The 144179-nt window shown below is 39.9% G+C and overlaps 5 protein-coding genes and 1 long non-coding RNA gene across 9 annotated transcripts in view; 2 read left to right on the forward strand and 4 right to left on the reverse strand.

The window, feature by feature from the left end:
- Window positions 1-9629, reverse strand: part of pax1b (paired box 1b) — an 11131-nt gene extending 1502 nt beyond the window's left edge. The window contains exons 1-4 of one of the 2 annotated variants that reach the window (XM_026143299.2): window positions 9472-9629; window positions 7228-7812; window positions 3417-3565; window positions 2001-2268 (exon numbers count right to left, since the gene is read on the reverse strand). In XM_026143299.2, coding sequence (XP_025999084.2) covers window positions 2001-2268; window positions 3417-3565; window positions 7228-7812; window positions 9472-9475 — 1006 coding nt within the window. In that variant the 5' untranslated portion in view covers window positions 9476-9629. The remainder of the gene's footprint in view (window positions 1-2000; window positions 2269-3416; window positions 3566-7227; window positions 7813-9471) is intronic. The other variant, XM_080289599.1, reaches the window with a different exon arrangement.
- A 9706-nt stretch (window positions 9630-19335) lies between these two features.
- nkx2.2b (NK2 homeobox 2b) lies at window positions 19336-21235 on the forward strand. Of its 2 annotated transcripts, none has more exons than XM_080289995.1 (2): window positions 19336-19781; window positions 20241-21235. In XM_080289995.1, exons 1-2 carry the CDS (start codon window positions 19583-19585, stop codon window positions 20786-20788), a joined length of 747 nt encoding a protein of 248 aa, XP_080146121.1. In that variant the 5' UTR covers window positions 19336-19582; the 3' UTR covers window positions 20789-21235. The 2 variants fall into 2 exon arrangements, with proteins under 2 accessions (XP_080146121.1, XP_025999088.1); XM_026143303.2 differs by having other exon boundaries at window positions 19341-19799.
- An 8985-nt stretch (window positions 21236-30220) lies between these two features.
- LOC145420495 (uncharacterized) lies at window positions 30221-42516 on the reverse strand. Its single transcript, XR_013901816.1, has 2 exons — window positions 42415-42516; window positions 30221-30903 (listed from the first exon to the last, which is right to left on the reverse strand). It is a non-coding gene; the product is annotated as an uncharacterized LOC145420495 (long non-coding RNA).
- A 1404-nt stretch (window positions 42517-43920) lies between these two features.
- On the forward strand, window positions 43921-46275 carry nkx2.4b (NK2 homeobox 4b). Of its 2 annotated transcripts, XM_080290156.1 has the most exons (3): window positions 43979-44259; window positions 44389-44601; window positions 45099-46275. In XM_080290156.1, exons 1-3 carry the CDS (start codon window positions 44103-44105, stop codon window positions 45758-45760), a joined length of 1032 nt encoding a protein of 343 aa, XP_080146282.1. In that variant the 5' UTR covers window positions 43979-44102; the 3' UTR covers window positions 45761-46275. The 2 variants fall into 2 exon arrangements, with proteins under 2 accessions (XP_025999076.1, XP_080146282.1); XM_026143291.2 differs by having other exon boundaries at window positions 43921-44601.
- A 256-nt stretch (window positions 46276-46531) lies between these two features.
- xrn2 (5'-3' exoribonuclease 2) lies at window positions 46532-90650 on the reverse strand. Its single transcript, XM_026143308.2, has 31 exons — window positions 90430-90650; window positions 89675-89802; window positions 89314-89425; window positions 89058-89169; window positions 88370-88428; window positions 88173-88262; window positions 87939-88011; window positions 87169-87219; window positions 86848-87005; window positions 86176-86250; window positions 85521-85654; window positions 84308-84365; window positions 83987-84094; window positions 83814-83858; window positions 83109-83240; window positions 82440-82484; window positions 80601-80695; window positions 77635-77770; window positions 71984-72091; window positions 71203-71292; window positions 71017-71089; window positions 70556-70639; window positions 69925-70022; window positions 67814-67893; window positions 67628-67684; window positions 66220-66288; window positions 64981-65109; window positions 62088-62206; window positions 51291-51351; window positions 48485-48689; window positions 46532-46910 (listed from the first exon to the last, which is right to left on the reverse strand). The coding sequence occupies exons 1-31, from the start codon at window positions 90502-90504 to the stop codon at window positions 46848-46850; spliced, it is 2922 nt and encodes a 973-aa protein (XP_025999093.2). The 5' UTR covers window positions 90505-90650; the 3' UTR covers window positions 46532-46847.
- An 18487-nt stretch (window positions 90651-109137) lies between these two features.
- Window positions 109138-114283, reverse strand: LOC113006349 (bifunctional protein GlmU-like). The gene is made up of 3 exons (XM_026142267.2): window positions 114139-114283; window positions 110051-110242; window positions 109138-109962 (listed from the first exon to the last, which is right to left on the reverse strand). Exons 1-3 carry the CDS (start codon window positions 114139-114141, stop codon window positions 109702-109704), a joined length of 456 nt encoding a protein of 151 aa, XP_025998052.1. The 5' UTR covers window positions 114142-114283; the 3' UTR covers window positions 109138-109701.
- Between the last annotated feature and the right edge of the window lie 29896 nt (window positions 114284-144179).

The following is a 144179-nucleotide window of genomic DNA, read 5'->3' on the forward strand; positions in this document are numbered from 1 at the left end:
ACTGAAACCTGCCGCCCAGCCTGATCCTCCTTTTAAAAAAACTAACTTCAAAGGGATTTTTTGGTTAAACGAAGGATAAATAGGAATGACCTGTTTGTTGATGGTTATCAGAAACTGGTTCTGTGGGCTTCGTGTTTTTCAGCAGTTTTAATAAGGTTTGACGCTGCTGGTGGGAAATCAGATTTGGCTTCATTATTTCAGACGTCTGCCCTTAAAATTTCAGAGTTTCATTTTCATTTGGTTTTGCAGTACATTAATGTTTTGTGTGTTTTTTATTGGGGTTTTTATTCCCTACTAGATTTGTTGAGGCCAAGTCCTGAGGATGAAAAAAGGCAAACTGTTATGAAATTCATTCATTTTTATCAAACTTAATCTGTTTTTGTTAGAAATGTACTGCTAACAACAGTTTACACAGAAAATGTGTGGATTATGTCAGTTTTTGCACAGGACAGCCAACTAACTATAAATGAAATGTTATTTATTCTGTGAAAACCAGGAGCTATTTCTTCTGTGCAATTTGGGGCTTTTTTAATCTTAACAAAACTGTTGTGTTTCTTAAAAACGCATACACATTAGTGGTTGTTGAGGAGGAAAATGCAGCTTTTAGCAGAAAATAAATTCTCTCAGATGTTTTTATAGCTTAAAACACTGGATAGAAGCACTGCGGCTTTTTAGAGAGACAGTTTTATACATCTGTAGTTTTCAGCCAGGCCACAAAAGTCAACTTTCTCTTTAGCTTCCATCCTACAAAAAACTGAAATACTACTGAATATCAACAGTGGGCTGGCAGAGTAATTGGGAATCTGCGGGGCAAAAAAATACAGCACACTTCGGGAAACTATTCATATTATTGCCCTAAAATAAGTTAGGAAAGAAGGAATAACTAAAGGCCAATTTCCAAATTAGCCGGTTTGTCTAAGAGTATAGCGTCTCTTATACGTAAAACGCATGCTCTGTGGCATGTGTTTCATAAATCCAGATGAAGTCGTGTATGCACTGCATTGTTTTGCTGTTACTTGGGTTCTGGATAAAGGCTTGAATAAGAAAAACACCAGGCTGCCAGATTTTTGGGCCACACAGATGATCGTGGTTTGCGTGTCAAGCTTTTAAAATGGCGCCGGTTACTGTTCAGGAATTACTTGTCTGACCAGCAACAGTTAACGATAACGGAAAGCGTCCCACAAGGTTTGGTTCTAGGTCCACTTATTTTTACAATTTACTAATAGAGCTAATGATTAGCTAATGATCTATAACTTGTACTAAATGAACATAAACTGTTCTTCAGAGCAAAACACAATGATGGCTAACTGCCACATATCCCCAATGCCTGGTGATCTGACACTGAGACCATTCAACTGAACAATTTTGTTAAGATTTCTGTTTTTGTTGTTTTGGAATTAGTACAAGTTTGCATGGTTTTTCCATGGTTGCATCGATTATCTCTGGGTACCTCGGCTTTCTCCCACAGTCCAAATACATGTGCAGATCACATTAACTGGTGATTTTAAAAATTGCCTGTATGTGTGAATGTGAGAGTAAAAGGTTGGCAGCCCTGCGGCAGACTGGTGACCTCTCTAGAGCATACCCTGCCTTTTACCTGGTGGTCAATTAAATTAGGGATTATAAACTGTTTGACTCTGTACCCATTTAAACTGTATTGGTATATTGTTTGGTTTTAATGTGTTCTCTTTTATCTTATCTACATGATTTTTTTATGCTTTTCTTTTCTTTTCTACTCTCAGCTCTGTATGATATCAGAGCTTGTTTCGTATGAACTGAGGGGTTTGAACAAGGCTCGGTGTAACATAAACAGTGAAATAAGCACAATGGTTTCACTTTAAATTAAAGCCAATAGGTCATTAATATTTAGTCTCAGAAATTCCCTTGTTTTTCATCACAGCAGTGGGGGTCTGCTAGTTTATCAGTAACAGTAAAAACATCTGGACCAGATGTGGTGCTACACAGAACTGGCTCGAAGGCGACGTCTGAGTCACTCTCACCTTCTCTCTGTGAAAGTTTGAAAGACGTGGAGTGGAAATCTGTAGCTTCCTGTAGTGCAGCTGAGCTGGCATGACTCAGACTCTGAGTCATTCCAGGGCTCAGACTGGGGGTCATTCTGGAATTCAAACTGGGAGTCAGACTGGAGGACTGGGGCTGCCAGTGGTGTCCAGAGTTCATGTAGTTGGTTGCAGGGCCTCCATACACACAGTACTGGTTCGGCGGAGAATATGCACAAGCTGAGAGGTAACCCGGCAGGCCGGATGAAGACTGAGGAAAACAAGGAAAAAAGGGAAGGTTTTAATCCCACTTGTTTTGAAGTAACATTCCGATCAATCCATTATCTTTCAGGATGATTCACATGCCAACGCTTTGCATCAACTAACTATTGTTGTCGACTGATGCTTGGATCTGGTCTTACTTTAAAAATATTGTCACTGACATTTTTTCTCAAATTACCTCGATGATGGCTTAAACATTCATTTTGCCCTTTAATAAATATTAAAAGGTTTTCTCATAAGTGAGTCTGGTCTACTCGTTTTTTGAAAAGCCATTAGGCTGAAATGTACGTTTATTTTAAAAAAAATAGTCCTGCATATCTCCCTGATCACAAACACCTTTAAAGCTTTACTTTTTTAACCAATGAGATTTCTGGAGGACCTTTGAAGATCTTCCAGTTCTGATTTTTTTAAATTGCACAGTCAGAAAATCTCCCTAATTTACAAAAAAAGAGTAAAAAAAAAAAAATACATGAATAAGAATTTCAATTTTTTTTAGAGAAATAACTCTTTCTCTAAATGTCCTTGTTTTCCCTTTCGTTCCAAAGTAAATAGTAAAATACTCCCTTTTGATTCGTCCACATTACAACAGCTGTTCTATAAGCTCTGTGCACATCAGCAGCTGTTAGAGGTTAACACAAAGATGAAATTAATGAGCTAAAGACACTTGAGACAACCTTTTAAGAAAATCCAAGAATTTAGGCTCCTTCTTCAAAACTTCCACTGGAGTATTTCTAAGTCTCAGTTTAACAGCTGTTTCTACTTTCCCCGAAATACTGGAAAACATGAGAGGGGCTGGTGGATTGTAGCCAATCAGGGCTCTCCTCACAATCAGGACTGACAACTATCATCAAAGCAGAACAAGCAAATGGCAAAATAGCAGCAAGTAAAGCAAAATTCAGACACAGAAGGATTCTGCCTTTAATAAATTCATTCGTGTGCTGTAAATCACACTTTTATTTTCCAGTTCATGTAAAGCCTGTGACATGTTGACCAGTTTAATTTCATAGTCAGAATTTATTCCTGTTTTACTGCCAAAATAAACATAAAAGTCATATTTTATTTGTACCTTCCTGCAATTAAAAGTGTTCCTTGTGCAAAAAAAACACTTTGTTTGCAGGTAATGTTCAGGCTACTTACCTGCTGTGGATATTTGATGTCCAGTTCGTTGTTGGGTTTCTCGACTCCATTGATTCCAGACGGAAACGATCTACTGCTCATACTGGTCATGCTGGGAACGCTGGTCCATTCCTCCATTTTGGCTGGATGTCCATCAGATCCAGGCACACCTTTAAAAAAACATGTAAAATGATATAGCTCATAAAAAAATTATACAGTCTTAATGTTTTTCATTGCAAACTGATTCAGCAGAGATCAGTGGGACAACTTGAGAACCGATGTTCTAACAGTTATCTGTTGGTTCATCAGACTAGAGTAAAGTCGTTTGTGCAAAACCTATTAAATCAAATTTCATAAACTTGTTAGAGGAACAACACATTAAATATTGATGTAGGTCAATGTTTTTGAAAGTACGTGATAGGTAACCGCCCGGCAAAGGATATTTGAGAAAGCACAAGCAAAGTGGCTCATATCAAAAAATAAGATTAAATTAGTCCACTCAGAGTAAATTTAAGAAGTAAATAAAAACATAATAGAATTAAAAAGTTTAAGATGGAATAAGAAGACAAGAAGTGGAGCCACTTCTGGCCTGCTTCAGGTTAAGATTAGCAATAATAACACATATTAGGGTTTGTTGAAGGACAGCAGTCGAAGGCTTTTTTGTAATTGTTAACCAAAACTCTTATGCACGACAAAATGCTTCAGTTAATATTTTTCTAATTTCCACATTATTTAATTTTGGAGCAACACCAGGAACGCACAGGATAAATATTACTGAAACAGAAACAAAATAAAAAGAAACTGTGGGGAAAAAATATAAAATTTAAAAGAAAAAGGTGCGGGAAAAGGTGCTGTACAGACAAACGCTTTGGTTAACAGCGTCTCTGATGGATTTGAGGCAGTTCATTCCTCTGTGGCTGCAGAACTTCAGCAGCTAAAAACATTTTTCTGTGGTACCTTTCACCCAAAAACAATAACTTCAAACTCTGCAGGAGAGCAACAAGCCCAAACATCCAGGCAGAGTCATAAAGAAGTACCGTCATCCTCCAGAAGAACAACAAGAGCTGCAGCAGATGGTCTGACCCTGCAGAGCCCTGCGCAGCAACATGGAAACTGTCTGGATCACACGCACACTAAACCAACAGACGAGCGCTCTCAGAAACCTCCGTGCACTCCAGACTCCACTCTCTGGTAATATCTCCTGGATCTGGTTTGCATGCAGACATTGCTGACGTAGAGTGGCTGGCTTTTTGTCAGTTTGTGTTTCTCTAATCACATGATGGAGGGAGAAAATAAAATAAGGAATAATTTAGTTTTTACTGCATTCTGTTTGTCCAGTGTTAGGTGTGGTAAGGCAAACATTTAAATGTATAATAGTTTGTTGCTTTAAAGATAAATGTGCGCTGCGCAGAATTCGACAGGATGGATTTACTTAGGACGACAGTTTGATTGTTGAGGAGCATCACATTGTTTAGACGCACCCTGAGTGAACGTACTGCGAATGTTTGTTTGTTTGTTTTAAATGGCACCGATTTAAAATCATTCAGAGAAATAATGTGAAAGCATGAAGCCTCACGATCCAAAGGTTAAGACAGAAGGACCACAGACGTAACTGAATACACATCAAAACTGTATTTTTGAGGGTTACATGTGAGAATATTGTTGCTAGTTTGTTTGGCAGGGAACCGTGGCTTCAGTCTGAGCCTGTTCAGTCATTATTTATAAAATAGGCATGGATCTTATATGAATTGTTTGGGGGAGGGGGGGGGGGGGTTCAGTCTGTATAATATGTGAGTACTGAATGAATGAATAAATATCAAAATGATCTCCGGGGCCTCGCATGTGTTGAATCAGTACGTGCTGCACATCTTAATAATAATGGATTGGATTTATAAAGTGCTTTTCAAGGCACTATTCATTCACTCTCACTGGTTGAAGCAAGCTACAGCTGCCCTGGGGCAGACTGACAGAGGCGAGGCTGCCATATCACGCCATCTGGCCAACACCAGTAGGTAGGGTAAAGTGTCTTGCCCAAGGACACAACGACCAGGACAGAGAGCCTGGGGATCAAACCGGCAACCTTCCAGTTACAGATGCGCTTCCCATCCCCCTGAGCCACGGTGGCCCCATCTAAAGCCACATCTTTAGATAGTAATACTGAGGAGTTAACCTGACAGATAAAAGTGACGTTAACCTGAAACTCATCCACAACATGTTGCACTCAAATCTTCATATATGCCTTCATATAACTAATATTTACTTGGCTTAATGTCCGTGTGTCTGCTGATAATTACGTCTTGAACTGTGAACAAACAGGAAGTGTTTTCATTTTCACTGAACACCGGCTCATATTTAATGAGGTTGGTGGAGTGTGCAAAGACCAGTGTCAGTGATGGATGAAGTCGGATATGCTACACATAGTTTAGCACCCGTCCATGAGCGCTGTCAGAAAGTTAATCAAAAGTTTTTACTGGGAGCTGTTTCCTTAACTACACATGTGTAGAAAACAGCTCTCAGTAAATAATATTCTGTAATTTTTGATTCGTTTCCAGATAAATCAGAGCGGGTGCTGTTACAGAGGAGCTTTGTGGATCGAGACGTTTCTGTGAGGAAAAATAAAGCAGAGCTGAAGAAGATTAATGATCTAGATCAGATGTGGAGGACGATGAGCTGCTCACAGACTTATTATAGTTTATTTTTTATTTAATAAATCTTTATATTTAGTAATTTCTTAAGTGCTCATCCACTTCAGGCTGATTATGCCTCAGACAGGTAGGCAAACAACTATCACGCTCACGTTCACACCTGCAGCCAACGTAGAATCACCAGTTAACCCTAAAGCTCGAGTGCCCAGAGAAAACAAACACACGGCCTACAAACATCACAGTTTGCCACAGAAAGGCCAGTCTACTGAATTCAAACACCAGACCTGGGCTTGCTGTGAGGGGACAGCGTCAACCACTGAACCATCGTTCGCTTGAACTCAAACTTCGACAGTAACTGTTGACAAAATACAAAAATATCACCTCATCTATATTCAGCTGATTCCAAACCAGATACTTTTAACCAGAAATACGAGTGTTTAATATTTAACATGTGAATCAGGAACAACACGACAGCACGATTAGATTGCAGTGAATGATGGTCTTTAGACTTTGTTAGTTTATCAAAAGGTCACTGAGGTCACAGTGTATGAATAACTTATAATCTGTGCCTCTCATCTGTTGAGATGTACTCTCAGAGACAAGATGATTTTGGAAATGAATATTTCACAGTTTCACGTTGACAATTTAAATGAACAAGAATTATCCAGTGAGGAAATAAATAAACCCATTTTTCTTATTTGTAATAACAATAATAATCTGCTGATTCACTCACCCACCCATTAAAGACATTTTATTTGTTAATTCATTTCATTTTCCCCATGGTATTTTTGATTTAAACTAATTTTACAGAAAAACTCATTTTAATCTACAGTGGACTAAAGTTATGTTTTCATTTAAAGTCGGGAGAACTTTAAGGTTTAGATTCAAACTTTTAAGGTTTAAATTAACAGAAGGTTAATTATTATACTAATCAAACGTATTATTATTATTATAAGATTATTTAAAAAGGTAAATTTTAATAATTTTCATCATGTAAAATCAAACCTTATCAATTTTTAAATAATTAATTTTACTGTATTAAAGATATAAGTAGAATAATTGGTTTGATTTATTTGAATAAACCAGCACATCTTTTAAACAAAATTTAAATGTTTTAATGCATAAACCCGATTTTTAACATTTTTATACTGAGTGTTAAGTGTGAAATATAAAGACTCTCCACCAACCTCCCGGCTCCATGAAGGCCCTGATGCCCAGGAAGTTGTGCCAGCTCCGGGGCAGGCCGATGTGTCCCGCGGTGCCGCTGCCGGTTCTGGTCCCGGAGGGGGCCCCGGGCCCGCTGTAGGATGGGTACGGGTAAACAGGGCCGTACTGCAGCGGGGCCTTGATGCCGTCGCACGGTCGCGGCTGAGAAAGAGTCCCGATTTTATTCCTGAGGATGCGGCTGATGGAGCTGACGGAGGGCACGTTGTACTTATCGCACACCCCGTCGGACAGCAGCCGGTCCCGGATCTCCCAGGCGAAGATGCCCGGGTCCCCCTGCTTGTAGTCCCGGATGCTCTTCACCACGGCGGGGGTGGTGACCCGAGGCTTGCTGCCGCCGATGGCCCCCGGCAGGATGGAGCCGGTCTCGCTGTAGCGAGCCAGGATCTTGGAAACGCAGCCGTGAGAGACCCGCAGCTGGCGGCTGATGTCGCAGGGCCGCATACCGAGCTGCGCCAACTCCACGATCCGCAGGCGCACCGGGTTCGGCAGCGGGCGGCCGTTCACGAACACCCCGCCGAGCTGATTCACCTCCCCGTAGCTCTGCTCTGCAACACGGGGGGAGAGGTGTGACCGAGCCGCTCGGGTGTAAAGCGGGAGCAGGTTTAAAGGCTTCGCAGGAAACATTTTATTATTATTTTAAGAAAGTTATAAACCCTGTTCTCAAAATAAACGTCTCCGTTAAACGACGTTAAATGTGTGACCGTGTTAGTTTTTCCTGATTAAACATAAATCAGATTTTAACTGTTATTTAAATGATAAACATTAAACAAATGACTGAAGATTATTTAACCAGAATAATGATTACATTTATTACGTCATCCATGGCATTAATACATGTTGTTAACGTTAATTTAAAACTTTTAGTATATTTTAGTTTAATTCGCTTATAAAATATGGAAATAAAACAAACATTTTTAAGCTTCTTTATGTGATATCTACTTGGAAAATAAATCCATAACAATACACGTTTTATTAAAGTTTATCTCCGAAAAAACGACAAATTTGTAATTTGTTTCTGATCTTCTGTCTCAATCTCCAGCTTTTTTATACTAAACACGTAGATTAGATTAATTTAAATGACTGAATGTTTAACGCATTAAATGATGCTGAGATCTTACTGGCTGATGAGGCTGATGTGTGTTTGTGTGCACAGATTAAATCCACTCTTCAATTATAGATCAGATCTTCTTGCTAACTCTACATGCAGCTCAGCTGAGGATTCATCTGTGGTGTTAGTGCAGCGCTGCACTTCCTGTTTGTTTCTGCTCATCTGCTGTACTAAAAGAATCTTCTTATAGCTTAAAATTCAGCCTTAAAACTTTCTGGCTCCATTTGAGGAGATTTCTGGGTGTTAATAGGACAAAAAAGCTTTTCGCAAGTTGGCAGCAAAAATGATTTATTTGAGAATTTAAATCACTGCTGAATGAACCAGTTTGTCCTCTTAATACTTCGTTTATGTTCCTCTGACAGTCCTGTAACAGTCATTTAAATGCATTCACTGGGGTCTAGACTCTCACTTTGTCCTCACTGTTTGTGCACATCTATTATCAGTCAGAGGCATTTTTTTAAACCTTATATTTATTGTTCTTGTTGCCCATCATTAGCACGCGCTCTTCATTTCACCTGCAGCTTTCCTGGTTAGATAAATGAGGAAGGAAGGAGTTTAATTTGACTGACTGCAGCAGACTAAAGCTCAGACACGTTTCTGCAAACACTGAGTGATAAATTCATAAACTTTAAAAAAAGCTCATCTTTGGGAATTTCTCATCAACAGTGAAGAAGTGAAGAACATGCTCCTTATGTTTCATGTTGTTTTTTTTATCAAATATAATTCTTGCCTTTACCCTGCATAATCTCCGGTCTACTCTGGATTCTTTTATAGGTGTATGCATACTAACAGTTGTTTTTTAATATTTTAATATTTATTGAAAGTGTTATTAATGCACAACAACAGTTTAAAGAGGCTGTAGCACACAGATCAGCTCATTTTAGTTTAAAAGCACCTCGGCGTCTTATTTTGTGTTCACTTTACTTGCTGCTGGTATAGCTACACCGTGTCACATTTTAAAAGATAGTCAAGCACCAACAATGCAGCTTTTCTTCAATAAAACACTCCAGAAAAGATGAAATCTCCTCCAAATCTCACATAAATCCCTTTTCTCTTCTTCAGAGTCACCTTCAGGTTAAATCTGTATCAAACTCACCCATCAGCTGCCGTCCACAACGTCTCACTGCTCCACCATCCAACCCTCCGACTGCAGCCTGCAGCGATCTGAAGAGATTTGAACCACCACCACCTCCTCCTTGTCCTCTTCCTTCTCCTCATTTCCTGCTTGCAGGCTGTCATCAGAAATACGAGAGTTCCTGAAGGGCTCTGAAAGCTGGATTTCTTTTCTCCCATGTCCACATGTTGACATTGAACTCATCTTGAGCTGTTTATTTCCCCACAGACTCAGAGGACAGCAGCTGCCAAAGGATCTGCTTAAAGGACGACACAACACAACGAACTGACGTCACTGGAAAGAGTTTGTTCAAAGCCACTCTGTGTGTGCATGTTAAACAGAACTGACAGATAAATAATAACATAATAAGGCACCACAAATAATTTTTTTTAAAAGTCCAGAAATAAACAACAACAACAAAACTAGGCTCATTACAACTTGTAATTTTTTTTTACTTTTATTTATGATCATTGATTCAACTGCAAAATTAAACCCACCTGTAATGTACGCAGTCCAAACAGGTGACTGAACACAGCAGGTCAAATTCCCATCGAGTCACAAAGTGCACAGCAGTGCTAGACTGCTGTTCCACAAAATCAGTCCATTAATGTAATTAAACACAAAACAAAGAACAGGTTGTTTGGTACCAACTGTCATCCTCCTGCAAAACTAAACCAGCATCTAGTTAACAAAACCTGCAGTTCCCCTGATGCCCACTTGAGGTTGCCTCTAAAAACGAGTAATTCCTCACAGACTCCCTCATTAAAACACCAATTTACAGCTGAAGTAAACGTGTTTACAGAACTGACCTCTGTAGATTGTTCCCCTTTCACAAAAAGTGTATAAAGTTTTCTTTATTTATTTGATCAGAACCTGGTGGGTACTGCAGTGGTTGCTTTGACTGGCAGGTGAGCTGACACAGGCACGTGTAGCTGCAGTCGCCTGGTTGTCCTTCACTCAGTAAATGAGCATGTAAAAGCAGGCACCGTAGTGGAGTCTCTCTATGTCTGCGCATTTTTATTGCAGCTGTCTGATTAATATTATGACCTGCGGAGTTTTATTAAACTGTTATTTCGCACTAATTAGCGACTATCTGTGTCTGTGTGCAGCACCTGTACAGCTTTGTGAAGCACATTAGCACCTTCTTATTGATACAAGCCAACTTCTGGTTGTATTGAATGCAGCACAGCAGTGGCTAAAACACCCATCTTTAGGCTTCAAAATGCAGGGCCAAAAACCAGCCGGTGACACCACGTCCATCTATTATATACAGTCTATGGTGCCAGCATAGGCAGCTGTAGTCCTATAATTTGAGTCGCTGTGCTGCACCTTTGAATTCCAACCCCATGTGCTTAGCCCCTTCAGTGATTTGGTCATTTTTTCTCTTGATCTTATTCGGCCCATGACACCAGCACCTGTCACTCTAGAGGCACCCAGAGATTTTATTTTTTACAGAATATATAAACTAATAAACAAATGTGTTAGATTATAGCTAAAACTGTCGAGCAGTATACAAGTGATTAAAATCATTTCCAACCTTAGCATTAAAGTGATATACAGTAATATTGATGCAATAATATTCTGTCTGATCAGTACTTTTACTTTGGGTTCTTTAAGTATGATTGATGTGAAAACTTTAGCTTTTGGACTTAAGCAGGATTATAACTTTTACAAAGTACTTTGCAAAACAGTCATAACATATGAAATGTAAAATATGAAAAAACCTTTTTCAGGCACTGCTTTAGTACACAGGCTGCACAGGAGCCTTGAAATCATTGTTTCTCAGATTTTAAATATTCTATTTCCTCTTGTACGCAGATATATTTAATTACCACTTTCTTCCTCATCTACACCGCACATTTCACTCACACCAGACTTTTGTATCTTTGGTTTAGGAGCCAGGGTGCTCCTGAACCAAGTTCATTCCCTTCATTTGAAAGCATCCACTGATCTGTTTTTCCCTTTTATTTATGATTCATGTTTTAAATTATACGTCTTGCTTTTGAGCTGTTACAATCTCAACATCTGAATGTTCACTTGGGATTTTAAATTCCACAGTTTTAAAAGCATATCTGTGACTATTAACCGCCACACTCAGTAAGAAACGCTAAATACTGCCTGACTGACTCTGGTTTCTAATGTAGCAGCGCCTCCTTTTGGAAGATTGCCTGCATTACAGCTCCGCTCCCACCTCACTGGAGACGAGATCCACTGTTACTGTCTGAACATTTAAACACCCAGCAGGGCTTCACTGGCCAGTTTTGTTTTGCCACATAATTAACAAAAAATTAAAAAAAATTAAAAAAATCAGAAACTACAAGACGCCCCCTGCTCACAATGATTCGTCCATTCATTTTGCATTCAAGTTTTTCTCATTACAAACCTTTACAAACCAAGTGTGTCTGCTATTTGGGATTTGTACACATTTCTTAAACTGATGGTTTGCTGTAATAATAATAATCCTACCAAACAGATCTCTTACACAAATCCAGATTTAATCAAGTGTCAAATAAAGTTAGGGGAGTTAAAGAGTTCCTTTTGTGTTAGTAAGTTCACTGTAAGCAAAACACACAACAAATCAACACAATATAAACTTCCTATGTTACACAGGAACTAAACTCTGTAAGGAGGTCCACGCCGTGAATTTGTCATATTGAAAATATTCTGTGGTTCAGATCGATCCCTGATCTTCAATTAATCGTATTATGAAGGAAATGAATCTCTGAGTCTCTGGGAGGGTGTTGTTTGTCCTGGATTTTTAATATCCAGCCTCAGTGGCACTAGCTGCAGGTCCTTCCCGAGACAGCAGGGGGCAGTCTGAATTCATAATTGTGCGGCATTGGACTGGATATCCATTTAAAGCTTCCAGCAGGGACTTTGGGACTCTCTCCTTCTCTAAAATGTTACATTTTACAGGTTTTTAAATGAATGCAGCTCAATTTATAATTTACCTTTTTGTTCTTTTTGTATTAGGGAGCATCTGATGTTTTCTCCAGGTGTGTAACTTTTGTTAATAGTCAATGGTGCAATAGACCTCAATACTTGAAATGTGCAATTCACTTGTATTTTTATTTTTATTCCTATTTATTCTATTTATCCCTTCGTATATTTTATTTATATATGTCTCTGTATTTATATATGTGTGTGTGTGTATATATATATATAATATTCTGTAACTGTAACTTCTGTCGGTGCTGTGCTTTTGGAAACCGAATTTCCCAGAGGAACCCACCCGAGGGATTAATAAAGTTTTATCTTATCTTATCTTAAAGTCTCTGATATCCATGAGAAATTTTGCCTTTATCAGGAAAAAAAAGACATAAAATATGATAGGATGAAGAACGGTGGATCCAGGGTGAACTTTAGTCAAAAAAGTCACACTCATTCAGCAGTGCTGCACTCCATATGTTAATCCCTTTTATTAGTGCACTGTGTCCCATCAGGGGCCGACCCACAATTTGAAAGAAAGAAACTAAAGGAAGAAAAAAAATGTATCAAAAAAAGCTAAATGTGACCGTCTCCCTTATGGACTTTTTTTTTTAAATTCTGAATCAGATGCTAATTAACAGATAAATCTAAAAATATAAATAAATAAATATTATGTATAAATATAAGAAATAAATAACAGTTTAAAAACTATATCACAATGTGTGTTTTACTGGTTTCTCCTCAGTGAACCAGTTCATCCAGTACCTCTGTGCAGCGTGTGAAAAGTTTTACACTGCAGCTGCATCTATAGCATATCAGAAAGAACTTTTCAGCCCCCTGCTTCCATGTATTCTTTCAGTTTGGTGTCTCAGCTGCTCTTTTATGTCACATTTCTCGGCGTTAAAGAGGAAAAAAATATAATATTCAATGTGTTTGTTTGGAGACTGTAAATGTGGTAATTATGTTTTATTATTTTACAAACAAAATGAAAAACCTGAACCATTGTGTTACCAGCTGACATATGAGAAAAATAAAAAATATATTTTTATTTAGTTATATATCGACTTCTTAATTCACTGTTCGAGAAACTGCACTCTCAATTTCTATTTTTTTTATGATTTAACACTTCATGTTTTATTACCATTTCTTTTCTTTTTAAAACTGAATTTTACTGTGAGTGTTATTTTATTCAAATTCATTGTATTTTATGTATTTATTTATTTATGTTAATTCATATGTGTGTGTTTTGTATTTTATTGTGATTTTGTTTATGTTTCATTTTGATTTCTTTTATTTTAACAGATTGTTACCAGTTTTTTGCCTTTTTTCAATCCATTTATTATTATTTTAATTCCTTTTATTATCACATTAAGATGAGTTTGGTTACAAGTTTTACTGCAAATTATTTTTAATCTTTTTTTTTTATTTAAATATTTTATTTTTTAGTTTAAATAAACAGAGGCTAATTGTAGATATTGACCACGGGAATGGGTTAAACTGCCGGGTGTGTGTGTGGTCATGAATAAAGAGGAGAGTCTATTGAAGGGAGCACGATGAATACCATGACAACTCCCAGCAGTCTCACATGTATTCCCAGCAGAAAAAGAGTGTGTGTGTGTGTGTGTGTGTGTGTGTGTGTGTGTGTGTGTGTGTGTGTGTGTGTCCGTCCATTATAAAGTGTTCGGGGGGAATAAATGGGATAAATGTGGAGGCTGTGCGGTCTTTGTGGCCATGGGCTCGGCGTGTGTTTGTTTGCAGAATTCGACCACCCAGCAGGAATTTACACACACACACACACACACACACACACACACACACACACACACACACAGAGCTCATATCTTTGTCACACATCTCACACTCAAAAAAACTGAAGACCAGCGCTCAATCAAACTAACAACTTTCAGAAATGATTGGGACGGTACCCTCCATCATTTTAAATCGTCAATCTGATCCTTCATTTATCTGCTACAACTTGTTTTTAGCCATATTAAAATACAAGGATTTATGAGGAATTTGAAGGATTTGGATTAATTCCCACTAACACCTGTAGGTTTTCCGGGCCTATTAAAAAGGGGGGAAAAAAATATTTTCATCCTGAAACACAAAAACAAATCAGTTCAAAAATGAAAAGCAAACAGCGCTTTGTGAGATTACTGTGGTTACAAATCCTGACTATGACTTTGCTTTTCAATATTCTCTTCATCTGAATTTTTTGAATCAATTACTTCTAACATTTTATTGACTAAATGCTCGTCTTCACCTCGTGGCACCCACATTTTGAAAAGGAACAGAGAGTAAAATGAACAAAAAACTACATTTAAGACTGAATAGACAAATAAAAATAGACTGACTCGGTGGTGAAGAGATCACACCGCCCTGCTCCCACTCATTAAATGAAATGAATCCACAGATATGTTAATAAACCAGAAATCAAACAGACTCTGAAGCACTAACTCTTTAATGATAAAGGACCTGAAATTATCAACTAAATCTCCAAGCACCCTTCAGCTAATTAACAGGAAGTGTTTTTTTATTTGAAGCTTTTAATGATCCAAATCGCCACTAAAACCAAACCTAGCAATTAGCTGCATTATAACCACGAACAGACAGGTCAAAGATTCAGCTGATGCTTCGAGAAGCTACGCAGGCTTCCCTCGGTTCACTCATCCAAACAGATATTCTTAAAGGAAAGCCGCCAGAGAAACACAGAATTAAACATCTTCAGCCACTATAAGAACAATGGACCCCTCTAAAGATGGCACGGTGCCCGCAGAGATCCCATCTCACCATTACTGAGACAGTCTGAGGTTACACACTTAATGCACCAGTGTGTAACCTCAGTGACAGTTCAAGTGACAGTGCCCTCTATTAGCCATGGTCCACAAAGTCTACAGAGGCAGGAGGTTGGGGTGGATGAATGGGTCAGGTGCTCACTGGGAGATGATGAGCTGCACATTGGGACACTGCAGGGCTGCGGTCACATAAGACATGCTCATGAGCCAGAACACCATCAGGAACGTTTTCTTTTACACCACTTGAACTTTAATTTTATTTTTTTCACTGGCCTTTTATTTTTGGTCTTACTTTTGGTTTGGGTTTCAGAAAAAAATGAGAAATGATCTTTCACAGAGCTACAAAGTCTGTTTTGAGAAGCTGTGCAGGTGGTGGTGGTGATGCACATCACATGAATATCAGCAAGGAGAAAATGATCAACTTTTACTGTTTTCTTTGTGTTTGTTTGCTGTTATGTTTAGGCACTAAAAACTGTTTTTCATGGAGAGGAATTTGGATTTTTGTCCCTCAAAACCTAGACTCAAGGCTTCAAATTGATTTCTTAACCATAATGAAAATGATATTTTAAATAGTGACCATCAGGTGGGGTTAAACAAAAAAGAATTCAAACACTCAGGAAAGTCTTTAGTGAGGTCACAGATCCAAGCAGCCGAGAGCCATTTTTAATTTAGCTTCTACTACCAGACATCTTTTGGTTGTTTAATAAAACTCAAGTTTAGACAGTTTAATTATTTTAATGTATTTAATTACTTGTATTTCAATATAAGTTAATAATAACAGGATTTGGTAATCTGGGAATAACTTGGTGAAAACTGCTCCTGCTCCTGCTCATGTTCTCCTGCGCTTGTGCAGGTTTGACCTAGGAACTCCGGTTACGCCTGAACGCTAAATTAATGCAGCCCACAAAAAGATTCTTAATCACAGGAGTTTAACCTCCTGTTTAAGATAAAGGTTAATAACACTGGAGATCATGTCACACTCACCTATTTCTTATGCTTGAACCTATGGCTGTCACAATATCTGATTAGTCTGGTCAAAAAAATATTCTCAATAAGACAAGAAATACTTTTTTTTGCCACATTCAAGAAATTCTACTCAAGAGAATATTTTTTAAAGGTCCCTTAAATCCATTTATAACTTAATTTATTGGCTTTTTTCACAAATAAAAAATTAAAGGTCCATGAAGGTGATGACAGTATGCAGCTATAACTGTGCAGAAACATACAAAATGGACTATTCTAAAAATATTTATCATCTATGCAGTAATGTCATTATCATAATTTATCATCCCTGACAGTTACCATGACGCCCCCGTCCACACCAAACTGACTCGTTTGGATTGAATTAGAAAAATAATAAACTGTTTGGTTCTATTTCTCTAGATCTCTCAGATCTCCTTGAAGAACCCCTGAAAATATTTTAAATTATTCATAATAATTTCTCAAACTGCTCATCCAAAAAAAGTTCATTCTGTATTTTTGAATGGAATAAAAAAATTAAGCACGTGTCAGTATGAAAAAACCCTCATATGATAGTTTATGCATTTCTGCTTGTGCAGATGGAGGTGGCTCGGAGCTTCTCTCCATCTCTGCACTGGACTTGACTCTCAGCCGATCTCTGTAACATTTCTTTACTTCACTGACGGCACACAGATGATTTCATACAAACAAAATCCAACATGAACACGTACACTGGCACATTTCTATCCCTAAAGACATGATCCACAAGAATGCACCTCCAACGGTCTAATTGCTGCACCTCATCATAATTATAAGCAGCTTTCTTAGTGCAGATGATGTGGTATCAGGAGACTAATAGAAATAAAGATAACTTATGTTAAAAATTAATTTTAGTCTTAGATTTTCAGCAGTCCGTGGGTGCAGATGTTCGAACTGTCGCCTCACCGGCTTTGACCTCAACTGTGAGCCATTCAGAGCTTTGAGTCTTCGGTAACACTCCATTTCTGGTCATTAATGAATCATAATAAACTCAAAATCATTTAATTGGTCCCAGTTTTGCATTTTTTTTATGACTGATCACAGAAACATCACAACAAAGAAGAAACTAAATACCCCCTGTTGATGCTATTTTTATGCCTTTATTGATACAAATAATCTGACTGAGACTCAGCGTCTCATTTACAAGAGACAATTTGGCAGTTGTCCTACTTAAGGCGCAGGTGTAGAGTTGAAGAGAGACGTGCATTTCTGTATTTAGGCAACATGAAAAACTATTTAGAAAGCTGCTAAACTCAGTGTGTAACAATGCTGCTGATACAGGAGGGTCTTTTCTATACTAATAATAATATTATTTGATATAAAATACAAGTTTGGATCTCATTGTATCAAATTTCCCAGAGGAACCCACCCGAGGGATTAATAAAGTTCTATCTAATCTAATCTAATCTAATCATTCGAGTGTTTTAGGAACTTAATTTTTACAGACACACACACACACACATATACAGTGCTGTGACCTCCGTCATGCACACAATGTGATAACCACAGAGGAGCCAGAAGAAAGGAGGAGGATGTTTCATATTAACACATTTTTCCTTCAGAAAGTTTGAAAATAAGTAGGTTGTAAGCCACTTTGTCCCCGTTTAGAAGAGTTGGTCTAAGCTTGAGAACTAACCCTGAGCAAATATGGTCTCATCTTCTAGATTTCAGTGAGATAGTCATTCTTTTTCCATCTCAGAATACCGATATGTGTGACTCGTTTTGTTTTGAACATGTTTAAAAGTCAACGATATTTGAAATTAAAATATTAGGACTTCTCATTAAAAGTGAACGGATGTAGATTAAAACAGCTTCCGACAAAAGACACAAAAACACGCTAAAGTCTGGACCCGGGCAACACAGAAGAATAAGTCATAAACAGAAAAATATATCAGACAATCAAAAAGTCATAACTGCAGACCAAAAAGGAGAAATCGTAGAAACTTCAAACCGATTGCATCGATCAGGCTTCAGGCAGAAAACACAGAGAGGATTAAAGCGGATTACAAGAATTAAACAATAAGACAGTAACAAGCTGAAGCAATGAGCCCAAGTGCGTTTGAATCACTGAGCCAATCAGTGAGTGAGTCAACACTGTGACTCTTCATCCCAACAACAAACATGCTCCGACCTTTATCAGTGCAGACTGGTGCTCTGAGGGAATCATCATAAAATTATTCTTAGTGCAATTACTTTGTTATTTGGATTTTTAATACCAAGTTTGAAGACAAGTGGTTGTGGATTTTTACTTTATTTTTATTCATTTATTGAAAGAAATTGAGGTGGTGGACTGATGACAGCTCAACTTTTAAACACCAGAAAATTTAGAAACCACATTCTGAGGTTTTTGAGTCAATCTGCTCAGATTTGGACACTTTTAGGTCAAATAAATAAAATGTTTCAAATTTTATTCACAGAATATCATTTCTGCCATAACTTTGCATTAAATTACAGATTCTTCTTCTTTTTTTTTTTAAATGATGATTTACAAATTAACAATGTAAAAAAATGGCAGGTTTTTAAAAAAATAAACAATATTATTAAAATTAAAGTCATTGTTTACAAAAAAACCCCAATACGATATTAAAAAGAATAATTTTGTGGCCAAGGGTTAAATCTATGAATATCAATAAATTAGAGAAGTTATTAATGTAGTCATTCTGACTATATTTTTTTCTAAATGTAATTTAATCAATATAAAAACATTTTTAATCTCTTTATTTGAATAAATTATTTGATGCTTTGTATATTTTATTAGGTATAATGGATTGTTTATAGCTCTAATGTAGAAGGTTTAGGGATTTTTTCAGTTTACCGAGTTGATACTTATGGTCCTGCATAAATAAATAAATTATCCTCAAACATTTTTGTTGTGTCTTTCTTCTTGCCGTTTGCTGTTCAGGCACCATGAGCGCATTTTGATGGAAATACTGGAGATTTTATTTCTGCGGTAAACAGGAAGCGGATCAGTGGCGCTAACATGTGTAAATGCGTCGCTTCTTTCCTTCTAATCCTCCATCATTAATCATTCATCTCCTCCCTGACGCTCCGACGTCTCTGTTAATGCACTGCTCCGTTTTTTTTCTGCACACCCTCATCCACTTGACTCTCGGGACCCGCCTCCGTCCTTTTTACCGTCACACACACACGTTAAAAGGACGGTGCCACACTGTCTGAACGTCTTCCCTCATGTATTTCTCATGCTGTTAAACCCTCTCCGGTCGGCCCGTGCAGCTCCGGGCTCCCCTCTGACGGCATTCATGGACCCGAACCCTCCGCTGCCTGCTCCTGTTTAACGGCAGCTCTTCACCCTCCTGGATACGAGCCCAGAACTCTCCCCTTCTTCTCGTCTCTCCCGTCCTCCCCGCGCCATGCCGTTTGGCGCCAACGCAAAGACGGGGTTCTCCGTGCGGGACATCCTGGACCTTCCCGACTCGACGGGGAGATGCGGGTCCGGGACCGAAGAGACCGAGGAGGACGACACCGAGGAGGCCTCCACGGAGGTGTCAGGCGGCCGGGGCTTGTGTGAGCGCGCCGGTGAGCGTTTGGGCACGTGGAGCAGCACACCCGGTAACCTGCCCTTTTCACGTGAGAGACTTCTTTGATTTTAATGACTATAAAAGTTCACGCGTTCACACTGACCGCCCTCGCCCTTGCTGCTCCAAATCTCGAAAATATGTGAAAATATGCTTAAATATGGATATTTCCGTCAAATAATCGTGAAACAGCCTCCTAAAAACTGCGTTAAATGATTATTTATTTACGTTTCTACTTGTAACTGGATCGGGGTTTTTTTTTTTATCTGATCCGCTAAACTTCGAGTTCAGCTTCTGTGTTGCTGTGTCGGTAATTCAGCTTCTGACATTTTTGATCGCTTCACTTTTTTTCTCCCAGTGAACTTAAGAAGCTTAAAGTCGCTTTGCTGGTTCTGTTTGTAAAAACACACCTGAGCTCAAACCAGTCACGCCATCAATCTGCCACTGAGTCTCAGAGAGTAATCAGATTACTTTACTGTCTCTCTCCCTGCAGTGCACGGGCTGTCCTTGGAGCCTCGCGCCGATCCCAAATCCCCGGAGCTGTCTACGGATGAGTCCCCAGACGCAGAGCGGGACGCGCGGTGCGCTCGGGCGCAGAAGGCGCGCGGCAGGAAGCGGCGCGTGCTCTTCTCCAAGGCGCAGACCTTCGAGCTCGAGCGCCGCTTCCGACAGCAGCGCTACCTGTCTGCCCCGGAGAGGGAACATCTGGCCGGGCTGATCCGCCTCACGCCGAACCAGGTGAAGATCTGGTTCCAGAACCACCGCTACAAGATGAAGCGCGCACGCGCCGGGCACAGCGTGGACGCGCTGCAGCTGCTGTCGGCCCGCCGGGTCGCCATCCCGGTGCTGGTGCGGGACGGAAAGCCGTGCGGCCGGGCTGCAGCCAGCGAGATGGAGGCGACGTTGAGGTCCGGCCTGAGCCTGCCGCTCTGCGCCTACTCCCCCCTGCTGCACCCCGCATACGGCCCGGAGCAGCATCCGGGGGTGCAGCAGCTCCCAGGGGTGCAGCAGCTGGCGCACGTGTACCATTGGGCCTGGTGAAGCCCGGCGTAAGACTTGTGCGTGCCCTCTTCGTGAGATCGTAACCGGCCTTCTGCCCTGTCAGAATATCATAAAAACCGCTTCGGCCTCGAAGTGAAATCTGTGTTTTTTGAAAGGAGTTTGGCACAAATTTTAAAGCGTTTAATTCTTGTAACCAAGGAAACGAGTTCACACATGTTCATCTTCTTTGGTGTCTTTGGTGACCTCGCTCAGACGCGCGAGCCGTCTAAAACTACCCCGCCCCCTGTAAGATAGAACTGATCACAGCAAATGTTTTAGCAGTTTTTGTGCGATTTATTCTGATGTCGTTTACGTTGTGTTCGCTGCAACAACAAAGTCACTTTTTTCTGAGAGATGTTTTTCGTATGTGTTTCATAAATCTATTTATAATGTTGCCCTGTGTAATAAACTGGTTATTTATGGCGGTAAATAAAAATCTGAACAGAGGTGAGTCGTGTGATTTCAGCCTGTACTGGCCCCGTAGGGCGGATCCTTCAGATCTCAAAGGATGAACAGGATTTTTTGTTTGTTTGTTTGTTTGTTTTTTACATGGGCTGCTGAATTCGAGATGAGTAATTGCGGACCCCCTGCAAACAAATTAGTCAGTGATTTATCTGCAGGACAAGGGTTCTTTTTATAAAAATGCTCATTTCGGCCCTTCTGGAACATTTTAGAAAATACAAATTACACTGAAGTATCCGAATCCTCAATTATCTTTAAAAAAAATAAAAAAAAGAAAGAAAATCCTATTTCTGAATGGGCTGAAACCTGGGTGACTCATTTCTGGGCCCCAGCAAACAAATGAATCATTTTGGACCATTTGGTCCTAAAATCCCCCATATTTAAAAAAAAAAAAAAAAAAAAAAATATATATATATATATATATATATATATATATATATATATATTTTATTATTTTAAACTTTTTTTAAATGATCATTTCAGTGATTTATCTGCAGGACAAATCATGTTGTTGGGTTCTGTTTTGTTTTTTAAAAAAATTCTAATTTCAGCCCTTCTGGAACATTTTCTAAAATATAAATTACCCTGAAGTATCCAAATTAATCCTGAATTATTTTAAAACTAAAAAAAAATCCTTGGTACATATCGGAAAATGTATAATTCAGGTTAATATACTTTGCTCTTTTCCATGTTTTAATGATGATGGTGATTTTATAATGACCCAATTTTTTGGACTTGTGAATCATAAACATCAGAGCAGCCCGAGGATCATAAGGAGTATTTTAAGGCAGTGATTTCCAGACTGGGGGATTAGGACCCCCCAAGGGGTCCCAAGATAAATGTGATGGGTCACGACACAATCAAAAGGGAAGCAAGAAAAAGACTTATCCTTTTTTTCTTCTTAAGCTTTGCATGATCTTATTTTTTAAAAAGATAAACATTTTCATCCCCGCGGTGAAACAATCTGCAAAGGCTGCAATCATTACAGCATTCAGCTCTAAACCATGAGACCCACAGAGGCTTCGTTTAGTCCTTTGAAATTAAAGCTGCATGACCATCTCTGCACGGCGGGCCATTTAAGACCTGCAGAGGTTGGCCTCGGGTAATATGAGTAATAATCACTTTCTTTGGGTATATGAGCAACTTAAAAGCTGCTCTAAAGCAGGTCAGGATCTATAGGTCACAATTCAGCCTTAATAACATCACAATTTTAGCTGATATGCAGCTGAATTCTTTTATTAATAAAATCCCCAGCAGCTCATTTTCCAACGTGATCTGGTTCAATTTAAAGGAATGCTTTGGCACTGAGATTTACAGATAATTCAATAAGCAAGTGTTCAGTATGCGGGCATGCATACTCTCTGTCATTCCCCTGAACAATAGGCGTCACCACTCTGATAAAAGCTCCACGTGAGCCCTGGTAAAAGAGGAGAAGAAGTCTAAACTGGAAGAAGAAAAAAACTCTTTTTTTCAAATTTCTTCCCAGAAAATCTCATCATTTCAAACTGTTGTGACATCACTCCCTGTCTAACCTATGAAACTCTGAGCTTCTGCACTGATACTTCATTCAAATGGCACTATAAAACCCCAACACGATCTGACACTCGTGCCTGCAACCCAGAACCTGCTCGAGGTTATAAAACTGAGGCGCACGCCCGGCTCAAATGACACCAAAGAGCGACATATGCCAGCAGATGTGATTTGCTTATGGTCACCTCGTCCTGACCAGGAAAAACACCGGTGCTCTACAACGCCGCAGTAGGAGGTTAAAATGGAATGGATGCTGTCTGGAAGAAATGCACTGCAAAGTAGCATGTTAGTGTAATCACATTACATTTTTCAGTAACGCAGTAACGTAACACATTACTGTGCTAAAGTCAGTAGTCACATCACTCAGGCTCCTCGGTTATCAGATATGAACATCACTTTTATTTTCACTGCATGAAAGAACAGCAGCTTCATGCTGACGTGAAAACTGCGTCCAGGACAGAAACAACTGCACTACTGCTAACATGGAGCTAGCCAAGAACACAGAGTGATGCTACAGCATTACCTGGAAACAAATGGTGTGCAGATCTTTCCCCTGCTTTTGCAACACACCATCCTGACCAGCTGTAAGAACATGTACTCTTTTATCTTCCCCCTTATTTTAAGCCTCACTACATATTTCTTACAGATTACAGGAGTTCAAATGAAGACGCCGTCTTGTGGTTGAGTAGGAAAGTGCACTTTAAGTGGACATTGCTAATCTTGCAAATAATGAAAGACTCAAATACGTTTGCTTTTTTCAAGATATCCATCCATGAATATCAAGCACCTCAGCTAGTTCCTACTCCTGGAGTAGTGGCTCTACCCTGAGTACCCACTGAATAACTGAACTCCTTGTATTATCACAAAGGGAGAGCCCAGCCAGCATTTGGATGAAGGTCATTTCTTGTCACTACCCATAGTTTGTGAATCTTTGGGTAGTCCCCCTCTACCCTGTCCCCTGACTCGTGAAGAGTCACTGCCAATTGACCCATTTTATTGGTATGAGGGCGTGCCTCGCAAAGCCTTGCAAACTTTGAGCACCTGCATCGTGACACAGGCAGCTGCAGCTCATCAAGGTCTAGACCCACTTCCACTAATCAAAGTCACTGAAATAAGCTGATTTATGCAGTTGGTGAATTTTGGAACATTTTAAATAGATACTGGAGAAATAATTGTGTGTGTGTGTGCTTCAGTTTACTCTATTTTACTAGTCTGTTAAATTGTTAGAGGATTGGTTCTTGCATAGAGCTTTTCTACTGCCCAAGTACACAGGGCACTTTATACAACATGCCTCATTCACACATTCATACGTGCACTTGTTTCTGTCTGATAAACACAGAGACACATCAGCCTACAGGCTGGATGAGCTGAGGGAGAAACCGCTGACCTTCCAGTCAGCAGACAGCCCACTTTACCTGCTGAGGCACATTTGTTTCGACAGGTTATCTTTAATTCATACACAACAAATCATAAAAAGTTTGGAACATGTCTACCACAAAACCTATAAGAGAGGGAACTACCGATTCTGACCAAAGTTTGGATCAAATGATAAATAGAATCTGGAGTAAAGTGGTGAAGAAATGTATTTCATATCTCCAAAAAGCCAGATGTTTAAATAAACATTTGCTTGAGTTTGTCATGTTTCCCAGTGACGGAATAACATCTATTGCACCTGGTTTCTCGCCTTAATGTGGATGGCTGTAAGGTGGTGAGTTTATTCTCTAATAACTTTAATCCAATCATACACTCCTCTTTATTCATTCACAGTTTTTTTTATAGATGTTATAACTTATTCTACACACCACAGACCATCAAAACACTGGTTTAATGGGCTGTAGTGGTTTTGGATTCCAGTTTTTGCTTTACAATCAGAGCTAAACACAACATATTTGAATATTAGAAGAAACAGATTTTTCCCCCTGGTTTTAGAGTCTTAAGGCAGAACATTTTTGTTTTGACAGGATTACTGCAACAGACGACTTCATTCAGAGCAAGAAAACCAGCTATTTACTGTGTTGTGACAAAGAAGAGAAAGACCCAACCCCCCTGTGAGTGTGTGTGTGTGCGTGTGTCTGTCAGAGGTCAGCTCATCTCACAGGGATGATGTCATGGGGTGGGGGTTTGGCTGGTTAAGCTTTGAGAAAGTTATAATGTGTCACCTGCTGCTATAAAAGGGCAGAAGAAGAGGAAGAAGAGGGGGAGGAACCCACGCTCGGACTTTAAAGGACTAGTCTGGAGGGTTTTTTTAGCCCATTAAACAGCGACCGTGTGCTTGTTAGTTTGTGCAGCGTTCGTGTGACTTACAAGAAGTCCAGCAAAAAGACCAAAATCAGCACCGTCTGATGCACTGAGCTCTAACGTCACCCAGAACTTTTAAAAACAGCAGCGAGGCACAGCTGATCAGACAAACTCATCCTGAACATGATTTTAATTAGTGTCCAAACTACACTTTGTTTTTTTCTAAAACCTCTTAACTATTTATAACACAAAGATAAACTACGTTTGTATTTTGCATTCACAAAAGGAGAAATATCAAAAAATTTATTAAAACATCACAAAAACAAGACAAAGAATTAGAGGTTTTTGCATGTAAAATGTTCAGAAAAGCTACAATAATAAAAATGCAATAAAACTGTGATTAATGAAGAAAGGTTAACATGTGGAAAAGTAAGAAAGAAATGTGGACACCCATCAACCACAATATTTATTAATCAATCAATAAAAAAAATAATAATTTAAAAGCCATCAAGACCCCCCCCCCCCCCCCCCTATTATATACAGGAAAATAATAATAACCCAGCCAAGAATTTTTAAATGGTTTCCTTTCACCTACACTTTTATAACTTCAAACTCCGCTTTAAAAATATTTCCATTTTTATAAGTCACTTTCAAAATTGGCGTAAAGATCTGTTATAATGAGACTGCAGAGCAATAAACGCTGCACTGCATTACTCAAAAATAAGGAAGGAATCACCAAACTACCTCAAACGCCTGAGTAAACAGAATCAGTGATCATATGCATTGTGTGATAAACATTAACCCGATAAAAAACTTTTTTCCCACTCAATTATATACATGTATATTTGGCTGATTTCAGTAATATTTTTCTGTTCTCTCCTCTCACTAAATTTCCTCTGTAACCAGTCTGGTTACATGATAAGTTAAACAAAAACTACTTTAAACTATTATGTGAAATGATCTGCAATTATTGTGTTCTGTTTTATCTTGTGTATCCTTCACACCTCTGGTTAATGTTTCTTTTCTCTTCTTTCTTTGCATTATAGTTTAATTTATGGTGAAGTCAATTTATCCGGTTTTTATTGACAGCTGATTTTTTCGAGACACCAGGGTTGCTGCTCGTCCCGCAGCCAGCAGGTGGCAGCAGAAGCCTGTTCAAAATATGTCTTTCCATAAGGGCAAGTTGTCCCCCCTCTCTGTACAAGTTTTCTTCTAAGGTATTAATAAGACTTTAGGTTAACCAGGTTTAAAAACACAAGTGATCACAGCAATTTGCACCTTATACAATAAAAAAGAAAGAAAAGAAAACCCTTCGGTTCTAAATCTGCTTGAGTAATTTGTAACAGGTTTTTTTTTTTTTCTTACAAGTTCTCTTCTCCATTAATTCTTGGATGGATGAATTTCTCCTCTGCTTTCATAAAGGATCCTCCTACTGTGGCTCCTATCCTAAAGGAGGTAATAAAAGAAGCTCCTTTCCTAAACATCTGGAGAACATATCTTTGCAGATATCTCCAGGTGCGACTAATTTCAGTGCATTTTTGGATTAATATCCTTCACAGGGGAGATTTGACTCTATTATCTGAGAACAAACATGTAACTTTAGAGGGAAAACACTGACCTGAGTGACTCTGGAGGACTTTCAGTGCTCTGGACTTCACCACATTAAACACACCAAGCTAGCACAGCAGGTTAACGATAATTTTCAATGCCATAATAACTGTTTATCGTCCCCCTCTGGCCTGGAGGTGCACATTCACAGAACCCAACAAATCTTTTCTCCGCACAGCAACCACCAGGCGAGGCAGGCGACTGCTGGGGGTCACAGACCAGTAGGGGGCGCCAGAAAGCTGACAAACGATAAACTGCAGCAGTAGCTGCGTGCAAGGTTTGCAAGGACAGTTGAGACCAGGGGAGCTTCACCTGACTCCACTCACTCTCACTGAAAGTGACGTTTTTGATCCTCTTTAAACAAACCTGATGACAAACAGTGAGGAGTTATGCTTCTGTCATTGAAAACAGAAGAAAAGAAAAAGCAAGACAGCGGTGAATCGAGCAGATAATAATGAAGTCTAATGCTGCCAGCCTGAATTATAACTCCCAGCAGCATCACATTATTCCTTTTGTTTACTTTGATATTTAATTTGAGTTAATGTGCCTACCAGAGCAGCCTGCTGTGTCCATGTGTCTATGTGAAGTCAGGTCCACACGGATGGGAGTCAAAGTCAGGATACCAGTAATAAGTGGTGCTGGTTGTTTATTCACCAAAATAATGACATTGTCATACTAATTAATATCTTTATACTCTAACAACACATAAAACATGTTAAAGTCCAAACATAAAAAAATAAATAATTCGATTGTGCATATAAAAGGAGATGCAAGGAGACATAAATTCAAAGTGTTGAGATGAATGACATCTGACTGCACATTCTTTCGTCTCACTGGCTGTATTACACACTGACACACTGAAGTTATTTCTGGTCTGCAGTACTTGCTCAAAGCTTGACTTTCAACAAAGCCAGGAGTGAAGGGTAGTCTGTGACAGTCTGTGCACGCTGAGGCATCTTCCTGGTGATGCAATCTGAAGTTTTCTATTAAATACATTTTTAAGATATTCTATCTGCCTGGATTTCCAAACAGAATTGTGAATTTTAAGTACATCAGAGACTGTTTAAAGTCATCTGTTCAGTAGACAGATTTATTTGCATTAAAAGACCTCCTGATGGCGCTCTGGAGTCTCAGCAGAGCCCTCTTCTCTCTCCCACACTCTCACACACTTTTTGTACTTCTATCTTTGTGAGGACGCTCACTGACATAATCCATTCCTGAGCCACTTTCCCGTGAACATACTACCAGCAGGACGGTGCAGTACCTCAGACACATCCTTGGGTCCTGCCCTGAGTTACAGACATTTAAAAAAAAGCTAAAATACAGTACAAAGCACAAACTTAAAATGCAAATAAAAGCAGAATTGAGTGATGTGAAAACTCTCTAAACCTTCAAAACGTTGAAGCTGGACATTTGTATCTGTTTTTGAAACATAATTTTGAATGATTTACTTCCTCTGCAGTTTTTTATATGTAGCATTTGAGGAATTAATCAAAACAAAGTTTTATTTTTTCACAAATCCAGCAAAAAAGAAACAAACATCTGCCACTGAAAATGCTGATCTTGGAAATTTCAAAACTTTTTAAAACAAACTGAAAACTGGAAATAGAAATTCTCATATTAAATCCTTTAGACCAAATATTTAATTTAAAAAAAATAGCACAAAATGGTGCACTTGCAGTGCCAGGCTGCTCCCTGACCTCAGTGGCACTCAGACGTCCTCTTCAGAAGGCCTTAATGTTTGGCATGATTGTAGCTAAAAGACTTGTTCTTGGAGCCATCTCCTCCATTGTTTAGGGTTTGGCTACATGAGATGATTGCATGTTTGTATATTGAAGAGGTTCATTATGGCCTGGCTGACACTCATTTTAAGTTTGGCGACATCTGGGGCCCTTTTCTCAATCATATTAACAGGGATTCAACATAAACTTTAACCCATTTGACTGCACTTTGTGTTTGTGTGAAACTGCACTTCTGCCGGGCCCTGATTCCTTCCTGGACTTGTTCCCCACATCTTCTGGACTTGGTGAACTCTCTGTTGCCCTGTCTAACCTCACACAAAAGATCATCTTCTTTGGACACTGGTATTTCTTTGGAACTTTTGATTTGTACTGGCTAACCGCTGTATTTTCCGTCTTTTGTTTCCTGTTTTCCTGTTTGGGTTTTTTTTGTTGTTTATTTGTTTTTGGTTTTCTTTTTTTCTGTGCTTGAATGTTATTGTTTTTGAATCTTATGTCCTTTGTCTGGTGTGATTTTATGTAACTCGAACTTAAAATCTTATAAATAAACATTAAAAAAAAAAAGCACAAGGACAATCAAAGCAGGAACATGTGCATGCATACTACTGTCTTATATCACCTTCTTTATCAACAGACTCTCCTCTCTAAATCAGCCTTTTGTTGTACTTTTGGAAGCTGATTCTTTATTCTTGTTTGATAGAGCTGTCCTCTTTATCTTGTCATAAAGCTCCAAATGTTGGCAGGTCTGGACTGGAGGCAGGCCAGTTTAACATGTGAACTCCTTTCCTGTAGATTCCTCTTGCTAAAATAAGACAGATAATTCTACTGTATTTAACTATAAAAGCTTAAACCCTAATTCCAAGCCATATTTAACCAAAAATGTATACAGCCTTTACTCTACACACACTTAACCTAACATACCTGGTGGTTGGGGGAAGCTGGCGGCCTGCAGGAAAACTATGAAGGCACGTGGAGAAAGTGCAAACTGCACACAGAAACGCTCCAGTTTAAATAAAAGCAAATGAATATAGCCTACGACACTGGAAACATGTGTGGGTAACATCAAACCAGACAGGATTGGGAGATCTGCACCATAAAGCGCAATAAGGAGCAAACACAAAGTAAGGATCCAGAGTTTGGTTATCAGTCGATGTGACCACGATAACTAAAAATAAGTGCAAAGTGAAAGAAAAGTACCGTTGGCTTCTTGGGAAATAGGGAGCAATAAGGGGAGTAATAAGTGCTAATAAGTATTAATGATATGTGTGATATGAATATATAAATATTAAAAAAGGAGAAAAAACAAAACCTGATTAGACCTGAAGCCTCAATCAGCCCTTCTGTACCGCAGTGACAACCAAATGCAAAAATTCACTCAGGTCCTTACAAAGATGACGCATACGCATACGCACACACACACACACACACACACACACACACACACACACACACACACACACACACACACGTGAGTTTTCCATGTTTCTCATGTTTCTTAATGCGTCTTTAACTGCCAAGTGGTGCAGAGATGGCGCCTTGACCTGCATCACCCTGCACACAGGCACACTGCATGATTTCTGAAGACCACTTCTGAACACGTGACCTCTGACCTTTCTCTGTGCACTGTAACCACAGGTCAAGATGAAGCGTTTTTTTTCCTCTCATGGTAACAGCCTGAAATGTGTGAGTGTGATAAAAGAAAAAACATCTCGGCAGGCGTGACGTAAAAACACGTTTAATATCTGTTCGCCAGTCGTTTCTATCCATGAGTTCGGAAGGTTTACATCTCTGTTTTTATGTGTTTTCTCAGTGCTTATTATATGTAAGGTTTTCATGACACAATAAAGCAACAAAATATGGATCAAAAAGTATTTTAATTTAAATAATATCCCGCACAAAATAAAGGAGTGAACACTGAAGGCATCCTGTTGAAACTGAAAACATTGCCATCGAATAGTCTCGGTACATTTCTAATAGAACCAAAAGACTGGATTTAAAGAAAGACTAACACATTTTTTTGTCTAATATTTTCATCGACCGCAGAGCAACATCAGCTTTGAGACTTAATTCCAGAAAAGAAAGAAAGAGCGTGAGTCCAGACATTGTGCCGTCAAGTCCTCCTTCTCCTCTCAGTGTGGAGTTATCGGCCGGTGGATTTTTCTGTCTCAGGAGCCAGGTGGTCTGAAACAGCCCCTCCACCCCACCTCCACCTCCCTCCTCGCCCTCCTGGTTAGAGTGGGCTGCCTTTTCAAGAGGCGTTCAGGGGGCCCCAGCTGCTTGCCCTAATGCTCCTCCGGAGAGCCGAGGATTAAACTGAGGGGAGAGGGACAGAGAGGAAGGCAGAGAACCTGGAGTCTGCAGAGGGGAAATAAAAGGACACGATGAGGCAGGAAATGTAAAGAGGGAAGGGGGAAAAGGATTCATACAAATAGAGGTTGTAGTTAAGTGTCTCCTCCTCCACCTCCTCCTCCCCCCCACCTCTAGCCTCGGTCAGAGACATGAGGTGGTTTGGCTCAGAGCCGCTCTGGGGGACCAGGTCTGGAGAAAAACAGAGAAATAAAAGAGAAATGATATTTGCTTAACAAGGAGGAAAGAAATGTGAATCAGTGGGTTGTATGAATAAAATTCTAGTATTTTGTTTCTTTGTAGCTTTCTTCTTCTGTGACTGCACCTACACAGTTTATCATGCAGCTTATAACTTAGCACTCCATCATCTCATTCAAATATAGACCAAAAAACCAACATGGCAGGAGCCAAAAGACGTCTGTGCATCCCTCAAATAAAATTTGAGACATTCTCAAATTATATTTGAGAATTCTCCGAACAAAACTAAAAACCCCTTTTAAGATCTGTACCACCCACAGCAAGACATATCATCAATGTAATAATACAGCTCACTGTGAACAGAATGAATAGTATCTAACTTTTATAGTAATTTCATGTAGAAAGAAAGAATATAGCAAAAACATATTAGATCAATTATGATTTGCATTTCACGGAAGAAAAGAAGTATTTGACACCCAACAACCTGTCCAGAATTCTGGCTTCCACAGTAGTGTACAAATCAGGCACACAGATTACCATCAATCAAACAATTATATGAAGCACACGTGTTTCATAGGCTCACTTTCTTCTATTCCAACCTCTCCACCACCATGAACAAGACCAAAGATGTGTCAGGGACAAGATTGTAGACCTGCACAAGGCTGTGATTGGGCTTCAAGACCATCAGCAAAAAGCTTTGAGAGAAGATGACAACTGTTGGTGCGATTATTTGGAAATGGAAGAAATATAAAAGACCAATGAGGTAGTGGATCAGCCCAAAATGAAATGATTTGAATGCAGTTGGAACCACACTTACCAAGAACACCATTGCTAACGCTATGCTTTAATGCCAAAGGTCCTCTGCTCAAGCAGGTGCTGTACATGCCTGTCTTCAGTTTCCCAGTGAACATCTAAATGATTCAGAGAAGGCTCGGGTGAAAGTTCTGTGGTCAGATAGAACCAAAATTGGGCTATTTGGCATCGATTCAACCCGCTGTGTTTGCGGGAAGATAAATGCTGAGTATGACTCGAAGAACACCATCCCCATAGTCAAGGATGAAGGTGGAAACATTATGCTTTGGGGATGTTTTGCTGATAAGGGTACAGGACAACTTCACCACATTGTGCATTGTGGGGCCATATAGAGCAGGGGCCCCAACCCCCAGGCCTCGGACCGGTACCGGTCCGTGAGTCGTTTGGTACCGGGCCGCGAGAGTTGAGGCTCAGGTGTGAAATGTATGGTTTTCAGGGTTTTTATTGGTTTTCAGCGTTATTTTGTTATCGTTTTAAATTGCAAAAAAGGACCTCCTTCCCTCAGCCAGAACAGTGAAGATGGGTCTTGGATGGGTCTTCCAGTGTGACAATGACCCAAAACATACCACCAAGGCAACAAAGTAGTGCCTAAAGAAGAATCACATTAAGGTCATGAAGTGGTCTGGCCAGCCTCCAGACCTATGGTAAGTGGACCAGTTCTTTTATAGCGCTTTTCTACTCTGAGCACTCAAAGCACTTTACACAACTTGTGCTTTCACTCATTTTTTTTCTTAGTGCCTTCTAACTACCATTCACACTCCGATGGATGCATCGGAGAGCAATTTGGGGTTAGGGTATTTGGCATGCAGACTAGGGGAAGCCAGGAATCGAACCACCAACCTTCCGATCAGTAGATGATCTGCTCTACAACCTGAGCTACAGCCACCGCACCTGACCTCAGTCCTACAGAAAATCCTCGGGGGGAGCTGAAGCTTTGATTTACGAGCAGAAGGATTTCGAGAGTTTCTGTAAGGAGTGGGCCAAAGTCCCTCCTCAGATGTGAGCAAACCTGGTGACCAACTACCAGAAATGTCCTATCACTGTGCTTGCCAACAAGAGTTTCACTACCAAGTACTAAGTCATATTTTTTCTTGAGGATCAAACATTTATTTCCATGACATGCAGATCCATTTATAACTTTTATGTAACGTGTTTCTGGATTTTTAGTTGATGTTCTGTTTCTCTCCATAAAAATTAGACTACGATAAAAATTAGAGACTGATCATTTTTGTTTAAGTGAGCCAACTTACAAATCAAAGGAGATTAGATAATTATTTCATATACTATCATGAAAAATACACCAAAAGGCACTGGCATGAAGCCTAACAGCACCTAGAACTTGCTGTACATCATTAGCAGTTTGGCTGCCTCCATGTTGCTTCTTCAGAGCCAGTGGCTCTGGTGTAGTGGGTAACACAGTCACCCAACACAACAAAGATCCCTCAAGCAGACACAAATCCCACAGTGGGTTGGATATTGGGTACAAAAGGGCACCTGGTGTAAAATGTGCCAAATCAAACCCATAGCTCCGTTGGCTGGGATGATCCATGTGAATAAGAGATTGACCGAAACAAGCTTCATTTGTGATGCACAGACACAAATACCAGCTAAATACTAGAGTAATAACACACTAGATACAAAACCTGAGACACAAACTTCTGGGATAGTATGCACCACACAGCAAGTGCTCAAAATGAAAGGTGGATGAGGCCTAGCAGACTCCAACCTGTGCTGGGACACATTTTAATCAGTGTGTCCACAACCCTAACTCAAGTATCCAAGTGGATCAGTTCCAAAAAATAAAATAAAAGTAATAACCCTGTTCAGAGGGGTCATGAAGGGGGAAAACGTTCTATAGAAGCCAAAATGTTTTTGCATCAGGCTGTAAACGTGTAAAGTTGGGCATTTTAACATGAGAGTTTATGGGTCTGACTCATTTTTAGAACTGCTCCCAAGTGGCCATTAGAGGTACTACAGTTTTTATCCTTTTCACTGTCAGGGTTGCCTTTAACAAAGCCAGACTTATCAGTTTAAGAGACAGAAGGATGAGGAGCAAATCAGTTAAAAGAAACCACATTGTTGCTCTTTCCAGCTGTTTTGCTGTTTAGCATGCTACTACTGCCTACTCGCTCAGGAGCCGCGGTCTACAATAATGGTCATGTGATGTGATTTCAGTTTTGTTCTATTTTTAACAGGTGCAAATACGAATACATACGTACAAATATTTGAATATTCTAATACAAATACGAACAACCCGGTTTTTGGCACAACATCGCTGAAATGTTTGGAGAAAGTTGTTTCTGCAGATGTTTGCTGATAAGTGTGATCCTCCTCAGCTTGTGCCCACATTGGCCCATGAAGAACAGAAAGAAGTCAGGGTTAAAGTAGTGATGGAAGAGCAAATTCAACCTAATGAGGAGGTCGGGGTGGATGGATTGGTCATTTCGAAGTCATAGTGGACATCTTTATCATTTAACGGTCTTAACTACGTGTCTATAACTGCTGGTGTGACGATAAAGGCTCATATTTTAACACAAACTCTGATCTCCACCTAAAAACCTCACCGGGGCGTCTTTTGTGCCTGAATTTAAAACAGTGTCATATTTTTAAAACGCTTGTCATATTGTGGTTATGAAAAGTTGCTTAATTTGATGAAATAATCAAGTAAAATCATGAAATTTCTTTTGCAGTTAAGTTTTAGGCTTGCAGTTCACATCTAACACTGATTAAATTGATGGTTGTTTATTAGCTTGTTGAATTAGATGAAAATAAAGTCATTTTTTTATTTATTGCTTCTTATTCAGAGATCTGACTGAGGTCAGGGGCACTTCTTCACAGAGAAACAGATTCAGACTGATGTAAATCAGAAGATGGAGTCTTTGAAAGGAAAGAAAGAAGTAAATGTGTTTCTGCCAGCAGATCTGACTTCTTTGTGTGCAGTCTGTTTATCGTTTTTCTGCCTTTTTATTTCATACATCAGATCAGACTGCAGGCAGAACTGGTTCCACATGGACCTGTAGTTGTTTATTCTATTCACTGTGCCATCAAGGCTAATGAGAAGCACAGATTAAACACAGCAGGAATAAAATCTAAACTGCAAACCAAAATCTGTCTGTGAAACCCAGCATAACCTCCAACCTCAGAAAAACTTCCCCATGACACAAAAAGGTCTTCACAAGTTTGTGTTTGGTTTATTTAAATGTTCCAGATTGTGGTTTTAAAATCAAATAAATGTATTCTGTTTAGCCCCATTTTCCTCTCTCAAACAAACACGCACATATACAGTCTCCCAGCTTTACAAACCAGTATAATTTTTCTTTAATTCTATATTGAAGGTGGATAACTAAGAGTCCTTGAGCAAAAAGATTTGAATTTCCCGACCCCCTCACCGTCTCTTCTACCAAGGTGAGGGTTACTGCTGTGGTAAATGAAAGAAGTCTGTCAGCAAGTCCCTTTGGACTATTATAGAATAGAAGAATCAAGTACTTTATTGTCATTATTTATCATCATTTATTAAAATAAATGTGTAAAATTGCAGAAAGATTCTGGTACTTAATTGCTCAGACTTCCTGTAATTATACCGTGAGTTATAAGTCTTGATTAATCCATATAAAATGTCCTTTTTAAATGTATTTATTTATCTAACTTTTTTTCTGCTATTTAATTGTTTATCTGTTGCTTCATTACTGTTGTACAAGTGGCTGTAGAGGAGGTCGGTGTCTGTAGGACAAGTTCAAATTTATCAAACAGTTAAAAGTTTTTAAAAAAGTAACCATTCACATTTTTCAACAACATCAGACTGTATATTAAAGATGGCCAAACGTGGCCACACAGATAATTCATTTGTGGGGTCTGTAAACATTTTTTCAGTTGTGTGTTTGTTTGTTTTGCTTTCTGGAATCTGGAAGGTGCATATTTGGACGAGAGGGGTGGAGTGATAAGTAGTCAGCTAGTACTAGCAGGCTAAGGTTGGCAAGCTGCATGCACAGACAGATACCTGCTAATAAGTGCTAAATAACAGACTAATACATTTAGGATTCATTAACAAAAGCATACTGGAGGTCTGTACTTCACACATAAGCATATTCTTTGTCACCCAGTTCCAGTAAAATTCTCCAGCAGCACAGAGTTGCAGTTGAGTTCAGAGGCTCTGAGTACTGGATATTAGGACTGTGAAAGTGGCAGCAACTACAGTTCAATTCAAATTTATTCAGTTTTATTTATATAGAACCAAATCACAACAACAGTTGTCTCAGGGTGTTTTAAATTGTAAGGTAAAGACCCTACAATAAAAAATTTGCACACAAATAGACTAAAGCAGCTACAACTTTTTAGCCTTAACAAAATCCAAATGGATGTGGTGGGGTTTTGTTTTGTTTTGTTTTTAATGTCATGAAAAATTTAATTAGGATTAAATTATACCATTTTAAAATAGGAATCTATGTGGATTGACTCACTTCTGGAGTCGGCCTCAAGTGGAGATTAGAGAAGCTGCAGTTTTTGCGACTGATAGGGTGCTATGCTTGAATATCAACCTTTTCCTGGTAAAGAAGCCCAACACATCTTTGCATTCTGGTTCTTTTGTGCAACAAATTTGAGGAAATATGAATATACACACCTCTTAAAAGTATTGCAACCAGAGGTCAGGTTCTCACTTTTACTGCTTACTTTTTGCAACCAGAGTGACATAAGATTGGTTATCATTTGTGATGTTTTGAAAACATTTAGAAGCTGTAATAAATTAAAAATATTTAAGTGATTAGTGATCTGTTACCCTCAAACACAGACAATCCTGCAGCCATGCTCACCAGACGGTGTCTCGGGCTGCTTTGTACATTAATCTGAATTCAGCCAATCAGCGCGATGGCTGATAAAGTGCATAGTTACTTTCATTTAACAGCAAACCACCCGTAGCAGGGGGCAAAATTATAAGCGTTACAATGTGGGACCGGTAATTATGCTTTATTTCAGGTCATGATGATTTTATTTGGGCTTAAAAGCACTTTCCACCGTGGTATGAATACAGTTCACTTAAAAACATCAAAGAAAAAAACAATAAAAGGGTCATCAGTTATTTTACATTTTTATAAAAATAAAAGTAGTTGCTCGTAGTTTATTAAAAGTTTGTTAACATATCTTTGTATGTTTAAACCCACTGTGTTTCCTAGATATTTATATGTAATTAAACTGGATTAGCAAACACATTTGAAAAGAAAGTCAATTGTTACTAAATTATATTTTTTCAAAATTGCAAAAGAGAAATATGAATTTATTTCGTTAACTGTAATTGTGTTATCGAGTTCATCCATTTCACAAAGTTGGAAAATAAACATTCACACCAGTCTTTGCATTTTCCATAGCAGGTGGTGTATGTTTGAGGAAAGTACAGATTAGTAAATGAAACAAGTATGCACTACTACACGCAGCTCCTCAGTATGCAGACAAAAAGCATGGCTAAGGTACGTAAACCTTATTTACTCGTTTAAAATTAAGTAAGTAAAGACATTTTACAGTTACCTGAGAAACAAAAAGAAAGTTAAATGCAATGTCTGAGGACAATCTCTGTGCTAAGCAGTTAAAAAATGATTTAACTCCTGGTACACAGCAAAAGATTAACGTTTTACAAAAACAGGAATATTAAAAATAATGTACGTTTGTATTCATTTTAATTTCAAATATTAGAACTAAAGTAAAAACAGGAGATAAGAGAATATATGCTTTAAATATTCACATAGTTCTGAAATTCCTTATGATTCCTTATGATAATTCCTTGTGATGATTATGATAATTAAAAGAGCAGATCAATCAAAACAGGAGAAGTAGCTGACAGTTACTTTTTTTAAATGGAGATAAATGAATCCGTGCTGTGAGTAAGATCACTGAGGGGCCCCAGCTGCCCCCACCCCCCCCCACTGCACCTGCCAGCTTCATAATCTAATTACGCATCCATAAAACAAGCAGGATGCTAAAGCATTAATGATTACTGGATTAATCACTTAGTAGACTGACACTAAAAAAGCAATCGCTTTTGTGGAATTCATTCACTAAACCAAAATCTTTGTATTTGACTTTCAGCGTGCTAAAAATGGAATTTCATTACTTTTCAACATTTTCTGACCTTGAACAAACTCTTATTTAAAAAAGCTCGTTAACGTCCTTTAGAGAACCACAAACCTCCCTGTACTCTAAAAACGACAGAAAATAAAGGATTAAACCACATTCGTGACATAACTGTGGAGTGATTATAAATCAGGAGCTTAGACAGAGATGGTTCTCTGTGATGACATCGCAGGAGTTTAAAGAAAGAAAAGGGAAACTTCTTCTAAAAGAACACAAACCTCATGGAAATCCTCTCTAAAAACAAAACAAAAGAAAACATGAAATACATACAACACAGTGTGGAAGAATTTGTTGTATTTTACATTTTTACTTTTTTTGTCAAAGATATTTTTAATTTACATTAAAAAATGTTCATTAATATTAAGCAGGATCTCACATTTCAAACATTACTTTATGGTAATAGGTGACATTTTTTACACAGTAAAACCCAACACATTGTTCTGAAAAAGGCATCTGACTGGGGCCTGTCGTCGCCGATGAGAGATTTCCCCCTGAAAACCTCGACTGTGGTTTTATTTAAATGACTGTAATTATCCCACATTTCACAACAAAATGAAGCAAAATTTGTGAAGCACTTTTTTTTTTACAGCATTAATCATCTGACGACCGCTCAGATTCATCTGTGTCCTTTCAAAACGCTGTGCATAATAAATCAAACTCACTTCTTACGTTTTATATTTTACCTTCACAGACTTACATTTATTTAATGCAGGATTTCATCTGTTTTCAAAGTCTGGTATTTTTTTATTCCAAGCATGAATGTGAGAAAACAATGAACATTTAGTTTTAACTACACAGATAATAAATCATGTGGATTATTACAGATAAATTGCTGTTTTAAAAGCCAAAAGAAATATTATAGGATCGTTGTTTAAAACATTATTTAGCAGAATAAAGAAGTGAATACCCAATTAATTAGTTACGTGTAACAAACACCTTACAGTTTAATTAACTCACCATAAAAATCACTTAACAGCAGCAAAGATACAATAGATCTCTGCACAGCACTGCAGGGATTTCAATGTTAGAGTGCCACACGGGGACCCTTTTATTGGTAATAAACTGATCTGCATCACTGGTAATATATACATCATTTAAGTCCCTGTAGGAATTTCATTTAAAGGAATAAACCTACATTAGCTGGAATCTAAATAATAGAGCAGAGAACATGAGTACTGTGACACTAGATGACCTCTCAGTGCATTTAAATGCTTTATATTGATGCATTCAAAGTCCCCGTGGGAATATTATCATATAACATTTTCAAAAGGCCTTTTTGGGTGAAGATTACATCAATAAACAATAAAATAGATCCACTGTACATACAAAGAGCACCGGAGGCCTGTTGTATAATAATTATATCACACTTCCCATCTTATGCTAAAGAGTTAAAGAAACGCTGCTTTTAAAATTTGCTATGTCACTGAGATAGCATAGAATCACTAAACAAGTAAATAATGGTCCCTATTATTTGGAAATGACCCCATCAGTATAATTACTTGTAACACTCACTATAAAAGGAATTCAGTTTAAAGACTGAAAAAACTTTTGAGCCATAATGAATTAAAAATAAACTCATTGTAAATCTTACATTAGAGAACATGAGTATGGCGATGTTAGAGGCTGACCTTTCTGGGAATTTGCATGAAATGTTTTCACCTTAAACATATCACAAATATCCTTGGACACATTAAAAGTCCCTCTGGGAATATACTTATACAAAGCCTCTTAGGAAATATTAAAGCCAAGAAACACCAAATTGGACACATTATGAGAAACCTCAGTACCAGAGGCTCGTAATTTTACTACAACATCACGGGGTATGTAGACTCATAGGGCGTAAACTATTACTATTAATTTAATTTTGTATTTAAAAGAAAAGGTTTTCATATAAAGTAATTAAAGTAGACTCACCAAGAGTCTGCACATACTGCAATGATTATATATCTAACAACAAGTAATTGGAGGATTTTAAAATATCTAACAGACATACACGTATCACATGCTTAAACACATCATAAGCAGCCACAGACACAATTAAAGTCCATGCAGGAGTAATGAAAGTGTCTCTGAAGAGACCATAAAGTCAATGCCCACAAAATCAGGCGGGATACACTATGAGTAGAATAAGTAGAGCTCAGAGGCCCGAATGCTTTGGTGAAATCCCAGGAAATACATGTTAGGTCATGTAAAATTAAGTAAATAGCGAGACAAAAAAGTCAGACACCTGCAATGATATAAACATTTTAAAATATTAGCATGTAATATTTTAAAGCCTTTTATTTTTTCTCTTTTTTCACTTGAAGATCATTAAAGTGGCTCAGAGTCACTAAAACTACAACACTGCAGTGATTATATCGGACAGGAAAGGAGCCTGGACCATAAGAATCTGATTGTACCAAGTTGACCTTAAACGCATCATAAAAGGTCTCAGACATATTCAGAGCTTCAGCGATGAAAAAAACAACCAAAGATTAAAAACCAAAAAACCAAAACTGTTTTAGGAAATAATAAAGTGAGTAAAACCTAAAACAGATTAATTATATGTGACCAGCCAAAGCACTCAAGGTCTGTATGTGACAAGTTTTAACTATTATTAAGATGGTGTGATAGTTTTTCCCCCCCTAAAGTCATTAAAGGGGCATTAGATCACTAAGTGCCTGCAATTGTATCAATGCATAAATACATTAACACATAACTTTACTGTAGTGATGTCATATTAGAGCACTATAACAGAGGTGGGACCAAGTCATTGTTTTGCAAGTCTCAAGTAAGTCTCAAGTCTTTATCCTCAAGTCTCAAGTCAAGTCTCAAGTAATGTCAGGCAAGTCAGAGTCGAGTCTCAAGTCACTGGTGTAAAAGTCCGAGTCAAGTCACAAGTCTGAAACTTTGAATTTCAAGTCCTTTCGAGTCTTTAAAAAAAACAAACGAAAAAATAATGTTGCAGTTATGCTAAATGTAAATATTAGACCATGTAATTTTTAAATCTGTGTTTTTCTCAACACATGACAAAATAGTGAACTTAGAAAATATACACAAATTGTGAAATTGCACCTCTTTAAAATGCAGCTCAATTAAACTTAGCTCCAAGAATAATTTTCACCGACAGTTCTGAGATAAGCTGCATGTTATTCTTGGATGCGGTTGTAGGACCAGCTTTAAAATCGCATGACAAAAATATCATACACATTAAAAAAAACTGTATCACCAACGTAGCCTGGACAACATTTGCTAGTTAGATGAAGTCAGCTATCTCATCGTAGCATATTTATATGCATATTTATAATCATACGGTTCTTGGAGTGAGTGCATACACTCATGAAGTTTAGTAACTTCAGGTCACTGCAACAAGCCCATATAGTTTACCGCCGGATGGGTGCAGGACCTTGAAATGCACCGTGTAGAACGAAAGACCATCGTACGTATCATAAGTTTACCAGTCTCACAAATCGTCGTCATAAATACACATTCCTTAACCGTTTATTAATAGGACCTTTGAGCTCAACGGTAATTAATTAGTAGTGGAAATAATTTCTGGTACCCATCACAGAAATGTAGCAGTGACAATAATACTGTATGCTGTAATCGTACTGGGCAATCAGTGATACAAAAAAACTGTTTTATCCTGTGAATAAAAGTATATGTTTTTGTCAATGTACCATAATAACAGAAGCGAAACGCAATATTGTGTCAGGACAATTCACTATTTATGCACAATAAACAAAGGAGCATAGCGCGACAATTTCTGTTCTTGCTTGTAACCTATATCACCAATTATGTTATGAAAATGACGTATTAACTACAACAGCAGACTGACCTTTGTGTAAATGCTTGGAGCAGACTAACCTGTGAGCTGGAGTGTTCTGGGACGTTATATTTGATCTTTGAATGGCTGCAATCCAGGCCATCCGTCGCGTCTTTGTTACTTCGGAAACATGAACAATTTCTCTTCAGCGATGTAATCCGATAACAACCGATCTCTTTACCCGTCGGCTTCCCGTGGCTGTCATGCGACCGGCTATTGCAGTTAATAATACAACAGCTTCTTGACATTTTTGTGTTTCTTTTTATCGCTGTATAACTGATTTTAATTGAAAGCCTGCGTGCGCTATTACCGCTTGCCACGAGTTCCCAGAATCCTTTGCGGTTCTACCCGTGAATGACGTCACATTTTCAATCTCTATATAATATGCATGTTAAATTTTATATTTGGGTTAAAATATCAAGTCTTTTCAAGTAAACCGGTTCAAGTCCAATTCAAGTCCCAAGTCATTGGTGTAAAAGTCCAAGTCAAGTCACAAGTCTTAGAACATTTTTTCAAGTCAAGTCTAAAGTCATAAAATTAATGACTCGAGTCTGACTCGAGTCCAAGTCATGTGACTCGAGTCCACACCTCTGCACTATAACTCATCAATAATAGTTATAGCGATAACGTCTCTCGTTATAAAACGTTACAGGGGCTGGAAACATCTGTAGAAACCATCAGGCCACTGCAGAGCTCCAACTCCTCAAAGTAGAACCTTGTTTCAGGTGGTTCCGGTGCTTCTGCACCCGCCGGGTTACCTCACTTACCGCCAGCAGTAGTTCTGAGCCCGGAGGAAGCTCCGGATCCCGGCCTCGGTCCTGGCCCGGCTGTTTCCCGATCCCTCCTGCAACGGGGAAGCCTCGATCTGTGAAAACTCCAAAGAGGACGTGGCGTGACGTAGTGCTGCAGGTCAGCAGGTGATTGGCTCCTCGGACTGTTTACAGGATGGCCGAAGGTGCACGTTTAAAGGTGGATTGTTTTCGGTCAGTGAGAACATTAAAGAGGTTTAAGATCAGGAGAAAAGTCTGGATATCCTCGCAGCTCTGACGAGAAAAAGTAGAATTAAAATGAAGGTCAGAGCTTCAGCTTCAGTCTCACTTCTACTGGAAAAAGAATTGAAAATCATCCAAAGCATTAATCTGGATGGATATATATATATATATATATATATATATATATATATATATATATATATATATATATATATATATATTTTTTTTTTTTTTTTTTTTGGGTCATTTCTTCTTCTTCGGCTCACACGCATGTAGCTCCATTTCATGTTCGTGTTTTTCCTAATTACAAAAAGCGGCAAAAGCTTCTCTGTAGTCTCATTTCTCTCATTGATATTTCTAATCTTAAATATTTAATCTTAAACTCTTTGAAACTTTCATTGGGATGTATTATGCCATAAAAAAGGGTAAACAAGTAAACCTGCAAATTGAGCAAATAAAACAATAATTGGATAAATTATTTACATGCAAAGACTATTTGATTAAAGACAGTGAAACAAAGATTTTTACATCATAAACACTTGACAATAAATACAGTCTGAATAATTATGATTTTGGTTGATTTAATAGCTTCTTAATATTCGTTTATAGGAGAAGTTACACATAAAAAAAAATAATCCAGAAACAAAAGTTTAGCTCGGTTTATTTTTGTGAACTTTTGTAACGCGCAGAGTGAGCAAAGGGAGCAGATTAGCTCGTGCGCAAAATTCATGTAGAGAGCGGGAAATACACGGGATTAAAATACCCGCAGATTAAACTCGCAGTCAGATTAAAGCTGTGGTTTGAACACGAAGCGGTAACCGCGCGTGGAAGTGTCACAGACTCTCAGATCCACTCGCGCGTAACTGGAAGATGAAACTGAGATAATAGACCTGCGCACTGTTGCTCGCGCGCAATAACAGAAGAAAACCGCGAAAGAACTGCAGGTGTCACACGTTGAGGGGTGGGGTGTGGGGGATGGGGCACATTTATGGTCACTTTAAATGAAAAAACATCAAATTCAGTTCCAATAAAGAGCGATCTGAAGGAAAGCCGCTGTGAGAACTCTGACAGGTGGCCGCTCTTTTTCTTCTTCTTCTCCGGGTAAATATGTGCCGTGGTAAATCAGGTGATGATTTTGATGTTTGGAGGAATTTGGGCTTTGACTCTATCCAGCCTCGGAAACAGAATCCGCAGCAGCAGCAGGTCTGAACCATTTTCTCTGCTTACCTCTAATGTCAATTACCATTGTTGGCTGCTGTGTCCGCGTCGCTCCGCCCCTCCATGTGGGTCCAGCGGGATAAGGGCAACTGGTCTCCTCCTGCTGCCGATCAGCTGGACTTTTTCCCAGCGACACAGAAGAAGCAAGAAGCCGGTGGGAGGGAGGGGGACGCAGGCAGAGAGCCGCCAGAGAGAACCGAGCACATCCAGCCGCACACAGCAGGAGGGCACGGGGTGGCCGCACCATGTCCTTGAGCCCAAAGCACTCCACTCCCTTCTCAGTCACAGACATCTTGAGCCCGATGGAGGACAGCTACCGCAGGTTCGGAGTGATGGACCCCGCAGCGGGGAGCCTCGGATCCCCGCTGGGAGCCTACCGGCAGCCGCAGGTCTCGCAGCCCGGTATGCAGCATCAGCAGCAGGCGCACCATCAGCAGCAGCCGCCTCACCTCCACCACCATCACCATCATCACCACCACCACCACCTGTCCTCGTCCTCTTCTTCATCCTCCTCCTCCTCCTCTTCATCAGGCTCGGCCAGCGCAGCAGCAGCAGCCGCTCTGGCTCCCGGCGGGCCCTACCACGTGCCCCACGGGGTACCGCAGTTCTCCGGAGCCGTCGGAGGGTTCTGCAACGGCGGCATCGGGAACGTCGGAGACCTGCCGTCCTACCAGGAGACGGTGAGAGGCGGAGGGGCGGCAGCGGCGGCGTGGTACAGCAACCCGGAGCCCCGATACCCGACAAGTAAGAGCGTCCCCGGCCCGGAGAGACGAGCCTGAGTTAGACTGAAGCGATTGTTAGAGTTAAGTCACTTTATTATGATTATTAGACATGTTACAATAATCCGGCTTCCTCTTCCAAACGATATGAAGGATTTAAAAAGATTTATGTTTTATGAAACGTTTGTTTGTTGCTCCTAAACAAATTGAATCCGGATTAACTGCATTTTAATGTCTTTAAATTAACGTCAACATGTTTGATCTTTTAAAGTTAACTCACTGATTTATCCTATTAGACTCTCGCACCTGTCGGTCTGGTTTAAAAGATTAAAATCTTACAATATGATTCATTATTGAAGAAGAACAACAACAACAAACTTTTCCTATTTTTACAGAAGACTTTGGGGTAATTTAACATTTTAAATTTTTTCTACCGTTTTCACTTTTCCTCTCTAAACTAGTTTAGTTAATTATTATTATTCTTTGTTTTTAAAGCCAAACTCTGATTGTGATTTCTCAAAGTTTCCAGATTCATGGGCCCCTCCGCGGGGATGAATATGCCCGGGATGGTGGGCAGTCTGGCCGGGATGGACTCCACCGCCAAGTCTATGGTGACGCTGCACGCGGCACCGCGCAGGAAGCGACGCGTGCTCTTCTCGCAGGCGCAGGTGTATGAGCTGGAGCGACGCTTTAAGCAGCAGAAGTACCTGTCTGCCCCGGAGAGAGAGCACCTGGCCGGACTCATCCACCTCACCCCGAACCAGGTGAAGATCTGGTTCCAGAACCACCGCTATAAGCTGAAGCGGCAGGCCAAGGACAAGGCCGCGCAACAGCTCCAGCAGGAAGGCGGTGGAGGAGGCGGTGGCGGCGGCTTGTGCGGAGCAACACGCAGGGCTTCGTCTGTGTCCCCGGTCCTCTCCAAGAACTCTAAGGGCTGCCGGACCGACTCGAGTGGGTCGAACCACAGCGGGAACAGGCAGAGCAGCGTGGGGGATGCCATGGCGGAGAGCGCGCAGCAGCCGCAGGTGAACCAGCTGTCCTCCACTGAGGAGCTGGAGGATTTGTCCCCCAGCCCGCCGCTGGGACTGCACGGGCAGATCAACATGACGCAGACGGACGCGGCGCTTATTGAGTACACCAACAGCATGATCGGCTCCAACTTACTGTACGGCAGAACTTGGTAGTGATGCCGAGAGGAGGGCATCATTCCGAGTGGAGTTTTCTGCAGGACACGCGCCAATCTTTTTGTTTTCCTTCCGTGCGTAAAGGTTCGGCTCCTTCTGCACACGCAGTGACTCAAAGGCGGCTTTGAGCAATAAAAAGTGCACAACTCAAACTGTAAATTCGAGCCTCGGGCTCGCGCTGACTCTTGATGATGGCGCGTTTTCTTTTCCCGTTTCTAAACGAAACATTTAAGTCTTTTCTCTCTCTTCTTTTTGTATTTGCCAGACGTGACTGAGGCTGAACACAGAGAAACTTTAATTTAAGGAGCTTCAGGATGAGGCACAGCTTCCGGCGCCTCTCACGTTTTTTTTTTTTTCATTTCCAGAACAAATTAAATTATTGCAGGTTCAACAAAGTGGAGCAATAGAAGCAGCTCATAAAGACAAAAACCGAACTGAGGCAAGTCATCAGAGATCCTTTGTTAAAGCTGATTTTCGTTTGTTTACAGTATTGAATAAATCATATTTTCATTTTGGACCTTTTTATTTTTCTAACGCATTTCCATCAATACAGCTCTAATTACCAACAGGACAGCATTTACTTGGACATGGAACGGATTTCTATCAAATGTCCACCTTTAAATATCCCAAAATATTCACCAAAAATCTACCATAGGTCAGTTATGTTTTTTTTTTTTTTTAAATAAGTGACTTCAATATTCAAACTAAATTTAAATGGGTTTATTTATTATTTTTAACTCGTGAAAAAAGGGATTTCTGCTCAGACAAATATACCAACATCACTGAGAAGAATTTATTTTCACTTTTGAAATACATGAGCCAAGTTGGAGAGGTTCCTCTCAAAAATAATCACAGCGGGACACTTTGTCCTTCACTCACTTGTATTTTACAAGTTTAAGAGGCTTCATCATAAAAATCAGAGATTACATAACACACTTTTTTCCCCCAAAGAATTACAATAAAGGAAAAAAAATCCTTGTACAAGACAATAATATGAAATGTGGACAAAAAAAAAAAAAGCTAGATGTTGACATTGTTCCCCTAAAAACAGTTCCCCATTCCATAAAATCCCAACATCATTAAGAGTTTAGTTCCAGTTGTATCTTCTGGATGGAGGAGGGAGAGGGTAACCTCTGCCGGAGCTGTAGCCCTGAAATAGAGACAGAGGTTTAAAATAAGATTACAGCTTTACAACAATAAATATGCATCAAGTCAAAGGAATAACTTTAACAAGCACAACACTATTAAAACAGTATTAAAAGATTTAAGTAAGTAAAATGTATTCACAGAACACTTTTCACTGGTAAATATCCCAAAGTGCTTCACAATAAAAGTATAGCATATAATAGAACAACATAAAAACTGGTTAATACAAAGATTTTCTCTGTAAAAATTTAATTGTTTTTTGTTTGTATTAAAACAGTCTACATGGTGGATGGTCAGATTTTTTTTAAAGTTATATTGATATAAAGACAAGATGACACTGAGGGTTTTATTCTTAATTAGTCCACCCATTTAGCACGAGCAGTGCAAGTCTTGGCCACAAGCTTAAGAATTTAAACAATCTGTCACATTTTTTCTTGTTTTACTAAACGCTAAAATCAAATGAAATCTCACTGAAATAATTTTTAACTGAGGAAATAATTTAGATTAACACATAAATAAAGTAAATAAAATAAATAAAGTCTTCCTGTTTAAAAAAAATAACAAAAATAAATCCATAACTTTCAGTAAAACGCAGCACACTTGTTGGAATGTGTGTGATCTGATATTTTAACACATCAGACCCACAGATAAACTGAGCCAAAAAAATTCTCTTTACTTTTCCAAATTTTACACACTGAACTTTCTCTGGCTCTAGTTTTAAAAGAACGCCAGAAAACTCTGCAGTCTCCATGCTTTCCTTTCAGAATAAAAGCGTGCTGACATGTATAAAACTATTATACTGTAAAAACAACTCTTTACTGAAACTATTTAAAGTTTCCGGTTAGAATTTCTATCAAACTCTGTTGGCCAATCAGAGAAGAGTTGCTTAAGTGTTCACTTAAAATGCTTCAGAAAGAAACTTTTATTGTCTGATAAGAATCAAAAGTTACCAAAACAGAAATTCTGAAATTTCTGATTTGGTTAAATTCTGATCAGTTAATCCGAATGATTAATATTTCTAGAAAAAAATAATTTCACTCTATAAAATTAAGCATTTTGATAATTTCTTAATTCTTTAAGTTTCAGCTTTTCATAAATTCGTATTGAGTTTTTATGTTTTGTCTGCTGATATTTGAGTGTTTCTGGGTTTTACAGTTCACACAGTACTTTCTTTCAAAACACTGAATCAGGCACAAAAACACCTCCAACAGTAATATGAAGTATTTCAAAATTCAAAAATATATAATTAAAATTAAAATACTTAAAAGTGTTATACAAATTATAATTAAATATTTTACAAAAAAACCCTTAAAAAATAAACAAAAAAAACAAAAAAAACAAAAACAAAAAACAGACCCAAAGAGCAAAAAGATTCCTGATTTCAATCTGAAGCAACTGAGCAACAACCAATCAGACTCTTTCTTCTGCATCTGCTTCACAGATCTGCCCAGAAACAGTTTAAGCCTCACTTTAACATTACCAAATAAAAACAAGCCAAAATCAAGTGAAGATGGAAGTTTTAGCCCTGCCCTCCACTTGTCGTAAACAAATTGGTGTGCGTGGAAACGTCGCATTTACCTGATGGTGCTGCCCCCGGTTATCTCCGCGATCGTGCCAGTCGTCTCTACGGCGATCGTAGTGCTGCTGCTGCTGCTGCTGCTGCTGGTAGCTGCCCGGCCCCGAGCCTCCGCCACGGTTCCAGTTTTGCTGATACGCCGACTGCTGCGTCTGCATGGCCCGATCCCAGCCGTGACCCCCGCCCCTGTACTGCTGCTGCTGCTGCCTGGAGACACGTCAAATCTGCACGTCAAACTTTAAAAACTCCAACACAATGAGTAAGAGACACCTGAGGTTAGAAATGTAGAAATACTTTCCCACAGGTAACAATAAGGACTCCTTTAAAAACACAGATGCACCGATAAACCAAATATCTGCCTCTAGCCAGTGTTGGAAGGCAGAAATATTCACCTGACGGTTTAATTACATTCGGAATTTTAAAAGTTTAAAAAGTTTTGAAAATGACGTGAAAGAGATGGAAAACTTTCAATTGTTCAGTTTTTTGTTATAATGAAGAGTCAAACTAAAATAAACAGAATGTTTGGCATGAGAAGATGACATTTAATCACAATTTAAAAATCACCAATATCATGATCAGTGTATCCCTATTAACACATTTTATATCATTTTTGTTTAATAAGACAGTTTTTTTTTCCTAATTTGGACAAAAAGGAAAGAATATAATAATAACAACAATAATAATGACAATAATAATAATAATGAGTTTTTCTTAAAACTTTTTGAATACAGTGAACAAACACTCCACTTCCTTATTTGTAAGATCTTCATTAATCAAGTTTCATAGCAGAAATTGTTCTTTTTCGGCACCTTCAGCGGAACATTTGTAACATTTTCCTGTATATTAAATAGCCCAAACTTCAATATTATAGTAAAGTCACACAAAAGAATTTGAACTCATTAACTAGACAAGAATAAGCAATCATAACGAATTAAACACTCATTTTCATTGTTTTCTTTCCTTTCTTGGGGCTTTTAAACACATTATGTTTTTTGTTTTTACATAACAAAAAAGCAGTAAACGTAATATTTAAATACCCTTTAATACCACATTAAATTAAATTTACGACCAAAGTTGTGTGATAGACATAAACGAAAATATACTATTTTATTATAGTATTTACACTCAAGATGTGCTGTGTTTAAAGTACTTTTAAGAATTTTTTATTTTTATTTTTTTTACATGAGCTTCAACCACTGGGTTTTATATCATATTAACAAAACAGCCTAAAATCACGAGTTAAATTAAAAAAGAATCCACAGAATTATTACGACTTATTTTCAGTTGTTCGGCTGATAGCCGTCCACTTACGCTCACTAATTACAGCAGTCTAAAATCAGTCACCGCTGTATGTGCACTGGGTTAACACGGACTCTAATTTCCTGCTGGTTTGGCCTCCTGAATCAGAGCGCCGAGCCGTCCTGTTCCATAAATAGCTGAATGATGCAGTGGCTTTACAATTTACAAAAGTGTGGAGGGAGTAAAAGCAGCATCGCTGTGGGCTTCAAATTCTGACAAAACCTTCTGAACAGTTTAAAACCTTTTATTAGTAAACGTGTATTTGTGTGAACCTGCAGACAAAAAGACGAGAAGCAGGACATTTAAGTCCATTTTTCACTTACTGATCGAGAACCTGTTTTATCTGCACATTGTTTGATTAAAGCAATAAATGAAAACCACAAAAGGACAACCTGTTTATTCTTTGCAGCAGTCTGAATCTTTTATTCATTAAAATAAGGAGAAAAAAATAATTTGGCTTTGAACAACTTCATAAACTTAAGAAGTTAAGATTAATTCATGTTTGGAGAATTTCCACCCGACTGATCCAAAAAGTCAGTTTTCAATTCTGCTTTGAAGTGGCCTCCTTAAAATCCCCATCGACTCGAGTTTACCGAGGGATCGAGCTGTCAAAGAGTCAAAACGGCCTCTCCTCAGAGACGACTTAGCATCGATGCACATGAAATGAACCATATTCCCATATGGCCCGAGTCGCCCTCACTCCTGAATTGAGGCGGCCGCGCTGCGTCCGCGGGACCGAGTGCAGAGCCAGTACGCTGCGGCCCTCCAAACGACCACCGGACAATGTGCCGATCCAGCGGCGATATTAAAGTCTCTTCTGACGAACAATGAAGAGAGCAGAAACAGAGCGGCAGCCCCATCCCTCATTACTGAACCATGTCACACTCTGGCCAGCGGCGGACTTAACCGAGCGCTGGAATCCATAATCCCCTCTCTCCAAGTTCCTCCTGCATTTCATTTGGTCCTGTCCTGAGTAGTTAAAGAAACTGTTTTCAGTCGCCGCTAATAACTACTGACCTGAGGTGACACGGAGCCACAATAGGCCTGAAAAGTTGAACGAGAGAACCTGATTAGGACTTTGGAGAGGTCTGGAGCCAGAATCAATAGCCAGTCTGTGCGGGCCAGGCTGAGGCGCAGGGAAACGCCGCGGTCGCCAACAGCATTAGTGATGCCTCATTAAGTTGCACAAACCTCCTCGAGAGAAATTTGTTTTAGAGCGACAAGAAAAAATCTTAATTCGGACGGAGCCCCCCAACGGAGGGAAGGCAGAGCGGAAAGGCTGGAAATGTAGAGACCACACAGGCCTGGACATGTTTAATTCACACATGACTCACACCAATAAAACACACAAATCTGAGGAGCATTAGAGACGAGTGGAGGACAAAGTCCAGGACAAACCACCACAAAAAGCTGCTCGTATCCATCGACACAGGTAAAGTTAGCATGTTAAGTGTGAACTTTACTTCCCACGAAAACCAGTTAATGCAGGTTCACAAAGAGCACACTCACCTTGGAAACTGGGGCTGGTGGAAGGAGGGAGGCGCTCCCATCAGACTGTTCTGCCTGGAATCTGCAGGGAACAAAAGACGTGCTTGTGAGTGGTTCTGCTCAAATCTTTTTAAGAAGCACGGAGCTTCAGTGAGCTGCATCTGAAGGCCTTTAACTCAACGTACAACTAAGCAGCGAGGAGGTGGTGTTTGGTGTGCTTTTGTGATTCAGTTTAAATGATAAAATGTGTCAGATTCACATCAACGGGCGACTTTCACTGAGTTAAACTCTTATGAAACCTGAGAGAATCCTTCAGTTTGACTGTTTAAAAGCCAAACGCAGAAGGCTTTGACATTAAACGTGGATACTAATTAACCCGCCTGATGCCTGCTTAATCCCCAGAGATTAAAAAAACAAAATAAAGAAACAGAATTTAACCAAAAAAAGAAAAAAAAAAAAACACCAACGCCTTCATTTCTGCCCTGCACACAGAACGAATCAGTTGCCATGATAAAATTAGGATTTTACAAACGTCGAATCACACTGGGCTCTGGAAGAGTGGAGCGGGGAGACGCATGCGAGGAGGGAGTGGGAGCACCACATTTGCATTTTTTGTTCAGAAAATGAAATAAGCATTCAGCCGGCAGCATTGTCGACGCCTCAAGTACCCTGGTTCCATCGCTGCAAGCCCTTCACAAAGACACACTTTAAAAAAAAAAATTTAAAAAAAGGGAACGGCTTCTTCCAGATTCACTGTTGCCAAGGCGATGGCCAGCTGCGAGCCGTGGGGCTGTTTGTTTATAGGGGCAGGCCTGCTGAGTGGCTCAGCCCCGGGGTGGGTGAAGGGTGCTGTGAAAAAGGACCCAGAGGCTCACGTTTACAAACCTGGAAGCTTTAAAGTCGGAGTAAAGAAAAAAAATTATGGACTGGGATGAGTTCGCAGGAGTGTCTGGGTGGAAGAGTGTGGGTATTAGATGAGAGTGGGGGCATTAATATTTGTTCATAAACAGGCTCAGTGATGAGACCGAACACCTGCATTAATAATTTGACATGCTCAGTCTCCATCGTAAAGACGGCGAACCTGTGTTAACCTTGTTTGAAAGAAGCCTTCCTGTTTTTCTGAGCATGCAATCAGCACAAAATACCTACTGCATTTGAATAAATGATGCTAAAACTTAAAATCGTATGGGTTTGATACAACGTTGTTGATATGAATTTGGCTAAAACCTCATTGGTGGGTGACAAAAACCTGAGCTACTGGTAATACTTCACACATCCCAGGAGCAAAGTGAGGATCTGTTGGAGGAGGATGTTGGTGGACCCTGACATTTTTGGTGCATGTTTTCTCTGTAGAACCCCTGAAACACTCAGAGCTATGAAAGTGATGCAGTTTATCCCCTAACAGCAGTACATTTCATTTTTGGGCTTTATTGAGGCTAATTTAAAAGGAAATAAAATGTGTGATGGCAACTATGTCTTAAACTGTTTTCCTTTAGTCCTCTTTACACTTCTTGGTACAAGTTACATATAACAAACTAGACAGTAATAGGTTTCTCTGGTTTACGACATAACAGTGATAACAATAGCAATAATAATATTCATAACAACAACAACTTGTAAACACATTTACAAAGGGCTTCACAGTTAGATTCAAACCACACATTAAGTAGACATGTTCCAGCATACAGACGCAGAGTCACACCATCCAACAAACACACTTTTATACACATATAAGATGTAAACAAAGACAACCGAAAAAGATGAAGGAAAAGTGAACCTATTAAAATTAGTTTTCAGCAATACAAACCACATGACAAGTCGACCTCAATTTTCAGATGACCTGAAAGACCAAGTCCAGTCATAAGGTCTCATAAGCAGAAGGCATTCTCTCCAATATCTTCTATAGGTTTAGTTTTAATGCTAATTAGCCAATGTCAGCATTCAATAGTGCCGTCACTGTGACCACACTAACATGCTGACATCAGCATGTAGTTTAAAACACCGCCGAGTCAATCACAGTGTGATGGAGAGATTAACTTAAAATCTTACGTGGACATTAGCATCAGTTTCTGTAGCTCTTTGGCTAAACAGAGTGAGGAATTATGGGAATAAGGCCAATGGAGAGGCTTCAAAAAGCCAAGAGAATGTAGCCTCAAAGTATTGACACGGTCATTGGTTCAAAGGTTGGCTTGAAAAATACAGGAGAAGTGAATCAGCGGAGATCAGCATTCAATACAATCCACCCCTCACAACTCATCAGGAAACTGACAGACCTGGGTATCAGTTCCCTCATCTGCAAATGGTTACTCGACTTCCTGACCAACCGCCCCCAACATGTCCGGCTGGATAACCGCTGCTCATCTACCATCACAATGAACACCGGTGTACCACAAGGCTGTGTGATGAGCCCTTTCCTCTACTCCCTCTTCACCCACGACTGCAGACCTGCTGATGGTTCCAACACCATCATTAAGTTTGCAGATGACACCACGGTGATTGGCCTCATCAGTGACAACGATGAGGCCGCCTACAGGGAGGAGGTGGATCGTCTGGCTGAGTGGTGCGACAGAAACAACCTGCTGCTTAACACCGAGAAGACCAAGGAGCTCATCGTGGACTACAGGAGGAATGCTGACCCACATCCACCCATCCACATTAAGGGGACGGCTGTGGAGCGTGTGAGCAGCTTCAAGTTCCTGGGAGTCCACATCTCCGAGGATCTCACCTGGACGACCAACTGCTCCAAGCTGGTCAAGAAGGCTCACCAGCGCCTCTTCTTCTTGAGGACTCTGAGGAAGAACCACCTGTCCTCAGACATCCTGGTGAACTCCTATCGCTGCACCATCGAGAGCATCCTGACCAACTGTATAACAGTCTGGTACGGGAACTGCTCTGCCTCGGACCGGAAGGCGTTGCAGAGGGTCGTGAAAACTGCCCAGCGCATCGCCGGAGCACCACTTCCTGCCATAAAAGACATCTACAGGAAGCGGTGTCTGAAAAGGGCTGGGAAAATCATCAAAGACCCCAGTCACCCATCACATGGACTCTTCACCCTCCTGCCCTCTGAGAGGCGCCACAGGAGCCTCCGGACTAAGACCACCAGGTACCGGAACAGCTTCTTCCCCACAGCTGTCAGACTCCTGAACTCTGCCTCCTGACATCTGACCCACGTTAAACTCATGGACTGAACATACACACACCCACAATGGACAACTGTACCCTCAAACACAATAATAACATGGACTGAACCACCACTCACAACCACTAGCACTTTATATAGCCTCTGTAGAAACTATCTACACCCTCACTTATCTTAACTGCACTACTGTATAGCTCTGTGTAAATAATCATTCTGTACATTCGATAATCTTTAATCCTACAACTGTTTACAACTTGCATAGTTCCCATTTCTGTATAGCTGTATATCCCAGATTCTGTAAAGTTATTTATTTCATATTCTGTATAGTTTTTCATATTTATATCCTGTTCATATCCTGTACATAGCTTGTACTCACTACAGCCTGTACATACTTATAGTTATAGAATATTCACAACATACTTCATACCGTGTACATTATAACATACCATAATAGACCCATTTCTGTAATATACTCACATATCTATATTATTGCTAATATATATTGTAATATATCTATATCACTAAAGCACTTCTGGATGGATGCAAACTGCATTTCGTTGCCCTGTACCTGTGCATGTGCAATGACAATAAAGTTGAATTCTATTCTATTCTATAAAGACAAAGAGGAAAACACTCAAAAATCAAACATTGCAAAAAAGATTATGACACTGCACTGGGGCAAAGCTACATGCGAGTAGCTGGCGTTACCATCTTCTGCACATATTTTTCCAACATATAGATGTGGGTCTGCAAAGCTCTGAGCAGCACCAAACCAGACTCTTTTTGCTAGTTTTAATTATTGTGTTTAAATTTTAACTTCAAAGCACCTCAAATGTTTAAAATGACACTAATTTGAACTCCAGACATGTTAGTACCCACTTTAGGATCACAACAGGACAATAATCGGCCACTGAAAACTTCCTGTTGGATTAGTAGAATAAATAAAACCTGCCTGACAATACTGGGGGACGTCTGGCAATCAGATAGAAATCCTGAGTTTGGGATGCTGATAAGATCTCCAGCCAACTGATGCAGATAAAAAACAAACAAATTAATCAGAATCACCTGATCAACTAAAGGCAAGTGGGAAATCCTGCAGCCGTTCTCTGCTGACCACAGCAAAAAGCAGTAAAACACACAATTAGCAGCAAGCAGGCAGACTGCTGCTGACACATTCTTATTTTGTTTTTGTCATTCAGTTTTCATGTTTGATTATCTCCTCCACCAACAAACTTTAAGTGGACCACCCAGTTGGGCTCCAATTATAACTCCACAACCCTCTGGCCTCCCCCCCCATCACCAGCGATGATTCAAAAGAGAGAATTACAAGTGGACACCTGTCAATCTCCTTAATTAACAATGATCTGAAAGTGTATAGACTTCCAGTCTGTGCCGGACAAAAGCCAACAAAGGATTACGCTTTAAATCCTTAAAACGCGCTGCGTCCACTGTATTAATGCAGGGATTACAAGCGCGCTAAACAACCAAACGTCTCTCTCCACACCGCTTCAATTAGTTCAGCGACTAGTTGACTCAGATCCCAGAAGGAGGACAGTAACTTTTCTATTAGTTGGACAAAACTTTAGCGACCTGCTCCTGCTGCTGCTCCACAAACCGAGAGGTAATTTCAGAAGAAAAAAAGACAAATGACTGCGACATGGCTGGAATCAGAATAAGAGCATTTTACTGGGACAGACATACATGCAGAATCACGAGGACCTGGTAATTTATACATTCACCAATACGTCAAGGAAAGATGCCACAAAATGTTATATTTAAATATGTAAATCATACATTATCCACCAAAATCTGCACTAATTTGTCAAGCCCAAAATAACTGGTAGAAAAATTTGAGTAAAACTTGTTACTGACAGTTTCAAGCAGATTTGTGACGCTCTGGTTAAAATCCAGCCAGAACTGCAATCATACCATTAGCTTACTACTACATGAGTAGATGAACTTCAAATGATCTGTTTTTTTATTTTGTCTGTTTAGGATATGTGATTTTCACTAGTTTGTTTTAAGTCCTTCTTTTTGTGTCACGATTGTACCACCGGTTGCTCTGGCTATGTCACACAGCCTCTGCAACCTCAGTGGGTTCTTTTTTATTATAGTTCGTGCTTACAAGGAATAACTTACTCAATAAGGAGTAAATGTATTTTTGAGAAAAACAGCCGTTTCCATCACGGGGGGCAGGTTCTGACTCTGGACGGCTGAGCAGTCGTTCTTGTTATATGTCTTTAAAGTCTGCTTGAAGTCAGAAGCCTGGGAGCTTCATGTGGTCACAAAAAACAGGCAAGAACATGAACGTCATGATGAACTCTCATGCTAACCACCAGATGGCAAATTACGTCACTGGGACCCAAGCAGACCATAGTGGATTTGCAGACATCGAAAGTGTAATGGTGATTTAAAAAAGCCTGGGGCTATTTTCCCAATAGACTACCTTGAGTCTTTTCCCAGCCACAGGAGTCGCCCCAGCTGGCCATTAGAAACAATGCAAGTTCAGAGAGTTCTTCATTACCATCAGGTCTCAAACCATCAGTATGAAGTTGCCATCTATCACATGTACCACAGAATTCACCTGACAATAACCTTAATGACAATTTAGCATCTGGGCCATTTCTGAGGTTACAGAGTTTACTTTAAAGTGGACATAAAGCTAATCTTCATTAATAATAATAATAATAATAATAATAATAATAATAATTTTGTTTACATAAAAATGTTCTCCACCACAACTCGAAAACCTTTAGAGAAACATAAAGAACAAAAATACTCGAGGCCACATAAAATCCAATGACTTTATGTTATTAAAGTCGATCCACCAGCCTGTGTGAGCAGCCATTATGTGTAGCTGCTACTCTGAAGTGGACTTTGGGAGGCTTATCGGCCACTGTGGCTGCTGGATCAAACAGTTACTTTGCTGCTCTGGTTAAAATTTGGTGTCACTGCATGTCAAGACAATAATGGCCACCAGCAGAGACTCCCCTGGCTGGTTATTAAACACCAGCTGGTTTGGCTGTGGCACACAAAGCCCAGAAGCATGTTTCAGAGGCTGTGTGTTGACACATCACCACAGGAGGTAGCCACGTCGTCAAAGGGGCAAGTTAACTTTGGTTTCAACCCTCTTCAGAGCGCATCACACACCCAATGGCACTGGAGCCTCCCGGATGCTTTTATCAGAGGGGGCCAGTGTCCAGCGGAGCCACTCGACAGTCTCATTATCGGCCCCCGGTCTCCCACAACACTAATCAGCAACCAAGCAAAGCCACCACACAAAAGCCCAGCAAAGCCTGCAGTGATTACTGGGCGAGCAGAGGATTGGTCCTGAGAAAGCGTTACCAGGACAAAAGCAAGCCTCTGGCCTCCTGCTGCAGAATAAGGCCTACTTGTGTGGATAATCACATTCCACGAGTCGCTGATATTAGAACTGGACCATGTTCAGTTTTTACCATAAAAGTTAAAAAGAATCAGAAGAGATGAACAAATAATTTAATCACCTCTTATGAAAGAAAAAAAAATCCACGCTTTATATACAAATCTTATTTTGAGATGAAACTCAGAGCACATTTTATGCTGGAATCACTTCAGGCGCTCAATAAACGTTGCAGGTCTAGATATAAGCAAGCCAGTCAACACAGAATAGCACAAAAGGTGAGCTAACACTGAAGGCAGCCAATTTCACCTGAGGCAAGGGACTGAAAACATCTAAATGGAACATAACCAGAAGATCGTCTATCCACTCACAGTCAGTCAACCTCTGTTTTCAAAGAATATCAGCTACACATTGGCACACATATGAAATCGTGTCAAAGTCCTTCAAGAATGAACTCTGGCAATTCGGTGTTGCAACTTAGATCTCTGCGGTCAGGGACGGGGTCAATCTGACGCATTACCACAGATATCAAAACGTCTGCAGACAGTGTGGCATTTGTGACATGTGCTCGGTGTGAACCGGCTCTAGGCGCCATCGGTGAATCTGCCCTTTTCTGGTGTTCTTGAGCAAATGCCAATTGAGCTCCACGGTGCTGGGCTCCGGGTGTCGGTCCCACTAAAGGATGTGAGGCCCTGGTGCCTCACTCAAGGAGTCTGACTCTGACAGTTTTGTCAGAAACATGCTGGAAGTCATTTTGTAGAGCTCTGACAGTGTTCCTCTGCTCCTCCTTCCACAAAGGAGCAGATATTGGTCCTCCTGCTGGGTTGATGCTCTCCTACAGCCCTGTCCAGCTCTCATCATGTAATGCCCACTTTCCTAGTATCTCCTCATATTCTTGAGGCTGTGCTGACAGACACAGCAAACCTTCACAAATAGCATTTAAGGATGCACCCCCATCCTGGAGAAGCTGGAGTCCCTGTGCAACCTGCTTGGGCTGCAGATACCGTGTCACACCACCAGCAGTGAGCAGGACACAGAATTTCACTGCAATGGGGCCAAAGAAGGTGAAATAAATTCACAATGGTTTGTGTTTCATAACGTGACATATCGATACCCCCCTGAAGTTTAGCTGACTCTGTGTGATACCATGATTGAGTGTGCCATTAACTTTTTTTCACCCTTTTTTTTTTTTTAAAATGAGCAGTACATTTGCAGATTGGTCTTTAGTGAAACCGAGATTAACACACCCGCATTAAATCAAAACTGAGCACAGAAAAGCTTTAAAACTTCAGGAGGAAAAAGAAAATCGAATAAAATATAAATGCTACCTTTGTCAATGACATATTTCTATTTCAGGTACTTCAAGCTGATACAATAAAAATCATCCTGTGTCACCAGAACCGGACGAGCAGGATTTAAAATGATTCCCTTTTATTAAAATAATTTCTCTGTGAATGATAGGACAAATATAGAGCTGGGGGTGGTGAACATCCCGGGCTGCTAATTGGCAAGTTTAACACTAAGAACGAGCAGCAGAGGCCAAGGGAGGTGCTGCCGCAATCCGGAGGAGCCAAAAGCCCCCCATTTGCATCAAGTGCCACCAGAATAGCCGAGACTCCCCCGCACGCCATCAGTGGGCAGATGAGATTATTCATCTACTTGCAAATTGGCACATCAAAGTCAAACTGGAGGAGAGCTGGCAGAGGACCGTGGGGCCAGGGCCGAGGCCGAGCACAGACCGTGATTAGGAGCTGGGAGACGGATTCTGCCTCCATATGTGACGAGCTGTTCAACTGCATGTGATGAACATAATCATATAACACAATTATTTGTGTCTCCGTTTGGCAGCTGCAGCGCCCAATTTCCTCAGAGTGAAATGGCAACGGTGTCCGTTCCAGATGTGACCTGATTAGTCAGTAACTACATCAGTCCATCGGTGGAAAATTAAGACGTCATTTTTAAGATCAATTACTTTTTTTATTCACAGCTGATTCGCTCAAAAACAACCTAGAAAAGATGCATCTTCCTCCTTTTTGTGCCATTTGGTACAAATAACCAATAAATTGCTTAAATAATCGTGACATGAATGGTTCACTGCAGCAGTCGCCGCCTTCTTCTGCCAGTTGAAAAAAGAAATTCAAAATGGCTTCATACACACATTTAATCCACTTTGAGGGACAACCATTTATAATGATGGCGATCAAAGATAGTCAGAGACGTTACTTGAAGAAGAAAAAGTTACTTAAAGAAGGCTCAAAACCAAAGAAAGAACCAACCACCAGCTGACCTAGAAAATATCACAGCCAATCGTGCCTGGCATAAAATGGATAATAATGGGAAAAAGAAAGTACAACTTCTTCCACTTCTATGGTTTAATGTATCAAAATTCATAACAAAGATCATCAATACATCATCAGATTAACACTGTTTTTCACTTAACAACTAAACCAAAATGCAGAAGCAGTCTGTGAAAGACGAATTCCACCCCATGATTAAGCAGCTTGTAGAAACACTTAGTGCTCGACCTAGTTCTGACCAAGCTTCAGCTGTCAGGCAGATGGCCTCACATTTGACTCTAAAATACTTTGGTATACAGAGGAGTTCAAAGTCGCCTCAATGACTGCAAGGTGCCCGAATCAACACCTCTGTGCTGACAGCTGCTGTGAGGTATTTGCAGGCCAAAGGACAGACCATAAGTCTTGTTTTTTGTTCAGATCACTCTGCTAAGATTCAAACACACTGCTTCTGTCATGTGCTGTTGTTCATCTAAGGTCTACAGATGAGACGTATGATATATTTAACAGACTGGATATGTAAAATCTTACAACTTAAAGAGGTCACACTTCCTTTTTAACATGACTACAGTTCTTTGAGATCCACCTGAAGAGGCATTTTACCTTTTGCTGAATATTTTAGCTTTTCTTCGTCTCTGCTAAAGGGATAAAAATGTTTAGAATAACAGGTGAATGTCAAAGCCTCGTGATGAAAGCTTTACGCTCTGTCATGAAAAGCAAGGCCGTCGGAATGTGCAAAGAAAAAGAGCATTCCAGAGAGGAACGCCAAAAGAAGGTTTACTGAATTTAATGGAGCAGGTACTGTTGGTGGGGGGTGCATTAAAGCAAAACATCTCAATCGATTTTTTGAGCTCAAGGTTACAGCAGCAAACTCAACAATTCACCCAATTTCAAACGCTCATCAGTGACCTTACAGCAGCAGTTTGATGAGGTCCACTTACTTTTGACCAAACTTTGATCTGAGTGTGTTGTCAGATTTACTCTCAGTGTGGTAAACTCAGATGTACATACTTTTAATTTTTAGATTAGAAAACTGTTGTTTATTTGTGTAGAGAAGGGATAAAGAAACGTTTTTAAAAAACTACATTTGAAAAATATTTGCACTTTCTTAATCAGAATGAATCCAAAATCTAAAATTAATCTAAAAAATGAAAATAAAGACTGAAATTTTTTAAATGCTCAAAGGTCACTTTTAAATTACTAAAATCACTTTATTCCTTTGGTAAAGTCACATTTGACCAAACTTTCCAGGATGCTTTGGATTTTTCGAGAATTTTAATAAAGAAAAAAAGTGCCATGAAGATTTTTGTCTTTATTTCTAAGTCTAAAATATTGTAATTATTATTTTTTTAAGAAGATCAAATTAATGGTAACAGGATAGGACAGGACGAAGCAGAAGTGCTGGACTATGAAACAGCATGTCCCCAATCCATGAACACGTTAAGAGTCTTGAGTGTAATGCATCTCACACTGTGTTTTACTTAAAAGAGGACTCTTACTGCAGGACTGGCTCTTTCGTCTGCCTACACAGTTGCTTTTTTGAGGCCTTGGATTGTTAAATTATAAAATGAGAGTCTATTTGGCTCCCCGGTATGGAATAAATTTTAATTAAACGTTCATCTATAATTTTATTTGCTTTTATATTGATGCAAACAGCCTTAAATACATCATTCTGAATCAAACTGAATTTTGTGAACTATTTATGAACCAGAAATGTTCCATCTTCATATTGAGGATATTTTTTTTTTAAGATAGTGGCCATTCGAGGGGGCTTTAAAGATGATTCAGGGGGCTTAAGGTTAGGGCTGCGGTTTTCAAACTTGTGAGGCTTTGACAAAAACTGTGAGACAAAGTTAAATGGATGTTTGCTGGTGGGGTTGCTAATGCGCCAACCCTTGTTTCTGTAAAATTCATTGTGGATTCTTTTTTTATGTTCGGTTAAACACTGAGTAGGGCAAAAATAAGGCCTTGCATTACATCAGTGTGTGTTTGTGTGTGTGTCTTACGTTGAAAAGACTGGTGGCCACCGCTGTGTGAAGGTCGGTAGCCTCCTTGGTTGTAGCTGCTTGGCGGTGGAGTGCTGCTGTATTGTCCTCCACCTTGTTGGCTTCTGTTCAGATTGTGGCTGAAGAGAGAAGAAGAAGCTATGATGTTAAAAACTAATTTAGAAATAAAGAAAGTTCCATTGTAACCTTTACACACACCCGGTATTAACCCTAATGTCTGGGCAGTGTCTGGAGACTGAAGTGGGTAAAAATGGTCTGAATATGCTGAATATAAAACAAAGGAAGAAGATTGCTGGTTTCAGCTTTTTAGTCTTAGCATTACTCATCAATTATGTTTGATAACACGGTTTTTTTATTTAAATGCAGGATAGAAGATAGAAGAGAAGAGCAAATGCCAGAGTAACATTGAATTACTTTTAAACTTTCCACCCTACCTGGGCACACTTTTCATAGTACCAGGTTGGATCCCCTTTTGCTGTCAGAACCATCTTAGTTCTTTGTGGCACAGATTCAACAAGGTGCCGAAAACGTTGCTCAGAGGTTTTGGTCCATATTAAAATGACAGCATCGAACAGTTACTGAACATCTGTCGGCTGCACATCCATGATATCAATCTGCTGTTCCAACGCATCCCAAAGGTGCTCTATCGACCTGAGATCTGGTGACCGATTCATTCATCTGGTCATAAAGGGATGAACATGCTGAGCAACAACACAGATTCAGGCTGGGCATTTAAATGCTTTTGTACTAAGGGGCCCGGCTTTGCTGTACCAATAAATTCCTCATACCATTACACCAGCAGCAGTCTGCCCTGTTGATACCAGGCAGGATGGACCCATGCTTTCATGCTGTTTATGCCAAATTCTGATGTCCCTATCTGAATGTGGCAGGAGAAATCGAGACTCATCAGACCAGGCAACTTTTTCCCCCCCCCAGTTTTCTGTTGTCCAGTTTTGATGAGTCAGTGTGACAGTTGTGGCATTTGGTGAGGTTGTTGTTGTATTTTGCAAACCTACTGTTCCTTTAACTGTTTAAAAAAGAAAATGAGTTGACTGATCAATTAATCAATAAGGCAATGTAGAATCAGGCACATGCCATCACTTCATACTGTAATAAGCTGATACCTTAAAACCCTGAAAATGATTCAGGAATCATCCCCAATGTTGGAGGGGGAACAATTTCAGGATCACAGGAAAAAGGAAAACACAAGGAAGCATGAAAGGCATTAAAAGCAGGATTGACTGATTGATTGACTGGTTGATAGCTGGATGGACAATGTCGTCTCATGGTGGTAAAATTATCTTTACTCCCTGCACATCCACAAAAAGGCAAAAAACAAACCAAACCAAAGCACTTAACACATAAGGGTTAAATGATTCAGTGAACTATTCTGCCCGGCCTTTTTCCACACAAGAGCCTGTGTCCTACCAGAAATGTCATATGACCTCTGACCTCTTCCTAAACTGAACACACACCCATAACTGCACAATTTAAAAATCAAAGCAATAAAAAAAATTCATTTCCTTCAGGTTTTCCTGCTCGCCATCCTGTGAGCACCTGCCCGTGTGGTGCCATCAAGGCACATAACGGCCTGAATCACTGAATTAATGACTTACTTTAGCAGGGGGAAAAAAAGGGGGGGGGGGAAAAAGGAATATATTATGTTTCTTCAAATCTGTGCATAATTAATTCCCACAGTCGGGCCGTGCCAGATGTTCAATTATTCACATTTCCTTAATGATAATATCAATGTGTGGAGAAGAGAGCTTAGATCATAATCAAGGATGGCTGGTTAATGGGGGCCACTGTGGGGGGGAGGCAGTAAACATTTAAATACATCTTTGTTTTTAAAAATACTTAAAACTACTGTACTGAGTCACGGCAGACAGACTTGGATGCTTTAAAATGATCTCATCACACAGAGCGAGGAGCTTCAGAGACAGGTGTATTTACCGAAGTTGATCAAACCACCGATGACCCATGAAAAAAGTTTCAGGATGCAAAGTTCTATTAAAAAGGCATCACTGTTTGCTGTTCAAAATAAAAGCATGGAAAAATACTCTGTAACAGAGATATGGTTATGCACTGCTTGTAAAAAAACAAAACAAAAACCCTGTCATCACAGTATAATACAAAACCTGTAACTCCAGCTAAACCATTGCTCTCTCCTCATCTCTCCTGACCCATTTTTCTCCAATTTGCTTTTTGCTAATGTCCTCATCAGTGCTGGGAGAATTCAGGCTCATTCAGGTCGCACAGACAGTCCAGCTCCAGGTTTGCTGTGTCTCTCAGCACAGTCTCAAAAGTGGGAAGGAAATATCAGGAGAGCAGGACTATATCTTGCTCGTCTCTGTACGGAGGAACAGGAAGAGCCCTGCAACATGGCGGCCAGGAACAGACTCCCTGAGGGTAGCATAACGGACAGGTCCACCACTACTGCCCCATTCTCTTTGTAAATGAGAGCAAGTTCACAATGAACACACGTAACACGTGTGAAAAAGCCGGGAGATGCCATTGTGAACATTATACCAGCCGCAACATCCCCCAGAATGACCAGTTTGGCAGTGGGTCTGTGGTCTGGGGAGATGTATCCTTGGAGTGTAGAGGGCCTCCATTATCCTGACTGAGATTCTCATCATATATGAATAAGGAATGCAGCACTGTACAACTGTTGTCCTCACACCTACCGATTTCTGGACTAACCGGGGCCTGTTAGGAAGTGTGAACAAACGACCCAACAGCAGTCCTGATTTGCCTGACTGAGGTGAATGCGAGAATGGAAAGAGTCTGAACCATTTTCACTCGAAATTCAGGAAAACAGGAATGTTCTACTTTTTTTTTTTTTTTACTGGTTTTAACATTGATTATATTAAAAATGTAAATATGAACATACCCCAGAGCCCTGAAGCCAGACTGGTCCAGGTGAGCCTGCTGCCTGTTTGGGTTGAAACCCAGCTGAGGCCTCCAAGATTGCCCATTGCCTCTCACCCAGTCCTCGGGTTTCAGAACCTTACTGGGAATCCTGAAAGACAGTATTATGATGTGAAAAAGGTTTCCTTTTATTGACATATATGAGAGGGGGAAGGGTGCCATCGTGTTTACCTGAAACCCTCAAATCTATCAGTGACGCCTTTTTAGAAAAAAAATAATAATCCAGGTCTCAACACCACTGAAATACTGCCAGTGAATTGTAGGAGGACTCGTATTTGATGAAGGTCTTGTATTTTTACCCACAAACTTTGTGATTGTGATCTTAGTGCAGTTCTGTATTTTCCAGAAACAAAAAAACCCATTTTTTTTCTCCTTTACTCCACCTGAGTTTACCGCCTCTGTCACAGCTGAAAATACACTTTTTTACTGCTCTTGTTGACAAAAGTGGATGAATCTGTGTCTGTGACACAGTGTTGCTCTCTCATTTTCACAGTTTCAAGTCATGCCGGAGAACTTCAGTAGTGGAGGATTTAGTCTGCAAAGGTTTTTTTTTTTTTTTTTACTTTTTAAAACAGCCTCTGTGTTCTTCCTGACTCTGACTTCCTGCATCACTCTGGTATACGCTGATTGAGCAAGATCAGCTCCGGTGCCCAGTGTCAAAGGTCTCAAAGCACTTGCACAGTCGAGTCCTGCAACATCATTGTGTCTTTTCTCCATCGTTTTCTGCAGTGTTAACATCTGCCCGCTTTCTTCCAGGAGCTTCCTTTAATATGAAGACACTGACTAGGCCAATTCTGTACTGAATAAGCCTTGAAACTGGGGATTCACATCATAAACCCAACTTGGAAGTTTTTTTTTACGGTTATATATTAACGGTGCTCTGAAATCTTTTTTCCATAAACTAACTGCCTTTCTGCAAACAGAGCCACAACATGTTGTAACGATTTATATAATTTCTAGGAACAAACGGACCTAAAGGATGCTGAGAGCCTGAGACAAATCAGACATTCACAACCTATTGAGAAATGAATCAACGCGTACTTGGTCTTTTCATGGAATTGTTACAATAAGAAAAATATATGAATGCTGTATTCTTTAGGAATTACAAGGGCAAATGAAAAAACGATTTCTGCACCTGAAATGAATAAAGCCTTTAATGTTCAACCAGGAATTCATGAGATAAATGCAGAAAAATCCTCACTTTGCTCCAGGCAGGAGGACTGCCTTGAACACAAAGCCATCTGGATACTGGGGATCCTTGAACTTCACTCTGGAAAGAAAATGAAAATCATTTGCAACTGACCACAACAAGAGTTCCATTAGCTCATACTTTAAAGCAAGAATTTCAGAGAAGCAAAATAAATCTGCGCCTCAACACAGAGATCCTGAGACCATGATGGTTCAAATGTTGTCATTTTCTTCTTAACCTCCTTCGCTCAGTCATTTTCAACACGTGCCCAAATGTCTTTTCATCCTTGAAGAATGGCTCATATTACAGTAATGAAAGGGGGGATGGTGCGTACACAGCTCAAAACTATGTGCTGTCAAACAGCTTTGAGCACCAATGGAAACATGACGACGTCAGTGAAGCTTGTAATAAAAGCGATAAGAAAAAAAAAGACTAATCTGGGATGGTCTGTCATAACGTCCATCAGAATCAGCTTTTTTAGCTTATTTTTGGAAGTGGATGCAACAGTTTGTCATGTTTTTTTGTGCGACATCTGTGTTAAAGTTGGGATTCAACTCAAAACAGATTTTAAAAAAATAAAATATTTTCTCATCTAAATTTTTCAGGTCATCCAATTTGGGCTACTTGTAGACAACAGATATCAACTCTTGTTTCCAAAAGATTTCACCACTGCTGATGAGAATCTGGCCTCCAACTTTGACTCCAAATGGCAGTTTTCAGTGGACGAGTCAGTGGTGTTGAAGCCCAAAGGAAATGCATAAGGTCAGAAAGTCAGCAGTGAGACCAGGACCTTCCTTTTTACGTATCAGATTATCAGGGATGCCCAATTCCAATGCATTGTAATAGACAAATATTTGCTCTATTCCTATGCTGCACATGTTTACTCCATTTGTCTCAATATGACTTCCCTTTTTTCAGTAAAACTTAATTAAAGGGTTGTGGCTTTGATACCATAAAGATCGGCATGCACTGCAGATGCAGAATTGGACTTTCAGAGAGGGAAGTGGAGAAAAGAAAGAAAAATAAAAACAGCAGGAATGTCTGATACAGTCCAGAAGGGCACAAGCAGACAAGCCTGAAGCGGACATCAGCCAAATTCAAATCAGGGAAGGTTTTTGCTTTTTATAAGTATAGTAGTGGAATTTTTATACAAAGGGATTAAACAGGAAAAAAAACGACATGACCATGAATAATTAAAGACACCTCATGTGTGAACTTTCACCAAGAAATATGTAAAAAAAAAAATTACACAAATCTGAACATTTTACTGCAATTGTAAAGGCGTTTCCTGTTCTTTGTTCGCCTCCAGCCATACTTGACATCATCGTCATTGTTGGTGGAATTTTAAGTTAAATCCAATGAGTCTTCCCAACATGTACAGTAAATATCAATGCTACAAAAAATGTTTGTGTTGACTTACCCGATTGCAGTGTTCTGTGAAATATCTCGCAGCATTGGAACAGGCGACCTCACCGTACTGCAGGATAACCACAAACAAATACATGAGGCAGATGTCACATTTACCCAGCTCGTCTTCCGTTGGCTTAGAGCGGTGGCAACATGGCACAAGAGGCAGAGAAATGAAAATAAAGTCGGTGTTCCTTACTTATCTGGTAGAATAGGGTCGTCATCGAGATTTAGTCTACCTTGGATTCCATGGCACAGCTCTGCAGGGATCTCAGTGTCCTGATGGAGATAAAGCTGCAGTTTGTATCCACAAACAAATGATGGTTTAATGCAGCAACACTCTATTATTATGCTTCCTCTGATCTTCTTAGGTCATGGACATAAAAGAAGAAAAAAAAAAACTAAACCATCTAAAGCGCAGACAATTACTTCAAGTTGTGTTTGTCCTGCTAGCAAAAATTCTATAGCATCTTTTTAAAGAAGTTGTTTTAAAATACCATCATCTAGAAAATATTTGAGCTCCAAATAAATTCTTGAGGGTAAATATCTGGTACTATGACTCTGTGAATACATTACACATATTCTAAACTAGTGTCACCTGCCTTGTATATGAGCAGCAGCAAATAAAACGTCAGTCCTCTACCTGAAAAACTGCTTTCTACGGGTCTCCAAATCTGCCGTTAGAGATCACACATCCAAATATCCACATTCTATGTTGACTTGAGTCCACACTCAAAGCCATAGTACCAGAAATTTACCCTAAAAATGTGAAGGACCTACTTGAAGTAGTTTTATAGATAATGGAATTTTAAAATGGACCCTCAAAAAAAAAAAAAAAAAGAAAAAAAAAAGAAAAAGAAAAAGAAAAAGAAAAAAAAAAAGGAATTTTTGTGGCCAAAACTGCGATGGTCAGGTGGGAAGATTTTTCCTTATAAACTGCATGTCTGCACAGGAGGTTTTTGTCAAATGTTTTTCAGTAGTTCATCTCATCCTCATCTGACAGTTTTATTTATTTATCAAATCTGTACCTGTCGTCTAGACGGGCTACGTAAAAGTTCAAGTTCATGTAACTGCAGGAGAAGAGGGTCCTCTGAGGTGAAGGCTTTTCTCTCGTGGAACGCAGCGATAAATAAAACCTGCATTATTCTTTCAGTCAGACTGCGAGGCCTCTGAAACTCTGAATCCTCTAGATGAACTAATTTTCCTTCGCATCAAATTCATTTCATCGCTGAAAGCAAAGCACACAGAAGCTTGCTTGACTGTTCAGATGCACTCATTAAGAAGTATTTACCCAGCAAGTCTACGCATCGATTGCTTCGGTTTGCAAATGCATAATCAGTGAGACTAAACTCAAAGCGGGCGACACCTGCACAGCTTCAACGCACATCTGCAGCACAGTGACGCGGCAGCATATCAAAGTTTGAGTCGCAGAAGAAGAAGACTGTTATTACAGACGCAAACCAGCTGACTCTGTGTGTGTTCCTGTCTAGCTATCTTTGTGAGGACCGAAATCTGCAAAAAAAAGTTTCATTTAGTTGACTTTCATAGAAGTTTTTATTGCACGGTCCTAGGGGCCGTGAAATTGCTGTTGAACTTATCTGCTCCTCTTCCTCCATGGTCCTCTTCGCATATACTGTATCTGATCCCTGTGACTGACACACTCACCCGTCCTCACAAGTTTAAAGGCCTCTTTGAGGCTCAAAATGTGGTTTTAGTGTCAGAGTTACAATTGGGTTATGGTTAGGTTTAGGGTTAGGCATTCATTTTCATTTTTAATGGTTAGGGTAAGGGGCTAGGAAAACCATTATGTCAATGAAGGTCCTCACTAAGATAGCTGAACAGGGTTGTGTGTGTGTGTGTCACGATAACACTGAGCTAAGAGTTTCCTTTGAATTGAAGTTAAAGTTAAGGTTTTTTATTAATTTATTTTATTTAACTTTTCATTTATTTACTGACACATTTTCACTGCATTATTTGTTCACGTTTCCTCTTTTATTATAATTATGTCTCTATTCTTTCACATTACCTGCCTTTATGTTTAGCTTTCATTTATTTATTTTTTTTAGCTCCAGTGTTTCTGTATGATGTCTGGGTGTCTATATCCATGTATAGGTCATGCTGCAGGGATGGAGGGGTGATGAGAGGGTGTAGTCAAGGAGATGCATGTGTGTATTTTTGTTTATTTTCCGTTTTTAATGTGTACAGCACTTTGAGTTGAATCTTTATTGTATGAAAAGAGGTAAATAAATAAAGTTTTGATTGATTGATTTGACTGAAGTGAATGCTTACTGACGGCGTCGGGTTTCTTACCTCGTTAGATTCTGTGCGATACAGTTCATGGATGAAGTCAAAGAGTGGGTGAGACTTCCCCAGAAACAACACGTCACTTCCCAGGCTGTTTCTCCTCTCTGAAACAGAGCACAGAAAGCAGGTGTGGTCAGAAAGGAGAGAAAAAACAAGTGTTCACAAACTGCTACCCTGCTCACACAGGTCTGAGTGTAAACGGGAGAGAAGCCCATGATTAGAAAACAGAAAAATAAAGAGATAAATGACCACATTTATGTCAGAACAATGATAAGAAAGGTGAATATGGGTTCTACTGCAAACTGTACGTTGTGGGGATGATGACTGAAAAAAATAATATCTGCATATATATGCAAATACATAAAACGCACCTGTCTGACTATAACACAGTTCTTTAGACCCTTTAACCCTTTATCCAAACATGGAGAGGAGCAGAGATGGCAGCACTGCAACCCTTTAACATTTTGACACTACAGCCAACCCCAGCTATTGGAGTGCTTTGTTACTGCATTATGGTGATAATGTCAGAATTACAAACATAAAGTGAGTTTTACATCAAACACCTTTATCACAGAAGGTAAAGTTCACCGAAAGAGAAATCCAGATGTTACATTTGATACAATGGGCTTTTACTCACTTTCCTCAGGAGTGAGGTCGGGGTAAACATCAGCCAAAGCCGCCCTCAGCCGACGTTCATCCACAAAAGGCAACAAGGCAACACCTATGAAAGTAGCACCATGATATAAAACAAGTGCACTTACAGTAATAAATAGTGTAATCATGTAATAGTACAGTATTACATTCTCTAAATCAGTTTTTAATGTGTACTCAGGTTATATCTTCTCCTTTTTAAAACTTTTATTCTGAAGTCAAAGCCTCTATATTCCCGCACTGAAACATTTTTTAAGTTTCTGCTGTTTGCACAGGGAATTTGAGCCCTTCATACCAAAATGAGCCGCATAGTTAATATCAAATAAAAAAGTGTGTCGAATGAAACGTTGGCTTAAAAATATATTTCCATTTATTAACAATAAAGATTAAACAAAAACAGCTGTAATAAATCTCTCTGTCCACATTATTTAAATGTCACAGACTCACCCTGCCAGGCGTATTTCTTGCCGTTTAGATCAATGGCAAAGTCATCGGGGTAAAAGTCGATGATCGAGGAATCCTGCATCAAAGGAAGCGATTTAGTAAAACTCAAAAAGACACTGGCACAACTACCACAACTAAAAAGATCAGAGAGCAGCAATACTGCTGAGCCGTTTCATGCCTGAAACTTACCGGACTGCTCATGAGGTTCCTCCATGTTGGTGGCAGGAAGTTACCGCTGGCGGCAGGAAACACTCCCATCAGCTGCTCCAGTGGCTTGAACTGCACAAAACACCCACCAAACAGTCATGTCTGTTGATTAAACCCTGAAGATCGGACGCTGTAGTGTGCGATGCTGCCGTATGATTCACAGTTGTGCGCTGGTGTGTCTTGCATTGCTTTGACATGATCAGTTGATCAAGTTGGATTTAAGTTTGTTTGTTTTTGCCTTGTCTGTTCCACACAAAGTTCCCGCCAGAGTGAACGTTATATTACATTCAGCAGATGATGAGATAATTGAATTATTCCAGCACTTTCTTAATACGACTTCCTTTTTTTCCACTCTTTTGTTACATCTCCCAACTTTTTTAAGACCTATCAAATTCAAAAGGAACTGGTATTGGTTGTATAATTATAGATTTTCTCAGTTTAAACCTTTGATGTGTTTTCCTTGTTCTACTGTTGTTCATTGTGTTATGTTTTAACTTTCATTTCATAACGCCAGCTTAATACTTAGGGAAGACCAACAGGTCAACTGAGGTGAACTTTTACGGTGTTTTAGTGAATTTCTTTAATAACTTGAGCTGCTATCAGTGGCTTTACAAGCAACAAGCTATAGCAGCCTTTAGTTTAAAGGAACATGACTGATTCAACACACTTTCAGATTTCACTGCAGGAAAAACAACATTTCTCACTGAAAAGTCACAGAGAGAAAGATTGAGAATGAGGAGGAGAGAAATAAATCCATTCTTACTGGTTTGGTGTCCTTCTCAAAGTCTGAGAACATGTCTTTGATGTCTTTGAAGTCAGAGGCGAACGGTGCGTAGTGGAACGGGAAGTACCACTTCCAAGAAGCACAGCCCTGCAAATCAACGAGTAAACAATTCCAATCAACAACTTAGCTCTGAGCTTAAGATCAGTTAATGGGGCCAATGTTTGACTGAAAAAAGAAGCTTGTTGCATATAAAGTAATTAAATGTATGTAATTACATATAAAGTAATTAAGTGTGATGCTGGTGCACACATGGAAGTTATTCACAAATATGAAGAAGGATCCACATCTCACCAGTGGAGTTCTTAGTGGCTTTATCCCTTACCTGGATAATAAATTTGCTTTATGTTCACTTTACAATAATAAAAATACAGGAAAAAATCCAAAAATCAACACATTTCAGTCACTCACATTAGGCATAACTCTCATAAAATCTGGTGACTCATTTTCTGCTCAGTTTAATCATTGGTGTTAGTTTATTGTTGTTCATTCAGCATTAGCTCGTTTGGCACGATATCAACTCAAGCACCCAGATGAGGGGGAAAAAGAAATTAAAAGCAACTTCGAAATGGAAGCAGAAAGCTTTTCTCTGCCCTTTTTCTTTAGCAGCACTAAGCTTAAAATCCAATCTGACCAGTCTAAGGTGGCAGTGCTGACATTTTAAACCTTTCACTGAATCCTCAGGCAGCTTTTGCTTTTTATTCAAACTTTCTACACTTTCAGACATGCCAGATTATTTTTTTTTAGTTTTTTTTTTTTTTTTTTGGCTTGATGGTTAAACAACAAGAATGAGGGGGAAAAAAAACTAAAACTAGACTGTAGTTCAAACCATGATGCCTCTGAGGGAAAGAAAATAAATAAATCTCTCCCACACCTGCTGAGAGGCTCTTGCATCTAAAATGTAATCACCTTCCTCTGTTCTGTGTTTCAGAAATGTTTGCTGACAAAGAAGAAAAAAAGCTCTGGGGGAAGAAAAAAAAAAAGTCGTCACCATGCAGTTGGACCACTTATCCTTCCTGAGCAAACATGCCTCGCACCAAAGAACAACCTTCACTTCCCACAATCCACCTTTGAGAAAACGAGGTCCTCCGGTAAATCCACCAATCCTCGCATCTCAGCCAATCTCAGCTTTAAAGCCTAGCACTCTATTATTAAAGGTGGTCATTCAAATGATAATACGGTCCTTTTACCATGATAAAAGGCAGAGGAGGCTCTGATCGCCACATTCGGACGATCGCACAGATCATTTATGGTAATATGGCAAAATGTTTTGTCTCAAGGACTCGGTTCATTTGTGGCAGAGGCTGGCAGGGTCAAAGATCACGAACTGCAGCAACAAGGGGGGGGGGGAAATATATATATACATATACACACATACACACACACACACACACTTACTGTCCTGACAACAGGGAGTGAAAGTTGTTACCTCAATATGTTATTAAGTACATGAAGGAGCCACAGATTCAACATACACAGACCTTTCAGTTTAAATATATAAATGGGTGATTTATTCACACTGTGTTCACATTAGTGAGTCAAATAATCAAAAATGCATTAACAGATCTTTTTTTTTAAATAAACTGAATTTACTGATTTAAAATCCACATGTTGAAAAGAAAACTATTTTATGACATTTCACTAAAATTATTTGGGAGGCACTGAAATATCCACAAAATATCATTTGTTCACTGGTTATTAACATCCACATTGAGCGATGTATGATTTGTTTCTGAAACTGGAAAGCAGACATCTGTAAAAATGTGGGACATTTATTCATGTAACCATTTTAAAATTTGATATTTCATTGGTTCATAATCTGTGCATGTTTAACGAAGCGAGTATGAAAGTACGTCTGAATTGATTGACTTAGGATCCAGTTACTATCCAGCTGCTCAAGTTTTGTTATTTCTTAAACAAAACCCAATAAAAATACTGAAGAAAAATGACAGATGACTTAAGATTACAGTAATATTACCCCAGTGATTGCCAAAGTTTTTAAACAAACATTTTAAATTGATCATCTCCATTTAAAGTTATAAGAACAACAAAACTCGCCCTGTATAATTATCACCACTGATGAGCAACATTAAATCCTTAAAGAGATTTGAAATGTGTCAGGGCTCACCACAAACATTCTGCTTATATTTATTTTTCAATATGCGCTCATTAGATAACTTTCATATGGTTTGTTTTTTGTCACAATGCTGGGAACACTCGGGTCCATCAGCCATGAAATGTAGAGAAATCAGGAAACAGCTCAACCTTCTTTAAACTGAAGAAATAAAGCTCAGTTTCCATTCAGCCTGAAATAAAATAACATTTTTGGACACAGGTTTCTCCCTCCGTTGACTTTTACCCCGACAACTTTGCCCTTCAAAATTGCCTGTCAGTCCTGTAATGCTATAGAGCCCATTAACATCTGCATGCACCGCCGCAAATTACAATAAAAATACTAAAAAGGCAAATCACCAGTGTCAACAAAGCATGAACATTCAAACTGCCATTAGAGAACAGCCTGCTAGTTGGAAAACTGTCATTTGCGGCCATTCGGTTGTAAAGAAATGAATTATTGGCAGAGGAGACCTTTTCTGTACATCCAACAGATTACTGGAGGAAAAAAAAAAATTAGTTTTTTGCCCTTATGATGAAAAGCAGAGACAGAACGGGGATAAACTGAGCTCTGTCTTCCCCGATCACTTGGTGAGGTGTGCGTGATCTTAACTCAGTCAGTGGTGAGGAGAAACGTGAATGTGTGGCAGCGAAGAGCAGACACGTCTCCGTCCGTCGAGGGCCCGCTAATGAATTCACTCAGAGCGGCCCCCTGAGACGGGCTTTGGATTGGCGAGCGTGTGGAGTCGACAGAGTGTGCATACGAGGAGAGCACAATCAGCCAGGACAAATCCCCCCCGGCTCAGCGCCCTGGCTCTCCTGGAGAGGGACCCCAGCTGATTATTTCATTTCAACATAAAGATCAATATTTTACAACACTACAATGATTCGTGTATAATCACACTGCAAACAACAGCAGCAGATCTCAGTGTTAGATGAGCACGAGTTTATTTCGTGTAAATAAGTAAAACTAAAATAAAAACATAGTAAATAATAATAAAAGTGAGAGTCATTCATGTCGGAAGGCTTCATCTAAATGCAACGAAACACATATCAGTCCCTGGGTTAATTCACTTGTGAGGAGGATTTATCAGAGGACCTTGTTACCTCAGAGGTGAGTTGTGGGAAGTAAAGTTCGCATTTCTGTGTCAGACATGTTTGTTCAGCAACAGTAAGTGTACCGACTCCTCATTAAGGTTTTGGTTTACTTCCTATCAGGTGTGTGGTCAGGCAGGATTAAAGATCAAGCTGTAGCGATCTTTTATTTTCATGTTTTCAATCATCACACAACATTTTTCCTCCGAGTCCTATTCAAATGCAAATCATCTTCAAAAACAACAAGCAAGTGGTTCTGATCTGATTCTACTCATTTCCATATTTTGATTCTTGGACTCTACTAGAGTAGCTTTGCATAATTCACAGTTCAGAATAGTCCTTATTCTTATTGTTCCAATCAGTTTAGCCTCCCCTCCCTTAAACTAACTTCTTCTCACTGGCTGCTCCGTATAAACAAAAGGTTTGAACCACATTAAGGATATCCTCTCTCTGACTTCACACAAGACCACAAGTAGTTAAAGAAATGAAACAGAGCAGTCAGACCAGTCTGAAGACTGAGCTTTAGGCTCTCCAACACACTATTAAAACTTTGGAAGGACAAATGCTCTTCCTTGAGGAAGAAACATGGTTAGAAAAGAAATTGTTATCAGAGATCACTTAACAGTTTGGTGAAATCAAATAGACTAAAAATAAATCAGAAGCACTCACGGCTGTATTACTAAAAGTAAGAGCATTTCCACATATGAATATGAATAGGCCTCACGGTGTTGGGACTAAACACGTGTACCCTTAAGAAAACCAGCTATCAGTGAAGCTAATTGTTAAACAGGTTCAAATCTTTTAGGAAGCATAAAGACTGAACCCAGGTCATGTGGTCTAATAAGCCCAGATACACCCGGATTTAGAGTGACAGGAACATCACAGTGAGAAGAACATCAAATTAAGTTAAGCACATGCCTAGCAGCAACAATACAAGCAAGTGAAGGCAGTTTTATCAGTTGCTTACATCAAGGCTTAGCAATGTTAGTTTCCTAAATAATTATGTCATGTGAACACCTGAATATACTGAACAACCAGGTTTTACCATCAATGGACGTTTCACAGGGCATGAAGCTCGTTTCCACATAGACCTGGAGAAGACTTCACACAACTAGGCTGCCTCTCCCACTACCTCTACAAGCTTGTGGTGAAAAATGAAAGCAACTTATCTTTAATGTCCAGCAGGGGGCAACTCCTTTCACTGCATGAACAACTCCTGTTGTATCCAGATCTACAGGAAAGTGTCCCTCCTGCACACTTTGTTTATGACTTCAGCAAAGTCCCTTCTGGTTAGCTGACGCTCTCAGCTGCTAGTTTAAAGTATACGTGAATTCATTTTGTGTATTTAAAGTAAAATCGAGGATACAGCAGAGGAAAAGCAAGTATCAACATGTAGTGCTCTTCTCAGTCAGATCCACCCATTTCCCGTAACTCAGGTTTCAGCAAACAGCAACAAAATCCGGAATGATCAAATGCTTCAGAAACTAATGAGCGATACTTAACCCTGATGCATCGAGCAGGACAGAGACTCTCACTGTATGCTGAACACAATGACAAAGCTTTATATTCTATTCTATAAATGGCTTTATTCATGTTACTCAGTCGATGTACCTTACAGGTTCACCTTTACAGAGAATGTGAGGTTTCTGTGTCAAACACAGGTTCTGGTCGCGAAATGACAAGAAAAAGAAAAATAAGCATCCTTATCCTTTAGCTTCCCCTCAAAAACTTTAGTGATTTTCTCAGTCTTTGTTTGCACTGTTAGCACAAAGTTCTACTCTGTGCATCATTCACCTTAAATTTTTCCCCTCAGTGTCTACATGAAAGCTAAAATATCCAAAAGTTAGAATTCACCTTGTGGCAGCCACACTCTTGATTTAATTTTACGAAAGCTATCGTTAACTTTTGTTAGCAAGAACTTCATGTGATTAATCTTTTTACACATGTATAAATAAGACCTTAACTAAAAAAATGTTACAAAAAAAGAGAAAAAGAACTGCTGAAAGACGAGTATGTGGAAGTTCAAGGAGAGAAGCACTGCTCTGAAAAATAAACTCTTAACCTTACCAGCAATATTTGGGAACTTAACATAATTTGATTCTGTAACTCAGGAACAGGATCAGAAAGGTTGATGTTGTGCATAAATTCATCAAAAAAAAACGATTAAATACACCTGCCTCTCCATTTGTAAAGGTGGAAATTTAGCTTGGATCGTGGTATGTAATGAAAGCTCGGGGTTCAAAGTTCAAAGAAAACTATTAAACGGTTTCTAAAGCTAGCATCTGGGTGAAGTAAAGGCTTTATAAACCAGTGAGAATATGTTTCTCAGCAGGAAAAGAAAAACACGGGAAAAAAAAAGAACACATCGCTGCTGAAGACATGCTCGTTTGTACACAGTACTGAACCCACCGTGTGACTTCAGTTACCTGGTAATAGTAGCGCAGTACCCAGCAGAGACCCTCCACGTATGACTGGACCACCTTCCGCCTGAAATCCTCATCTGTCGCGTCCACGTCAAACTTGTTCTTGTAGTACCTCTGCTTCCAGCCTTCCTCCCACAACCTGCAGGACACAAAGGGGTGGTCACACTCACTCAGAAGATTGAACTAACTTCTTAACCAACAGCACTAACCAAGAAAGACATTACACACAGGTCCAAACACTGAGATTTAAGTCATCTTACTGGAAACCACACTGTGGGGTTATTATTAAGTAATTTAGTCATCAGTCTCCTTAAGAATTCAAATGAATAATAATTAACAAGTATCTCTGTCAGCGTGCGTGCACAAATCAGTCTTAGCTAGTAGTAGTACAGCCAGAAAATGTGGCACGGGGAAGTTGATGGTAAGTGCTCTGCATTTTGTTTTGCTTGTTTTTCTTCCATCTTCCATACATCAGAACAGTGTCAACTACCACAGCCAGTCAAATTTCATATTTACCAGTGGACTGTCCAAAAGGCCAGGAGATGACCTTTGGAGTAGTTAATTAGGTATCAACACCCACCTTCCCAACACTGACCTTTAAATAAAATCTCATTTGAGGGAATTCTGCCCAATGCAACATTTTGGGGGTTAAAATGTGGATTAATTTGCGCACAGCTCCAGACTTCCACTAACATGCTTTCATTCAACATCAGTAACATCTGTCTGAACCCCACCACCTCCAACAACTTCACAATGTCTAATTTTTTTTAGACTGCCCCCGCCTGTACTGATGACCACACAAAAGCTTGATATCTCAGTTAGTAATAAAGATGGGAATATGGGAAATCAACTCCACTGGTACAAATACTGCCAATGGCCAAGAATTGCAAATCCATTGTTGATTATTGGCTGACATGACCAAATCTTTACAGTTTAGGTAAATCTGAACAACATATTCAAATAAATGGCTCATCTATAGGCTGAAAAACCAGCTGGAACAGTTCAACGGCTATGACTTCGCGGTAGATTTGGGGCGGCGATGCCGTTCTGCACACATAATCAGGGTCGTCCGGCATCTGCGCGGCGGCTCCTCGGAGCGGCCTGCGGGAAGCTGCCGACTCCTGAGAGAAAAGCCTCCATGAATACCAATTTAGCCCGATGGATTTAGCAGCTCTGACGAGTGCGTCACAGAGGAATTTACTCGAACGCTCCTGCTTTCCATATTAATCACGTGCAGAGGGGAAGTGGGAGCTGTTCAGCAGAGCAGGGAGTGTGTGTACAAATGTGCGTACTAATATGTGTGTGTGTGCGCGCAGCGGAGATGGCAGAGAGTTAAAGAGCTTGTGGTGCAGCTCGGTGGCATTAATGAGCACGTCTCTCCTCTTCTGTTTGTTAAAGCGACCTTTGCTGACTGAAGTTCATCTGCACAGATTTATTTTTAAGGTGTTTTATTAACTGCACGCACGCGGTTCCCTGGGCATTCAAATTACAGGTTATTTGTGGTTATGAAGGAGCTTCCAGTTATAAACAGCTTCAAGAAAACTCGACAGACAGCAGCCGATTTACAATAATGATGAAATAAATGACTGACCTCATAAACAAATAATTTTGTTTTGCCTATTTTCTGGTCACCGTGTGAGCCCAGCAGAGACGCTAAATGTGCTGAGAAAGGAGCCAATGAGCAGCTTGTCTGACACGCCAGCTTTGTTACTTGCAGAGTATTATTCGGGTCGTGGCGGTTTGTAAAAGCAGGTTTAATTCAAGCATAGCTCTTTGGTGTGGGCACTTTGAGAGTTTGTACCTGAGAAGTCAGTGAAAGTTGTGTTATGAAACCTTGTTTTCACACCAAAATTAATTTATTGTGATTAACTTTACTTATAATTAACTTAAACTAAAAATGTCTTGCTTACAAAGTTGTATGAGTTATTAAAATGATTAAAATGACATTTCTATGTGCTGTTGGGTTTCTTTAATCATAAAAAAAGAATAAACCCAGTAAGACAGGGAGTCTTGACAGGCCTACAGCTGAAGTTTAAATTATGCCAAGCTTTAAATAAATATCTTTATTAATTCCACTGACAACCACTTTGGCTTTAAAGCCAAACATTCACTGACCTGTGTGCACATTCCTAATTGTAAATAAATACAGGGGGGAAAAAGTGTGTTGAGTCAAAAGAGGGGTGCCCAAATACACCATAAGTGTTCATCACGAGTGTTCAGGCTTACTGGAGCTGTATCCTCGGTTCTTTTTAATCTATATGTTGATGACTTATCAAAGAAGCTGAAAGTGGGTGGATGAATAGCAGCTTTCTAGTGAACCACATTATGTATGCAGATGATTTTGTGGTCTTTAGTCCTCTTTGCAGTGGTCTCCAGCAGCTCCTTCATATATGCTTTGCTTATGATGTGGAAAATGAGCAGAGCATAAGAGCGCTGTCATGATTAATAGAGCCAAAGAGGAGAAACGGGGGAAAAGATATCCTGAAATTAAACCGTCAGTCTGGAATCTAACTGTCTGCACTAAGATTTAAGACTAAATAAGACTTCGGATCAAATGATGGATGACGAAGATATTTATAGGAAGATAATGTATGCACAAGCTAACATCCTGCTGTAAATGTTTATTGCATATACAGGTAGGATGAAGAAGTCTATCTAGAAGATAGTGTACACCTCTGCATGTTGCATACCTGTGATGAACAAACTACAGGAACATGAGTTTATGGATATAATGAAAACATGAAGTAGTTACAGAAGAGAACAAGATGATATGGTGCACGTGAGAAGTTTGTTTGCTTGAATCGTTTAAAGGGGAACAATTTATTTGTAGGCTTATTAATTCTAAAAATGAAATTAATGCGGGTTAGCAAATATAAGAAATTGGGGGAGATTCTGTATTCACTTTAGATTAAAACACAGTAATCCCACCCTTTGCTGTGAGCCCGGCCACCTAGTTTGTAAGGATTTACCTGACGTTGTCTTCAGGCTCCGGCTCGCTATCGCTGTCATCAGCTTTCCTCTTCACTCCCCTGCTGTCTGCACTGTCACTGGGACCTGCAGACGACTACCGAGGGTGATTAAACCCCAAAACACACACACACACACACACACACACACACACACAATTAAAACCCTGACTGGACTACTTGAGCATGAGCAGAAGCACTTTCAAACACAACAGGTTAGCGGTCTTTCCTTTCACACAGCAGCAGTGTTGTAGTGTTTGCATTGAGCTTTAACAGTTCTGCCTGTGCAGACGGAAATCTTTAAATTCTCCCCAAAGAAACAGTTTCATTAAACCGGTGTGTCGCTGGAAATAGCAGAATATTTTAAAATTTCCTGAACAAGCTTTATGGTCACTGAGCTGTGCTCCACCGCAGTCGGCGTTCATTCTCGTTATCTGATACAATCTAAAGCGATTGCTTTGCATTTTAATATAACTCAAAACAAAAATAATTCCTGGACCATGTCTGTTTTAGTTACACAGGTCTAAGTTGGTAATATTACTCTTTCATTTGAAGAGAACAGATTCTCAGGTCACTAATGTAATACTTTTAAAAATCTCTTATCCAAGTACTAGTATAGTAGTACATTTGCATCAGTTTTAAAATGTATTATTCGACCAAGAGAAGCAACAAAATCTTTAAAAAGGAGAAGATTGAACTGATCAATATTTCCTGTAGTTCAAATGAAACGTGATTATTGGTTAATCGTTTTAAAAAAGGGTATATAAAAACTGCCTATCTATATATATATATAGTAAATGCTGAGCATTATAACACCTTTCTGCTCACAATGAGTCGACTATATGCATTCACGTCAGGTAAAGCTGCTCCTGCATATACATGTGTATTGTCTGTGTTTGAAGGACACTGAATCCGCTGCCTTAGCTACAAGCTTTCCTTTTTTTTGCCCCCTTGAAGCCTTTGTACTCTTTTCATTCATGTGCTAATTGACAGCCGATAAAATTTAACGCTGCACGACGGCAGGAAATTTACCAACTTGGGAGACACTTTAGAATACAGACGCTGGCGTTTTGTTCAGTTCTGTTTTTTTTTTTTGTTTGTTTTGTTTTTAAACAGGCTGCCATTTCTTCCAAATATAAATGATGGCAGAGAAGAAACGCACAAACTGACTGATAGAGCAGCATTTAAATCAAATTAATTTTTATATTTTGCTGATAGAAGAATCTCTACAGGGAAAAAAAAAAAAAAAAAAAAAAAAAAAAAAGCCTTTTTCCCAATAACCTAAACAGCAGAATTAAAATCCCCCGAGTCCTTAACTGGGTGTTTTCCAGCCCCTGGAGGTGTAAACAGACACACACTTGAGAAGAAGAGGAGGAGAGAAGATTGTGAAGAGACTAAGAGATTATTCAGGGGATCGAAATGGTGAGGACACAAACTCTCCCGCGTGTCAGTGGTTTGGTTTCCTGTTGGTTATTTATGACTTGACACACTTTAAAACGATGCTGAACACAAAAACCAGCACCAAAAAAAAAAAAAAAAAAAAAAAAATCACAACTCATATTGTGGTCAACTTAGGCACACAACTCTCAGTGTGACCTCCCACTTATATTCCACTTAAGAGGGGCAACCAATCAGAAGAAAGTTGGGCGTGGAGAAGAGCAAAGACGATTGTTTCAAAAGAGGATGAACAGAGGGGGCTCCACTGAGGCTCAGTATAAAGGAAATAATGATTATTTGGAAGCATAAATCCTGCACAGCTCGAGTCCAAGAACAAAAGGCATTGTGCTGAAAACTAACGCAGCGAGTCAATGTTAACACAGTGATATACAACTGCCAACTTACATTGCCTCCATTCTTCATCATGGCCTTCAAGGATTGAGCAGCACTCTGAGGGGAGAAAGGAAAAGGACTCCATGGCTCATTGCAATAAAATGTCAGGTTTCAAACAAAACAGTACAGGATACAATAATCACATGACTTATGGGTCCGTTATTCCTGCAATTCTCGACCTCGCAAATGGTGCCACACAGCAGGAGTGACGTCATATTTACTGGCTGCATTTTTGGTGTTATTTTGGCCTATTGCGCACCTCTCACTCGTTGTAGCCTTGCACGGGTTGAAGAAACTTCCGTCTTGACTTCTTCTCCTGCTACACGAGCACACATGTGGTGGTTTGGTCTGAGTGGCGACACCCATCACTCAGAGTAATGCAAAGAGTACTCGCGCCCTCAGTGTTGGTATAAATGGCACAGACCTGAGGTCTGATTGTGCCCAACAAAACCAATACTGAGTGTAACGGACCTCTATGAAAAACACAATGCTGGATATGACCACACCAAGTATGGATTGCTGGTCCAGCTCGGTGGTAACTCATATTGCTGAGAAAAATCTCAGAATGACAGATCACGACAACATTACGCAAGAATCAGTAAGAGTTTTGACAAACTGACCATCAGTACTTAAAGATTTTACACAAAACAAAACCAATCTGATAGAAACACCCAGCTTTACCATGTTTGACTGCATCCTCATGTCACAGGCCTGGTGCCGAACATTCTGGACAGCCTCGGGTCGGTCTCTTCTCCCCAGGGCATGAGGGGCAAACTGACCCGTGGTCAGGTAGGCCGGGCCCTGCTGCTCCGCCTGCAGAAACATGGACAGAATATCTCAACTCAAGCCCATAACTGTAAGAATGCAACTATGAGAACTCAAAAATAAAACAGCATGTGTAGTTTCAAATAGTTTTAGGGAACATCAGGATGAGTGGAAATGCTAAGAGCAGCAGGCTCTCGATGACTGATCAGAAACGTGGCATGCCATAAGTAAAACAGAAACACTGTCACACTTTGACTTCTACTCTAGGCTTTGTTTTTGGGTGAAGTCGAATCACACCGATTAAATCAGCTTCATTTTAATTGCATGCTGTGTTTATAGCTTTATAGTGTCTTTAGTAACCATGAAAATGAGACTGATATAAACTTCTCCATCTGAGTTCAACTCGAACTAGAAAAGTATTTTTAAGTGATATCTGCTGATTAGGCAGAAAATGACACATTAGGTTTTCTGCCCCTTCGGAGGTGACTCTGCATTGAAAATAAAGGCTAAACTTTAGCAGCAGAAACACCTGAAAAGTTTACTTTATGGCACAACAAAGATCCTATATAGTAAATTTAAACTATAAAGCCAAAATATCAGCATCATTTTCATCATACTCACTTTCATTCTTTTTCTTTTCTCTTTGTTTCTTCTCTTAAAGTTTTCCTAAAGAAAGAAGATGACATCGTGAACGATAAAATAGATTCATAAAGAGCAGAAATACTCGAACATTTCCTCGTCTTCATCTCAGGTCTAAAAGACTAAATCTGAGGAGAGAAAGTTGTGAAAATCACCTCATCCTCTTTGCGTTTCTTGAAGATGTTGTCCTCAGCAACGCCCACAGCCTGCATGATCATCTCAACTCGCTCCAGGTTGACGTATCCGTTCTGTGTCAGGTAGCCCTGCAGAAGCACGTATGCACAGGGTGACTCTACACATTAAGTGCAATTGTTCAAAAACAATGATACCTATATCTATATATAACAATGATATCATTTTTCTTCCAGCGTTGGTTAAAACATTTGAAAAAAAAACAAAACAAAAAAAAACACCAAACAAATAGAAAAACCCTGGACACTGCTGCCTGCAGAGCTCAGATAAATGATGACACTCACTCCAGTTTTGTGAACAACATCTTTGTAGATCCTGACCAGTCGATCTATCGCTCCCTCTCTGGGGGAAACAAACAAAACCATGAACCACAGATGCAAACAAACTCCTCAACTTTTATTTCATTAATAGGGATGGAAGACTGAACATACAAATCTCAAATCTTTTTTTATACAACAGAAAAAAACAAACACCTTCTGTATATTGCACAAACAAATAACAGCACAAAAAGCTTGAAAACTATACGAGTGTGAAAAACACAATAAAGAAAATAATAATAGCGTTACAGTGGATACAGCACTTAATATAACATTTCTGACAGTTGATTAGCTATGAGATGAACTTGTGGCTTTGTAATTAGAGCCAATAATAAAAAAATAAATACATAAATACTCTCTCCAGGACATTTGTTAAATTTAATTATATTCATTTTAATTGTTTACATTTATATATTTAAATTTATTAAATAATTATTATTAAATGTAATTATTATTACATTTTTATTTATTTCACCAAATCTATTATTTAAATCACTTGATTTTTTATATTTATTTGAAATGTTTTATTTATTTATTTATTAAGTGAAAAAACATGGATGGATTCTAATAAGCTCAGGAATAAATACATAAAAATCTATTCACCCGAGTAAAGTCTGGGAGGAGACAGAAATGCCTTTTTGGGGTAGAGTCAGAAAGGACAGATTTAAAAAATAAATAAATAAATAAATAGAAAAGCTACCTGCTGTGGCCTTGTCCCATGAATAACAAATGAAAAGTAGTTTTACTCCTCAAACATGTGCATTTTACTTTGTTTTCTTTCATTTTCTTCATTTTGGGGTTTTTTATATTTATGTGTTTTGTTTCATTTGAGTTTTGTTCATTATGTTTCTTTTTTGGACATTTTTTTGTTGTTGGTGTTTTTTCCCCCATTTTTCTGTGAATTTGTGGCTTATTTGTAACCCAATCATTAAATATTACCCTACTGTTTTCTCTGATTCCCCTTTTTACATCATGGTGAGTAACTGTATGTACATTCTGGGTATTATTAAAGTAAACTTATGACAGCGCTTCATAATAAGTTCTTGAATAACCTTTCACTGCAGACACCCCTGTTACCACTTCCTGAATTGACACCACATTTAAACAGCGTGTTTCAGATTGATAGTCCCTGATGAAAGGACTGTATAAAGCAGTTTTAGGACGATGAACTGATGCTCACCTGATTTCTAAGGACGGAAGATGTGGTAGGAAGTCATTTCCAACAAAGAAACACATAAAGACCCAGTCATCTACACTCCTCTCAAAGTCGAAGGGAAAAGGCAGACTGGCCATGGTCAGCTCTCTAGCCAGGTACTAAAGAAAACATGAGAATTAATGGAGATGATTGAGAAGGTCATTTTATCATTGAAGCAACACTTCAGCTCCTGCTTTCATGTTCAAATGCTGTCCATAACAGATAGAGGCAGAACATTCCTCTGCAGTCTGTCTTTGATTACTTCTGAGAAAAAAAGAAAAGCTGATGATTCAAAGGAAATGTTCAAGGTAAGGCTGAAATCTTACAGCGAAGCTGACCTGAACACTGAACAGAATATATTAAACACATGTAACGAACTCTCAAAACATTATTTCATATTCTTACTCTTCCTCAAAATAGTTTCAGAGGTGCCCGAGGTTAGGAACCATCATTTTAAGCACCACAAAGGCAACCCACTGCGTTTTATTTCTGTAAAACTCATTGAACCCTTCCAGTTGGATTGCACAAATTTGATCGTTCTAGATCGATTTCATGTTTGTGAACAAAAGGTGAGATTTTGACCCTAAAATAAACAACTAAAAAGAAAGAAAGCTGATCGAAGTGAGTTTGAGTGACTGACCTCCCGCAGAACACACAGTCTGATGAATATGAACTCCTGCTCAGCCGACGGCATCGTGTTTGCAAACTCATCATGCTGTAAAACAGACATAGGTTCAGTCCGCTGACAGAGTGTATACTGCGCACTTTAAATGGCAAATGTCAGCAATGGGACATCAAACATCAATTATTTTTCAGCAGTATTTTTTGAGCCAGAATTGACCATATTTAGACAAGAGGTGGAGTCCTAAGTTATTATGTAACACTAGCTGGCTTGGTTAGAAAGCTCCACCTGTAAACTGTGCAGGCGTAACAAAGATACAGAAACATGCTAATTGCATAATAACAGATTGATAAAATGTTAAAACTTCATTCAGCAAAACCAAACCACAAACTTCTAGGTCAGCGCGATAGTACAACTATCAGGTAATTTTCCTAAAATGCTCCAAAAAGCACCACAAACATGGTTGAGAGGTGGTTCCAGTTAAAATTCCTGTAGGACAACAAACATGGCCCATTTAAACAGCTCCTACACTGAAAAAAAAATTCACAGCTCATTTTGCAATGTGCACAAACAAATGTTCCAGTCAAAGACTTTCACTCAAATCGTGGATCTTCAAACTACGCTTTAAAGCTTTGTTTTTTCAGACAGCAGTGCTAACAGGGACGTAAACTTCAGAGTCGTGTTCCTCACCTGCCCCTGCTTCTCTCTGGGCATCCCCTGACAGTCCTTGATCTCGTGGCCAGTCTGTCCGCAGAGACCGCAAGGTCGCGGTTTGTTGGGTTTAAACTCCTCTCTGATGATCGTGAAGTTTGGCTCGTGAGTGGCCAGGCCCAGCATGATCAGGTCAGCTGACATGCAACGAAAACACATGGTCAAACTACTTGGTTAAAATATAAATTAGTCATTCAGACAGCAACACAAGATCTCTTGAATATGCTGGGTCAGAGGAGGTAAATGGCTTCTATTAAGAGCACTTATCCTGACTTTAAGAGGGCGGATCTGAAGGCTTACCGTCAGCTCCACACAGGCAGTGATGCGTGTTGGGGTCATGGTTGGGCTGAGCTGCAAGAGTCGACCATAAACATCGAGTCAACAGAAGATCAGACAGAGTGTGTGTGTGTGTGTGTGTGTGTGTGTGTGTGTGTGTGTGTGTGTGTGTGGGGGGGGGGGGGGGGGGGGGGGGGTGAAGGCTTGTACTTGATGTTTGGTCATCAAAGGTCACCTATCAAATTTGACTTCAAGATAGAAGAGTCAACCTGATAATCAACAGCACTTTAACTTTGAACTGTGAATCTGTCACTACAGTTCAGAGTACTTCACATCAGAAGCCTCCCATATTTTCGTTTTTTCCATTTACCATTCTGCAGTGCAGCTGCATTCAAGGGGAATTACTGTGCTTTTTTCATTTCTTCTATCACAAACACGGTCTTACATAAAAAATGGCTTCAAGGATTCAAACAATGAGGTCAACATATGTCAAAGCTCAGCTTCAGACTGCTCCAATCTATCCTGCTGCTGACGAGATGAGACATACTTAATATGGTCATCTCAGGCACAAACCTTCAGTTTGGGAGCGACAGCCAATCAGAACAAAGTTGGCTTAAGGACCTAAAACACTGAGGCACTACACCAAGACCCAGTGAAAGACGAAGATTATTTTGAACGTTAAGTATTGCAAAGCTTCTTCATTAAAGCCAACCATAAAAATATGGAGGTGAAATAATCATAAAAGGTCCCTTTAATTAAATCATTGGAATTGCTCTGAGTGTTAATGCATGTACCTCTCTGTCTCCTGATGAAGTCCATAATCTTGTGTTCACCTTCACCTGGGACGCTGGCATCAGACAGGAAGACCTGGATAACAGAGAAACTGAAGATTAGTGCCTGAAAATGCAAAATACCAAGAGCTGAAAACTACAAAAAAAGAGGAACGTAAGGATGATTAAACTGAGTCATTTTATTTTATAAAAGAAATAGTTGTGGGCAGGTAACATCTGGCCATAAATTAGACTCACAACAATATTCTTCCATCCTGGATCGTTGGTGAGTCTTTCGGCCACATAATATCGCAGACAGTGTGCCAGGTTGTCCATGAACTCTGTTCCCTGCAGAGAAAAGTCACTGAATCATCCATTCAAGTACAAATCCTGTAACTACGTTGTTACAAGTAAATAAAAGTTAGGCAAGATTTCACTGGATGGAGTAAACTTACTGGGGTGATACAGTTGCTGTCAAACCTTTCTTTAATCTCCTCCGGAGGAAGATAACCTCCTGTAGACGGAAAAAAAAAAAAATCTCAATATTATACTGAGAAGAAACTAGAGGGCGGAGTTACCCCCATGTGGCTGCATTCCCTATCCAAGCTGGACAGAGAAAGAATCAGAGGGAAAAAAAAAAAAAAAAAAAAATCAGCAGATTTTTTACACTGAGCTGAAATTGATCCAATCGGGTTTAAAAACAAACAAACAAAAAACCAGGATGTTGTTTTTTTTCCAGATGTAATGCTTCAAACTCTTTTTGAGAGTTTCAATCTTCCTCCAAGAGAAAATCACCAGGAATATATTAAATACACATTTGTTTTATAAATGTCCAAAAATATTTTTCAACTGGAGTGTTTAATAAATCATTTCATACTTAAAAAAAAAAAAATCAATCAATTTGCATATGCAAGTTTAATTTTTATCATATTTGGTACATCTGCCATTTTTTTTTGCAATTTATTGTTTAAAAATCAGTTAATTTAGGTTTTTTTGGGAAAAAAAATACACACAGATGATGCACAGCCCTCAAAAACTCCATGCATCAAATTTGACGCAGTTAACATTACAGTGTTTTGAATATCACATTAAAATATATTGCCCGTATTTTCAGTCCAGCAGTCAAAGAGGCAAATAAAACACCTTTCTGGATGACCTCCTCTCTCACGCGACTCTTCTCCTCCACCAACTCGACCCCTTCTTTGGAGGCACGAAACCGCCGAGAGCGCTGCTGATTCATTTTGGCACGTGGAGCCTGGGCAGAGTTAACTTTAGTTTACATCAAAGCTACTGTCAGATCGGCGTAACACTGAAAACAAGTTTACTTCACACACAGTAACACTTGTGAATGCTCATCAGTGAAAAAAACTGCACGTTTCTGTTAACGGCAGCAGCTTACCACTCCGTCGATGGCCATGTAGAGAACTCTCCTCGGCCGCACGATGTTAAACAGGCGGTCAATGTACTCGAAGATCGCGACCATCATTTCATCCTCGTTTTTTGGAGCCGGTCTGTGGAGGAAGAGACAAAGTGAAGACTTGGTATGGCTTCATTTATGAACTTTTATATATGTATAAATTTGTATAAATATTTCAAATTTAGAAAAAGACTGTTTCAATGAAATTATTGACTTCCAAATAAATTACACTGGAAACAAAAACCTCACAGGGAGTAGGTTTCTGTTATATCAGAAATGAACTGAGCTGTAAATACAGAAGATCGGTCTTTTATGTCCAGATTAAACTGAGAACGGTTCCTACTTGTCTTCTGGATGCGTGCAGGGGTGAATGATCCCATTCATGTCCAAGTACAAATTGTCAAATTCCACCTCATTGGGGTTTGGCTTCGTTGTATCAACAGGAATACGAACTCCATTACACTCCTTCCCCTGTTAACATGAAAGGAAACAAAAAAATAACCTTTTTTGCATCAGAGCTGCAACTCCGGACAAAAATACATCTTCAGCTGTTGTGAGCTGCACTCACACAGAACCTAGTGACATTTCTACAGACATGTATGTCAGGTTACAGCACAGATTTCAGAAAGCTTTGTGATTACGCAGGATATGTATGCTGTAGACAGTTTTTTACTTTTGTATGCAATGTTTATGGCAAATAGCTCTTGTGAATCATAAAGAAACGAGGAGTGGCTCAAAACATTTGCACAGTACTGTTTAACAGCAGACCAGTAAAGTAATTATAGCTATTGTTAATTTTAACAATACAAAAACAACGAATCCAAACACTTTCTGTGTTTGCTGTCAGGTTAAAGTTCCGCGTGGGTTTCAAACATTCACACAGCAGCAATGTTATTTACAGTGTCACGTGTAAGTAAACAGACTGCACGAGCTTTGATTTATCGTCCCCACTCTCGCCAAAACATTTCGCATTGCCGTAGTAACTTCACCCGCTGTGTGCAGCGATTAAAACGCAGTCAAATGCGCGAGAAGAGTGTTAAAAAGCTTCCCGATAATGTTCCTCGGACAGGCTGCTAGCTTTCAAAGCTAACCACTCACCTTTTCCTCCACACAGTGCACAATAATTGATGGATGTTTTCGGCTGAGCCAACGGAAAAACGCCGGAACTCCCATCTCCGGTAAACAGTCGTTTCTATTTCAACGGTTAAAATACGAACAAGTAGGCAATGATTAAAACAGCTTAATTAAAACAAGATCTTAACTGTCGATGCGTTGGCTACATGCTGCTGGCCGTAGCCATTGTGTACCTTTTCCGGTTTATGTCGAATATTTCCGGAGCATCCTGAAGTGTCTCGCAACTCCACAGCGACCCCATAGGTCGGAGACGGTACTGCAGGCATCCAACGGTCCTGATAATGGAAACAACTGATCCACCAGGATTGTAAATTAATGAATTAATAAAATAAATATTTATTTCTGGACTATAGTCACCACTTATGTAAGCGGAATATAATGTTGAAAACTGACTGGGATCTATATTTCCTCCTTAATACTTTATTTTTGTTATTAGGGATATTAATATGCAGGTATTGTTAAATTAACATGAGTATAAATGAGTATAAATCAACTGCTGAACGATCTTTGCTTCCTGAGAAAGTCTCTGAACTTGTCAGCGTTCATATTTTCTTTTTTTTTTTCTTTTTTTTTTTTGCCTGTCCCGTTTGGCTCTTTTGCCATCAGAATTATTGTCTAAAGGCAAAGAAAGATGCCCAACGGATTTACTTTACCAAATTGACCATCCCAGCCTTGCCGTAATGGTCCATTTGATTCACCTTTTATTGTTTATTTTATTTTCACTTACTGAATAGGCTACGGGACAGACTTGACTGGGGGAAAGAAGGGGAGAAAGAAAGAGGGAAAGAGAAACAGCTGAGAAGAGGGACGGGGCGTTCATATTTTCTAAAGTTGTCTAATGCAGTCAATGAATTAATAATTTACTTTAAAACTTTTTTAGCACACAGAAAATGACAAATAAACAACACATATTATGAATTTTAATTTTAATATTGTTATAAACATGTACTACAGGGGTATGTGCTCTGTCACTCAGTGTTTTTGTTTAAATAAAATATTACATAATAATAATAATAATGATAATAATAATAAGCATCATCATCATCATAATCATCATCATAATAATAATAATCACTTCTAGTTGAGTTTTCATGTTAAAAGTGGGGACTGAAATGAAAACAGTGCTTTGAAGAAACCACCGAAAGCCAACAGGTGTGTGAGAGGTGTGATCCTCGCAGACTCTCACTCGTGTCCATATTCCCTAATTGCGTTGTGGTTGATCTTACATGATGTTCCTTTAATGGGGACTCTCTGAACAGATGCCCTCTCGCTTCCCAGCTCTGCAGCAGCACATTTAAGGTGAATTAGATTTTTTTCCCTCCCTCCTCTCTTCGCTGGTTCATGCAGCGGGGGAAAGGGGCCATTAGCCTCCCCTCTTCAGGCAAGGCGGGTCTGACATCAACACTGCAGTATTATTACTGCAAAGAGCCGCTGATGGAAAACACTTGGCCTGCTCCGACGAGCCATTTCCATAAACATTTACGCTGGAGCTGCAGGTAATAGGACAGAGGTGTCGTTTTAGTGTTTGTGGAGAGAAATGGAGAAGATAAAGTGAAATCTGATGCAAATGGCAGATGTGAAAGCGCACGGAGGTGCAGCTCGGGAGTATGACACAAGAATACATTCCGGCACCTGCACACGATGAGTTGCTGAATTCATGGAAAAATGGTCGCTCATTCTGGGCTTTGACTGATTTCCATAAAGTTTTTCTGTTGAGATAAAGTGGGAATTTTGGTTTATCAAAACAATCTCACAGCAGAAGTTTTAGTTTAAGCATTTCAGAAGTTAAAAAAACATGTTTCATTCGAAGAGCTGGAAAAAATGGAAACGTGAAGGTTCAGTCTTTATCTCATCTCTCTGTGAGCTGATTGTTCAGGGGGTTCTCTGGATTGGTATTCCACACGCATGCAGGCGACTGAAAGAGGGAGAGCGCCCTCACCTGGTGGATCATTACCATCATCACCAGCCCGGGTTATCTGGATATCACATCTAGACGAAATTCGACTTGATTTAAAAACCTGTATGTGTCCATGGACAGTAAATTTAATCAAGGTGTTTATACTACAGGTTCAGCAGTACCGATTCTATATCCTAATGCATGTTTTTTTTAAAAAGGGCATATATAATTATTTTTTCCAGTCTTTTCTTTTGGAGCTTCACAGTAGGGTTCAGCTTTACTTTGTCTTATTCCAGCTGTTCTAGAGGAACAGCTGCTGCTAAATCTCAGAGAGTCTGACAGAGGAGGTCTGGGACACGAAAACGTCTGATCCAATCTGGACTAATTTAAACTTTTGAGACACTTTTTTTTCTTTTCTACATCATATTAAAATAAAAAATTCTACTGTATAACTTATTCTACATCTCCAAATGCAGTCATTAAGAGCTATAAAACTGTACAGTCAAAACAGTTTTATGGATGCCAGTGAAGGAAATTAGCTTATTATAAGCCAAGAGTGCAGTGGGAAAAACTCCACTGAATATTCACAACTGTACTTCCACCTAATCAAAATGGTAAATAAGAGAGTAAACAACAAGGCAGTGGGAAATTATGTTATGAACCACTTCTAAAAATCTCAGCTGCAACTAATTTAAGCAACAGAAACGAAGCAAAAACAATCCTGCATCCGTTTTAGTTGTAGCTGTAAATAGCAGGTGTGTTCTGTAACCTGAGGCCAGATGGGCTTTTATGCATTGCTGTCACAGGAAGAGTGTAAGCTAGATTGCAGATGTCCCCTAAACGCGTCACGTGAAGGCACTCATCAAGATACTGTTTTAAAGAGAGGGCAGCTATAAGTATCACTCTGTTTTAATATTCTCCATCCAACTGCTTTGGAAATGCTAGAACCGAGGACAGGATAAACTCGAGCAAAGCCCCACAGATCTCACTATCTGCTGTTTATGAGCAGGAGGAGGTGCAAAAGACAGGCGCTGATGTGATGAACCAGACCGAACCCCTGCACAGAGAACTTGAACTGTTTGCTTCAGGCTGCAGATACTGAACACGAAGAGTAAAATGTGGCAGGACAAAAAACTCCTTTATTTTCTATGCAATAGTGTTTTGTTTTGTTTTTTTTAATCAATTTGTGATAGCTGTGCCTTTTTTTAAAATTTTACTGAGGATTATATCTTATGAGTTTTTTGGATGTGGATTTAATTTTCTGTATTTGTTATGTAATGTTTTTCTTCTTTTTATATTGTTGATGGATTTCATGAGAGCATATCTGCAAATTAAATTTCCCAGTACAGCTATTAAACTGAGTGAACTGAAATGAGTGAAGTTCATCAGTGGGAACAGAAAATGTGTGAAATTAAATAAAACTTTGTGAGAACAAGTTTATGGCAGATTAATGAAAGTTGGAAAAATACCTGTTTGGCAGTTCTCATCTGAGACAGTTTGAGCCTCATTCAGACAAGTGTGTTTTTATTTAATTCAATTTTATTTTATTTGTATAGCACCAAATCACAACAACAGTGAACAAGTTATTGTTATTTGGTGCAGGTTATTGTAAGGTGAACAGCATACAGTAATGCAAACAGTTGATCCCCTATGAGTAAGCACTTGGTGACAGTGAGAAGGAAAAACTCCCTTTTAACAGGAAGAAATCCACAGGAGAACCAGGCTCAGCGAGGGGCCGCGACTGGCTGGGGGTGAGTGTCACAGTCTGGCGAGGGCAGACTGTATGAATTGAAAAAGGACCCAAAATGCAGACTCCAAGGAACAGGGAACAAAACTTTAATGTTAACAAAAAGCGAGCCGTTTAATATGGCTGGTAAAAAAGGTACAAACAAAGGGCAAGGCAAACTGAAGCAAAATTAACACAAACCTAAACTGGGAAATCTAAACAAACAATAAGAAAAACCTAGACAAGAAACTTGGAAGCATGGCATAGGAAACATGGCGTGGACAACAGACGACCTGACAATCACACACTGAAAACAGAGGACTTAAATACACAGGAGGTGATTAGGGGAAGTGGGAACACATGGAGGAACAGCTGAGGGTAATAAAGCAGGAGGAGGCAAGGGAAGCAAAACTAGAAACACTCACATGAGACATGGACCTTCAAAGTAAAACAGGAAACACACTGACTGAATTCTAAACACGCAAACTTAACAGCAACTGGGGAGACAGAATATAGGAACCTGAAATATGGTACAAAACCATCACAGTGGACATAACATGGAACACAGGGAAGCCATATGACGAAGCTAAAGAGCAAAACCTAAGATAACCATAACTGAGATCTAGGGAAACACGAAACAGTACCACAAAGGACTCAAAACATAATCCATAATATAAAAACACGAGATCTCTCCAAAATGAAACAGGAACATGAGAGGCAGACATAACAACATAAGACAACAGACATGAAACACACGAAGGGCAAGGGAGATTTAACATAGTTGGAACACGAGGGGGAAATAATAAGAACTAGAAACACTTAGGCATGATAACAAATAAACTTAGGAAACCTGATAAGCTTAAACATACACTATGAACATCAAAAGAACTGAAACTCAAAACACTGGGTCATAAGACCCAGGACCGTGACAGTGAGGGGAGAAAGTCAGGTCAAGAGACGCACTTTAACATTTGCAAGGAACGCGAGTACAAATCAAAGAGATGTTTGTGACAGAGACACAAACTTTTAACAAAAAATATGAGAGAAAATCACAGTTGTCGGTTTATTTTGCACAAAAACAGCTGATGATTAAAAGTAAAATGTCCTTCAAAGAGCTACGTCTTACTTCTATAAGCTGAATACATTTCAGAGCCTGTACTTTTGTTTTATTTAGGTAAAGTTGGAACAGTACTTCAGTGCTTCAGAGCTTTTCCAACACAAGTATCTGCAGCTGCACTCGAGTGAAGAATGTGTGTCCTTTTGCCAAACAAACGCATGTTTGTATATGTTTGTGTATGTTTCAATTTCATTCTTTAACTTTTGACTATGACATTACATTATTATAATGCTACATGGTACATATATAAACTGGGCTAGAGGCAGCTAACACGAAAAACTTGAAGGATGAATTCAAACCAACTTCGAGACTAATTTCATTCATATGTTTAGACAAGCCCTATTGATGTATTTGGTGTAAAATACTGTTCTCACCAGAGCTCCCCAGGTCCAGAGCTCCTGTCAGATGTGGTGGTTTAAATTTTTTGCTAAAAAATGAAGTAAATTATCAAAAAGAGGAAAGATAAACTACTGAAATATACCACAAACAGTTTCAAAGAGACAGAAAAAGAAAACACAGGAAGCAAAGCAACTAAAAAGAGATGAATAGAGGAATAAAGATGTAAAATCACTGCAAACAGAGGATGTAAAAGGATGTCTACTTACAAAATTACCAAAACACAAGAGACTTTAAAGGGGCCCTGAGCTACACAAGACTTCAGAGAGATGCAAAGTAACTAAAAAGAGACACAAAAAGAGCAAAGAGATGCAAACAGATCACAAAATCATTTCCACACCAGCACTGGAGTTGTGGACTTCTGATGGAGGTGTACATATGAATCCAAATATCCAATAGTTCATGTTTAAAAATAGACAAATACGAAGAAATCACCAATAAAGGCAAAAAATATCACTCAAGGAGATGGAGAATGAAAGGAAAATGCAAAATGATGAAAATAAAATCAAAGAAAACAGAGATTGGAACACAAAGGGCTATTACAAGATCTCAAAAAGACACAAGGAGGTTAAAAAGAGGTATAAAAGTAATTTTTAAGACAGAATAAATACAGAATCATAGAAGAACCACTTTTAGGTTGAAAATGGATAAAGAAGATTCAGAAAACCAGACGAACACACAAAAACAAAGACACTAAAAACTGTTCACAGTACTTTGTGTGGTTTTCAGACCAGGTGTCGGTGTTTTTTCCACAACTCCCTGCTGGCACCTCGGTTCATTACCAAAGCCTAAAATGATTTCTGAAGCTGTGTTAACACCTTAAGCACAGACTTTATTTTAGAACAATCACTTCAAAGACAAAATACAAACAGCTAAAGATCACACCACACAAGACCTCTGCTCGTTTAGACTGGAACTATCCACACTCAGAGTCTGAGGCACACGTCACAATCAGCAGTGTCTGAGCATGAACTTCACACCAGGTCGCTGTAGGTCCTACGTACGTATTCAAATGTCATTTTATCTCCTTCAGCCTCTGCTTTCAGAGTCTGATCCAGAAGCTGATTTGTGTTTTCATGTGTTAAATTCACACTTTCACACTCAAGCACAGGGAGCACTGCACACATGAGATATGATCTGATAAACAGAAGCTTAATAAAGGCGCGATAAAAAAAAGAAGGTCTATTTGTACTGTAGCTTTGGTCTAACAAAGACACTGGCTAAACATGTTAGTGCGCCTTTGATTAGCTGATCCTTTAGCCTACTCATGAAAAGCTCAGCAGGAATTCACATCGTACAACGGAGCAATTTGTGTCTCCAAGGTTGTGATGTGTCCTCCGTGGCTCGCACACTTCTTCATATCGGAGCCTCTTTGAGTCTGTTTCTGCCCATTGTGCTGCAGGAATAAAGACCTGCCGGGTTTCCGTTGTTCCTCTCCTCTGAAGCGCTCACAGGCAGCTTTCTGCATCTTATTTCCTCCTCTTTTAGCGGAATTTTTACTTATTTTTTTGCCTGTTACGCTCATTGGTGGGAAGAACGTTTGAGTTCTTGTACCGCATGGAAAGGTTTCATTATTTTTATAGTGAAGATTGTCATAAACAGCCAAAAGTCCGTCTCCAGTTATTTAAAAATACATCCACCAGAATTTTAAAGGAATCAAAGAGGCTAGACTACATCATTCCCATCCCTGCTACCTTTGAGATATACAAATCTGAACTTCTGTTAAAGCCTGCTTCCTCTTGGCTCCGCCCCACAAATAGATTTAGAACTCACAACACATCAACAAAGGCACAGCCTGCTTTCCTCAGGTTAGACCCTGCTCGTAACCGTTCCATTAGGGGCCATCGTACACTGTAAAACAAACAACACAAATGAAGTTGACATGAAGCGATGATGATCTGGTCCTGATGTTTCTGAACAGGAAAAGGAAGAAACTGGATTTGAGATTTAGAGGTTAGTATTTACTTTAAAAAACGAAGAAGGGAGGGCCGGAAAAATGAATGCGGGGAACATACAGTGGGGCAAAAAAGTATTTAGTCAGCCACCGATTGTGCAAGTTCCCCCACCTAAAATGATGACAGAGGTCAGTAATTTGCACCAGAGGTACACTTCAACTGTGAGAGACAGAATGTGAAAAAAAAATCCATGAATCCACATAGTAGGATTTGTAAAGAATTTATTCGTAAATCAGGGTGGAAAATAAGTATTTGGTCAATAACAAAAATACAACTCAATACTTTGTAACATAACCTTTGTTGGCAATAACAGAGGTCAAACGTTTACTATAGGTCTTTACCAGGTTTGCACACACAGTAGCTGGTATTTTGGCCCATTCCTCCATGCAGATCTTCTCGAGAGCAGTGAAGTTTTGGGGCTGTCGCCGAGCAACACGGACTTTCAACTCCCGCCACAGATTTTCTATGGGGTTGAGGTCTGGAGACTGGCTAGGCCACTCCAGGACTTTCAAATGCTTCTTACGGAGCCACTCCTTTGTTGCCCGGGTGGTGTGTTTTGGATCATTGTCATGTTGGAAGACCCAGCCTCGTTTCATCTTCAAAGTTCTCACTGATGGAAGGAGGTTTTGGCTCAAAATCTCACGATACATGGCCCCATTCATTCTGTCCTTAACACAGATCAGTCGTCCTGTCCTCTTGGCAGAAAAACAGCCCCATAGCATGATGTTTCCACCCCCATGCTTCACAGTAGGTATGGTGTTCTTGGGATGCAACTCAGTATTCTTCTTCCTCCAAACACAACGAGTTGAGTTTATACCAAAAAGTTCTACTTTGGTTTCATCTGACCACATGACATTCTCCCAATCCTCTGCTGTATCATCCATGTGCTCTCTGGCAAACTTCAGACGGGCCTGGACATGCACTGGCTTCAGCAGCGGAACACGTCTGGCACTGCGGGATTTGATTCCCTGCCGTTGTAGTGTGTTACTGATGGTGATCTTTGTTACTTTGGTCCCAGCTCTCTGCAGGTCATTCACCAGGTCCCCCCGTGTGGTTCTGGGATCTTTGCTCACCGTTCTCATGATCATTTTGACCCCACGGGATGAGATCTTGCGTGGAGCCCCAGATCGAGGGAGATTATCAGTGGTCTTGTATGTCTTCCATTTTCTGATGATTGCTCCCACAGTTGATTTTTTCACACCAAGCTGCTTGCCTATTGTAGATTCATTCTTCCCAGTCTGGTGCAGGTCTACAATACTTTTCCTGGTGTCCTTCGAAAGCTCTTTGGTCTTGGCCATGGCAGAGTTTGGAGTCTGACTGTTTGAGGCTGTGGACAGGTGTCTTTTATACAGATGATGAGTTCAAACAGGTGCCATCCATACAGGTAACGAGTGGGGGACAGAAAAGCGTCTTACAGAAGACGTTACAGGTCTGTGAGAGCCAGAGATTTTCCTTGTTTGAGGTGACCAAATACTTATTTTCCACCCTGATTTACGAATAAATTCTTTACAAATCCTACCATGTGGATTCATGGATTTTTTTTTTCACATCCTGTCTCTCACAGTTGAAGTGTACCTCTGGTGCAAATTACTGACCTCTGTCATCATTTTAAGTGGGGGAACTTGCACAATCGGTGGCTGACTAAATACTTTTTTGCCCCACTGTAACAAGCCACCCCCCCCCAAAAAACAAGTATCCATAACTCGAAATTTCTAAAAACGAAACTCGAAATTTCGAGTTACTTTTCTCATAATTTCGAGTTAATAAATCGAAATTTCGAGTTAGCGCTGCCAATCAGTAATCTACGTGAATGAGGTCACTTTCTTGTTACCCGGAAGCATATGGCGCAGAGTAACGCGCACTCAAAACCGGATCGCAACACATTGGCGCTTTCGCGAGTACGTTTGCCGATAGTAACGCCATTTGATTTAGCTAATAACACAAGGATTTCATCATTTTTGAAGCCACGCTGAAAGTACTCAGCAATCCGTGCATTCATGACTGGATGTAATACCGGTAGCTTAGCTGTAGCATTTGTACTTGAGGGCTTCAGCTTCCGGGTAACAAGGAAATGACATCATTCACATAGATTACTGATTGGCAGCGCTAACTCGAAATTTCGAATTGCTTTTCTCAAAATTTTGAGTTAATAAGTCGAAATTTTGAGAAAATAATTCGAAATTTCGAGTTATGTATCCTTCTTCTGTTTTCTAAGTGGCGGAAACAGGCTTCCATAGAAAGCAGTCTTCTATGACCTCGGTAAAAATTTCCTGAGTTTATGGGTCAAATTACAAGTTTCAGATCACAGAGAGTAAAACATGATGCTCACTGTACTCAGAGAGGAGGATAATTACTGTATATTCATTGGCTACCAACCCATGATTGATGTGCGTGGCATCCCTCGGTTTGCCAGTCAGATTCACCCCACACTCGTGACTTCAGATTTTAGAAAGGTAAGAACTTCATCTTCACAGCAGGACTTCACAAACCAATCGGTGACCCTCCAGCGTCGTGAATGTTGACATCTTTAGTGTCTATCTCCTTCTGTGGCCAGCTTATTATCCCATCTATGGGTGGACTGGATCTCACGCCTACCATTGAGCTGGTTTCTCAGCACCTATCTTATCCTCTGGAGGCATTTGACTGTGACTGACTTTCCCTGGCCTGTGGGATACCCAGCTGTGTGTATCCCCTGTAATCCGTTTCTCTGTCACAGTTTGGTCACACTTGTCCACGTCGTAAAACGCCCTGATGTCCTTACTGTTTTTTTGTTTTGTTTTGCCTGTCCCGTTTGGCTCTTTTGCCATCAGAATTATTGTCTAAAGGCGAAGAAAGGTGCCCAACGGATTTACTTTACCAAATGGACCATCCCAGCCTTGCCGTAATGGTTTATTTGATTCACCTTTTATTGTTTATTTTATTTTATTTTCACTTGCTAAATACGGGACAGATTTGACTGGGGAAAAGAAAGGGGAGAAAGAAAGAGGGAAAGAAAAACAGCAGGGAAGAGGGACGGGGATAAAGGGCAAAAAACAAAAAACTACAAAATAAGCAGACAAAAAATACATATATCAATCACCTGGATCACCTGTTGAGAAAGAAAAAAGAGACAACAAGCAGAAGAGAAAAAAAAGAGCAATACAATAAACAACATCACGATGATATATGGGAATATAACATTAAATACTAAATATTAAACATTATTGTGCAGCACGTAAGATCGACAGTGCACAGTGCACAGACCGCCCTGACTTGGCAGCAGCAGGGAGGCCCCACATTCCAGACCCCAATCGGACGGCCAACTCCTCCTCCTAGCCCCCCCGCTCCAGCAGGCTGCAGAGAACAGTGGTGTGTGAAGACTCCAAACCTCCCTCCGCCCACTCATATGTAGTTTTGATGCATGTGTGTTCTAAGGTGCATTTAAAACCCAGGAGGACATGGAGCTACCTGCCAGAGAGCAGCAGGTAAGTGCATAGCCCCTCCTGATAGCCCTCAGTGTCTACATGTATTTAAAATTGAGAGGTGGGCAACGACGCCAGGGGTGAGGTTGTACACCCTGATGGTCTATTGGATTCCGTGTAGTGTGCCCACCCCCAAGGTCCTATGTGTATGTATGTGTTATGAGAGTGTGAGTAATGTGAATGTCTAAGTTGTGGGATAAAATTCAGGCACAGGCAGCCAGAAGGGGACAAAGGGGGGAGGGCCCCTACTCCAAGGCCCTGCATGTGTGGGTGATTGTGGTGGAGCGGGAAGAGGGAGGCAGCTGGAGATGGGGAGGGAAGGAATGGAGGGGCAAGTGACCCCTCCCTCCCCCGCTGACCCCAGTAGGCACCCCCACACTCTGCAACCCGCCAGGTAAAGGGGGCCCAGGCCCATCCGGACTGGGGCCCAGTTCGGCAGCGCCGCCTGGCCCCACAGAACCTGGGACAGCCCACCCGACCCCACCACAGAGAAAACTGCACCCACCCCGTCATCCACTCATCTTCCAGACTATACACAAGACAATAGACGCCCAGGCTGAGATCTTCCTCCACCTCTCCTATATCTCCCCCTCCTGCAGAGTGATGTCCTTACTGTAAGAAAGACAAAACAAGGTCACAGGGAAAGATCAAGAGTCAGTCGTGTGACACTTGCTGCTGAAAGTTTCTTACATCATCCTGATTTTGACTTTGGGTGCAGGTGGTCTGCGTGGTTTAACGGTTTGCCCCATAATCTTTCCACTGAGTGTCTGATTATACCACTTAATACACTGATAAGTGTTTATTATAAAGGAATATGTGAGTGCATTTCATCCTTTGGGAACCATTAATATCTGTTAAGAAATTAATGCCAGTTGAGATGTTTCAGTCAGCAGAGCAGCAGTGCCGCGTGAGCGCCAGCCCACTAACATGGTTTAAAACCCACATGTTAATGAGGGGTTCCGAATGCCTGCCAGCACAACCCCACTCTGAAAATTTTGGGTCATTTATCTGCTAATGTATTTGTTTATTTATTCCTTTGTATATCTGTTTGTTTACTCGTGTTATTAAATGAGTTAAAATGTCCTTGAGCTCCATTATGGCCATCCCAGGTCGTGTTGATGGAGCAGCAGCAGCGGGTCTGTGACTCTGGCGGGCTCCAGCGCTCTCACAGTCCGCACACCCAAACAGTCACAGGATCAGTGGTGAATTTACTCACGGCAGCTAATTGAAAAGGCTGCTCCGCCGCTCTGAAACGCTCTTGGCAGAGGTAAAGCGGTTTAATTGAGCTAAATTTGTCTCAATTAAGGCGCTCACTTAAAAGCAAGAGACGGCCCTGGCAGCAAGCCTGGTGAGATGCAACGGTGAGGGGTCCTTACCTGCACATTAGAGAGGTAGGCATTTTAATAACAACACACACACACACACACACACACACACACACACACACACACACACACACACACACACACACACACGTGCACTCTCCCTCCTCCTCCCCCTCCTCCCTCTGTTAGTGACTCAGTGGAGTGGGACTCAATTATTGTTAATGGAAGTTCACTGCACATTTTCAAAAGGGAACCCTTGTCTGCTGCAGATGGGCTGATCTGTTCACTGAGTTTCAGTTACACAAACAAGTTCAACTTCAGCTGGAGGATCCAAACAAAAAGGCTCTGATGTTGCCCTCTGGGCTCATTTTCTTGTTGTCTTTTCACCTGAGGTGGAAAGAATGTTCACACTTTTTATTTTTCACGGCAGATCTAATTTTATTACTTTTATTTTAGGAGAGTGACAACAAAGGAATTCTATTATTTTTAGTTACACCAGTTTTTAAAGAACAAATGGATCCACAGCAAATGACATAAAGCCCAGAAATAAATTCAGTTATTTGAGAATCTCCCATCTCTTTTAGAGGCCCAAATCCTAATCTGATAACGTGGGAAACATGTAAAATATGGTCCGCAGAAGACCAGATAAAGGCTGTGTTGGTACCAGGATTAACGTCTTAGATGTGTCCACGTGATACCTATACAAACACACGTGGGATTTAATAATGCAGCACTCTGTTTTTGGCCTAGTTTGGGAAGAGCTGTCCTCTGTTTTGAAAACTAGTTGCAAATGCATGCAGGGTTGGCTTTGTGATCATTCCCAACATGTATGATTTGTTCACACCTGACTGATTGTTGTTTTAAAGCATGGTGGAAGAATACACAAAGCCTTTATCCAGCTAACCCTAAATGACTCTTCCTGAGGTACTAGCCCCCAGTTTGGATACTTTTAAATTAAGCTACAAACATCCCTTTTTAGCAAAGTTTATCATCAACATTGGATCAAGTGACCCTGATCTGAACACAGCAAGCCATGCTGTCATGCTCTTTATAGAAAGAAGAAGCTTTCTCCTGACACACCACACTAGGTCAGTCTTTTTCTAGCTGTGCTGTCATGAGCGTTAACCTTTCAGCCTACAGTGTCTGAGACGGGGCTCACCTGGTTTGTGCGATTGCACGGGAATTAACCCTTTTGAGTGGGACCCTTTGTTTGGGGCTGCTCACAGGATCTAAAACAGCTGACAGTTTTCATATTTCATATTTCTGGGATTTTTTTCCTAGCATTGTAAAATCAAATTTATTTCAGGGACATTTAAACTTTCACCACATTGGCCTTGAAAACAGCACAGTCAGCCACTATGGATGTCCTTTTCTCCTCTTTATCTGTTAGTATTGTTAGAAATAACAGGCATAAAATGACAATTTCGAGCTAGCAGCAATTCAACCAACATCCCATTAGACAGAGCTACACAGGTCTGAGGAAGGGCACTTGAGCTGCAGTGCTCCCATAAACTGCATCAAATGATTTGATTATTTGTTTATACCAGCGTTTGGGCCCATTCTGCTCACGCTGATTGTGCCCGTTTATCTTATTAAAGCTGTGGAAGAGCCCATGTTTCCTGAAAAGGACAAAGAACCAACCTTTATTTTTAGTTTGATTTGTAATAAACGAATGATTTTCTTTCTTTTTTTTGTGAAGAAAAAATTACCAGTAGTACGTTGTAAAGGCTCTGGTTCTTTTGTTTGCCTGGTCAGCTGTGGAAAAACCTTCATACATGCTCACAGATGGATAGTAGGTGATAGTAACAAAGCCAGAGACAGTTTGTTACTCCTACAAAAACAGCATTTAACGCAACACTGAGTAAAGTATCACAAAAACGGTAAAGGACACTTAGGCCAAAATGTCATTTACCTAACTTACTTTTCTAGTTATTCTAAATATTCTTAACTATTAAAACATTTTTCAGTATCCTGCTCTGTTTGCACACTATGACCTGGGTTTGCCACTTATCTGTACTTCAGTTATAATAACTGTACAGTACTGTTTTGGTAACTTGTCCATGATGTAAGTATGTAAAAAGTTTGTGTGTTTCTGTTCTTTGTCCTGTGTTCTGTTCTGTTTGTATTTGTATTTTTTTTGCTGCTGTTACAACTACATTTCCCAGTTGGACAATTAAAGGATTATTCTATTCTACTTTTCCTGCATTGTGGATCAGTTTGTTGAGCCTGTTGGCCTCTCTGTCACTGATGCTGCCCACCACCCAGTGGACAACAGGAAAGCAAATGGCACAAATAGAAGATCTCCACACACTGAAGGATCTGAGCTTTATGTTCTGCCCTAACAAATGTCTTGTCATGTCTTCTAACCTTTAAGCAGCCGATTTGTGTCATTTCATTTGTTTTGTACCAAATAGGTTGGTAGGATTTAGCCCTAAAGCCGTATATCTGGAGAGCAGGCTAGACTGCAGTTCCTCTAATGGAAACATTAAATGTGTTTAAATATCACCGAACTGGACTTTTCAGTTGTTTGTGCTGTTGGAGCCTTTCGGAGTATTTTAAAGGAGTGTTCTGACAAATAATATGGCTTCTTTTGCAGGTCATTAAAAGAACAAACAACAACAATTAAAAAAAGCTGGGACCAAAATGCTAGCAATGACACCAACAATATCAGTGGGTGACATCACAGGCATTTTTTATATAGTTTTTTTCAACTGTCTGGTTTTCCACAGGAGTGCCACCAAACAAACAAAAACACAAGAACAGTTTCACTGGGTTGTCCACAATGTTTCGTGCACTACATTATCAGTACAGAAAAAAATAACTTTATGACATAAGTTTGGGTCACAAATATTAAATGAACATATATGTCAGTGATGAGCTTGTTTCCTCACCAGCTAAGAGTGGCTAAGCCATAGAAAGTGGGTCCTGTTACATACATGCCATCCATGAATTACGTACATGCTATGCTTCAATTTAACCCAAGAGCAGGTAAAAAACACTCAAACTGAAAGAATGTGATACAATATACACCCCTGACTTGAGATGATCACTCTCAAGAGTCAAAGCCTTGCGGACTCTGGCTCCATAACTGCATCTGCTCAGCTTTGTGGACTTCTCAGTGTTTTGTTGAAAAGCAGACTTTATAACAGTGAAGCTGGAAAACTGAAGCCACTTCCCAGAGTGAGGCGTCTGACAGTAGGTCTTACTTGGTTCATGCTGTAAATGGTTCTGACTGAAGATTCTCTTGAAGAGCGCACCTACTGCAACCTGCGTCTCATCTTGACTCGTGCTGCCTCCTGGTGGTGAAAGTCTGCAACAGCACCGTTTTATGCCCCAAAACTCTAAGGCCTAAGAGCTCTCAGGTTCAAATCCTGAGGAGGATTTGGCGTTATTGATTTGGTTTTTCATTAATAAGCTGCCTGGATGTGACTGAAGCCTGTCTGATCAAGTTTAAAGACCGCAGAGAGAAAAGGGCATGAACTGCAGTTATCATCATCAAAGAGTCCTCAGAGCCTACCACTCACTCACATGGGCTTATTTTGCTGTGTGAACAGTTTTAGTGTCAGGATGGGGAATTGAACAAAAGAAACTTACACTGAAACTAATGAAAACTTAAGTAAAATTGAACATTTTAAAACAGGAAAAACTCAACTGAAATGAAAACACAAATGATTCAGAGAGTTTGTTGCATGTTTAATAATGTCCAAGTACATCCATCCAAAGTCATCCTGTGAGCTTTGATAAGGCTGAACAGCGTCCAGGTTGAAAACAACAGCTATGTCTGTACTTTAGCATTGGAAGAGCTAAACACTCAGATATTAGATCCAAATTCTTTTAATATTTTCTTAAAAAAATGTATCAGTCTGAACTAGTCCTCCATCCTTGCTTTTTTCCTCTTTCCATTTTTATTTCTGTTTTGCTTTTATCAGACTTCATCCAGCAAAAGGTCTGAACTGCATCTCTCCATCTCGAGAACACTTCAGTACTGATTGTATTGTTACGTGCAGGACTGTAATTGAGTTTTCCTTGCACTGTTTTCTTGACACTTAGTTTTGTGCTCTTCTTTTACCTCTTCAGAAAACCTTTCTCATTTGGATACACTGTTTTTGACTTTCTGAGCCACAAAAATATGAAAAACAGCAAAACATTTGTACATTGGAAACACACTAGCAACTTGTGTCAGCTTCCCTTAGCGGTGACAGCAGCAGCTCGGATGTTTTGATCTGTGTGTGGGATTTGTCCAGCCCTCCGCCTCATGCTGTGACATTCAAACAGAGCTGCGTGTCATTAGCCTGGAAGATCTTTGACTGCCACATAAAAGCCGAAAGCCGGCTGATCAGCACCAGCTTCCCGGGGAGGGGGATGTCTGCTTGTGCCATAGGCCTGCGACCGCCACCACGGCTTCTCTTGTTTCCTCAAACAGGAGTCTGTTTTGCAGCCGACTTACAAATGACCAGGGTTGGTCTCGTTAGAAGTGAGGCGAAGAGGGGGCGGCTTAACAACACCAGAGTCCCCTGTTTTTATTGGGCTCATTACTGATGGATAACACAAGTAGAGGGACAAAAGGCAACAGGGAGGAGAATCCTCTAATGAGAAAAAGAGAGCAGATACTATCATCTGCATTGCTTTTCATCTGTACAAGGAGATTCACCTGAGTAGAGCGGGGTGTGTGTGTGTGACTAGTTACCTGAGGTAGTTTTACTATCAGTCTATTCTTTCCACCAGCTACCAAACATGTTTGCTTTTACAAAAGGATTGTGAATCATGTTAAGCCAGGCGGTCTTTAAAACTGAAATTCTAAACAGCAATCATCTGAACACATTCTGTAAACTTTAGGAGAATACTGCCCAGACACAAGGTCTAAAGACAAAAGCCATCAAAAAACAAATCAGTAGATTAAAATCTGGCAGCATTCCCCAAATTCCCTGAAAGGAAGGACCAAAAAGCTCTCCAGAGAGTGATCCGTACAGCAGAACGCTGCTGCAGGATTGCTCTCCCCCCACTTCAGGACACCTACACCAGGAGATGCCGGACTAGAGCAGCGCAGATACTGAAGGACCCGTCCCATCCTGGCAACAAACTGTTCCAACTTCTGCAATCTGGTAGAAGGTTCCGCATCTTCCAGGCAAGGACAGAGAGACTCAAGAGGAGCTTCTATCCCCAAGCCATCCGTGCCCTAAACACACACACCCGCCCTCTTACATCATCTATAATTGACTGAGACAGGACTCTCTTCCAAACACTCTAAACCAAGGCACAATGTACATTTCAAATTCCTTTAATTTTAAATATGTTTATATTGTCTATCCTGTAAAATAGTCAGGCTACATTTCACTGTGTGTTATACTTGTATAACTATGCATGTGACAAATAAAGAACCTTGAACCTTGAAGCCTGAAGTGGGATTTATATTCCCATGCTGATGTCAATTTCTGTATCAAAAAGAGAGATTTGTGTGGGAATTCTGCCAATGCAGACACTATAGAAACAAACTGCATGCTGACAGTGAAGCAACAGTTTACCACAGAGTTCAGGAAGCACAGACAGAGGCCACAGTGGACAGTTTGGACTGTGTTTAACACTTGACTTCCCTTCAGTTGATGAACTTCTTCCAATAATCAAACTTCTGTCTTCTCCACAGCTGGAGCTCAGATAAGGAACCAACCACAGTTCAAACAGAGTAGCCTATCCTGCTGGCTGTTCCATGCATCTTCAACACCCCCTCCTAATGAATAGTTATATATGTATAGGGATTGTTGCACCTTTATCTTTTACATTGACTTCACTCAAGCTCTACAGGTGCAACCCATTCAATACTATGAATTCATAAAATAACAGTGTTGAAATGCTCGTGTTTGTGTGTTTTTAAAAGGTCAGCATGGGGACACATCGAGCCGCAGTGTGGGCACAAACACAGCAACCTGAACTCTGAAGCTACGCACAGATTAAAGCCATCTCTCGGTCAAGCAAGAGACTCACAGTAGAAAGTAATTGGTGCCTCACAGCAGGATGCCAGACACAAACATTAATAAACAACAACTCTTACTTCTAAACTTGTTAGTCGGCGACATTTTAAAGAAGAACAGCAACATATCTCTGTGTGGACGCACAGCGAGGGTACGTGAGAGCGAATAAAACAACGCTGGTGATGTTTAATCACCTCTGCCACATTAAGATGTGATTTCAAGCAACGAAAGAACGGATGGAGATCAAAAAGTGATATTTTAAATCCAGAACATCTGCTTTGCACGCCTGCATCGCCTTCTCATTTGTCAGGAAGGAAAACAAAGCTGCTTTAGTTGGATGTGTTAAACGGCCCCCTGCCCCCCTTGGGGGCGGGGGCACAGGGGCAGACCACCAACGCTTTTTTGGCCACCATGCTGCGCTGACGCGGACAAACAAAAGCACAAAGCTGCAGCGGGGACCCTTTGTAGCTCGACTTTAATGTGCCCCGCCTCTTTCTCCTGGAAGCGGAGCAGCTACTGTAAAGACTGCAGAGCACAAGCGTGCAGGAGAAATGATCGCTCCTCTGTCCCGACGCTAACCAAACTGCTAGGGTTTGCATTTTTTTAAATTATTTGAGCACAAAACAAACAATTTTGAAATGCCTGCTGAGTATTTTACAAATGATCCCTTCAGCCATCTCTGTGCAGAACAACAACTTTAAACTCGTTTAACTTACATCAACTTTTAACCTTGTTTATATGTGCACCATCAACTCCAGTAAACTGAGATGAAAACCTGCAAAAATACCTTAAATGATATATACAATGCAAAAATTCCTTTCAAGCATTGTTCAGGATTTAAGCCTTTAATGGTGCTCTTTCAACAAAGTCATCTCATTGCATCTTTGCAGTAATTTAACAGTCAGTATTTATTGAGACTATTTCTGCTAGATTTGGAAGAAAGTTTAGTTAATGTCACATTCTTCTAGTTCAACATGAAGCTTTGACTGAGTTTCTCAGCACAGTGTTAATCTCAGAGTTAGCTTCAAGGATAGCTCATGATGAAGCTTCACCAGTCCCACAGTTTTGCTTTGTGGACAATGAAAAGCCTACGTAAGACCTGTCTTGATGTATGCTCAATCATCCAGGTAAGTAAATTATCTGGACATCCGGATGAATAGAATCAACTTTTGGGATTTACATAAAAGCACATGATGTAAGTCCGATGTGTCATGTGTTGGGTACAGACAGATTCTTGAGGGACGATTGTTGTGTGGAGCTGATCGATGTTCTGTTAGCTGCCCTGCAGGTGTAAATGCTGCGGCTCAAATATTGCTGATAAGTTTTTAATTAATCTCTCAGATTCACAGACTAGATATTAAATGTAAAGATGAACGATTCCTGTAATTTTCATTCAGGCTGACTGGTTGGTCTGTGGTCGTGGTTGAACCACGAGCTCGGGGAAACCCGTTTGCTCATCCATCTCTCTGGTGAACTCCAGGTCTACCGCTTCACCAATGACCACCTCAGCTGTGGTGAACACCTCCAGATCTCCCAGCACATGACCTCCCACTGTCTTGCCCTCGAAGTCTGAGAGGCTGATGTGAATGTGGGCGTCTGGGTTAAGAGTGCCCACCAGGGAGACGATCTCAAAGGGCCCACTGAGGTGCACCACCTGAAGGAAAAGTTTAAAAGCTGACATCATGACGAGCCCACGTGTCTCAGAGCTCTATAAATACAACCCAACACGCTGCCTCGACTACCTCGTTTGTTTTTGTTGCCGTGGCATTCGCCAGCCGCAGCGTCGCCTTGGTGAGGCTGCCAACACACGTGACTATGAACGGCGCTCGGAGACGCTTCACCTCCACGAAAGCCTGCAGAGTTCCCAGCAGCTCCTGACCCGGGCGGACCCTGATCGCATGGACCTGGAGGGCCGATCCTGCTCCTGCTGAACTCTGGGAGATAAAGACAGAATTATTTCTGTGGTTTTCATCTTCCTTCATTTAAAAAAAAGGGGAATTAATTTATTAGGTCTTTTCTCATGTCCTGTTTTATTTATGTTCTACAACTCAAACTCAGACTTCAAATAAATGAATAAAAAATTGATTAAAAAACAACAACAACAACAACAGAATTGTGCGTTATTCCAGAGTGGACAAAAAATATCTCTTTTGTTGGTCTGTGTGTGTGTGTGTGTGTGTGTGTGTGTGTGTGTGTGGTCCATTCAGATCTTTAACAGGATCAGTGTGCTTATCCAAACACCAGGCTGACCTCTGACCTCTGCGGGGGTGAAAGAGGGCGTCACGTGCAGCCAACATTAATGGAGCAGCTTTACAAAGAGCCTTTTTTAAGAAAACAGGCAGAGGAGGTGGAGCACACATCACATTACTTTACGTTTATTTACCCGACATGTTGACGAGCCAGACAGCGAACAAGCAGCCGTCTCGAGCTTTAACAGAAGGTAGGATTTGATTTTGTTTTAAGAGCAGGAGAAACTCCAGTTTGAGGACAAGCTGCTGTAAAATGTTGAAGCCACTCAGTCAACTGAAATGTCAGTATTTATGTGTGGAGTGACAGCAGCTTTACATTTTATAGTATTTATTTTAGCCTTTTCAACATTTATCATGCTACTCTTATTAGCAGACTACAAAACTGGGTCTGCATCACTGGCACTGCTCTCAAATGGTTTTCTTCATACTTCTCAAACAGATATTTCAGAATTCATATGAATCGATGTATATTGTCATCTGCACCTCTCGTATGTGGAGAGGCCTCAATCCATCCACCAGTTCTGTTTCTTTATAAATGTTGTACATGTACATTCATGAAAACAGAACAACATCACTTAGAAACAAATATGCGATTAAAAAGACAAAACAAATCATGAGTAAAATGTCAGGTATATGCATGTTTGGTTTTTTTTAAATGCACATTTTCCTAAAGCTAACCTTTGTTGTCTCAGTGTCTCTGTGGCGTCTCTTTCAGGGGAAGGAAAACGTTCTTATCAACTGTCATTAGATTGTTAAATGTATACACGTGAATCACTTTTCCACTTATTTTCTGCCTTTTCAATTTTAGTTAAACTTTTTTCATTACGTTTTGGAGCATCATCGTCCACTTGATGCTCTAAAGCTGAGTCAAGCCCCACAAACTCCCATGTTAAAATGTCCAACTTTACAGTAGCAATAAACACGTTTACAGCACGCTATAAAATTCTACTTTGGCCTCTGTGGATGGTTTCCTCCTTCACAAAATTTTTATGGGAGGTTTTCTTTTTTAATAACTCATCAATCAGAATACTGCTTAAGGATTTTGGAAGTTAAGGGCATGGCTAGAATGGGTTAGATTTGAACCTTACAAAAACCCTACCAGTTCAATGGTAACCTGGTGGTTGATAAAAGGTTAAAGTCCAGCAGGGAGTTGCTGTATCGCAGTTTACAGATAGACTATTACATATCTGTTGACTTTTAATCAAGCGTGTGCTGAAACTTATTAATTACATATTTTATCTTAAGTAAACAATGGCTGACTTATTAGTAATAATATTTTTCCACATATTTGTGCAGCACTTTATCTGGTTATTTGTGCTTTATAAATAAACTTGAGTTTCGTGGGCATAAATACATTTTGAACAAAACAAAGATGTGATATGTTGCTAAATATAATGTTGATGCACTGATCCATTTACCCCAGAAAGAAAACACTAAATATTCAGATAACTCGTGTCCAGTATCTCCACACACACACACACACACACACACACACACACACACACACACACACACACACACACACGCACGCACGCACGCACAAGAGATTTAACCCCAGTTGTTTCAGAATACAAAAATAAGTAAAAACTAAGATAAATCCACCCTGAAAGAAGAGTAGAAATCATGCTCTGACTGTAAATGTAAAAATTAATTACAATGTGGCGTTCAAACTATGGTCTTGGCTTGCCCATGTGTCCTGTCCCTGAACACAAATCTGCAGATTAAAAACACTCTAATAAACTGCTTTCAGACTGTTATGTGTATTTATCTGAATAACCTTTCACTCTTGTTTTTTTCCTCTGTTTTGAATTTTAACAAAATGTTTTAGTTTTTTTTTTTTTACTGAAAAATCTAATTTTTACGTGACGCTCCAAAACTGAGCCAATCCCAGCCTCCCATGTTCAAATGTCCAACATTACAGTAGCAATAAACATGTTTACAGCCTGATATAAATTCTACTTTGGCCTCTATGAAAAGTCTCCTTCACACACTTTTTACTGGAAGTTTATTTATTTATTTTTATTCGAATAATGGCAAGGCTTAAAGTTCACCTGTCTCACTAATCGTATCACTGAACTGGACTTTTCCACCATGTTTGTGGTTTTTGTGCCTTTTTAAAACAAATTTAATGAAACTGTCTGAAATTGGAGTTTTTATTACTTAGAACCTATGAACATGTGTGCTGCACAAACACAGCTGATAACTTACCAAATGGTAAATTAGCTAGGGTGTACTGTAGCTGATAATTTAACACTCAACCATCTCACATTACTTCAGTCACCTCTGGCTCACAAACGACTGTGGGTGACTGACGTCACGGTGGCTTCTTCCATTTTGATGTAAAGTCGGTAAAACTTTGGCATCACTTTATATGTGGTTTTGCAGCAGAGATCAATGACAGGATCTTTACATGTGGTAAGCAGTTAAAAAACAAAACAAAAAAAACAGACCCTGTACGCAGACTTAATATTTTATGGTTTCAAGTTGCCGGTCCTAAATTTGGAATCACTAATGTCAGCGGTGTGACATCTATGACAGGGGTAAGAAACATACCAGTGATTCACAGGTTGTGATTTTCCTCTCACACACATTACTCTAACTTCTGGGTAACATTTGGTTTTAAAACTTTAGTTCTCAGAAGGCTACAAAGCAGAACTGGCCTCAGCAGCGTGCTGATAAACTGATTCTGGCACAGGAGAGGAAAGCCTCACAGAAACGAGGAAACTTCTTCCATTCACAGAAACAAAAGCAAAAAGCTAATTCTACCCGTAGTCAGATTTAGAGCTGAACAGCTGCCTCTTTTAGAACAATTTAAAACAATTTTTTAAATAAATGTTATAAAATTCTTAAAATAAAAACACAATAAAAACAAATGAAATGACTATTATAGTAATGTCCTACTACTTACTTAAATTGTATTTATATAGCACCAAATCAAAAGAATAATTGCCTCAAGGCGATTTATAGTGAGTATGATCCTTTATATACATTAATTTTACATTTGTTTGAAATGGTGACAATGTTGAGCGACGCACTCACATTTGCTGCAATTTTGCAAGCCGCTTTGCAACACACCGCCATCCCAGCATCTCCATTGGTGCAGGTAGACAGAAAAATCTTTTGACTACAGTGGTCTTGACTGAACTCATATCTTTTCTAGGAGTACCAAACAGCCAGGAGAGCCAGCAGTCATAAAGCCAGGTTATAAATATCATCAAATACCTTGATAATAGTGAGGCAGAGTAGGTTCTGATAACGTTTCACTTGGTTGTTCACAAACAAAAAAAGACCAACAGGGTCTGGTTTTTATACCTTAGGACTATGACTGTGGCTGGCAGAGCTCATCAGAGGGTCATGAGAAGTTTTTAGGCTGAGCTGAATGTCTGCAGCTGCTGTGTGAGCCACAAAATAACGTAGACAAGTATCTTTTCTTTTACAAAATAAGGAGCTGGTGTAATTTTGTTTTTAACTTTATATTTTTGGAGGAAGACAGAAACAAACCTGTCGGGGACATTTAAAGAAATTCACATGTATCTGCAGTTTTAAAAGGAACCAAAGGTGATGAAGTAGAAGAAACTTACCATTCTGCACTGCGCTGAGGATCCTGAGGGACTAAAGTTCAGGTAAACACTTAAAGCCACACACACGCAGGGCCATTACGCTGTGGACTGAACTGAGCATGCTCAGCAGCCAGAGAAACCTTCCAAACGTCTCACTTCCTGCTGAGTGTGGAGTTAGGGTTTTATTTTTCTTGTCTTTGACCGCTACCTGCTGGAGAATATGAAGCTCTGCATGGTGAAAATAATGACGGTGATGCAAATGAAATGAGAGAAGCTAAAAGAACAAAAATAAACAGATAAATAAATGCACACAATAAAAGAGAAACCCCAATTCTGAACTCAAAATATAAGATATAAGCTATGCAATGCTTAACGAATTTATTACGAGGTCTATGCCAAAACTTTCCTAAGTTGTATTTAAATTGTAAAAAGTATTGGTAAGTACCAAAAAAGATTTTATATTTCTCTAATGGTTAATTCACCAGTACGCAAAAGCTCTGCAATCGAAATTGCATTTTTAATGCTCAAATATAATTATCTTTGTTATCTATGGATTTTCAAATTTACTGTTTAACAAAAAGGCAGAAAAAAATAAAACACATTATTATTTATTTCATTAAGATGCCAGATTACATTTAATTACTTGAATTCCTAATGAGAAAACCAGTTTTAGTGGTTGGATGTTAGGTTTCTGAGACTGTGGCTCAAATATGGGTATAAAAACACGATTTCAATTTTTCATTTACCTAATAAATGACACATGGTTTGTTTTGGGGGAGTGCTTGTTTTAAAAATGCTTTTGACAGATCTGTAAAATATTTGTAAAGCTGTCTTTTAATGACAGGTGGTCTAATAAATGTGTTTTGCACTGAATTAAAAAGTCCCAGCACTAATAGTGTCATTTTCTTGATGGAGAAACAAAATCCAGCGTTGGCCATCCTGATAAACATGCATATGCAGAATAACTTAATTATTAAACTATTATTAAATTTAAAATTAAAAAGCAGACCAGAAAAACATCATCATCTGTGTGTGATTGTAACTAAAAAAAACCCCATCAGGTTTTAAAAATAAAATAAAATCCACATATTCATATTTCTGTAATTACTCTGACTCTGTTTTTATTTTTCCACTGTCTCGTTATCAGCCTGTCCACATTAATACACCTGAATCAGAGTCATGGCTATTTATACATCTTGAGTGGACCAAAATAAAAAATAAATTTAAAAAATAAAACAGAAATATTGTACGCGTCATATGTCAGTATATATATATTTAACTTCATGCTGTATGATCTGCTTTGAGTATGTTTTTTTTAATCCTTTATTTACTTTATTATTTTCCACTCATAAACCCGAGCATGTCCGAACTCTCTCTGTTTAGAAATCTTATATGTGGAACTTTCTCGTCTGTACCTCTAGATGGCGCTGGAGTTTGTGAAATGACTCCACAGAGACTCCCACATTGCTGCAGACACAGGATAATCTGAATACCTTTAACTCTTTGCACTGAAAAGACACACATAAATATTGTTTTTCTTTATAAAAGCGGCATGTGTGGAGATGCTCAAGGCAATACTCAGTGTAGGTGTAACTGCAGCTGCTAGCTGAGCTTTCTACAACAGACTGGATGAAGGATGCTGCTGGGCAATTTAAACTGGTGACAGATTTTTTAAAGAAAAATGAGATCAGAGTTTAATCCTCACTGATCCTATTAGGCTCTATGCAATTTTATTTTAACGTGTGTGTCCTGACTGACTGTTTGCTGGAGCACATAATGATAAAATGTGCAAACTTCATGACAGTTTTGATTCTGTCCCTGTATTTGGTCGTGCTAGGCAAGTTGTGTCTTATACTCAGGGTTACCAGAATTTGTATGAAAGGGTATATACAAAAAGTACGGGAAGCCAACTAGAGGACGTATTCCTTAACAAAGGGAGGACAAGACTATACACAGCCCACAAATTAACACCGCTGACACGGATGGATACACGTAATCATCACAAGTGAAGACAATCAGAGACGGAGGACGCAAAACTCAAATTAAGACATAAGTGAAAACTTCCTAAGTAAAAGAGGAAATGACCGACCAAAGACACAGGGGAGCACAGAAGAACAGCGTGTGGAGCGGTGCGCGAGGGAAACACACAAAACTTTATTATCATGTGAACAATAATAAAGTTAAACAGGAACCAAAACACCGTGACTAGGATAGACTTTAAAGTAAAATAAAATAGGAATCAAATACTCAAGAAATAGAACTCATGACTTTACACACTACAACAACATTTATATTCATGTGGATATAGTACATATGTACTTTGTTTAGCACACAGCACAGCACACTTTCTGAGTTATAAAGCTTTTTGCTAGTTTTCTACCAATAAATCAAAGTCAAAGTTGACCTTGAAGATGGTGAATGTAAGGCAAATTTTCATGGACTGTTACTGTGGCCCTTTTCTACACCCCATTTATTCAGAACACTTTTATCGTGTTTACAGACAGAGCAACACACAAGCAGCACTACAAAAAACACAACCTCGTGGCGGAAGTAACAAGAAAACAGAAACACAAAGACGTTCACAGAAAACCTCCGAGGCCATGACACCAGGATCTGCTTTATTCACAGGCTGTCAGTAAAAGCCAGACTTTAGGAGCTGAAGTGTTGCCTTTCAAAAATTACAGCCAGACAAAACGAGGCACATTGTGCGAGAGACGAGGGGCAAACAAAGAGTGACCCCAAAAAAGGATATGAACTGGAACTGAAAAAAGATCTTTGAGACTCAGCTGAATGTGTTATGGATCTGATTTAGTGCAAATGTGTCAAAAAGAGCAATCTGGGGCGAAAGAAAGCTCAGATTCTGTTGATCTTTATTAAAAAGCCACAAAAGGAGCAAAAGAGCAACAGAAGACAAGTGAAAAACACTTTTATTAATATTTGAGCAGGGATGACCAGAGCTGATCAAACTATAGCAACTGAAATACCTCCACAATGATTTTCTAGCTCTCAAACTGCACACAGTGATTACGAGATTACAAACACACGAACTGTGTATTTTTCAAAAAAGGGGGGGAGAATGCAAATCACAGGGATAAATCCACGGATGTATTTTGTCTGAATTTTCCGTGTAATAATGAGCAGATTAAATCAGGGCTGTGTCGGGACCCCTGGGAGCCAATGAGGCCACGCTCGGGCGATTATTTCAAGTAGAGGTGCTCACATGTAAATTCCCCCTGCGAGGGCGTGATTACTATCAGGTTACAGCGTCCATGGCAACAACCTGCAGCATACAGAGCAACATAATGAGTATGAGGTCAGAGCAGGACAATCTGTGGAGTCATTTCTCCCCTTTAATTTATTCACTTGTTCAGCATATGATGCAAAATCAGTCAAAAGTAGCTTTATAGATAGATAGATAGATAGATAGATAGATAGATAGATAGATAGATAGATAGATAGATAGATAGATAGATAGATAGATAGATAGATAGATAGATAGATAGATAGATAGATAGATAGATAGATAGATAGATAGATAGATAGATAGATAGATAGATACCACTTATATCAAACCTGTACTTCCTATTTTGCAGATTTTATAATATAAACTGACAAATGCAGGATGTTGTGGTATTATAGCTGAAGCTACCCAGCAGTGTATGAGTAGCTAAACCCATCAGGCCTTTTTATCAGCTTTGATAACAAAGTTTTAAACTGCACTAGTGAACCAAACTGCAAACATCTCTACAGACTGGGTTTTATCGTTAAAACAAAGAACAGTGTTGGTATTTCTTCAGAAAAGATCAGCAAAAATTCCTTCAAACTGCTGCTTTGTTTATTTGAATCATGCACTGCCCTCTTTAGAGCAAAAGTCTGAATAGCTGCCGGTTCGGTGGCTGTTTGTGCTTTTCACAACTGCACTCTTAGACACAGAATTAAGAGATAAACCTTCTCTTTAGAGAGCAACAATGGAGCTTCACAAAACTCAACTTTTCATTGTTTTGCCGAAGCTTCCCTTTAATAGGATTTGGGCATTAAATCAGTATTTTTGGCAAATATGTGTGTGTTTACAGGAGTGTGTATGTGTGTGTCTGTGTGTGTCCGTGTGTGTGAACTAATTAGGACCAGCAATTACCCCAAACTGAGGCTGCGTCTCCTGCTGAAGGAGGGGGTGAATGGAGGAGGTTTAGGGCAACAATGGCAGACTGTCACTGACAACGCTGCCATGCATGACAGATGCATGTGGACACGGCAGACAAAGGCACGGCTGGCCTGGCCTGTGTGTGTATGTAGAGAGTGTGTGTGTGTAACGAGGGTGTGTGCTGGGGGGTGGGGGTCAGCTTGTGTCCGATGCAGAAGAAGTGGAGGAGCGCTACTGACGGCTCAGGCATCGTTCCACAGCACCAGCAGCTCCCAGCAGCCCCTGCTGCCTCAGCCTTAACCACTTTGCCCACCACACACACACACACACACACAAACACACACACACCACAGAGCTGTCAAACTCCCAGCAGCCCCTGCTGCAGCTCAGTCTACTAATGAAGGTACAACTCTGTGTTCATCATAATATCATAAACATGTTCTGTGCAGTGCTTCAGTCCAGATACCATCATACTGTCATTCCATCGACTGTAAACCTGATTCAGTTCAATAAAATGATTTTATATTCAGCAACCGTTCAAAAAAAGCATCATCTCAAGACACTCTCTATTATTATCTCACTATTATTATATATAAGAGAGAGAACATCAAAAATGAGATGGTCCCCTATGAGGATCACTTGGAGACAGTGGGAATAAAAAACTCCCTTTTAACTGGAAGTTGTCTCCAACAGAACCAGGCTCAAGGATACGCAGTCATTTGCTTTCACCATTGGAAGTATACAAGTTGAACATAATTCTGAATCAGGAAAAATGAAGCCAATGCAAAAGTGCCTTAACCGCCTAGGACCTGGCATCCACATATGTGGACATCACATTTTGGGTTATTTAGACCAAAATACTCAATTTTGCTCTACAAGGGCCTGATATCCACTTACGAGGACATTATACTGCTACTGTTCTATCAAAATTTTAAACGAATATCCTCATATGTGGCTCTCGTTTTTCATAAAAACAAAAATAGGGTAAAAAAAAAATCTGGTAATTCTTTGTTTTTACATTCATTGGGACCCAATCAGCCCAAATATCAAAGAGAAATTAAAAATGCATGCCGTGGAAGAGTTCGGGTCTTAGGAGGTTAAAGCTTCATTCTGTCTAATGACCAGCAGGGGGATATAACTGTGCCTGCAAACATTTTCCCTCTATAACGACCTCAGTCAACCTTTTTCTGACAATTTTACGAGTTCAGTCGCTAAGGTTAGGTCTTATTGGGGAAAAATCATGTTTATTTGAAAATTATGATCAATCAAAAGTTTAATTTGGACTTCTGGGTTTATGCAGAGCCTGCAACGCAGTCTATACATGTCTAACTTAATTTTGATGCATTCTGTGTCAGACAAAGGAACTAATCAGGCCCGTCACTGTCATCAATCAAGAACACCGTAGCGTTTCAGAAGAGTTTGTAGTTATGACATATCAACAGTGTCGATTTAATGGAGTTAAAGCATGAAGCCCACTTCTGGCTGGTGGTGACACACCACAGCATGAAGCATGTGATCAGCACAGGAACCAAGACAGGAAGTAAAAGTCACCACAGTGTAAAGAGACCATAGATTACAAAATAAATCAACAGAAACACAACATCATGGTAAAGACCATCAGGTTAAAATTCAACTGCTGTCACATTTTCAGAACTCTTTGAAGAATCTCAACAACATACAAGCCGCTGACAGTCATGAGAAAACAGGACAGTTTCTTTCTATGATCACACAAAAATAAAGTTCATTTCTTCCTTATACTATTTCACATTTTGCCATCATACCAAGCCAGAACATGTGTGAAGCTCCAAAGGTCAGAGAAACATATTTCCCCTCCAAACACACACACACAGACACACACAGACGCAGACGCCCTTAATGATGTTGGAGTTTATTCAACGAGCTCATTAGAGCTTTTGGCCACACTTGGTCCCCCCTGCTGCTTCTTGTTAATTCAGCTCATACTGGCACAGTTCGTCCTCAGTCGTTAACTTTTTACCATGATGTCACATTGCATCCCAATTCTCTAATTAAAAGGAGCAGTCCAATAATTTCAAGGTCAAACGCTGCTCTGCTGTCACCCTATCACAGAGTCAGAGAGGTCGCCATCTTACATAAAACAGTGCTGAAGGTGAGATGTACAATAAGTAACTCATATTACTGCACATCAGCAGTCAAATTCATTGAGGGCTGCACTGGGATATGGAAAGATGAATACCATTTATTGATGTGTTTAACTTTGCAATTAGCCAACAAGCCAAGTTTAACAACCTTAAACCTTCAGAATATATATTCAAGCAAAATTAAGCTTGAAGGCAACTCACAAGAACCAGAATTTTACCATCAGTGTGTGTAAAAGCAAAGTAATGAGGCATTAAGGCTACGTCCACACTAGCCCGGATAGATTTGAAAATGGCGTTTTTGTCTGAAAATGCTCCGCGTCCACACTAGTGTTTTCAGTCGTTTTCACAGAGTTGTGCGTCCACATAGAAACGGCCCAAAACGCTTATGTTCTAGTCCTGCGCATACGCAAAAGCGAGTGAGAATTAAATAATTTAAAGAATAGCTATCTGGAGCATGTACAGACTGATATTCATCTTTTTTAGGGCTGTCAAAATTGAGAGCAATCAAAACAACTGCTGTATAATGCACCAATGTTTAATTGGTCACATGACTGCATCACATGACTAAAATGCGTCGTCGTTTTAGAAAGTCTACGTTTTCGAGTGTCGACACTGCGACGGGGCGGCTTCGTTTTGAAATGTATGCGTTTTCGAGCACGTTTTCAAAACACGTTTTTCCTTGAGGAAAACACCATCTCTGGCTACGTCCACACGTACACGGGTATTTTTGAAAACAGAGATTTTCCGTTTTTTTAAAAACCCAGTCGACACGTAAAAGCCAAAAACGAAGGAAAACGCTGCTAGGAACATGCCAAAGCAGCAGGTGGCACGATATTCCTATCCGTGTAGAAATGTTGGCCCATCAGAAGTCAGCCTGGGTGGGAAAGAGTAAACAAAGATGGCGCATAGAAGCAGAACTGAGTCCTATGTGTGGAGGGACAGTAACTGTGTGTATATGTAAGCATTTAAACACTGCAGAGAGTAAAATTAACAGTAATGGTATTTTGTGTAAGTCTGCCATTGTAGAAATTCATTCACCGAAACAATAACCTGGCGCACAGTGTGACGTCAAAAAAGGCGCACACCTTTGACGCTGTGTTTTCTCCATTTTTTTCGTCCACACGTAAACGCAAAAACTGAGTTTTCAAAAATATCCACCCTGGGAGGAGTTTTTAAAAATCTCCGTTTTCAGTGACCAAAAACGCCGTTTACGTGTGGACGAAAGGCGCAAACGCATAGAAAAATCTGCGTTTTCAAAAATACCCGGGTACCTGTGGACGTAGCCTCAGTGTGGAAGGGAGGCCAAAACAATGCGCTTTCAAACGAAAACTGATTAGTGTGGACGTAGCCTTAGTAAGTACACAGAGTGATATATTTATGTTTCTCTTAAACGCAGACAGTTGGAAATGTTAAATTCAGCATTAGTAGAGAATATTTCTGTCTGTGCTGGTATTCAGCCTTTTTTAAGATCATTTCTGTCTATTTTTTTTGTCTGAACTGATAGTCTGAACAGATGTTAATGCTCTTTGTGCTAAAGTTTTTTAATATTAGGCTATACGAATAAAAAACAGACCCCAGTGCATACACTTAAATACAAGAAGAGACACACATACTTAAACATGCACGTATATCTAAGGACTTACATATGTCTGCAGATGCTGTTCAGTCATGCTAACACACACACAGTCAGTAGCACACTGTGCTGCACAGTGGCTGTAATTACTTCACACATACACACATTTCCCAAGTGATACCTGACACACACAGCTGCCTGCAGCTCAAACATGTTCGTACATGTCATTCCAACATGCTGCTGAATGGGAGCTCAGACAAAAACATCTAAACGCACACAGACTCAGAAAGTTAAACCAGTATCAATTTAAACATTAGACCACAGAGATAATTTGACTCTGTAAAGTAAGAACATTTACAAAGTGATGTTTTTTTCAAAACTTCAATATTTTTAAGTGTGGACAGTCTCAAACATGAGGAACTGTTAGCAGGGTTGATTTTATTTGATGTGAATGCGATTTTTGCCTGGCATTATTTGAAACTAACCATTTTTATGGTCTTATGTGAGCTGCTGGATCATTCCTTATGAAATGAGTCGAGGCTGAGAAACGTTCCCACACGAACAGCCTTAAATCAGCTACAATATCACATATAAAGAAGCCATGCAAGAAGCCTTTATACTACTATTTGTTCCTTCTTACAGACTCTGAAGCTGTAGAGTTAGTTAAATGTAAATATGCCCCCTTTTTAATTCACAGTAAATATTATCAGACAATCACCCAGGGCTCCAAATTTCCGTGTTAGAAAATGACTGTAACACATACAGAATTGTGGCTAGAAGACAAATGTAGATAAAAGGAGATCCTTTATATTTAACTTGTTTTGAGGAGTCCCTATATGATGATATAAACCACGAAAGTTTGCCAAAATAACACCATTTCAATTTTTTTTAGTAAAATATTAGAAAATAGAAAGAAACATCCAGGGTACCAAAGCTGGTTTCTGTTCCTCTGCATCATATATAATGAAACTGGTATTACTGTTCAAAGTATGATTTATGGTGCTCATAGTTTGTCATAGAAGAAGAAAATCTTGCCCCACAGAATTAAAAAAACCCCACTAATTTAACTTTGTTTTTCAAGTCTATGATGTTATAAGGGATGGGGTGTCAAACATAAGCCCTGGAGGCCAGAATAGGCCTGGCAAAGCTCCAATCTGGCCCACTGGATGGCACTGGAAAAATGTGAAGGAAGGCATAAGCTGCTTTTCCAATAGTACCTACTCAGGTCGACTCGCCACGGATTGACACGACTAGGATTGACTGAACAACTCAGTAGTACTTTGTTTGCGTGCTTGTCGTCATAGGCGTATGAGACATGAACGCTACAACAAAGGTGGACGTCGAAGCAAATATATAACCATGTCGAGTTGATCCGATCCGAACTTTTGACCATTTAACTTCTCTGTCTATTCATCAGTTTTATCATTTTTCCCACTGACCTTTCCCATGGCCTTTTATGCTACACCAAAGCAATTCAGTAAAAAAGAAACAATTAAATGACAGAAACGTTCCTGTTTTTTTTTACCACCTTCTGATTTTACACATTTATTTCGTACAATTGAAGAACAAAGATATTCTGACAGATTTCTTTCATTTACTACAACAGAATTTCTTAATCAAGTTGAAAAACTGAGATGTGCTGTTGAAATTGTACTTTTTAATATTAAGGCCTGGCCTTTAAAAAAACAAAACCCCCAAAAAACACCCTTTTATAAGGGCTCCAAAAATGTGACATAAAAAGCACCAGATTTCAATCAAACCACTTTGAGGCTGGGGCAGAGATACCATTATTGTGGAACTTCTGGTCACCCATGTCAAAGTATCCATCATGTCACATACAGGCTGATTTTTATCTGCAATCTTTTGGAGTTTGATGACATTTATAGACAGTAAAAGAAAAACAAACCTTAGATATGAAGTCCAAAGCACATGGACACAATTCTTAAAAGATGGACCATTAGTAAAACATTGATTTAGACCCTACTTTTGATGATGACAGCATTTTTGACCATGCAATAACTTTTTTGTTTACTTAAAAAGGATGGAAACTGCAGTTTCCTTTCTTCCACTTGATATCTGCACTGTCTTTGTCATTTCGAGTGTGCAGCTTTCTCCCCCATCCTTGTGAATTTATTGGCCTCACACCTCTGAAAAATCATTCCCCAACCTCCCAACCCCCATTTTTCAGGAGGTTCCACATTCTTTTGAAGAGGACCAGTAGCTGCTGGACGGACCTCTGTTCTGATTAAAGACCGAGATTAAGGAGCGGTGACCTTTTGTTATCATTGGATTCATCCTCCACGCCTCCTGAAATCAATAGACGCCTCTGTAGGCTTTCACACATCCATCTACTCTCACAGATCAATCCCTCTACAATCCTCTCCAGCCCTCAGCAGGAGCACTGGGGGCTTTTAGGGTGAAATTATGTGGTAGTGCTTCTTGCTGCTGGTGGTAGTAGCGGTGGTGGTTCGGGAGGAAGTAATACGCCGACTTCAGGGCTTTCTATCACACCAAAATTGCTCTTCGTATTGATGCTACTATTAACGCTATCCTCGGCAAAGGCCCAAGCCATTAAAGCTTGTGGCCAGCACAGCACAAGATTGACTATGATAATGGAGCTGCTGTGAGCCTATTAGAGCCCAGTGTGGTTCAACCGCCCTCCACTGCAGGTGAGCTGAAGGGCAGAGAGCAAGCACTGCAAAAAATATCCCTCTCAGAAGCTCATACTGGCTTGACTTGAGAGACAAAGTGTTGTTTTTAACATGTTTCTGCCAGATTGTATATGTTCATTAGCCAAGTGCAGAGAGAACGATTATAGAGAACATGGAAAGGTTATGACTTTTAAAAAAAATTAACTGCTGGATGCTACAAGTTTGTTTGTTTGTTTGTTTTAACTCCCTGTTCAAGACAGATTAACTGAAGAAATTTGTTTTAACAGGAAAAAATAAGACTGGTATGACTCCTATGGTTGCAAAAAAAAGTCAGACTGCATAGAAGTCAATGAGAAAAGTCTCTTCTCTTTACTTGATTCACACTCAACGATGAGTTAATGGTCTCAGTTTGAAGGTTTCAGGGTGATTTAATATAACAGGATGTTAATTTTGCAAAAGATCGTCCCATTTACACTGAAAAAGAGGATGAACAAGGTTATGTTCTAAACCTTCAATGTAACACCATGATATCACAGTGTGGTTTCAAAGCCTCAAGACGAGTGCTATGAAACCTTATGTAGCAAGTCAGGAGTAACTTAGAAAGGTAAAGACACTGTATGCATACCCTGCTTTATCCTGCATTATGACACTAATTGGGACCATAATATACAAAATAAACATCATGTATTCAATAAGGCTTGAGATTAGCAACTAAGACCATATAAAAGAAAAGAAGAAAAAAGATACATTTTTAAAAGTGACAATGAATTTCAAAGAGCACAAACAGACGATTTGAAATTGTCGATTGTCCTCCATCCGAGCCCCCCCCCCCCCCCCCCCCCCCCCCTCCATCCTTCTCTGCTTTCCCTGCTGCCTGGCTTAAGCTAATCCCATTATCAGTGAGGCGGCCTGACGCTGATGTGGCCTGCTAACTGACCAGCTGCTCCGAGTCTGGCCACCACAACACACACTGCAAAAAATGTTGGACAGCTAAAGTCACGCCATCAGCCATAAAGCTGTGTGAAGAATCAGAAAATGGCACTGAACTGAGTACTGAGCTCCAGAAGATGAGAAGAAAAGTGTTTGCTTGAAGGAAAAGGAAACCTCAAAGTTAGTCTGTGGAAAGGAAATATCTCAGAAAGGAAAGACAACCCTGTGGTACAAACTCTGATTGCTAATGCCTCACATTAATGCAGGTATGAAACCTGGAGTTCCACAGGGGTCTATTTTGGGGCCTGTTATTTTTTGTTTCTTTTTCATGGTCCTTTTGGGTCAAATTATTCATCAATATAACACGTCTTTTTGCTGCTATGCAGATGATTTACAACTGTATGGACCTTTGAATATTGGAAATCACTGTTCCACAATGAGCATGCTTAAGGAACAACATTTTGGATATGAAAACTGGATGTTTTGGAAGTCACCTTGGTCAGTGCTCTTTCTTTTATCTTCCACATAAAAAATATTTCATATTCATCCAACTTCCACCTATGCATCACAGCACATCACCTCCTGTTTGAACTTGTAACAGGCTCAAAAGAACCCCTTAAATGACGCCAAATGATACAGAACCCTCCCGGATCTGCTGACCATGTTATACCCATTCTCATCCAGCTTCAGTAACTTGGCACTCCCATATCTTTCAGACCTATCCTTACACCCCAGGGGTGAGCTTTCCCTACACTCTGTTTGTTTTATAGGTTTTACAATCATATTATTCCTAGATTTCAAACCTCTTTAAATACAGTTCTGGTTGTGAATTTGTGTTCTAAGCTGACCTTGAGAAAGGTGCCAACAAATAAAATATTACAGTTAAAGGAGTCCTTTTTGCACTCCTTTAACTGTAAGAAGGTCATATTGTTTGGCTGTCCACTGATAGGCTGAAGGATAACTTGGGCTCTTTAACTCCTTTTATTGAAACAGAGGTTTTAAAGCCTTTGGATAATCTATAAAACAATTCTGAAACTCAACAAACAAATCAACACTGTGGTTTAACAATCTCCAGACTAAAATCTGTTTTACACCATCAGATCTGGAAAAGGTTATGCATGCATTTGTTACATCTAAGCCAGACTACTGTAATGCACTGCATGCTGGAGTTAGTCAGTCATCTGTTGTTTGTTACAGTCAGTCCAAAATGCTGCAGCCAGATTACAGACTGTGACAAAAAACAGAGATTACATTAATGGTAAATGGCCTGTATTTGTATAGCGCTTTACTTAGTCCCTATGGACCCCAAAGCGCTTTACACTACATTCAGTCATCCACACACTGGTGATGGCAAGCTACATTGTAGCCACAGCCACCCTGGGGCGAACTGACAGAGGCGAGGCTGCCGGACACTTGCGCCACCGGGCCCTCAGACCACCACCAGTAGGCAACGGGTGAAGTGTCTTGCCCAAGGACACAACGACCGAGACTGTGCAAGCCGGGGCTCGAACCGGCAACCTTCCGATTACAAGGTGAACTCCCAACTCTTGAGCCACAATCGCCCCCATTAATCTGCATTGGCTCTCTGTGCATTACAGAATCTTGGATAAAATGCCACTTTTTCTGTTTAAAGCCTTAAACGGTCTCCCACCTTCATATGTGGCAGATATACTGCATCCATACACTCCCTCTTTGCTGTTGTTTCAACAAGATTCTGGATTGATCCCTCAAGAGACCTCAGACAAGCATCAGCTGTGAGTGTCTTTAAATCTGAGCTGAAAACATTCCTTTTTCTCAAGCTTTTGGAAGACCTCGATCTCTGAAGCTGTGGTTGGAGAGCAGGTTGTTGTTGTGCTTTTTACAGTTTATCTAAAAAGTGCAAGCATGTGAAGTTTTAGGAACCCCTTTTTAATTTATTTTATTTTTAAAGTGATTTGGCTTTTAGTACGCTATAAAAATTAAACATTTACTTTTAGTTGCAATTTTAAAAAAAATAATATTATTATAAAAGCATATTACTGCTTATTAAGCATGACAAAAAATGAGTATGGTGTTTCAAAAGGTCGCTACCATTGCAGCAATTCAGTTCATGAAATTTCATCCTGTTTAGATAGTCCATGATCAGCTGTAAGGGATATTACTGCACAGTGGTATCGTTTAGGAACCACAGCAACAGTCCCAAAATGGCAGACCACATAAAGTTACAGAGTGGGGCTGTGCTGAGGCCCGAAGTGTTTAAAAATCCGCAGAGCTCCAAACCTCCTCTGGCATTAAAATCAGCAGGAAAACTCTCAGCCGGGAGCTTCATTTCATGGGTTTCCTTGGCCAAGGAACTCCTGTAGGTGTAATATGAAGGTGGCCTGCTGTTCGTGTCCATATAGTCTACTTCAGCTTCAGTTTTATAATGTGAGAAGAAGTATATTCATATCTTTATATTGACAGCTTATGAGCTGGGCTATTAACTGAAAACATAAACTATAAAAAGCAACTTTATGATGTTTCACAATATCACCAACGGGAACAATACTAAATAAGCAAACAAAAACTATTTGCTTTCCTTTGTTTATCTGAGGTCTTTTCTCTATTACCAGTAAAATTCCTTCAAAATAAAAACACCAAATGGGTCTGGTCTTATGAAAACAAACCTGAAATCAGTGTACACGAAAAGACATTTAAGCACTGTTTTTTTTTAAACTCTTCTTCTTTTAGATGCTCATTTTAGGGGTCATCACAGCGTATCATCTGCCTCCATCTCACCCTCTTAGCATCCTCCTTGGTCACACCAACCCTCTGCATATCCTCTTTTACTGCATCCCTGAACCTCCCCTGCAGTCTTCCTCTTTTCCTCCTGCCGGGCAGCTCCATATTCAACATCAGTTGTTCAGTATATTAATTATCCCTCCTCTGCATATCTCCAAACCATCTCAGTCTGAGCTGTCCTTCTGATTTATTCATTTCTAACATTAGTAATCCTGGTCACTCCTAAGTAAATTCTTCAGCTCTGCCACAGGTGGCTTAGGGCCACTGCCTGGAAAAAGAAAGTTTTTAAGATTAATGGCTGAGTTGGTGTGTGTGGAAATTATCACAGTAGTGGAAGAAAAAACGTTGTAATACCCTTTGTAGCTTTTGTTCTTGAAAAGTGCTATATGAATAAACTTTGCCTTCTTACTGAAACATCAGTGAGAATTATGCGACTGCTTGGATGTAATCCTGCTAAAGTCCTGGGTGATTTTTTGCAGTGTGCTTTGGCTCTGAGACCCAGCAGCCTGCCAGCCTATCAGCCTTGACACTGGCTCTCCTGCCCGCTAGCTAGCGTGCTAGCCTGGACAGCATGTGGCGTGGATCCCCCATGGAAAGGCGGTGTTGGAGTTCCACAACGCAACACAATAATGCAGAGTCACTCAGAGCGTTGCTAATCCAGCTTCCCAAACAATGTGAGAGGCCCGTGTGCTCTGAAGGCAGGTAGAAGCAGATTATTGAAACCTGGAGACAGTTTCTTTGTGTTAAGGCTGACGGGCAGGAAATGCATCTGTTTTAGCAAGCAATCATCCTAAGTGGCAGTTTTATGAGACAATTGGGATTTCTGATTTCAGTTTAATTAAACAGACACATCTATATACAGGAACTATTTTAGGTACACAATAAAAGGACAGCATACTGACTGACAGACTGACACCATACCTATCCTCTAAGGTCAGCATAAAGTTCGGAAGCCCTATTCTCTGAGAAGCTAAATGTGACTGAATTATCTGGATCTTTTTCCACTTTCATGATGATAATTCTCTCAGGAAGTCTGTTCTTTACCATCCTCTCAAAATGATACAGAGCCAAAAATGTTAATTTTATTCAGATTATTTTCAGCAAACGTTTTAGTCTAAAAAAATATTTCAGTGCTCCTGGATACCAAAGAGTCTAATTGAAACCTTTTCCTCTAAATTCAGGCTTTCAGATTTGTGCTGTCAAAGATAATCCACTTTGATCTTGTTGACAGCAGTTCCTCTTTGCCAACTAAAGCAACACTACTTGGCATAAAGCCAACTAAATAGCAGCGTCCACACTTTCCCACACTCGGGACGCATCACAGCTTGACACTCCTCCACATACATCCAGCCACCTGCAGAGTTGGGCTGTAACATATGTTTGCAACTCAAAAGGGCAATAAACTGAAATGTGATTCATTGTGATTCACAAATTCACTCATGTCAAGGTCAACTAGTAGAATTCCTGTGCCTTCCTTTATTAGGTACATCTTGGGATGGACCCTCCCTTTTTGTCTTCAGACCTGCTTTAATTCTTCATGGCACAGGTTCATCAAAGTGCTGGAAACATTGCTCAGAGATTTCACTCCTTATTGATCAAGTAAACAATGCTCAGATGATACTAAGGGCTCTCCCCACACCATTACACCACCAGCCTGAACCGGTGATGCAAGGCAGGATGGATCAACCCTTTCATGTTGTCTATGCCAGATTCTGATTCTACCATCTGAAGGTTGCACCAGAAATCAAGACTCTTCAGACCCAGCAATGTTTTTCCAGTCTTATTCTCTTGGGAATTCTAGCCTCAGTTTCCTGTTCTTAGCTGACAGGAGTGGCACCCTCTCAGCTAAGAAGCTTCGGGGCTCCATGTGTTGTGCATTCAAAGATGCTCTTCTTCACACCTTGGTTGTAACGAGTGTTTATTCGAGCTAAGGTTGCCTTCCTATCAGCTTGAAATAGTCTGGCCCATCTCCTCTGACCTCTGACATCAACATTTCTCAGAGAGATGGAGTTACACCCTAGAGATGGTTATCCGGGAAAACTCTGGTAGACGAGCGCAGCCTGTCTGGCAACAACAACCACACCACGTTCTTAAATCACCCTTTTCCCCTGCTATTCCTTTTGAACTTCAGCACGTCATCTTCACCATGTCTACATGCCTAAATGAGTTGCTGCCATGTGATTGGCAGATTAGAGATTTGTATTAATGAGCAACTCCTTCAAATAAAAACCGTTTCACCAAACCCTTAAACATTAACTTTACGCATAAATCAGTAAAGAAAAGACGTGTTAAAGATAAGTCTTTTTTTAATCTGTCCATCTTCAGTTCAGTGTAATTCTGCTTAATTTATATAGCGCCAACTCACAACAACAGCTGCCTCAAGGCGCCTTACTTTGAAAGATAAGGACACAACAATATTTTAAGCAACCTTTTTTCATAGTCTACACCAGAGGTTTTACTTATTTTATTTCATAATCTTTGTTGGGTTTGTGCAGCGGTGATGTCAGCCATCCTCTGGGCTCAGCTCTAAACCAACACTGATTAATAATTTATGGATCATCCCATTATGCCACTTTACACAGTTCAAAGGCTGCGCATTTGCATCCCAATTTGTTCACTCTGGTATAAAGACACGCTCAGCCTTTTTGCATCAGTATTTCTCTTATAAATGGAATTTGGGACGGTCTGTCTTCACATCAGCGGATAAAGAAGATTAAAGTGTGGGCATCCTGCACTGCTTCCCTCCCTCCCTCCTCCTCCCCCCTTCCTCGCCTCCTTCCATCTCCAGTTCAGCCTCGGGGCTTTGATGTGTCTAGTGATGCCTCTGAGGGAGGCAGACATGAAATACAGCAGAGTTACATTCAGAGAGGACTCAGACATGTAGCATCAGGGTTTCTAAAGAGGGTTTTTATTCTGTCGATGAAACAGAAGCAAACAAAAAACAAATGGAACTCTGCAGCCGGTAGAAATGGGCGCTTTTACCGATCATTTCTTATTTTGAACACTGCAGAATCTGAGTGACTGCTTTTTAAATTACCCTCTGCGCTTTTTACATATCAGATAAAAAATATGCTGAAATATGTTATAAATATGTTTTAAAGCTTTAAATCCAAACACGAAATGGCAAAACTTATTTCTGTGCTAAGAGACTTTCACACATGACAAAGTCCAGCTGTCACATACTGCCGATTTACAGTTTCGTACCTATTAAATTTCACAAAACTCTTTTAATATATGAAAAAAATACACAGACTAGATGATAATAATAACTAAGATCAATCAGAGTTTTCCTTTATTCTGAAAAGCTGCAGAATAAAGGAAAGCTCCAGTGTCCAAAGGAGAAGGGCACTGTTTGTACATGAGTCCCGTCACAATAAGGGCATTTCCATTAAATATACAATATGTGATTTTTAATATTAACGCATGTAATAATAAAACCTTGATTAAAAAAAAAATACCTGCCATCACACCTTATTGCTATATGTTCATTTGTGTTTGTCAGATTAGGCTTTACATTTGTACTTTATAATATAATGGTGGTGTTACAAGTTCAAATAAGAACTTTACACGTGTTGCTTACTTTTGTCTTGCTGGATTACATCTGTCGTGATTGATTTTTTTAAAAAATTGATTACTTTTATTAATTTTATACAGAAAAATCAGCAGCTTTCCAAGTGATAAGCATTAAAAATGAGCAAACACTGACAGAAGTAACAGTGATGTTGATTAGTGGACCTTTAAAAGAAAAGAAAATGTTGTTTTAAGAAGTTCATTGGATTAAAAAATAGGTCATAAAATGTGTTTACTTGCAAATTTTAAATGTGTGTCAACATATTTCTGCATCTAGTCAACATTGTATGCTTTTTATTACTGCATTTTTTAATATCTTAATATTAATCAATAAAAAAGCTGATTTGACAATTATGCAGTAACCCTGCTTGCTGTAAATGATGCTGGGAGATTTTCTGTTGCTGCTTTTTCATTTTGGGTTTAAATATTTCACATTGGCTGACTTAAGGCTAAAATTACTTTATGTTGCATATGAAATTGTTAAAAACACTCCAAGATATTTTAAGTAGATGGTAATTTGAGCTAAAATGACAACAGTTTTCCACTTGTTACTTAAGCCTTTATTTCTTTTTCTTTTAATGGAGACATCCTCGAGTGCACAAGATGAATTTCATGGGATAAAACTTTTTTCCCCCCAAAATAACAAAATCTAGAAGAACAACAAAGCAACAGGAGGTCAGCAGAGAGAAGCACCATTAACATCCTGCTGAAAGGAGGCCGAGCTGCATTAAATGTCACTGCATACATCTGCTTTCTGCGCTTACAAATGACTATTGATTGCGAGCCTGACACATTTGGCCCAAACTCCTTTTATTTGCAGGTTTTGGTTTTCAGGCTGTTTTTACTGTGATAACGCTTCTGACGGCGGGGACGAACAAAAGCTGCCGCTCGCCGCTGCTGCTGGCTCACCGCTTGTTTTGTTGAATCCCTCCACATCTCCAGTATCCGGGCAGATACGTACAGTCTCCCTGCCTGTCTCATTTCAATTGGCCTCCATCTGTTTTGTCTATCCATGAAAAGGTCTATTATGATCCTCTGCTCTTTGTACAAATGGACTACTAAGCGGATAGGGGACCCCTGCCACCCCCCTCCTGCTCCCCACCCTCCTGAAACATTAGCCCTGGATTCCAAGGAGCTCGTCCTGCCTTTGCTTTAATTATCCAGCGCTTGTGGAGGGATCTTAATTCTAACGAGTTTTAAAATGCTCCGTCTCCAGATTCGCTGCAGAAAAGAAGCAGAGAGGGTGGAGGGAGGGCTAGCAGGCTCTTTATTAACCCTACAGTGACTAGCTAATGTGATTGGAGTGGAACCACCTGGCAGGGGGAACTGTATAGTCAGCTGCCACTGAAGGCCAGCGAATGGGGAGGACCAGGTGCTGCGCTCCAGCCTCTTAATTGTTGCCATGTAATAGCTTGCTTCAGTGCACAGTACGGCTTGGGGCTAGGATTAAAAAAAAAAAAAGCTGTTGCTGCTAGCAAGCACACAGAAGTCCATTTTCTTTTGGCCCCCCCCCCCCCCACCCCAAATGACAGACAGACAGACAGACACTGCTTCAGTTGAAATGAAAGAAAAGGGAAGGGACTCAGGGAGGAGGGGGTAAAAGAAGGAGAGGAGTGCTGTTTTTATTTAGTTATGTGGCTCGAGGAGGCTATCGGAGGTGAACAGTCGCAGCGTCCGGGGGTTTGGAGGCGTCTCTATCTGCTCCTGGATGACAGCAGGGCTTAAAAGCTGCTGGATGGAGCAAAATATCAGCCACGAGCAAATCTGACTCCTGAATCCTCAGAGGCAGCAGTGGGCTGAACCACTGAGGCTGTAGCCATGTTGTTCTTTGCACTACTTCATCTAGAAAGGGAAACTAATGATAACTTTCACAGCCTTCGACACTGTACTTTTGTACAACAAACAAGCAGAAAAACCACTTATTCCCTGAAGGCATCACCCAACACAGTCTTATAGCTCTTTATGAAATAGAGACAACTTTTAAAGTATAGGTTTGTGTTCCTGTGTAGGAGTTTTTCAACACACTGGTCTCTGATTTATATCCCTGCACATTAATTGAAGAATGTCTAATTTTAGGGGGTTTAGAGTCTGGAAGGGTATTGGGCAAAATGTCTTCACATATCTATCTTTCCTCATGATTCCTACCACCTTGTTAAGATTCCAATTCCAGATGCACTGACGCATCTGTAGTGACTGGCTCAGTCTCACTTAAGTTAAAATTGGAATAATTGGTGGCTTCTTGGTGATTGCACGAAATTTTTCCACAATCAGTGGCTGATTGCACGTAGTTGCAGAAGTTAACTGGTCGCCCTGAGGTGAAGCGTGGAGCAGCACCCTTAACTACTTCTGGGTGACCTTTTTCACCCGATGGGAAGCAACCTGTCTCCAAACAGTCGTAGTCTGACTCTGGATAACTGCAATCACTCTCAGACAGATTGGGGAACAATTGCAAATAATCACCCTCTAATCTGACAGAGTGTGCAGATGAGTAAGTTTGCAGGAGGAGACACGCCTCAGCTGGTTGCATTCTGGTTATACTCCTATGTAAAAGCAAGGATGTTGAGGGTACGTGTCGTTTCCAAGCTAAATCGCCATCCTGCAGCAACTACATTGCTATTTGTGGAGGAATTTCTGTTTCACATCTGTAAGGTTCTGCCTGGACTCTGAATGTAAGCAGTCAATCTGTATTTTTGTGCATAACATATATATTATCATAAACAGATTGCCTGTAATTAGGAGTCTGACGTCATTCAATCACAACCTGATAGAGTCTGAATCCCTCTTCTTGGTGTTTTATTGCTGTCTCGAAACAAACCTGATACTTCGAAGCAGCTATTTTAAAGGCAATGAGGTTGCAGCAACTTTTGTCATGCAGAGGTCTCCAATCGCTGTTTTTCCCAGTGTGACCGTATCTTTAAACAATAAAAGTATGGTTTAGAAAAAGCTCACTGTTGAGGCTGGAATAGTTACAACTTGTGTTACAGTTTGTTTCACGTTCTGCAGATGCAAAACAGTCATCCAGCTAAAATGCATACAGGGCAAAGTGATATCGATTGCGGTGATTGTCAGATCGCTTCTTCACGGCTACTTCTGGTTTTGGTGTGAAATTCAGCTGCTCTGCAACAATCACTGTCTCAAGTTAATATCTGGTAACTTTTCAAGCAGCTAAAAGACACTTCAGCCTTCATAAAGATGGAACAAATAAATAAGCTGACATTTATAAGACAAATGTTTTACATCATTTCTGCAATTGACAGTATAAAAATAACAGCTTTGTTTAATTTTAGAGTAGACCTTATAGCAGGTCGCTATCTCAAACCACCTTGCTGCATTGTAGTTAGTCTTCCTATAAAAGCAAAGTAGTTTAGTGACTGTAAAGTGCCAAGAAAGATAAAAGAACAATAACAAACTTAATTTAAATTTCCTGAAAAAAGTTCTCGGTCTTCACCCAACTCTTTCACCCAGACCAATCACTTATCATTATTGACATCAAATCACTACTAAGTAATCCTGCATTACCCACACTCTTATCATACTCCTATTCCAGGTAAAAATATAAAGATGCATGTTTTCTCACCACATCTGGCATGCTCTGAATTTACTATTTAATTTATTATTGTGTTCATGTGTGAAGCAAAGTGCTCCGACAGTCTGTAGATGAAACATAATCTCCTTGAGTGCGACTGTGGCCGCAGATGGAGCTGATGCAGCGAGGAGGATCAGTGGGAGGAGGCTGAGTGCTGCTGTGTTCGGGGACCTTCAGCCTCCCCCGCTGCGCCGGCTGCCAGGTAACCGTCCACAGGGCCTGACCACCTGATCTCCTCCAGGGCTCGAGGGCGGCAGCAGGAGCCCGGTTGGGACTTCAGCAGCAGCAGCAGGATTATTCTACTTACAGAACAACAGTTCTAGAGAGATGCTGCAGTCTTATAAGTAAAAACAGTAAATGATGTCAGTTTTTTGCTTTTTAAAATCCAGGTGTGATAAATATTACAAAGGTTAACATAGTTCAGTATGCATCAAGGACCTGAAGCCAGAGATTGATTATCCTTTTTATGGAAAAAAGACAAAAGTTGGCATAAACAAACACTCCTAAATGTGGATAAACCAAATGACCTTAAACAAAGAACCCAAATGTACATGTGAAGCACTAAATAGAAAAAAATGAAGGTTTGATTTATTATCTATATGTCCAAATAAAGTACAACGGCAAAACAGACAATGGAAACAGGACAAGAAGCAGTAGCTCTGTCACTGTACACACACTCAGAGGTGAGTGACAGCAAAACAGCTGGGAACAATTAAGGCAGTATGATCTACAAAAGGTGTGAAACTACACAAGCTGACTTAACCTGCTGCTACTCCTCCGGCTTCATTACAGGCACTTTGTTGTCTCAGCATTTGCTCTATTCTGCTCATTCTTGTATTCTTGAAGTCTCCCAGACCAGTTTTACATGATTTACAGTTCAAAATCATCTTTTTAATCAGTTTATCCTTATTCTTGTCATTCTTCTGAACTTTCTTGATTGGCATTCTGTGATTGGCTGCCACCCAAGTTTGACTAGCAGGTGGGTGGGGCTAGAGTTTTATGTCTAGGCTGACCATTTTAATGATGTTCATTATGTTTGAGATCAAAAAGCCATCTAAAAGCTGACTGTTTAGAGCATTTTTTCCTCAAGCTCTCAGGAATATCCCAAAAACCAAATTAATGAGCAGTGTTGGTGCATCTTCTTAGTTCATCTTCTGTCTGAGGCAAGCTGTTTTAGCTCCTCCCCCTTTAAAACAATTTCTTCTAATTAGCTGCTCCTTGTAAAATTTGAAAAGCAGGTGGGTGATGAAACAGATCCTCTGATTACAATATTAGGGACATCTCCTCGCCGTGATACAGAACCAATAGTACAAAAAACTATCTGAAAATACACTTACTTCACTGTGATGCTCAAAGCTTTAAAATGAAGTTAAATCTGAGGATTATCTTCATATTTACAGAGAATATAAAAACTTCATCAAAGGTTTGAGCTTTCATTTGAGAAAACTAAAACAAAAGAAATCAGTTCAGGCTTGTTCACAAAGCAGGAAATCGATATACCAAATCATCAGAGCATTTCTAAGTGTCAGGAAATGGACTGAGAAGTATTATCAAGAAATTCAAAGAAAGCCACAACAGTTCAGAAGAAGTCTGGCAGAGGCAGGAGGACTCTGGAAGTAAAGCTATAGAGATGCGTCTACAAAGCAGCTGCTAATGTTTGGAGAAACAATGGAGAGATGTACAAACCCAAGAACAGTGAAACACGGCAGTGGGAGCATTATCCTGTGTGGATGCTTCATTGCATCTGGAAGTGAGAATCTCGTCAAGGTGGAAGGAATCATGACAAAAGAAGGATATGTGAAGATTTTAAAAGAAAACAGTGCAGAGCAGTCAGCAGCAAAATTGGATCTGAATTAGTGCTTTGTCTTCCAACACGACAATGATCCAAAACACACGTCTCACTTGACTGGACCGCAGAAAGCCCTGACGTCAATCCCACTGAAAATCTGTGGGGTGAGCTGAACACCATGGTCCATGCTAGAAGACCATCAAATCTGAAGGAGGACGAGTGATTCTCAGAAGAAGAATGGGCTGGAATTGCTCAGGAGACACGTGTGAGACTGCAGGCTGTTATCCAACAAGATTCAACTCAATTTTATTTATCCGGCGCCAAATCACAACAACAGTCGTCTCAAGGCGCTTTATATTGTAAGGTAGACCCTGCAATAATATATACAGAGAAAAACCCAACAATCATATGACCCTTTAAGCACTTTGGTGACAGTGGGAAGGAAAAACTCCCTTTTAACAGGAAGAAACCTCCAGCAGAACCAGGCTCAGGAAGGGGCGGCCATCTGCCAGAAGAACGAAAACAAGATAAATGGAAAAAATGGATAAAAGATTAATTTGAACCCTCTAAGTTTTTGTGTTTCTGTATGCAAAATAAAATAAAACCCAAATATTTGGAAAACCTATGTTAAAATTCCTTGCTCTGTGTAACAGCACTTGGGAAACACACAATGAGGCCTGTTTGTCTGGTTCACATGTTAACACGACTTAAATCAATCAACAGGACTTATACATTTATCAACTTATTTGTGTGTGTGAATTTAAAATAAACATATTTAAGTTGAGATGAGTGTGCACATGCTGAGCGATATTGACTGATCACTAAAAATATATATTTCAGAGATTTTCAGAGCAGCTCACTTCTAAAAAAATAATAACAAAAAACAAAACATTTGTTGAGCTAAAACTTGAATCTGATGAAATTTTTAGAGCTCTCCAAAGCACTTCTGTCATGTTGCTCGGGGTGTAATAAGGAATTAATTTGCTCGCCTGCTGGATCCTCGAACGACACACATGAAAGCATTTAATCAGAAAAAGTGGCAACAAAAAATAACAACGAAGCTCAATAATAAAAATGAAACTGAACTTCAAATCCTCTCCGATGACCTCTGGGCTGTCTGTCAGTCATATTTTCATTCATCGTTTACAAATGAACAAATGGAATATTTGCAGCCTTAATACTCTGAGCCTGCTTCATCCTGCCGGTGCTCAGCTGCCTTTGAGGGGAATGTATCTATAAAATGTCTCAGGGAGCCGTCTCTCCATTTGACAGCCCTTCGGGAGAACAAAGGCCCAGCACTAATGCAGCCCAGATCAACCGCCTGCTTTTCTATTGAGCAAGGTGCCAAGATGCACAGGCTTTTAATGCCGGCGCGCTCGACGCAGGCCGCGAGGGACCGTCTTCAAAGCCTAATGCAAAGTGAGTCATCCGCCACCCGTCTCATAATACGTCCCCCTTTAATTCAGCTCCCTTTGGTAATTGTTTGCTATTGTGTTTTACCCATCTGAGCCTGTGTCAACAATCAAAAAATTAGTTGGGGAAAAAAGGCCGGTTTGATGATCGAGGACGACCTAAAAGCACAGCAGCCTGGAAAAATGTGGAAGGGTGCGGGGGCTGTGCAGCCATCTGTGACCCCTGCGCCTCGCCAAACGCTGACAACTAGCAGGTCCCATATGGCGAAACGAGTTCTGCCGGGTGTCACCCTCTTGTTGCTATTTTGTTGTTGTTATTTATTTACAGAAGCAGTCAGATGAGATGAGCGAGGCGAGGGTTTTTGCCAGGGAGTTGCTGGAGGAAAAGGTTTTTTTTTTCTTGAGATGATTTGGCACAGTCACGGCGTCCAGCAGAGCGCCGGTCCAGCCCTGCAGACAGAGGGAGAGCGGGGCCGGGCCATCTGTGGGACAGACATGGTAGACGTCGCCCAGCTTGTCTGTTTCTGTCTCGAATGATGCCAGAAAGTCACGGCACTGTGGCTGATTTCATCTCAACCGGATCCACGTTTAGTCACACGTTTGTTCACACCTATTCATGGTGAAAAAGTCCATCTTTACATGTCGCAATACATTAATCCCCCCAAAATCAGACCCATAGATCAGAGCCCACAGTCATGAAATTGGTACATTTAAAAAAATGACAGAACCTCTCACATCGCTGAGGAGGAATGTTGGCTCACTCATTCATGCACAGCTCTCTGAAGGTCCCACCACAGCATTTCAGTAGGATTGAGGTCTGGACCGTAACAGGATCATTGCAGCTAGATTTGCTGCAGTGATTGGGATCACTGTGCTGCTGCATGACCCAGTTTCAACCAAGCTTCAGCTGTCCAACAGACAGCCTCATGTTTGACTCTAGAATACTTAAGTGTACAGAGTTGTTCATGGTCAAATTTATAAATGCAGGATGCCCAGGTCCTGTGGTTGCAGAACAAAGCCAAATCATCACACTTCCACCACCGTGCTGACAGATTTTATGGGGTATTTGTGCTGAAGTCTGGTGCTTTGTTCACATACAACATACAACCAGGTACTTATTTGAGAGAAAATGCCTTCTTCTGGCAACCCTTCCAAACAAGCCATAATCGATCAGTATTTTTCTCATTTGCTGCAATGAACTTTTTTTATTATTATTTATTATGATAACTGAAGCCTGTAGATGCTGAGAAGTCCTTTTTGGTTTTCTGAAGTTTCTCTGAGCATTACATGGTCTGACCATGTCCTTATTTTGGTCGGATGTCCACTGCCTTGAATGTTTCCCATGTGTGAATAATCTCTCAGTTTTCACTGTAGAATGAGAATAACCCTAGCCAGATTCACGGGCAGCAACATTTGGTTCTTTCTGTCTTTCCTCCACAGTATTCTGTTAACACACTTGAAAGCTCCAGATGTGCAAACTGGAAAAATGTTCATAGAGGTGCTCACACGACCTGATGATCAGTTAATCAAGTGCATCTGACTGGCAGCACCTGGTTGCTGCTTTCCCTCTTAATTCCAATGGATGCAGAAAGAAGGAACTTCTTTTTTTCACAGTTTCTGCATTTTGGAATAGTTTTGCTTAAATAAAAAATAACGCAGTGTAACATGCTGTGGTTTGTAGCTCATCTACATTTTCAGACCTTCTGATCAGATCACCTGGTAATTTTCAATCATAAAACCTTACAATTTAAAGAGGATGTATGTTTTACAGTAGGAAGCATGTTGGTATGGTGAGTGTGAAGCTATTGCTTGCAGTTGGCTTCACATTAAACTGGGAAAAAATAGTCTTTAGTGTTCCTTTACTTCATCCTTCTTTCTGCAGCTTTATTGTGTGCTGCATGTGGACACTTTAAACAAATGTAAACTCAATAAATAACAGAATAAAAGACTAGCATTTTACACACTAATGAGATATGGGATTGAAAAGTATAAAACAAATATGAAAATGTGGGTTTGTAAATGATATAATTATTTCATTACTAAGAGTGGATATATTATTTCTGTGATAAGCGGGCATTTTTAGAGCCAACCTGCTGCTCAGTCAGGGTTTCATTAGCAGAGAAATACCGACAAAGTGAAGTGACCACTACTCCCGTCACAGATGGTATCGAGCTGATGATCACCGGTCTGACTACACTTCAAATTCAGTCAACAAAATCAAGATGATCCCATCCCCCCGAAAAAAAACAACAACACAATGCCACATTAAACAGTCCCCAAGCAGCAGCAGCATGAAACTGAGTGTAACTTCAGGAGAGCAGAATGCTGATGAAGAGTGAGAGAATGTCCCAAAGGTTCAATTACCGAGCTGCCACAGGTCCTCTCAGCCTTCATTAGCTGCCTGCTGGAGCAGACACTCCTTCCACAGACCCGGTGTGGTTGTTGTATTGTGGCAAACCTCAGGGAGATGCCTTTCTCTCCCCTCCACTCTCTAATGATCACACCAAAAGCTTTCTCAGAACTCGGAGGTGCCGCCGTGTGCCGTTATGTGGATTGTTAATACTGCGGGGACGGTCTCGTCAGGCACCTCTGCATCTTCATGTCGCCTCGGCACGCACTGTTCCTGCCGTTCCCACCTGAGCGCCTAACTAGATGCCCGGGTGCTGGCATGCCCAGGCAAGGTGGAGGCTGATCAGTGCTCTGCAGGAAGCACAGACTTTGAAAAGAAACTACAGTGTCACATTTACAACTGAATAAGCAAAACCAGTTATGCTGAAGTTAGGTACTTTAAATTGTGTCTTTAAATTTCTAAAAACCTTTGAGAATATATGGCTGACTGGAAAATAAATTAGGTGCTAAAACATCCATAAAACTTGCGGAACATTCGACATATAAAAAATTTGTTTCTTCCATATTATGGAAACAGAAGCGCCTCGTGGGTACCAAAACAATAAAAGAATACGCCGTAATTTTCGCCGTCAGTGAATCTCATCCATGAGAAACGTGGCGCAGACAATCACATTTAGCAGCAATCAGGCCTCATCTCTTTTACAGCACTGTCTTAATTTCCTAAACCCTAGATGCAGATGAAAATTTAATCTGCTCACTTATTTGGGTAATGGAGATGGAAATTAGATTATGCCGTATCTCAGCAGCAGGCCATCTGGGACAAGACTGCCGCCTTTGACTTTCAACACCTCAGTTTTTGCACCGCAGAGTCTTCACGCCGAGGAAACAATGGAAGGAAGAGTGAGAGAATTTTTTACATCCACAGTAGCATCAAGTACTTATTTTAGCATCTGTATGTAAGCACATATTGACAACATTATGGCTATGTCTACACTAATCCAGATATATTTGAAAACTGTGTTTTCATCTAAAAATGCTGAAAATGCTTACGTTCCTGTATTACGCATGCGTGAAACGTAAGAGGCGAAAACGACATTTTCAAATGTATCCGCTTTGGAGAGCGTTTTCAATAAGCTCTGTTTTCCTTGACCAAAAATGGATCTCAGTGTGGATGGAGGGCCAAAACAGGGAGAAAAAGATGCGTTTTCAAACAAAAACGTATTAGTGTGGACATGGCCTATGGCAGTGTCTACAAAATGGGAAACAGCTAAAGTGTCAAATTTCACTCAAATTGAGCAAATCTGGAAATTAAAACTGCTCCCACTTCGGCTGCATATATTTTAACTGCACTTAAATTATAAATACACATTCTGCTAGCTCTTCCACTCTGTGCTACTTTGCTTGCTAACTTTTCACTTCCGCCACTTATGACACCCAAGCAGTTAGCTATTATTAAAATATCAGCAACTGTATATTGAGCTTCCACTTTCTTCTGTATGAAAACTTGCTCTTGCAAAAGACTAAGGCATCAATTACACAGAGAGTGGTCAGTGATACCCTGGCAAGAAATGTATTCCCCAACTGGTTGGCAAGTAGTTGCTGGTTGTTGCTGTGCTAAAGAGGGTGCTGCACAACAACCTTCTTCTGATCGCTTTGGTCACTAGCAGGCTGCTGCAGTGGCCCCGAGTTTGCATAGAAGACTCAGATTCATCCGGAAACACTTGCTAAGTAATCACAGAGCGGCACTAAAACTGTATAAGTGTGTGAAGACTGTTCATCTTCAAAGTAAAAGTTGTGCCATACTGCTGGAGCCAGTATGTTCTAACCTGGTCTCCGTTTTTGGGTTGCATCACATTTGTCAGATTTTCAGAAAACTGCAAGCAGCAAGCATTAGCAGACAGAACTGCAGGTGAATGTAACAATGTACTAGTGACCAAAGGAATCACCAGGAGATGTCTGGTGCAGCGCCACATGCCTCTCTCCGTCCAGTATCGCCTAGCAACAGCAAGCGACTTCCAGCAACCACTCTCCAAACACATTCTTCTGTGACAGCTGCTTGTTTACCATTGGGTCACTGACCAGCCTTTACCTCTACCTGACACAACTTAACAATTGATTTTACAGTTACAGCAATATCCATAACCTGTCAGGAATCTAATTTTTCCTCTACCAAAGGAGATGAAAAATAGGAAGCACTGAAGCATCTTTCCTTAGTATTTAGAATATTCAACCAGATCTTGTTATGGCTGCCGCACAGATGAGTCAATCTTCCTGGCCTAAATAGTAAATTAAGTGCTTTAAAGCTGCGGTTAAACAAATATTTAAGGTTTATGGTAAAAAAGGTCATTCACAGTGTGATCCACACACCTGTCACTGCAAAACCTGAAGCTCCACAGTAGGAAGCTTTCAGTAAACAATGGGTGATGTCATGATAGCGATTGTAGCTTTCCAGTAAATGAAGTCTTAGCTCGACGCTCAACTTTCCTTATCCAAAAATCCACAGGAGTTGATATAGTTTTAAAATATTTACTTACAAATGTCCAAAGACAGGTACACAGTAATTGAATACAGAGTTATCAAAGACTTACAAAGTTCAAATGGATGCAGAGAGTTTGAGAGGTCAAAAACTGTGTGGCTCCACTAGCCTAACTTCCTGTCTCTGCCAGACTAACAAAATAAAAGGATACATTTTAAGCATAAGAAATCAAACTAAGAACTTATTCCGTTATTCTTAATATGTCAACATGTAGGTATTACTTCCAATATAATACAGCTCTAAGCAAGTGAGCCATAACTTTATAGTTTTAATCATTAACCCTAATTATGTTAATTATATAAACTCCCCAAACTGCATATCCACCTTTAACTTCATCATTTGTAGGTTTCCTGACATTGCAGTCAGGCATCAAAGCTTAGAGAGTCCTGCTCTAACACCACAGTCCAGTATTCTTATTTTACGTGGCTTTGTTGGTCTAGCATAATGTTTATATTTTTCTGTAAAAGTGAGCATTAAGGTCCGGGTGTACTGATAGAGAGGAAGAAGCAAATGCAGCTGCACACCTTTACAGCTGCACCATGCTAAGCCTGCTGTGAATGGCTTCATATTTACAGGCCAATTATCTGTCTGAGGGAGGGTCTGCGTGACCGCGGGCCTCTCGAGCGTGTTACAGGAAGGTCAGCA

The sequence above is a fragment of the Astatotilapia calliptera genome, chromosome 15, assembly GCF_964374335.1.
Source record: "Astatotilapia calliptera chromosome 15, fAstCal68.1, whole genome shotgun sequence".
NCBI lineage: Eukaryota > Metazoa > Chordata > Actinopteri > Cichliformes > Cichlidae > Astatotilapia > Astatotilapia calliptera.

Excerpts from the sequence above, each read along its gene's own strand:
- xrn2 (XM_026143308.2), bottom strand. The coding sequence starts at position 90,504 with ATGGGAGTTCCGGCGTTTTTCCGTTGGCTCAGCCGAAAACATCCATCA. Across the intron at positions 89,803-90,429 it reads TGCACTGTGTGGAGGAAAAG|GGGAAGGAGTGTAATGGAGT; the intron begins GTGAGTGGTTAG and ends TCATGTTAACAG. Across the intron at positions 51,352-62,087 it reads TGGCCACCAGTCTTTTCAAC|ATTCCAGGCAGAACAGTCTG; the intron begins GTAAGACACACA and ends TGTTCCCTGCAG.
- nkx2.4b (XM_026143291.2), top strand. The coding sequence starts at position 44,103 with ATGTCCTTGAGCCCAAAGCACTCCACTCCCTTCTCAGTCACAGACATC. Across the intron at positions 44,602-45,098 it reads GGAGCCCCGATACCCGACAA|TTTCCAGATTCATGGGCCCC; the intron begins GTAAGAGCGTCC and ends GATTTCTCAAAG.
- nkx2.2b (XM_026143303.2), top strand. The coding sequence starts at position 19,583 with ATGCCGTTTGGCGCCAACGCAAAGACGGGGTTCTCCGTGCGGGACATC. Across the intron at positions 19,800-20,240 it reads CGGTAACCTGCCCTTTTCAC|TGCACGGGCTGTCCTTGGAG; the intron begins GTGAGAGACTTC and ends CTCTCCCTGCAG.
- LOC113006349 (XM_026142267.2), bottom strand. Across the intron at positions 109,963-110,050 it reads CGGCAACAAAAACAAACGAG|GTGGTGCACCTCAGTGGGCC; the intron begins GTAGTCGAGGCA and ends CTTTTCCTTCAG.